Source organism: Ovis canadensis, chromosome 13 (assembly GCF_042477335.2).
Source record: "Ovis canadensis isolate MfBH-ARS-UI-01 breed Bighorn chromosome 13, ARS-UI_OviCan_v2, whole genome shotgun sequence".
In the NCBI taxonomy this organism is placed as follows: Eukaryota; Metazoa; Chordata; class Mammalia; order Artiodactyla; family Bovidae; genus Ovis; species Ovis canadensis.
The window spans coordinates 26,957,701-27,101,879 of record NC_091257.1 but is presented as its reverse complement, the minus strand read 5'-3'; the positions used below and the strand labels follow the sequence as shown (position 1 = coordinate 27,101,879).

The window sequence follows — 144,179 nt, the reverse complement described above, 5'->3', positions numbered from 1 at the left end:
GCCAAAAGGGTGGTGTCATTTGCATATCTGAGGTTATTGATATTTCTCCCGACAGTCTTGATTCCAGCTTGTGTTTCTTCCAGCCCAGCGTTTCTCATGATGTACTCTGCATATAGGTTAATAAGCAGGGTGACAGTATACAGCCTTGACGTACTCCTTTTCCTCTTTGGAACCAGTCTGTTGTTCCATGTCCAGTTCTAAGTGTTGCTTCCTGACCTGCATACAGGTTTCTCAAGAGGCAGATCAGGTGGTCTGGTATTCCCATCTCTTTCAGAATTTTCCACAGTTTATTGTGATCCACACAGTCAAAGGCTTTGGCATAGTCAATAAAGCAGAAAGAGATGTTTTTCTGGAGTTCTCTTGCCACCTGTCTTATGTTTCCTGTAGTGGCAAGTGGGTTCTTTACCACCAGCGCTACCTGGGAAGCCCCAAGGTAATGCTAACTCTTCATTATATCAGGAAATTTTTCTAATCTGCTTTCAGCCTATTTTTTCTTTTTCTTTTAGTTTTTATTTTATATTGGAATAGAGTCAGTTTACAATGTTGGGTTAGTTTCAGGTGTACAGCAAAGTGATTCAGTTGAAAATATGCATGTGTCTATTTATTTTCAAATTCTTTTCCCATGTATGTTACTACAGAGTAAAGTTCCTTGTCTATACAGTAGGTACTTACTGATAATCTATTTTTCAATGTACTTGTATATATATGTTAATCCCAAACTCCTAATTTACCTTTCTCCTTTGGTAACCGTAGGACTTCCCTGGTGGCTCAGATGGCAAAGCCTCTGCCTACAATGTGGGAGACCTGGTTCAATCCCTGAGTCAGGAAGATCCTCTGGAGAAGGAAATGGCAACCCACTCCAGTATTCTTGCCTGGAGAATCCCAAGGACGGATGAGCCTGGTGGGCTACAGTCCATGGGGTCGCAAAGAGTTGGACACGACTGAGCGACTTCACTTTCACTTTTCTTTCACATTTGTGTCATAGTTTAGATCCCACATGTAAATGATATATGGTATTTTTCTTTTGCTGTCTGACTTACCTCACTTGGTATGAAAATCTCTAGGTCCATCCATGTTGCTGCAAATGCAATTATTTTATTCTTTTTTATGGCTGAATAATACTCCATTGTTTATATATACTATATCTTTATCCATTCATCTGTCAATGGGCATTTAGGTTTCATCCTGTCTTTTCAGCCTATTCTGATACATAGCACTCTTGGTCCTAAAGAAATAGGAAACTTTAATTCTGCCAGAAATAATTTTACAATCTTGATATGATTTTAATAAGATTATCTCCTCATGCTTTTCTGTGGAATATGATATGGAAATCTGATACTGGTGGGGACGATGGTATTAATTCATTTTATTCAACAAGGCTTTGAGGAGTGTTCTCTGCTTGAAGACCAGGAGCTCCTCTCATGAGGGATACAGTGAGCACAGAGATGTGCCTTGCAGCTGCTAATTTCACCTTCACTGTTACTGCTTCCTGCCATAAACCACATGTGTTCTTTTTTCTCCACATCTCCAGCAAGGTATCAAGACTATATTATCTTATTGGTGCTCCATCAGTCCTTGCCCACTTTGGGGGCTGATATAAGAGCCCCTAAATCCCTGTGTTATTTTTTAACCATCCACAGAAGGGATGACACATTTCCAGTCGTCTCTGACCTAAGGAGCAAACTCTTACCGGCTGTAGCCCAGAATTGCTCAGCAAGAACATGGCTCTGGCATCCTTAATTCCCCAGTTCGAAGTCTTTGAGGCAACCTAAATGGAGAGACCCAGTACAGCTCATTTACTACCCCTGCCATTTTAATTGGATGTTCTTTGACTTAATTTTATCTCAATGAGAATAAAGCATGGAGAAGCTCTCCCATAAACCTGGAGTTGCCTCTGACAGCTTCTGGGAAGGAGCCCCAGCGGGCAGCATGGTGATTTACTATACTAACAGCACTGCAGAACAGCTTTGGCACCAGACGTTTCGAGGGCTTAATTACTGCCTTTAAAATTTAAGCCAGAGTTAGGCACTGAGCAGTACCAAGCAGAGGAGGGGAAAAAGGCATAATTACAAAGCAAACAGAAGACTGGCAAGATAAAGTTGGTGTTATTCTTTGTCGTAGGTCCTGCGGCGACACCAACCTAAACATCTCATCTTTCTTTCTATGGTTAATTTTTCCATTCCTTGTATGCCTTTTATTTTCTATACAAAGAGAACTGGCCCCTTTGAATCCAACTGAAGTATTCTATCCACGGGTATTATCAGACTTTTACCCACTCCTTAAAAAAATCAGAATTTTTCTACTTCTTTCAGACAGTCTCTGGCCCAAGATACAAAAATTCCAGTAGTCTCAAAATGTTCATATACTTTATTTTTATGAACTACTTTAATCTCATTATGTGTCATAAATATATTTTAAAATAATCCTGTAATCAACTTATGGAAAATAAATTGATTATTTCAAGTTATTATTTCATTCAACTTACGGAAAATATTCATCACATAATTGGCAAAGCCATTCCGCCTTGTGAAATCAATCAGGCAGATCAAAGTATTTGAATTCTTTTCAAGTTATAAATGTGTTCTTGCATGTGCGTGCATACTAAGTTGCTTCAGTCATGTCCGACTCTTTGCAACCCTAAGGACTGTAACCTGCCTGTAATCTGTCCATGGGATCCTCCAGACAGGAGTGCTGGAGTGGATTGCCATGCCCTCCTTCAGGGGATCTTCTTGACCCAGGGATCGAACTCATGTCTCTTACATCTCCTGCCTTGGCAGGCTGGTTCTTTACCACTAGCACCGCCTGGGAAATCCATAAATATGTTCATATACTTTTAATTCTGTGAACCACCCATACCCCCTTTTCCCCCATTGAACTGTTGAAGATATGCTATGTTTTTAGGGCCATTCGGAGTTCCAAAGACAAAACACAGAAACAAACCCACCAATAATGCTGTCTTGCTAGCTATTGTAAGAAGCAACAGTTTAAGAGATAAAGATTTTCTGTAAGTGGAAGGACCTTCTTCAAAATGGGAAATCATTTTTGATTAAGGTGATGGTGCTTGCTTTGGCAGCACATATACTAAAATTGGAATGATACAGAGAAGATTAGCATGGCTCCTGTGCAAGGATGACATGCAAATTCATGAAGGGTTCCATATTTTTGGAATAAAATAGAAAGCCCAGAGACAAATCCATGCACCTATGGACAACTTATTTTTGACGAAGGAGGCAAGAATACACAATGGAGAAAAGACAATCTCTTTAACAAGTGGTGCTGCGAAAACTGGTCAACCACTTGTAAAAGAATGAAACTAGAACACTTTCTAACACCGCACATAAAAATAAACTCAAAATGGATTAAAGATCTAAATGTAAGACCAGAAACTATAAAACTCCTAGAAGAAAACATAGGCAAAACACTCTCTGACATAAATCACAGCAATATCCTCTATGACCCATCTCCCAGAGTAATGGAAATAAAACAAAAATAAACAAATGGAACCTAATTAAACTTAAAAGCTTTTGCACAATGAAGGAAATTATAAGCAAGGTGAAAAGACAGCCTTCAGAATGGGAGAAAATAATAGCAAACAAAGCAACTGACAAAGAATTAATCTCAAAAATATACAAGCAGCTCATGCACCTCAATTTCAGAAAAATAAACAACCCAATCAAAAAATGGGCCAAAGAACTAAACAGACATTTCTCCAAAGAAGACATACAGATGGCTAACAAACACATGAAAAGATGCTCAACATCACTCATTATCAAAGAAATGCAAATCAAAACCACCATGAGGTACCATCTCACGCTGGTCAGAATGGCTGCTGTCCAAAAGTCTACAAACAATAAATGCTGGAGAGGGTGCAGAGAAAAGGGAACCCTGTTAACACTGTTGGTGGGAATGCAAGCTGGTATAGCCACTATAGAGAAAAGTGTGGAGATTCCTTAAAAAACTGGAAATAGAACTGCTATACGACCCAGCAATCCCACTGCTGGACATACACACTGAGGAAACCAGAATTGAAAGAGACACGTGTACCCCAGTGTTCATCGCAGCACTGTTTATAATAGCCAGGACATGGAAACAACCTAGATGTCCATCAGCAGATGAATGGATAAGAAAGCTGTGGTGCATATACACAATGGAGTATTACTCAGCCATTAAAAAGAATACATTTGAATCAGTTCTAATGAGGTGGATGAAACTGGAGCCTATTATACAGAGTGAAGTAAGTTAGAAAAATACCAATATAGTATGTTAATGCATATATATGGAATTTAGAAAGATGGTAATGATGACCCTATACGCGAGATAGCAAAAGAGACACAGATGTAAAGCACAGATTTTTGGACTCTGTGGGAGAAGGCAAGGGTGGGATGATTTGAGAGAATAGCATTGAAACATGTATATTATCATCTGTGAAATAGATCGCCAGTCCAGGTTTGATGCATGAGACAGGGTGCTCAGGGCTGGTGCACTGGGATGGCCCTGAGTGGTGGGATGAGGAGGGAGGTGGGAGGGGGGTTCAGGATGGGGAACACATATAAACCCATGGCTGATTCATGTCAGTTCAGTTCAGTCACTCAGTCGTGTCCGGCTCTTTGCGACCCCATGAATCGCAGCATGCCAGGCCTCCCTGTTCATCACCAACTCCCGGAGTTCACTCAGACTCACGTCCATCGAGTCAGTGATGCCATCCAGCTATCTCATCCTCTGTCGCCCCCTTCTCCTCCTGCCCCCAATCCCTCCAAGCATCAGAGTCTTTTCCAGTGAGTCAACTCTGCGCATGAGGTGGCCAAAGTACTGGAGTTTCAGCTTTAGCATCATTCCTTCCAAAGAAATCCCAGGACTGATCTCCTTTAGAATGGACTGGTCGGATCTCCTTGCAGTCCAAGGGACTCTCGAGTCTTCTCCAACACCACAGTTCAAAAGCATCAGTTCTTCGGCACTCAGCTTTCTTCACAGTCCAATTCTCACATCCATACATGATCACTGGAGAAACCATAGCCTTGACCTTAGTTGGCAAAGAAATGTCTCTGCTTTTGAATATGCTATCTAGGTTGGTCATAATTTTTCTTCCAAGGAGTAAGCGTCTTTTAACAATATTGTAATTAGCCTCCAATTAAAATAAATAAATTAAAAAACAATAAAATCAATTTTTTTTAAAAGGCAATGGAAAAAAAAAAGGCGGTGGATAAGACCTCCTCAAGTTCTTCATTTCACTGGGAAAGGATGCCTCTCATGTTCCATGCTGTGCTCTGTTGATGGTGCTTTAGAGGTTTTGAGTCTGAGGGCGATATTCTAAACACTGGCCACAAACACTGTCCCAAAGACACAGGCACAGATGGGCTGTGTCTTTGGGAAAGAGGTGGAAAACCTAAGTGAATGGGAGCTGAATTTCAAAAATGTCTAGGAATTCTAAAATCCATTTTGGGCAAACAGACGAAGCATACCCAGTCATCTCCGGTGTTTGGGTGCTAAGAGCTCTGTGGAAGAGAAGCCACAGGAGGAAGCTTCGGCTTCCCCCGTCTGACCTGCCACACCCGGTCTGCCGGAACTCTTAGCTCCTGCGATCCCCTCTAGCGCTATTAAAGCTGCTCACTATTTGATGTCGCTGCCCCTGTCTTTTCTCTGCCTAGCTATCAGATAACAGCTCGAAGGTCATCTCTGCCCACCCGCTCCGGGTTAGATTCCACTGACGACTCCCAGCTGGCCCAGAGGCCCCTGACACTGTTTCTTTGCTACTAAGTCACGTCAGTCATGTCCGACTCTGTGCGACCCCATAGACGGAAGCCCACCAGGCTCCTCTGTCCCTGGATTCTCCTGGCAAGAACACTGGAGTGGGTTCTATTTCTTTGGTCCTTCATTAATCTCCCTTGTCACCCTGCAATCTCTCTTCAGCTTCCCTCCCAAGGAGAGTGGATTCTAGAGATCCTGAAAGCTGTCTGGATTTCTGCAGCCGCACAGCTTAGCACACAAAGGTGCTCAGCAAATATTTGCCGACAAACAGAACTCCCCATCACGGGAACTCGTTTACTGTTGACCTAATTTCACGGGTCATTCTTCCGCACGTGTAATATTAACTTTCTGGTGTTGCAGATATAAGCCTGTCAGAAAACGTGCAAGTTATTTTAAAGTCTGCGCCTGCAGGCAGAAAACAAACATATGGATACCTAGGGGAAAGCAGGGGTGGGGGGAATTGGGAGATTGGGAGTACCACATACACACTATCACTGCTATGTGTAAAATAGACGGTGGGAACTTACTGCCTAACACAGAGAACTCTACTCAGGGCTCTGCGGTGACCGGAATGGGAGGGAAATCCAAAAGAGAGGGGGTATATGTATACGTATGGTATACGTTGTATGTATAATGATTCATTTTATTATGCAGTAGAAGCTAACACAATACTGTAAAGCAACTATACGCCAATAAAAATTAATTAATAATAAGAAAATAAAAATAAACTTCAAAAAATAAATTGCTAATCCCAGTCAGCTAAATCATGAGTAAAGCATATTTTCTCCATAAAGAAAAAAAAAATAAAGTCTGTGTCTAGTGATAGAAGGAATAGTCTGTCTTCCCAGAAGATAGCTCAGTTGGTAAAGAATCCACCTGCAACGCAGGAAACCCCAGTTTGATTCCTGGGTTGGGAGGATCCTCTGGAGAAGGGATAGGCTACCCACTCCAGTATTCTTGGGCTTCCCTTAGGGCTCAGCTGGTAAAGAATCCACCTGCAATGTGGGTGACCTGGGATTGATCCCTGGGTTGGGAAGATCCCCTGGAGAAGGGAAAGGCTCCCCACTCCAGTATTCTGGCCTGGAGAAGTCCATGGACTGTATAGGCCATGGGGTTGCAAAGAGTCGGACAGGACTGAGTGACTTTCACTTCACCAGGAAGATAAAATAAGGAGAAATTGGGTGTGACTAGGAAAGACCATCTCCACCCCTAGTTGTCAGCATGACATGAAACAGATAATAGTGAAATAACAATGTGGTTCGAAACGTCACTGCTGAGGCAGGACCATCACTGAGCAGGGCTTTGAAAAAAGAGAAAGAATGCACTTGGCAGAACGGATGGTGCTGTGCCACCAGCCTCCTCATCAGGCTGAATGTCTGGGTCGCATAGCTCTTCGTGGGTTGGGGTCCTTTCTTCCACCGAGCTCTCTGATCCCTGGAGCTCACCATGTCAGTCACGTGTTCCAGGATTTGTGTCAGACTTGCCAGGAGCCAGAAATAGTTCAGTGAGATTGTGAAATAGAAGAGTGGATTTCCAAACATAATCAGCAGCGGATGGTATTCACTTTCTATCCTGTGTGTGGTAAAGGAGAATGCGATGAACTTCTAAATTCTTGGTGTAATTTTTGTTGTTAGTTCACAGGTTCGGATCACATATGCCTATGTTTCTAGCCAATCAGAAAGCACCGCGGTGAAGGTAACAGGACACAGGTGAGGCCCCACTGGGCCAGTATCTTTGTACCATCACTACGGGCTGACCCTCAGAATGACACATGACCTCTCTGGACTTTCGTTCTCACACCTGTAGAACGAAGAGCTTCATCTGAGTGATATCTTACCAGCTCTAAAATCCTTAAAGACAAGGTTGCTCCTTAATAGTGTTTTTAGGGCATTTGTGCTCTACCCTCTAAGAATCATTTCTCATATTGTGGAAGTGTAGGTGGTTAATAAACAATGAGTTGTATTCATTCCCAGCCGCTCAGTTGTGTCTGACTCTTTTGCGACCCCATGGACTGTGTAGCCCACCAGGTTCCCCTGTCCCTGGAATGTCCCAGGCAAGAATACTGAAGTGGGTTGCCATTTCCTCCTCCAGGGGATCTTCCCAGCCCAGGGACTGAACCGCCTTCTGAGTCTCCTGCATTGGCAGGAGGGTTCTTTACCACTGCAACACCTGGGAAGCCCCAAATAGTAAGTTACTGAGTTCTTTTAAAATGATTTTTTTTTTTTTTTGATGCGGACCATTTTTGAAGTCTTTCTTGCTTCTGTCTTATGTTTCAGGTTTTTGACCGTGAGGCATGTGGAATCTTAGCTCCCTGACTAGGGATGGAACCCCACACCTGGTGCATTGGAAAGCAGCCTTAACCACTCGACTGCCAGGGAAGTCCCAAGTTACTGACTTTTAATTCTGAGTTTTAGGAAGTGAAGTTTCTGTCCTAGATATACTTGCATGTAATGTATGCCAAAGAAACAAAGGAAGGAGGTAAGCATTATATGAAGTACACCAGATGTTCAGTGTGCTATGTTCTTCGTGACTTTAAAGACATGAATAGTTCAGCTCACTGAATAAATCTCTACTCTGAGCCAACTCTTAAGTAGGGAATTTTCAGGAAGTGCAGACTCTAGGCCCCTGGAACCATTCCCTCCACTGCAAGCAAAATACTCTTGATTCACAAATGGTTCCCACTTCCCGGGGCTCTGTGTTTGTGGCAATCAGTTAAAAGGAATCGTGTAAATACTGTGGTTTTGCTGCATCTTTTATACATTTGAACATACATGTGACCACAGATTGGAAATCATTGATTGGGTGGGCGCCATCAGTAAGCAGCCTAGAGAATTATTTATCAATATCAGAGTGAATGAGCAGTAAAAAGCAGGGGCTTTTATAGATGAGCAAAGGGATTTTAAAAAGAGACTTGTATTTTATTATAAAGTGAATGGATAGTGTCAGGAAAGGGTTAGAATTTCTGACCATCTGATCAGAATTTCAGCCCTAAGCCTAACCCCCTCCCAACCCCGTCAGACCTAGACTGGGGTCTCTGAGTCCCTGTGCAGAACTGGAAAGCTCTCTGCCCACATCCTGGGCTGCACTGGAGGAATTCTAGTTTAGTGGAAAAAGCAAATGATTGGAAATAGGCTTCAACAAACTTTCACTGTTCTATGGGTAAACAGAGATAATCAGTCTTCAAAGGTGTTTTCTGCCAGCCAGGAGCTCAATTATAGTGTAGTTGTAATGCCAGAAGTCTGTGCCCTGCACCTACATATTACTCTCTGCACAGATTTTTAACTTTCACAGCTATTCATTAGTTCAAGAGACCTTTGCTTTATATGAATCACGGTTTAGTGGGTACAGAGAAAGGTATTCATTCTACACAGCTGCTACTTTATTGCAACCCTTCCATTCTTCTTTTAAATTACTCTCTGACCTTTGGAAAATGGGACAAAAATTTCAAAAGTTTATTGGAGATTCTCTGAAAAGCTATTACCCTGTTTTTTCTTCTTGATTTATAAGGTGTTCTTATTCTAAAATATAGATACTCACACTTTAAAAGGAGATTAGCTATAAATAAACAGCATGCATGATACCTTCCAGGGAAAGGATGATAAAAACATCTGTGCTGGATGAGGGAAGCTGACAAAAATCATGACAGAGTGTAGGGTACAAATGTGATGCCCAGAAAATGGGCAAGATTACTGTTCACTGGGGTTCTGGGGTGGGTGGTGCATGGGAGCTTTCAGAGGACAAGGGCAAATACTAAATGAAGGTTTAAGGAACTCATTAGCATGTGGGAAGAAAAATTTTAATGCTGTCTATACCAAAAAGAAATGAAGGAAATTTCCCTTTCCATAATGTTTAATGTACACAATCACATTTGAGCTGCAAGTCATGTGGTTTGATGGTTTCTGAGTTAAGACCAGGTGTTATGCTGGGTCTTATTCCTCCTGTGCTTTCTTTCTGCATGTTTGGGAATAATCAACTGATTCATGCCTGGGAAAGTGGTTTACTGCATTTCCACATTTTACCTATTTCAAACAATTTTTATTTATTTTGTTTTTAAATTTTTGACAGCACCCCCACAGCATGTGGGATCTCAGTTCCCCATATAGGGGTCAAACCCCCACCTCCTGCATTGGGAGGCAGAGTCTTAACCACTGGACCACAAGGGAAGTCTCCCATTTCCACATTTTCAATAGTAGACTATCTAACATACTTTGTAAAGATAAGGAGTGACCATGAATACTTTTTCTACCATCCAAAGGTTTGCTACTTACTTTGTGGCCAAGTGTTGAAACAGTTGGGAACAGAAAGATGAATTGCATATTTTTTTTTCTTTCGCAAAATAGACAAGAGCTCCAAGTTGTTGACTTTTCTTGTGATGAAAAGTGGCTTTTGGAGTATGTTGCTGAGCAATAATAGGTGCATTTAATTCATCCCTCTGTGGTAATAGACAAGAGCTCCAGGTTGTTGACTTTTCTTGTGATGAAAAGTGGCTTTTGGAGTATGCTACTGAGCAATAATAGGTGCATTTAATTCATCCCTCTGTGGTCAGTGTTGCTGTTGTTGTTCAGTGTTGCTGCTAGATTGTGTTTGACTCTGCAACCCCATGGACTGCAGCCAACCAGACTTCCTTGCCCTTCACTAGCTCCCAGAGTTTGCTCAAGCTCATGCCTATTGAGTCGGTGATGCCATCCAACATCTCATCCTCTGTGGTCAGTGCAACTTATTAATAACATGAGGGGAAAAAAACAAGAGCTTTCTGAAAGAAGCTCATGCTATAGAGAAAGAATTTTGAAAATGGGTCTTGGGAAATGTTACTATCATCGTGTGACTTTCCTTTTGAGGCAAATGGTTTAAATGAATCACTTGCAAAGATTTTCATATTTTTATGCTTAAAAAACTTGGAAACAATATTCTAGTCAGTTTGAAAATTTGAAGCAGAAGAGTTGCAGAGCATTTTGAACCAATTTGTTGAAAACAGAAGAATGCAGCACCTTCTGGTTAGTAAATGAAAACATCTGCAAAGAGGAAAGTGTATCATCTGAATTTCAACAAGTTTTTTTATGCTTGAAGGAAGGGACTGAAAACAGAAGATTTGGGGCATGAAAAAATTACTTCCTCCACCTGGGTTGCAACAGCCTATTAAGACCACATTTGGGAACAGGCTGAATTTAGTAAACTATTAATTTTGTAAATTGAACAACAGTGAATTCTAGATTGTTCAGTCATGAGTGTTCAATCAAATTTTTCAAAAATAATGACATTTAGTAATATTATACTCCCTAGAATTTTAGAAATAATTGCTTATAGTAAGAATATAATTTTTGTACCTTCAACAACTAGCCCATTATTAAATTTTCATCCACGTCTTTCAAATTTCTCTCTGTATCTATTTTGTAATATATATGATATTTACATGTCAATACGTGTATTACATGGGATAATATAATGTAACATGTATATGATATATGCGATGATAATACTGCTGCTGTGCTGTGCTCAGTTGTGTCCGACTCTTTGTGACATTATGGACTGTAGCTCACCAGGCTCCTCTGTCCATGGAATTTTCCAAGCAAGAATACTGGAGTGGGTTGCCATTTCCTACTCCAGGGGATCTTCCTGACCCAGGGATCCAACCTGCATCTCTTGTGTCTCCTGCATTGGCAGGTGGATTCTTTACCACTGCACCACCTGGAAAGCCCTAAGAGCATGTTAATTGACTTTCATTCAAATTTAGTCACTAATTTATAAGGAGGACAATTATGAGTAAATGGGAAAAAATTAGATATGTGCCATGCATAATGAAAGGTCATTAAGAATTTGTACATATGTCCTCCAATAAAGTTCCACCTAATCCTTTGAATATTAATAACTTCAGATATGTAGATGACATTATCCTTATGGCAGAAAGCAAAGAAGAACTAAAGAGCCTCTTGATGAAAGTGAAAGAGGAGAGTGAAAACGTTGGCTTAAAACTCAACATTCAGAAAACTAAGATCATGGCATCCGGCCCCATCACTTCATGGCAAATAGATGGGGAAACAGTGAAAACAGTGACAGACTTTATTTTGGGGGGCTCCAAAATCACTGCAGATAGTGACTGCAGCCATGAAATTGAAAGATGCTTGCTCCTTAGGGAACCCTTAGGAGATTCCCTGGTGGAGCAGATGGTAAAGTGTCTGCCTGCAATGAGGGAGACCTGGGTTCAATCCCTGGGTCGAGAAGATCCCCTGGAGAAGGAAATGGCAACCCACTCCAGTACTCTTGCCTGGAAAATTCCATGGATGGTCGCCTGGTGGGCTACAGTCCATGCGGTCACAAAGAGTTGGGCACAACTGAGCGACTTCACTCACTTCTTGCTCCTTAAAGAAAAGCTATGACCAACCTAGATAGCATATTAAAAAGCAGAGACATTACTTTGTCAACAAAGGTCCGTCTAGTCAAGGCTATGGTTTTTCCAGTAGTCATGTGTGGATGTGAGAGTTGGACTATAAAGAAAGCGGAGCACTGAAGAATTGATGCTTTTGAGCTGTGGTGTTGGAGAAGACTCTTGAGAGCCCCTTGGACTGCAAGGAGATCCAACCAGTCCATTCTAAAGGAGATCAATCCTGAATATTCATTGGAAGGACTGATGCTGAAGCTGAAACTCCAATATTTTGGCCACCTGATGCGAAGAGCTGACTCATTTGAAAAGACCCTGATGCCAGGAAAGATTGAAGGCGGGAGGAGAAGGGGACGACAGAGGATGAGATGGTTGGATGGCATCGCTGACTCAATGGACTTGAATTTGAGCAAGCTCTGGGAGTTGGTGATGGACAGGGAGGCCTGGTGTGCTGCAGTCCATGGGGTCACAAAGAGTAGAACACAGCTGAGCAACTGAGCTGACTGACCTGAATCCTTTAAATGAAGCCATGGGGGAGACTAATGTCTTCCTAATTTCTGAGGCCCCATCCTTCCAAGACTAGCAGAATCCGGCTGCTCCTTTCAGAATGGCTGATAGCCTGTCATGTCTCTAATACTACGTGTGTATATATATATATATTTTATAAGTAACTTGAATATGTATATATGTATGTAAATATGATTTATTTTTAAAGCATATGCATATGATTTAGAAATAAAATAGAAACATTCTTTGAGAGTGTGTGCTCAAAACCATTTTTTTTGGTTGTTCCAAGTGTAGATACCAAAGGTGAAGAGGAAAGAATATTTATGACGGACTCAGAAGACCCACATCCTATTTCAAGTTCCGCCACTGAGATGTAGTACCTCATACAAGTCAGAGCCAATGGGTGAGGAGCGGGGTTCTTCTCAGAGAGGACTGGTGGATATAAGCTTATGTATGCTGACTGCCTGGCGTAGGCCAGAGTAGAGCCTCCAAAACACCAGGCCCATCATCTAATTATCTAGTGAGGACTTGGTGGGAAGAGGGTACAGTGGATTCGCGGCATCTCCTATAGCAGGTGCTGGAAGGACCACCACTGAACTCCACCTGGGAGCTCTTTGGAGATTTCACATTAGTCCTGGTGACAATATCTAATGATGAGCTTCTTATAACAATGTTTCCTCCACAGGTCAGCTCTTAGGGTATCACAGAGTAGGACTCTGGAATCTATATGTAAACTTAGCAACTATATAAGCCACCCTAACCTCAGTGCTTTTCCCAGATGGACATTTATTGATTTTCATGTCTTTTTCCCACTGCCTTTAATTCCCCATGTCCAGAGCTCTCTGGAGAGACCAGAAGAACAAGGGGCAGAACCCCCAAAATTCTGTCAGGCTCCAGACTGTATCAGAAGCTAGGAAGAGAGTGAAGTGTGTGCTTGTAGGTTAGAAAGGGCCAGAAATAAAGAATAAGACTGGTCTGAATCAGTGACTTTGAACTTTTGGGGAGTCATCCGTTCCTCTGAGAATCTGATGAAATATATGCATATTGTCCCTAGAAAACACATACATTAAAGTGCATATGATATTTTATTTAAGATTACAGGAAATCACACAACTCTTGGAATCTACCCATTGACTAATTATTCTGCAAGTTCCAGCTCTAGGAATCTCTACATCTATAAATACAGAGAAGAAGAAATTCCTTTCATAAAATCCAACTATTCACATCCTCATCCTGGCATTGCCCTTTTGTTCATGTTCACCCTTTAATTCAGTTTGGCGGCACAGGTGGTAAAATAAAATGTGTTTTATATATGTTCTTAATTTCCACCTGGATCAGTTCATCCCACGAACACCTGGGTAAGGGTTTCTGAAACTATCATGATGCTCACATCAACCTTTCTACTTTATTTCTCCTTCCTGTGATCTTTTTTTAAAATTTATTTTATTGAGGTATACTTGATTTACAAAGTGATGTTTCCTTTCTGCAGTCTTGATCATGACTCTTTCAAAGTGTTTCCTTCTTGAAATCTGGCAACGTGACTTCTTTGTCAAAATTGGTGTACTTTTAAGTACACCTGTTCAGAAAGACATATGGTATTGAATTTTTAAAATAACTAATGGAAGAGATTTAACATTTATGCACTGCTTACCCTGAACCAGACACAATACTTGGGTAAGAGGTGTTTATTGAATCCCATCATTATGTCTTATAATGTGACTATTATGTTTGATGTTACTACTTTTATTTTTGGAGATTAAAAAATAAAAACTCAGAGAATTTGAGTAATTAAGGAGTGAATTAGATGCTCAGACTCCTAGATGATAACTCTAGAATTATCCCTCTCCATGGGGAACTTCAAACACATCACGAATCCTTTCTTCGTGTTTTTCCATCTGTAAATTGTGTCTGTCTGCTGCTGACTTTGTATATTCACACAGATGAGTGATTAGTGAGCGGAGGTTTTGACTGTGGCAATACTATCTGTTACCCTGACACAGATCTGAACTTTACTTATTAGTCAGCAAAACTTTTCTCCAGCCCCTCAGCCTCCAACTAAAGTTTTAGGTGTGATGCCCTTCACAGAAAGGAGCATTTAAAGCCACGAGGAAGTCTAATTGGAACTAGCTGCCAAAGTAAGTCATGGAAAAGCCATTCCTGCTCCAAATCTGAAGAAGGAAGTCAACATGAAAAACCCATTTAGAGACAGGTCTGCCAGTTTATTTGGAAACTGCAAAGGGTTGTGTGGTCTGTCTGGGATACGATCAGCTAACAGCACACAACCCTTAAAATTGCTGTCGTCGGCCAACAGAGCTAAGTGAAAACATGATGGTTTGAGCAATAAATTTGTCTTACCTTCAAACTTATGCTGGTGAGTTTCAGTCATTTCATTACTAAAGAAAGATTATAGGTGTTTATGCATATTTGTTTCTCTGCTTATGAACCTTAGGAGTAGAAGCTGTAAGTTAATGTAAATTCTCAAGTCTTTACATGATGAGCATAACGCATTGATGGAGATGGCCTTCACAATGATGACACAAATGCTTTTGAGAGGAATTTGTGGATAGCACTCGAGCATTACAAACCCATGGTAGTCGTAGGTGGAAATGATGATAGAACCCCTTGTCACAGAGCCTTTGCACCTGCTGGTCTCTCTTTTCTCAAGGTGCAAGTGCCTGGAGTGGAGTGGGAGACTGGTCATTCTTATTCTGGGTCATATTCTTAAAGATGCCTATTCTGAAATGCCAGCAACACTGCTGTGACACAGAAAGGTTCTGTGAAACCGTAGTGATATTGCTTACCTGGGACTCCTTAACCTCTTAAAAAGTGGAAACTTGAATTGCACAAATCTTGAAAAGTTTTCAAGTGGCTGTGCACGTGTCAAGGACTTTTCTCTCAGGAGCCGAAGTGATCAGAAAGAGAACCCTTCATTTGTTTGTTTCATGGTGTTCACCGGGGAAGCAGCCAAATGATGTCAGACGGCTCTGGGAGAGTTGTTTCTAGGGGCACCTTTTATTTAGGTGCCTATTGGCAAGGCATCGGGCCTCCCTGGTGGCTCAGTGCTAAAGAATCTGGCTGCCCGTGCAGAAGAGGCAGGTTCAGTCCCTGGGTCGGGAAGATCCCCTAGAGGAGGGCACGGCAACCCACTCTAGTATACTCGCCTGGGAAATCCAATGGACAGAGGAGCCTGGCGGGCTGCAGTCCACGGGGTTGCACAAGAGCTGGATAAGACTTAACAACTGAGCATGCACGTTGGCAAGGCATATAGCCCCCTCCTTGCGCTTGGGAACTTAATGGACACATGAAGTTCTTGTTCAATTACAAAGGCACATCGGCTATTGGGAAAGACCCTGGTCAACATAAACAAAAAAGCAGGTGTAGCCAGAGCAGAGTTCAGAAGCTATTCCAGCCCTTCAAGAAAGAGTTCCTCTAAGTTGGGTTGGAGGTGACTGAGGTGTCAGCGGAGCCTTTATGTGTGGCTGATTCCCTGCAACACAGTGTGTGATGAGGGTTTAGCATCTTCTTGGCCAGATCTCCCATCACTCCACTCTAGGGCTCTTGGTGATCCACACCACCCTTTCAGGCTGACCATTTCCTTGAAGGACACGAGATATACTGCTGACAACCTTGATAAGGGTCCAATCCAGAAATGTTTCAAACTCAATCAAAGTCGATGTAGGCTCATTTTCAGAAATGACAATGTTTCTGACCATCCAGGTGTTACGGATGATGGTGGAAAGCAGTGATTCCCATAGGAAAGAGCTGAGGGGTAAAGAACAGAGCATTCCAAAGCCATGTTGAAGAGTCCCCAACCTCCGGGTCTGTCTGATGATCTGAGGTAGAGCTGATGTGGTTGGTAACAAGAGAAATAAAGTAAACAATAGGTGTGATGCACTCGAATCATCCCCCAAACCATCCCCCTGCCCCGTCCCCGTTGTGTTGCGAAACTGTCCTCCGTGAACTCGGTCCCTGGTGCCGAAAAGGCTGGGGATTGCTGCTTGATGATTCAGCTCTCGTGAGGAATTACGATGCCACCTTATAATTAGCCCCTAATTCCTCAATGTGGTTTTTAATTTACTTAAAGGTGCTAGTACATTAACATCAAATCAGCCTTGAAGAAATAAAAGCGCCCCAGCTATTTTACAAGATGAAACTATGTTGTCTATGAGAGGCACCACTGAGGGAACAGTCACTAGGCGCTAAATGTGCATCTAAACATTTTATGTGCTTGGCAACAACAGAGACATTGTTATTATTCTCGATTTTCCATGTAAGGAAACTCACAAAGCCTAAATGACCTCTTTGAGGTAGAAGTGACAAACCCACCTGCCTTGCTGCAAAACCCTATGTCTTCCTCTCTGAACATGCACTGCCGTCTGCATTGAAGATAGTTTTACAGTTAACACAGAGAGACAGGGGCTTCTCTCGTGGCTCAGTGGTAAACAATCCATCTGCCATGCAGGAGACATGGGTTCGATTCCTGATCCAGGAAGATCCCACATGCTGTGGAGCAACTGAATCCGTGGGCCAAAACTACTGAGCCCGTGCTCTAGAGCCTGCGAGCCACAACAAGAGAAACCATTGCCCTGAGGCTAGGGAAAAGTCCATCAGCAACGAAGACCCAGCACAGCCAAGTAAATAAATAAATGAGTACAATTGTATATTAAAGAAAGAGAGAGAGAAAAATGCTGCTTCTAGCCCTCCTGCTGTCCCCTCTTTTGGTCTACTTCCTTCCATTCTTTTTGGATTTTTGTCCCAGGCATATTATCTCCTACTTTAGTCGTTATAGCTTTTTTGGGGGCATGGTTAATTTCTGGATCACACGTGCCTTAAATAGGGTGGAAGTCCTAGTAGTTACGTTGATGAAATGGCCCAAGAGTGCTCCTCTGAAGCCTGATAAAACTGTACTCACTTATGAAAAGCAACAACAAAACAATCTAAATGGGCAGTGAAAGGAAAAGCAAAAACTGGAGCCTGCTTAGATTACGTGCCCCTGGTTAACTCCCAGTTCTTACCTCTTCTCTCCTTTCTCAGTTACTTTGGGCTGATTTCCTTAATCTCATCAAACGGTTAAAAAAATTCTGTGTTTCATGACCCTGAGATTGCCTAGAATATAAAATGCCTTCATGATATAAAATGATTTTCAGGAAGAAATACAAATAGGCCCAATTGGGCTTCTCTGTGCCTATTTGAGGATCTACAACATTTTGCTTCATCTCAGAGCTCGTGGGTGGGATCTAGCCTACCACACAGTCATTCCTATCTGGGCTAGGAGTGTCTGGCAGCTTACAACAATTTTTCACTGGTCAATAGCAAAATGAGAAGAAAAAACATGAGTTTTTCATCAAGCTCAGTTTATTCAATTTAAGGAATTGTTCCTTCTTCCCAAATAATGTTCTTCTGTCCCATTCGATGATGAGGTTTGGTTTCTTATTTTAAATTTTATTTGATTTTAATTTTTATTGGAGTATAGTTGCTTTTGGAAAAAGAAATGGCAACCCACTCCAGTATTCTTGGGTTGTAGGATGAAGCACGGTGTAAACATTCTCTGCTTACCCTCTACGAAGTCTTCAACGGCCCAGCCATCAAACTGGCATGCCCTGCTTCTCCTGGATCAGCAGGCAGATTCTTTACCACTGTGCTGCCTGGGAAGTTCTTTCAGTGGCTAGTCCTTGCTATTACTTAGTAAGCATGCTTTTTATTCAGATTTGATTCCACTTGATTTAGGCTATCCTTGTTCTTCAGAAATAGCTCATTCTGTCATCTCTCTGCCAACAAACAAGCAACAGGGTCCACATGGAGACTGGCCTGGCAAGTTGGAGGATTTGTAGGCATTGTGCCGAGGTTGAGAAATGAGGGCTTTTCATTTTCTTTCCCGTCTGGTTACTTACGGCAAGTAGATTTTCCCATGTGGAAATGAGTTTTGATATTTATTCAGAAGTTGACATTCTATTATTGTGTTCAGAAAGTGTAATTTACCTCCTTTTCCCCCACATGTGGGCAGGGAGTTCAGCCTCCCACACATCAACACCAAGAAATTCTCCCGAACATACATTTCAAAAACTATTAAATAATTTTGGAATAATATGGAACATAAAAAAAAATGTGCCTATAAAGTTGCATGTAGTAATTCCCTGGTGGTCTAGCGTTAGGAATCTGCATGCCAAGGCAGGGAACATGAATGAGTTCGATCCCTGGTCCGGAAAGATCTCACATGCCCTTGTGCTGCTGGGCTAGAAAGCCCTCGAGCTGCAACTACTGAAGACCGTGCTTTAGAGCCTGTGCTTCAAAACAAGAAAAGCCACCACAATGCGAAGCCCTCAAACAGCGACTACAGAAAGCTATGTGGCCATAAAGACCCAGAGCAGCCAAAAATAAACTACCTAATTCAAAAAAAAAGCTGTACAGTATTTTTTTTCTCCCTCAACTGACTGCAACATACCTGGTGTATATGGGAATTGGGACTGATCATTATCAGAGTGAGTGGGCATGCCTTTCTCCCTTCAAGGTGCAGTAAAGGCTGTTCTCCAAACACTAGTGATGACCTAGAATTCTGGGGGTTGCACTGTGGGGGGCCACCCATTCTGGAGCCATCTTGGTAGCCGTTTTTGTTATTGTTTGGGCTCAAGTTACCCTTCTGGGTTCCTTGCCCTGTATTGAGCAGGTAACACAAATAAAACTCAAACCTGTCTCTTCAGAAGAGGCTGAGCACACAGGTTACAGTTAAGGCATTGATGATGTTCAGTGTAAGACAGCCTCTCAGTCTATATATTTTCATGCAATTGTGCATGATTCATTTATGGTTAAATCTTTAGTGCTCATTGTTCTTTACAGGGAGAGTTCAACAAGAGTGAACATTATGGCACTGTACCTTCTGAAGGGTTTTGGGGGTCATGATTTTTTGTTGTTGTTCTTTTTTTTAAAATTAGAGTTTAGTTGCTTCATGATGTTGTGTTGGGCTTCCCAGGTGGCACTAGTGGTAAAGAACCCACCTCCATATGCAGGAGACATAAGAGATGTGAGTTTGACCCCCGGGTTGGGAAGATCGCCTGGAGAAGGAAATGGCAACCCACTCTAGTATTCTTGCTTGGGGACTCCCATGGACAGAAGGGCCTGGCAGGCTACAGGCCATAGGGTCACACAGAGCTGGAGATGACTGAAGTGGCTTAGCATGGATATTGTGTTGGTTTCTGCTGTACAACAAAGTGAATCAGCTGTATGTATACATATAGCCCCTCTCGTTTGGATTTCCTTCCCATCTGGGTCACCACAGAGCACTGAGTAGAGTTCCCCGTGCTATACAGTAGATTCTCATTTGTTATCTATTTGGACTGACAGAAGATCAGACCAGTCGATCCTAAAGGAAATCAACCCATTGGAAGGACTGATGCTGAAGCTGAAGCTCCAGTACTTTGGCCACTTGATGAGAAGACCCAACTCATTAGAAAAGACACTGATGCTGGGAAAGACTGAGGGCAGGAGGAGAGGGGGTGGCAGAGCATGAGATGGTTAGATAGCATCACCAACTCAATGGACATGAATTTGAGCAAACTCCAGGAACCAGTGGATACAGAGGAGCCTGGCGTGCTACAGTCCATGCCCAGAGTCAGACATAACTTAGTGACTAAGCAACAACGACAGTCAATAGTGTATACATGTCAATCCCAACTCGCAATTCACCCCACCCCGTCCTTTCCTCCTTGCTGTCCGTAGTTCTCTTCCTCTGTGTCTCTATTTCTGTTTTGCAAATAAGATCATCTATGCCATTTCTCCGCCTGCAATGCAGGAGACCTGGGTTTGATCCCTGGTTGGGAAGATCCCCTGGAGAAGGGAATGGCAACCCACTCCAGTATTCTTGCCTGGAGAATTCCATGGCCAGTCCATGGGGTCACAAAGAGTTGGACATGACTGAATGACCGACACTTTCTTTCTTTATACCGTTTTTCTAGATTCCACACATATGCATTAATATATTTGTTTTTCTCGTTCTGACTTACTCCACTCTGTGTGACAGTCTCTAGGTCCATCCGTGTCTCTGCAAATGAGTGTGTGTAGTTCTTAATTTAGGAAAGTGGTGGTGAAAAGCATGGATTCCTGGCTTAAATCACCTCCACAGCTGGGTGGGACCTTTCTGAGGACCAAACAAGATGGGCATTGGGTCCACAGGCCAAGTCATATCTGTCCCATTTGCATTGAAAAGACAGTGAGAACCCCACTCCAAGGAGATGGATCCTTGAGATACCTTCAGCAAATTTCCACATTCCTTCATCTCATTTTTGGGAACATGAGAAGCCAACTGGATTTCAGCTTCTTTCTGCCTACAAAGAAGCACAATCTTTGTTTGAGCTCTGTTCATGTTTTCACTGGAAGCATCTAGCTCATCTTTTCTTTACTGTTTCTCTGCCCCATTGTTTTGAGGTTACTCTGCAGCCTGGCACTTCCATCCTATGAAATTGCTTTGGATTAATTGAGGAGAAATGAGTAGTTTTGGAAGAATCACATGCGACATTGCATAAACCAGCCAATGATCAAATGACTATGGCTTTGAACAAAGAACTGAAAGAGATGTCACAGACCACCCAGTGTAACTTCTTTATTTTATAAATGAGGAAGCCACGACAAGGCGGGGGGCCGGGGGTGGGGGGAGGCAGTTTACCTAAGGTCACAGAGAGGTAGAACTTGTACGATCTGATTCTTGCTCAGGGGTATTTCTGCAAGCAAGCACACGTCGAATCTGTGAAGGAGCCCACTCAGACCTATGGAAATGCACTAGGTCTGCATCTGACTGGTCAGTCAGCCATTCAACCAGTAAATGTTACTGAGCACCTTCCACCAACGCTGTTCCTGGGATGGAGCTGTGACTATGAATTCCGTGGCTTTTATAGTCCACTGGGGATTATGAGCCTTAAGTAGATATTTACCAGTGTAGTGAGTGAAAAGAGGAGAAAACACAGGGTCTTAAGGGTGTGTGTACATGGGAGCAAGGCTAAAGATCCCACAACTTTCTTTTCATATTTGACTCAAGCCTTCACATCAAGTCTGAACTAGTGCTGTTTCTTTCTGAGGATACAGACCTTTGCAGGCAGTGTGTTGGGAGAGCCTATACATTGATAATTTATCTTAACACATGGCCTTCTGAGACAGTATGGTGATGGCCCTTTGGTCAAAGAAGGAATTGAGGTTGAGAAACTTTTTTTATATAAATTTCTACAGAAGTTTGTTGCTTTCTGTCAAAGCTAAACATGAATCAGCCATCAGTTCGTTCAGTTCAGTCGCTCAGTCGTGTCCAACTCTTTGCGACCCCATGAACCGCAGCATGCCAGGCCTCCCTGTCCATCACCAACTCCCGGAGTTCACCCAAACCCATGTCCATCTAGTCGGTGATGCCATCCAACCATCTCATCCTCTGTCATCCCCTTCTCCTGCCCTCAATCTTTCCCAGCATCAGGGTCTTGCAAATGAGTCAGCTCTTCTCATCAGGTGGCCAAAGAATTGGAGTTTCAGCTTCAGCATCAGTCCTTCCAATGAACACCCAGGACTGATCTCCTTTAGGATGGGTTGGTTGGATCTCCTTGCAGTCCAAGGGACTCTCAATAGTCTTCTCCAACATCACAGTTCAAAAGCATCGATTTTTTGTTGCCCAGCTTTCTTTATAGTCCAACTCTCACATCCATACATGACCACTGGAAAAACCATAGCCTTGACTAGATGGACCTTTGTTGACAAAGTAATGTCTCTACTTTTTACTATGCTGTCTAGGTTGGTCATAACTTTCTTTCCAAGGAGTAAGTGTCTTTTAATTTCATGGCTAAAATCGCCATCTGCAGTGATTTTGGAGCCCAGAAAAATAAATTAAGCCACTGTTTCCACTGTTTCCCCATCTATGTGCCATGAAGTGATGGGACTGGATGCCATGATCTTCGTTTTCTGAATGTTGAGCTTTAAGGCAACTTTTCACTCACCTCTTTCACTTTCATCAAGAGGCTCTTTAGTTCTTCTTCACTTTCTGCCATAAGGGTGGTGTCATCTGCATATCTGAGGTGATTGATATTTCTCCCAGCAATCATGATCTCAGCTTGTGCTTCCTCCAGCCCAGCGTTTCTCATGATGTACTCTGCATAGAAGTTAAATAAGCAGGGTGACAATATACAGCCTTGATGTACTCCTTTTCCTATTTGGACCAGTCTTTTGTTCCATGTCCAGTTCTAACTGTTGCTTCCTGACCTGCATATAGGTTTCTCAGGAGGCAGGTCAGGTGGTCTGGTATTCCCATCTCTTTCAGAATTTTCCACATTTTATTGTGATCCACACAGTCAAAGGCTTTGGCATAGTCAATAAAGCAGAAATAGATGTGTTTCTGGAACTCTCTTGCTGTTTTGATGATTCAGTGGATGTTGGCATTTTGATCCCTGGTTCCTCTGCCTTTTCTAAAATCAGCTTGAACATCAGGAAGTTCATGGTTCACATATTGCTGAAGCCTGGCTTGGAGAATTTTGAGCATTACTTTACTAGCATGTGAGATGAGTACAATTGTGCAGTAGTTTGAGCATTCTTTGGCATTGCCTTTCATTGGGATTGGAATGAAAACTGACCTTTTCCAGTCCTGTGGCCACTGCTGAGTTTTCCAAATTTGCTGGCATATTGAGTGAAGCACTTTCACAGCATCATCTTCCAGGATTTGAAATAGCTCAACTGGAATTCCATCACCTCCACTAGCTTTGTTCGTAGTGATGCTTTCTAAGGCCCACTTGACTACACATTCCAGGATATCTGGCTCTAGGTGAGTGATCACACCATCATGATTATCAGGATTATGAAGATCTTTATTGTACAGTTCTTCTGTGTATGCTTGCCACCTCTTCTTAATATCTTCTGCTTCTGTAGGTCCAAACCATTTCTTCCTTTATCGAGCCCATCTTTGCATGAGATGTTCCCTTGGTATCTCTAATTTTCTTGAAGAGATCTCTAGTCTTTCCCATTCTGTTGTTTTCCTCTATTTCTTTGCATTGATTGCTGAGGAAGGCTTTCTTATCTCTCCTTGCTATTCTTTGGAACTCTGCATTCAAATGGGTATATTTTTCCTTTTGTCCTTTGCTTTTCTCTTCCCTTCTTTTCACAGCTATTTGTAAGGCCTCCCCAGACAGCCATTTTGCTTTTTTGCATTTCTTTTTCTTGGGGATGGTCTTGATTCCTATCTCCTGTACAATGTCACGAATCTCCATCCATAGTTCATCAGGCACTCTGTCTATCAGATCTAGTCCCTTAAATCTATTTCTCACTTTCACTATATAATCATAAGGGATTGGATTTAGGTCATACCTGAATGATCTAGTGGTTTTCTCCACTCTCTTCAATTTCAGTCTGAATTTGGCAATAAGGATTCATGATCTGAGCCACAGTCAGCTCCTGGTCTTGTTTTTTGCTGGCTGTATAGAGCTTCTCCATCTTTGGCTACAAAGAATATTATCAATCTGATTTTGGTCGACCATCTGGTGATGTCCATGTGTAGAGTCTTCTCTTGTGTTGTCGGAAGAGGGTATTTGCTATAACCAGTGCGTTCTCTTGGCAGAATTCTATTAGCCTTTGCCCTGCTTCATTCTGCCTTCCAAGGCCAAATTTGCCTGTTGCCCCAGGTGTTTCTTGACTTCCTACTTTTGCATTCCAGTCCCCTATAATGAAAAGGACATCTTTTTTGGGTGTTAGTTCTAAAAGGTCTTGTAGGTCTTCATAGAACTGTTCAACTTCAGCTTCTTCAGCGTTGCTTGTTGGGGCATAGACTTGGACTACTGTGATATTGAATGATTTTCCTTGGAAACAAACAGAGATCATTCTGTCATTTTTGAGACTGCATTCAAGTATTGCATTTCAGGCTCTTAGGTTGACTATGATGGCTACTCCATTTCTTCTAAGGGATTCCTGCCCACAGTAGTGGATATAATGGTCTTCTGAGTTAAATTCACCCATTCCAGCCCATCTTAGTTCACTGATTCCTAGAATGTCGATGTTCACTCTTGCCATCTCCTGTTTGACCACTTCCAATTTGCCTTGATTCATGGATCTGACATTCCAGGTTCCTGTGCGATATTGCTCTTTACAGCATTGAACCCTGCTTTCATCACCAGTCACATCCACATCTGGGTGTTGTTTTTGCTTTGGCTCCATCCCTTCATTCTTTCTGGAGTTATTTCTCCACTGATCTCCAGTAGCATGTTGGGCACCTACCCACCTGGGGTAGTGGGAGAGTTCCTCTTTCAGTGTCCTATCTTTTTGCCTTTTCATACTGTTCATGGGGTTCTCAAGGCAAGAATACTGAAGTAGTTTGCCATTCCCTTCTCCAGTGGACCACATTCTGTCAGACCTCTCCACCATGACCCGCCCATCTTGGGTGGCCCCACAAGGCATGGCTTGGTTTCATTGAGTTAGACAAGGCTGTGGTCCATGTGATCAGATTGGCTAGCTGTCCGTGATTGTGGTTTCAGGCTGTCTGCCCTCTGGTCCCCTCTCTCAGTGCCTACCGTCTTACTTGGGTTTCTCTTACCTTGGACGTGGGGTCTCTCTTCACGGTTGCTCCAGCAAAGTGCAGCCGCTGCTCCTTACCTCTGACGCAGGGTAGCTCCTCTCGGCCACCGCCCTTGCCCTTGGGCGCTGGGTAGCTCCTCTCGGCCTTGGCCTTGCTCGTGGGCCGTCACAGACACCGAAGGTATACATATATCCCCTCTCTTTTGACTCTCCCTCCAATCTGCCTCCCCAGCTCACCCCTCTAGGTTGATGGCGGAGTCCTTGTTTGAGTTTCCTGAGCCATACAGCAAATTCCCCATTGGCTATCTATTTCACATACAGTGATGTAAGTTTCCATGTTACTCTCATACACGAGGTTGAGAAACTTCAAATGTTTTGTTTCAAGTCAGGCACACACGATGGTGCAGGAAGAGTCAGTGTTGTGAAAGCGGGGAAACAGAGGCCGTTTCCCATGGCCAGGATGAGCGTCGGAAGCAGGGAGATGCAGGGATGCGCTGCTCAGGAGCTGGAGACTACAAGAAGGGCCAGCCTTAGGCAGGATCGTGGGAGGTGAGCTCTGCCTTCTGAGGGTCCCCACTCTGTGCAGCAGATCGAGTGCTTTGTCCCAAGGGCCCCCTTTGGAGCGAGGTCCTCTTCCCCGTCCCCCAACACCTCCGCCCTGCACCTCCTTCCTCCACTTTCACTCCCACGAGAACGGCCCCAACCAAAAAAAGGTTATCTAGGGTCAAGAATTAGGGAATGTGGGATGATGAGGCATTGACACTTTCCCAGAGTCAGCCTTGGTTTTAGGTAACTTTTTGAAAAATTATTCTTTGGAAAAAATTTTTTCCCCAAGTTTATTGAGATATAGTTGACAATTAAAAATTGTATATATTTGAGGTGTACAACTTGATGTTTTGACATATATATATTATATATATATATATAATATATATATATAATAAATACTTTGGCCACCTGATGTGAACAGCTGACTCATTGGAAAAGACCCTGGTGCTGGGAAGGATTGAGGGCAGAAGGAGAAGAGGGTGACAGAAGATGAGATGGTTGGATGCGTCACTGACTTAATGGACATGAACGTGGGCAGACTCTGGGAGATCGTGAGGGACAGGGAGGCCTGGCATGCTGCAGTCTCCATAGGGTTGCAAAGAGTCTGACATGACTTGAAGACTGGGCAACAACAACATATGTTAATAAAATATTCACCACAATCAAGCTAATGAACACATCCATCAGCTCACATAGTTACCATTTGTATGTGTGGTGAGAACACTTCAGAGCTGCTCCCTCACCAGATTTGAAGTATACTAGCACAGTACTCTTGCCTGGAAAATCCCATGGATGGAGGAGCCTGGTGGGCTGCAGTCCATGGGGTCGCTAAGAGTCGGACACGGCTGAGCAACTTCCCTTTCACTTTTCACTTTCATGCATTGGAGAAGGAAATGGCAACCCACTCCAGTGTTCTTGCCTGGAGGATCCCAGGGATGGGGGAGCCTGGTGGGCTGCCGTCTACGGGGCCGCACAGAGTCGGACATGACTGAAGCGACTTAGCAGCAGCAGCAGCATAGCATTTGGCTTCCATGGTGACTCAGATGGTAAAGCATCTGCCTGCAATGCAATGCATAAGACCTGGGTGCAATCCCTGGGTTGGAAGATCCCCAGGAGAAGGAAATGGAAACCCACTCTGTGATTCTTGCCTGGAGAATCCCATCAGAGGACCCTGGCAGGATACAGTCAATGGGGTCGCAAAGAGTCAGGCATGACTGAGTGACTAACACTTCCACTTTTCAGTATAGTAGTAACTGTTGCCATGTTGTACATTAGATCTGGGGAACTTAGTTATCTTCTGTAATTGGAATGCTGGATGGTAGTCTTTTCTCCCCCAATTTTTTCTAATGTGGCCAAGTGCACATAATGTGAAACTTACCATTGCTACCATTTTTGAATGCACTTTTTAGTTCAGTGATATTAAGTGCAGAAGCATGCTACCATCACCGCCATCCATTTCCCATCACTCTCTTCATCTTGTAAAACTGGAACTCTTTACCCCTGAATAACTCTTGAGGGCAGTTTTGAACAGGAAATACAGGACTTGTAACCAACCTGTGAAGGCTTGTCTGTGCTTTCAAAAGAAACTAACATTATACAAGAAGCAACAATCTTGCCTTTCCCCCTGTCTTTCCCAGAACCACTTCAAGGTTTCTGCTTCTTGTTTTTCCTGCACAGTTATTCTTGACAGTGACATTTATTCCCTACTGGTGACATTTGTTAAATACCCACAATGTACAGTCCTCAGTGCTTTTAATATCATAATTATCCCCAGGAAATATATGGGACAGAAGATGTTAGTGGCATTTTTATTTTCCAATAATACATGGTGCAGCCTTCTAGAAATGATAAAATAAATAAATGAGAAGGGTCGGGATCCCTGTTGGGTAATTCTTATTTTACAAAGAGAAGAGGCTAAAACACTGTGTATTTGAATAGCTATCTCCAGAAGGTTCATTCCCTCTGAGGTTTAGTTAAGATGATCCTGGACAGTATTTTGGAGTTAATGGAGCAGAACCTTCTTTTTTTTTTTTTTTTTTTCTGCCTTTCAAATCCTTTGCCCCCCCTTTTTTTTTTTTTGCCCTTTTTTTAATTGGGTTTTTGTCTTCTTGTGGTTACAACTGTAAGAGTTCTCGGTGTATTCTGGAGACCTGACCCTTCTCAGACTTGCAAACATTTTCTCAGTCCTTCTGTGGGTTGCTTTTTCACTTATTTATTCTGAGATGCTTGGGGCCCCTCCAGGATCACGGAAGTCACGATACTCTATTGTCACACTGTCAGGATTTGCCCCTGGAACAAACGACTGAAAGGCAGTGGATCTGAGGAAGCACATACAGTGTGTTGTGGGTGTCTGGCTGCGGCAGTACCTTCCTAGAATCATGGGGAATCATCATCGGATTTGGATTCCCACTTAGGTTTAAAACTGTCTCCTTATAATGTCAAATATAATTTTAAGAAGGGAGAAAATAGACCTTCTAGCCTCCAGAAAAAATACAGAAGAGTCACTTTGGGAAACAATTTGTATATTTGAAACTGTAGCAGTTGAGTTATTGGCACAGTATATAAATACATATGCTGCTGCTGCTGCTCCTAAGTCGCTTCAGTCGTGTCCGACTCTGTGTGACCCCATAGGCGGCAGCCCGCAAGGCTCCCCCGTCCCTGGGATTCTCCAGGCAAGAACGCTGGAGTGGGTTGCCATTTCCTTCTCCAGTGCGTGAAAGTGAAAAGTGAAAGGGAAGTCGCTCAGTCGTGTTTGACTCTGTGCGACCCCATAGACAGCAGCCTACCAGGCTCCTCCGTCCATGGGATTTTCCAGGTAAGAGTACTGGAGTGGGGTGCCACTGCCTTCTCCAATAAACACATATACTATGTGTTTAACTCTAGGGAATAGGGAGGAATAGAGAGGGACCTCACCTGAATCCAACAATTCCAGTGCTAATTTATCTGGAAAGCCCCTCACAGACACATACAGAAATAACGTTTGATCTGGGCGCCTTGTGGCCAGTCACGCTGACGTTAGCATTAATCACCACATGGACCTGGCATGGTTGCCGTGATTGCTCTCACCAGCGTCACCACCGTCATCTCTGTCGCTCTGCCTAACACCATCACCATCATCAGCACCATCATTTTCATTATCGACGCTTAACTTTCTGTCCTTTTTTCTAGACTTTAAAACTGCTGAAGAGGATATTATACTATTTTACAGATTTGAAGGAGAGAAGCAGATCTATGTGAGTGGGGACTAGAAAACGGCCTGCTATAAATTGTTACCTTTCTTGACAACCCTAATTGTTTGTTTAAACTAACATCTTCTTCATTCTTTTGGAGTCTTCGGTACTTCAGTGAATGATACTGTGCTTGAATTTCCATAAGCGCATTTAGACATTATACCTTTGAGGCTCAGACAATAATTTTATACGCTGATAGCTATAATCAAAGCATGGGGATTACTTAAGCTAACAAGTGATGATCCATCACAACAGAAATGCAAACAGAACTTTAATTCATCATTTTGCTAATGGTTCTTCCCTGGTACATTCATCAGCCTCCACTTCATCCTCTGCCCTAATAAATACGCTGTATTGTTTTATGACCTCTCTTCTGAGTGTTAATATAAGAAGAGAGTTATTACAGTCTCTATTACGCAGAGAGAGATGATGGAGGGAGGACTTACTGGAGATTACATTTTCCCATCAGTGTGTAAGTCTTCTAACTGGATTAATGCCAGTTCTTTCTCCCATTCTCAGACTAAATCTCTTCCTCTGGCACTCTCGATTTCCTTCTATGTTCAGAACGAATCCCATGTTCATATGTTTATGCCCAGAATTGGCAAACCAGCATTTTCTTCCTCAAGAGTACGCTTGATATAACACAAGGGAAATATAAAAGAAAATGACAAACAAGATCCCACTTAACCGCTTTGTAGCCGAGATAGAAACTAAAACTGTGACCTTAGTCTGCATAGTGATCACATAACGATAGATATTCATCTAACAGTGGCGTTTACCCTAAAGCACAGTGAATTTAGGCTAAGACACGATTTAGCGTGTTGATTTTTCTTTCTCTGACATTTGATATTGCTGTACATGCGATTGTATTAGTCAGCTCAGGCTGCCATGACAAAGTGCCCAGATCAGGTGGCTTAAACCACAGATATTTATTGTCTTACAGTTCTGGAGACCGGAAGTCTGAGAGTAAAGCATTGGCAGGGTTGGTTCTGCTTCCCTCTAGCAGTTTTAAAAGTCCAGAAAGAAGGACAGAAAATTAAGCATAGATGATGGTGGTGATGGTGATGATGGTGATGACGTTGGTGTTGATGGTGATAATGGTAATGGTGGTGGTGATGGTGATGATGGTGGTGTTGATGGGATGATGGTCGTGGTGGTGATGGTGGTGTTGATGGTGATGAAGGTAATGGTGGTGGTGATGGTGATGATGGTGGTGTTGATAGTGATGCTAGTGATGGTGGTGTTGATGGTGATGGTCTTGGCAGCGTTGGTTTTCCTTGGCCTGTATGTTGCCATCTTCACATGGTTTTTCCCTTACACTTATCTGTGTACTACTCTCCTTATATGAACGAAGGCCCATGTATTTTCCTCATTTTAAATTAATTCTTTAAAGACTTTTTTCCCTCAATGCAGCCACATTCTGAGATGCAAGGGATTAGGACTTCACAATATGAATTTTGACGGGGACACAACTCATCCCAGAAGATCACAAAGTTTGGGGAAATTTAAAACAAAATTATTTTATTACCCCTGGAGAAGGAAATGGCAACCCACTCCAGTATTCTTGCCTGGAGAATCCCAGGGACGGGGGAGCGTGGTGGGCTACAGTCCATGGGGTCGTAAAGAGTTGGACACGATTGAGTGACTTCACTTCACTTTATGTATGTTATTTGTGTATTAAAATATAATCATGCTGTGTTTTTTATAAAAAGAGATTGATCTTAGCCAGGTTGCTACTAGTCAACGAAGTAAAGACTCCTTGAGTGAAGGCACCACGACTCAGCTCCACATCTGGGGTGGTCTGAGGGGCAGGCAGGGAGAGCTGTTGTCACCTGACATCTCAGCACCTGTCTAGCACACAGTAGATGCTTACCCCACATCTGCTAAACTGACCTTATTGAGCTGTGCTTCTGTTTATCCAGTAATGATGGGTGAAGGGCTTCCCAGGTGAGGCTAGTTGTAAAGAGTCCACCTGCCAATGCAGGAGACGTAAGAGACGCAGGTTTGATCCCAGATCAGGAAGATCCCCTGGAGGAGGGCATGGCAACGCATTCCCAGCTCATTCCTCATTCCCCAGTCCTGGAGAATCCCATGGACTGAGAAGCCTGGCAGGCTACAGTCCATGCGGTCACACAGAATTGGGTATGACTGAAGTGACTTAGCAGGCACACATGATGGGTGCAAGGAGAACTGGCCCAGTTGGTGGTAGGAGTAGGTGCCGGAAAGAGTCTTAGACGAAATGCAGGGGCTGTCTTTTCTCTGTCCCTACCCCTTCTCCTTCGCACCACGAACTGTTTTTATGAGGATTAAGTAGGGTAACTGCAAGCAGAGGCAGTAACACAACCCGAATCACGCCGGAGCCTTACCACGTGACAACCTCGTTTGTCCCTTTGAGCTGTACTCTTGCAAATGTGACCTCCTACAAACACGGGGTGGAGATAGAGGGCTCAGCTCATGGAATCCTAGATTTCTGGTTCTCAAGATGTGGGGGGTGGGGACAGCTGGACACATTCCCAGACTGTGTGTTTGCATACCGAGTCCAACTGGTTGTTTCACAGCACAACCGCAGGAAAGCGACGGGAAGGAGGAAGGTCAGGGTTCAAACTGAGTCACTAGAGTTTTGCTTTGAGCCTGAACTTTAAATATTCTGATTCTTTTGTTGAATTTGAAATATTCTGATTCTTCCAGCTTGGGGCCAAGGTGGAGTGATTTTCAGCTGGAGGAGGTGAAAAAAAACTTCATAGAATGATTGAAAAACAATGCATCCATTTACCGCCAGGTTGCCCTCCCCTCCCTGAGGCAGACAGTCAAGCAGTAACTGGTGGTTCTGGAAAGATTTTTCCCCCCATCTTTTTAAGGACATGACAAATACTATTTACTAAAGAAAAAGAAAAAGGAACTGGTGTCCTTACTACAAAATACAACACTATAGATCACCTGAACCAAAGGCTCCACATCTTATAAACTCAGCACTCCACCTTACTCAGCACTGAGTTATTGTGTTTTCTTGCAGAGAGCATCAACTCTGAGCGTATTCATGATTCATGCCTGCCTTGGCAGAACATAATGTATACTAATCACACAGAACCAGGCTACAAGAGCACTTGAAATGCATTTGTCCAGTTAATAGTTCGACTTAATCTGATATTTCATCGGGTCACCGACCTTTTCATTGTAGGTAATGCACAGAGGAAAATGTATGGCTGACGCGCTGGTGAATCAACAGAGGGCTTCCTGGTTACTTAGCAACCTGCTCCGCAAGCTTTCCCTCCGCATCATTCTGCCAAGACTTCTGCCTCTCTCAGCTGATGAACTTAAGTGTGGCTCTGGGAGCCTGCGACTGTGTATGTTTGGGGGAGGGGAGACACCACAAGCACAGAGTAGCTCGTTTATGCCGCTTTTTATAGGCATTAGGCAATAAGCTCCCATCATAAACAACCACACCAGAGTTAATACTCAATAAACAGTATGGTTTATAAGCAATTAGGGACCCAAATCTCAAAATCAGACAGTTCAGCAGAATGAGAGCATCTACCCTAACAATGCTTAGTAAGATATGTGGCTTGTTAAATGTGCCATCATTCTCCTTTAAAAAGCAATTAACAGTTGGGTGTATTGGGGTCTGCCAAGCACAGTTTCTTAATCAAATGTGCACACCATCAAAGAGCCACTTCTCAGCTTTACGTAACCGACCGCCGTTTACCCAGAGAGCAAGGTCTAAGACGAGGAAGGATTGATGTCCTCTCCTGTTTGTTTATCTGCCTGAGAATCCACTCAAGGCATCAAAATGAGTCGGATCCATGTATTTTGTCAGCCAGCTACTTTATTTTGCCAGTCTCTCTGTATTTCTTAGTAACTGTAGGTTAAAAAAAAAAAAAACAGCCCTTGTTTTCCAGCTCCTTCTTTAAATTGCGGTAGGTGATTGGAGAGACAATGTGCATTTGCTTTGTTTTGCCTTTTATGACAAGAAACACAAGCGAGTGCTCCTCATTCTCTGCAGCTGCTGGGGTTGTTGCGAGGGGAGGGGAGGGTATTTTGAGATAGTTTACAGTAAGAGGCAAAACTCAGCTATAGATTTCCTTGACCCACCGTTGCTGAAGCTAATGAAGCATACTTTTAAATGCACTTTGAAACGATGTGAACTTTCAATACCAGGGAGAGATTCGAAGACACTGGGAGGAGATGGATATGCTTCCTTGCTGGGACCCCCCCTATCCAAGACGGATTTATAATCCTCTCCTTTTAAACCACCACAAAATGAGTGCATCATTGATCAGTACTACCGGCCTTCGAAAATCACTTTTCGACTTTTTCATCCAAAAGTTCAATAATTTTTGAAAAGTAAGGGGACTTCTGTGGCGGTCCAGTGGTTAGAACTCTGTGTTTCTATTGCAGGGGGCACAGGTTCAGTCCCTGCTTGGGGAACTAAGATCCCACATGCTGAGCAGCATGGCCACAAAAAAATAAAATAAAAAGAATAACAATGTCCCATAGCTTTAAAAAAGTTAAGGATGGAGGGAAATGTATGAGAGAGGAAGAAAAGTGTAGTGTGTACTTAGGTTGTTGGCCACATCAAATTATCACCAAATATGAGACTTGGTTCACCTTTCGCCTGCTCTCAGCAGCGTCAGCCACTTCTGAGTGTTGCTGTAAGAGAGTCTCTGCTGGAATTCCGGTTTTAGGACCTGACCCCTTTCTATCCAGCTGAAGATGAGGACAGTAAAACAGGAAACATGTTCAGACTTGTCAACTGCTCCGATGTCACCTATAAAACGACCACATCGAGTGGAGCATCATTGCTGTTTTCTCTCTGGCGATCTAGGATTTAAGCAAATCACTAAGCTCTGCAAAATTTTCATAAGGTATACAGAGGTTTAGGGAAGAGAAATAAGTATCAGGAAAAGCAATAAATAAGAGGATAAAAGAGATCTAGGGACTTGTTTGACAGAACAGTGTAAATATACAGACTGAAAAGCAAACTCAGAATGAAGCAAATTTCAGAAAAACTTCCAAGCAAAGCTTTAGAGACCCTAAATTAAATCTCATGGCCAGAATGAAGGATAAATAGATTCTCATTAACTATATACAGGCTGGGGGAATTCTGTGTACCTCCAGTTGGGGGTATTTAAGAGGCCACTATACCAACATGACATCAATCTCCACCTGGAAAAGTACAAATAGTCCTCAAGTCCAGGAGTGTGTGTGTGTGTGTGTGTGTGTGTGTGTGTGTGTTTTATTCATTTCACCCACATTTTCTGTTTTTTTTTTTTTTTTTAACTTGCATTAAAATTTTTTATTCATGTATTTATTTGTGGCTGTGCTGGGTCGTTGTGGATGCACGTGGGCTTTCTCTAGTTGCATCGAGCAGGGCTGCTCTTTGCTGTGGTGCGTGGGCTTACTGCAGTGGCCTCTCTCGCCACAGAGCACAGGCCCTAGAGTATAGGCTCAGTAGTGGCAGCGCACTGGCTTAGCTGCCCCACGGCATGTGGAATCTTCCCAGGCCAGGGATCCACCCCATGTCCCCTGCATTGGCAGGTGGATTCGTATTGGCTGGGTCACAGGGAAGTCCTCACCGGCATTTTGGCTGTTACAGGTTCCAGGTCCCAGACCTTGTTCTTTGGGGTGGTTCTAGTGGTCTTGCCTTCACTTCGCCCAACTCTTCTGCACCCGCTTCCTATTTCTGAACATGAAAGACGAGGACCAACCGTGAAGGAGTGTCCCCTTAGCATGTGGAGAGAAAATGCTTATAGAACCTTGAGGGTATATTCAGCAATTCAGCATTTCCTCTCCCTTCAGCAGAGTTTAGAGGAACAGCTAGAGCCTGAAGAAATCCCTGGCACTCTCTGGAACCCAGTGTGTAACATGGGCTGCCCCCTATCCATCCTTTTCACAGCTCCCTGTGAATGTGGCTGTTTATACAAAATCCCCCAGTTAAAAATGTGTTCCTCTGCCAGTGAGTTATGTCAGGGGAGCGGGGGAGTTCCATTAAGCCCCAGTTAGCCATTAGCTGTAACTAAGCAGCTTCTCCCAGTTCACAGAGCCGGCAGATTCTGAATGATTGTTATGAGGGGTGGAGAGAGATATCAGGAGCAGAGGTGGTTCTGCTTGATCAAGGAAGGACTGAGATTAAACGCACAACACGCAGAGGAAGCCAAGACTCGACACTGGAGAGAGGGCAGCACCAAGGCAATGTGCCCACTGAACACGTCTCTCTAGGCTCTGCGTGCTGGCCAGCTCTCTGCTTCCAGAAAAGGCAGAGTGAAGTCAGAACAGCCCTATGTGCTCCCCTCCCTAACTTTTCTATCCTTATAACTAGTTTAGTCATAGCAGGTGCTGATAGCCAGACTGATCAAAGGGAGGAGCCTGGTAAACACTGACCGCGGCAGTGAGGTCAGAATTTACCTCGAGTCAAGTCAAGTCAAGTGAAGTCGCTCAGTCGTGTCCGACTCTTTGTGACCCCATGGACTGTAGCCTACCAGGTTCCTCCGTCCATGGGATTTTCCAGGCAAGAATACTGGATTGGGTTGCCATTTCCTTCTCCAGGAGATCTTCCCAATCCAGGGATTGAACCTGGGTCTCCCGCATTATGGGCAGACGCCTTACCATCTGAGCCACCAGGGAAGCTCCTGATAGTCACTGAAACTTGAAGCTGATATTTTGAGGATGGTGTCAGGTGCATCTTAAGTACCCTCTGCAGAAGTAACTGAAAATATTTCTCTGATGGGTAGGTTTCCTCAGCTTTGTTGTTTCCCATTTATACTCAGGACCTCTCAGGTGGTGCTAGTGGTAAAGAACCCCCCAGCCAATGCAGGAGACAAAAGGGACGCTGGTTCTATCCCTGGGTTTAAAGAGGTAGAGGTAGGGAAGATGGCATTGTGACTTTTCATTTGGGGAAAGACAAAGAGACTCATTATTGCCTGTCAGAAACACATCAGTCTTTTCATTCTAATGTTTTGCATTAAGAAAGGAATCATGGACCAGGAGTTCCCTCTTTTACGTGATGAACAGAGCACCCAGGAGAGACTCGCTGGAGATGGATTCATGTCTGTGGCAAAGCTTTTCAGAGCCTGGGCTGCCCGAGCCTGTTTTATTCTCACCAGCAGTGATGTTCATTGATTCATTGATTTTCCATCCGCCTTCTCTAAGGGTGGGCTCCCCAGGTGGCGCTAGTGGTAAAGAATCTGCCTGCTAGTGCAGGAGCCGCAGGAGCCACATGTTCAGTCTCTGGGTCGGGAAGATCCCCTGGAGAAGGAAGTGGCTCCCGACTCTAGTATTCTTGCCTGGAGAATCCCATGGACAGAGGAGCCTGGCTTGCTACAGTCCATGGGGTCGCAGAGTCAGACTGAAGCGACTATGTGTACGTGCATCATTCATTAACGTATGATTTTAAATATTGTCTTTTTACTTCTTTGTAAACATGAGCATGGATTTGTTATTTTTTAAAACAATTTTTATTGGAGTATAGCTGCTTTACAATGTGTTAGTTTCTGCTCTTTTTTGGATTCCCTTCCCATTTAGATTACCACAGAGCTTAGAGTAGAGTTCCCTGAGATATGCAGTAGGCTCTCAGTAGATATCTATTTTATACAGAACGGTGTGTATGTGTTGATCCTAATCTCAATTCATCCCGCCCCCTTTCTCCCCTTGGTGTGCGCACGTTTGTTCTCTACATCTGTGTCTCTCTTCTGCTTTGCAAATAAAATAACACCTCTCTCAGACTAGCGCCAGCCCCACTTCCTTCATTTCCTCCCACCTCCTCAGGAGTGAAACATACATACATATACGTATGTCAAATTTGGGTTGTGTCAATCCATTAACTAAAGACATGGAAGGATTTTCACGAATGAGTCAAGCAGCATAATTTGATTACATTTCCTCTCTTACACCACTTTTTTGTTATTCTTGGAATTACTGCCTCATTTTTCCATTTGCTTAGTTTTTTTAACGTACTTATCACTAACTCTTTCCAGATGTTCTAACACATCTGGCAAATGCATACTAATCGTCTCGCTAAGGGCTCCAACACAGTTCCAAACAGTCCATCAGCTCCATTCTCCATCCACCTCCTCCGCCCACCCCGCTGGGAGTCTTCTCCAAGCTCCCCATCCTTCCGGTCCAGTCTGTTTCGAAGCCTGGCACAGAGCTGAATCCCTGGGACTTTCCCCTGCTGGTGTCCTGGGGTGCCGTTTCCTCCATCTTGCGCTTTCCTCTTTCTTTGCTCAGTCCCTCACTGAGGTGCACTACCTCCTTATTGAGAAATCACACAGGACAGGTGTGTTCCCTGTAGCCACTTGCTGTTGACCGTTCCTGCCTGGCTGCAGGTGTCTGGGAGCAAAATGAGCGGCCCAGGCTAGAGTCCTAAAGTTCAAGGTGAAAATATCACCAAATGCTTCCATTTTCAGCCTGTCTAGTACTGCTGTCTGCTCTACCTACGCTCCAAAGTCCAGGGCATCTTCAGTGGAATTTATTCAGACCTTGACCCTCTTGACCCCTACTGAGAGGGAGAGGAGAGGGGCATCACCTGGCTGCAGGGGTGGGGTCACCAATACAAACAGGTCCTACTCTTTTCAGTGTTTGCTTAAACCTAATCTTCCCTGTTAGAGTTCTCCCTCTCAACAGTCCTGTAAAGAGAGGCATGTCCCTTCTCATAAACATCTTTCATTTAGAGGCACTTAACTATCCCCTCTGCCAAGTCCTATACCACTCCTGTCTGCTCTGCACCTTGCAAAAAATGCATTGCTGGTGACACTTGTTTTTAACCTCCTTTTCCTACATATGAAAGCTGTTGTCATTGCTTTCCTGCCATTTGAGTAGGGGTAGTATGAGCAGAGGGAAACACATACAGTCAGTCCTGTATGTTCAACATACACGATCAGTCCTGTGTGTCCAGACTTACTCTTCCAATACCCCTTGGAGAGGTCTGCATCAGAGATCATTGAACTGGTTTTGCTTGGCTGCAACTGTGGATAGGTAAACGGAGCAGTGAGAGTTCTTGTGAGCTAATGGATCAAAAGGAAAGAAAGGTATCACATCCTTTTAGGATAGTTTAGTAAGAAGACAGAGTGTAGCTAGAGCCGCTGGGATGTGATGTCGGCTCTGCACCATCCACACTGTACTTGCCTGGAATTGCTGGAAAGTGGAGCTGCGTCTCTCTGCAGGGGGTTGGGAGATCCATTCAGGAGACCAGGCAGTAGGCCTGCGGAGTGTGTCTACAGAGGGCAGGGTGCCCATCTGCTCTGCTTTCTGCCCTCTTTTCCCAGGTACTTGGGATTTCTCCTGCAACACATCAGCCACTGGATGTGACTTGACCTGGATTTGCTCTTGTATCTTGGACCTAGTATCCTGCAAACGTTGTTTCATGTCGGCTTAGACCTGATTCAGTTTCCCCTTGATTTATGTAAAGCAGGATTTTCTGCCATGATCTGTATATAATGCTTATAATTGTTGCCCTGCACTGCCAATGGCACCCTTCTTCTTCCTTCTTAGATGGGACGCTCACAGTTCTTGGCAATGACTGAGGGCTGGATTAGATGAGCTAGCAGGAGCAGAGTTCTGAATCTGGGGCTTGATTATTGGCATCATTGCTACTAGGATCACAGCTTTGTCTGTTTCCCTCAGCCTCCTGTCCTCAGGTCAATACACTTGACCTTGAATGGATGTTCCAGCGCCTAAACTGGAATGAGACGTGTACAGTGAAATGTGCTGATCTTAAGTATACAACACAATGAGTTTTGACTGATGCTTATACTCATGTGGCTGATACTCTGTCCCAGAATATTTCTCCACCTTTTTGATATTTTTACTGAGAAATGGTCCTGCTCCCCTCAACCTTGAGACTTGAGTCTGGACACTGAAGTGTTTCATACAGTAGGAAAAGCTGAACATAGAAAGGTCAAAGAGTGCTTGAAGACTTGCATTTGTGAATCTGCAATTTCGAGTACTTTGGGGAAGATGGGAGCCTCAAATATGTCTAGTTCTCCTTTCTACCGACTTAACACCGAAAGCTTGTCCCCAAGTCTTGCTCATGTGAGGAAACCTCATCAGAGCAGTTAGGTGTGCATTTTGGAAACAGGATTCCTAGAATCGTGTATTAATGAGATTATAAAAGGTGCAGCTACCCCTGACAATATTCTGCATGTTGATGTGACCTACATTATATTATTCTCATCTCCAGTCTGGAGCCTCTGACATTTCACTGATTTGTGATTTTTGTTCTATCAGCAGGTGTTGTCACTTTACCTTAGAGACACCTCCCAGAATCCCTTGTTTATCCTCATCACCTTGTCCTTCATCACATCTCAGATGGGTGAGTGTAATAATCTCCCTGTCCAGGCTCCTGTTTAACTGTGTACTTCTGCAGATCTAATTTTTGAAATAACTGACATCCCACAAAAAATCCCCAGATTTTTCCCTCAGTTTTTCACACTTCAGTAATTGCAATGCCAAACTTTTAGTTGCTCAGGATAAAAACTTTGATGTCGTGTGAGAGTCCTCTATCTCTAGACATCCAACCTATCAAAAAATGCCGTCACCTCTCTTTTATCAATACAGTCAGAACCAGCAACTTCTCAGCTCCCTGCTAGCAGTCCTGTCATCCCAGTACTTGCATGGCACCGCATCTTGCCCAGAGGCTCTCATCCCGTATCTGCTCTCTTGCTGTCTCCGCTCTACTACAGCCTGAAGCAGCTGCAGGCCTTCGAAAATGTCATTGTGCTGCTTTCGACCCTCCAGGGACTCTGCGTCTCACACAAGAAGGAGCCAAGTCCTTGCGATGGTCTCTCAGTCCGCTGACCCTTCATGATTGTCTCCCACCCCGGCTCTGGCCACACTGTCCATCTCACTAACCCTCCTGTACAAAGGAGTCACCTCGCCAACAATTTTGCACCTTTTCAAAGTTCCTCAAAAATTAAAAATAGAATTACCACATGATCCAGCAATCCCACTCTGGGAAATAGACAAAAGAATGGAAACCAGGATCTCAAAGTGGTATTTGCACACCTGTTCATAGTAGCATTATTCACAAGAGCTGAGAGGTAGAAATCATGCATCGTCTGTCCACTGATGCAGGAATGGATAAAGAAAATGTGATCTATACAGAGGACTATTCTTTAGTCTGAAAAAGAGAAGGAAATCCTGTCACCTGCGGCAACGAGGATGAAACTCAAAGACATTATGTTAAATGAAATAAGCCACATTCCACTTACATGCAGTGTCTAAAGCAGTCAGATTCACAGAGATAGAAAGTATGATGGTGGTTCCCAGGGGCTGTGAGGCGGGGAGATGTAGAGTTCTGGTTTCGTGAGATGAAAAATTCTATATCTCTATTGCCCAAAAAGAGGCATATGGCTCACACAACTGCAGTAGACACCTAAAAATGGTCAAGATGAAAAATTGTGCATTCTATGCTTTGTAAAAACCCATGATCACAACAATTTTTGCTCTTTTTTCTTCCCCGGTATTTACCTAGCCTTCTAGCGTCCACTCCAGGGGCAGTTGTATTTCTAGATCACTCCCACCTGCAGTGTTCTTTCTCTTTGCTGAATTCTCATTATTTCCTGGGCATCCGATGCAGCACTTAATTTTACATCAACTGTTTCACATACACAGATGACTTTCCCTGGATCGACCTCAGCTCTACCAGAGCAGGCATCATGCCCTGTGCTTTTTGGAATCTGAGCAATGTATTTACTAACTGGACAATGCTGTGGTTACATAAAAACCTTTGATGGACTGACTCAGTCAGTGGTGATTATCCTCTAGGATCTTCAGAGAGAGTAAATTTGCAACCATCCTTGATGCTACCTTGTAGCATTCTAGCCTGTGGTTAGCTGTGTTTAATTTTTCATCAGTCCTTAATTTTAGTAGCAAGTTGTTATGGAAACAAACCTTTGCTTTCCTCTCCTGTGCATCTGAGTTCCCTTTGTACTCGCTATTATTATTATTAATTCTTACAAATACTGGGACATTTCTGCACAAACATCCATTTGGAAATAGATGACTTGAACTTTAGGTAACTTTTGATTTTAACAAAATTAACTGATGTTTTCCTTAACTCTCACTGTTCTTCCAGTTGACCATCCAATTTGGAACTGAAATAATGTCATTTCAGGAAAGTGGCACTGACATTTCCTGAACAAGGCCCCTTAATAATTCATTACCAAGCACCCTAATGTTGTTGAATTGAAAAATCAGAACACTTAGTGATATATTCACAGCTAGCTCCTAAGTGGAATGAATCATTTATTGTTTTGTGCCATTTCAAGAGAAAGAAGAAATGGCCCAAAGTCACAGTGTAGGTGGATGTATATTTAATATTTTTACTGCACATGCATTGAAAATCAATATTTATTCTAAAAAAAATTAGGATCATGTAACAGCTGATTGGTTGATACAAAGGAAAAGGGGTTGCTTTGGGGAGACAAAGCAACCACAAGAGGCAAACTCTGTGTGGCTTTGGAAGGCGGTTCATGACGGTTTCTTAAGCTTCATTATCCTCCTCACAGAGGTCCCTGCCTCCTTGCATGTTTTATTGGGCCCTAACATTACCCTAACATTACCTAATGGAGAAGGCAATGGCACCCCACTCCAGTACTCTTGCCTGGAAAATCCCATGGACGGAGGAGCCTGGTGGGCTGCAGTCCATAGGATCACGAAGAATAGGACATGACTGAGACTTCACTTTCACTTTTCACTTTCATGCATTGGAGAAGGAAATGGCAACCCACTCCAGTGTTCTTGCCTGAAGAATCCCAGGGGCGGGGAAGCCTGGTGGGCTGCCGACTATGGGGTCGCACAGAGTCGGACACGACTGAAGCGACTTAGCAGCAGCAGCAGCAGCAGCAACATTACCCAAAGGATAGAAACTTCACAACATAATCACCATCAGGTAAAGGTAGGAAACACTCCAGTGGCAATTCAGATGTCCCTTGAACACAAATGGAGAAAATGTTTCAGTATTTGGATCTCATTTTCAATTTATAAACTAATTTTTGAATTTTTATGTAGTGTGAATTGGGTTAGTATGCCTCATGTCAGGAGGAGTTTAGGGTTTTCATTGTGGTTTTGTTTGGCCCTAGGTTTTCAAACCTCTGGTTCTAACAGTGGGCTCTAGGCATCATCACCTTTATAGATTAGATCCTGATACATCCTGAAGAAGCCAGGATCCCAGATTCAGCAATAAAGAGGCCATAGAAGCAATGATGAACAATTAAAGTAATAACTGAGAGACAGAACTTTCTAGGTAACTATTGGACAAGACGGCACGCTTATTCAAGAGAAACTTCTATTCATTGTAGTTGGGATTTAAGCTAGCGAAAGCCTCTACTGGGGAGCTGTTCTCTGTGGCAGAAGCTGTGGCTGGACCACAGGAGGAGGATCCAGAGTTCCTCTGAGTGTGAGTGTCCCATGGGTATTTTCTGGGAGCACACTCATTGGCACCCTCTGCGTATCTATATTCCTTCTGTCAGCTCCATATTTCTTCTCGCTGAGACTTCAGCTTACCAGAAATGTCATGAGACCTACAAGATGAATGCTCAGAAAGGTTCCCAGAAGGAAAAGCAGAGAGCATCCATCTCCAGCATGCCCAGCGTTTACCAGTTACTGCGACTATGATGCATTGGAGGAAACCAGCCCAAGATGCCCTGTCCCCTGGGCATCCCCCAGCTCTCCCCACCCTCCTTCCAAGACTAAGCCTCCATCATGGAGCTATAGTTCTTTTCCTGCCAGAGTGGTGCTACACTGACAGTGCCAAGTAAGCTTGAGGAAAGAAAAAGAATCTAAATCTGTGACCCCATAGAGAGAAGAAAATTTTATATATATACATATATGTATGTATAGATATATAAGATATCTATCTATCTATCAGTTCAGTTCAGTTCAGTCACTCAGTTGTGTCCAACTTTGCAACCCCATGAATCACAGCACGCCAGGCCTCCCTGTCCATCACCAACTCCCAGAGTTCACTCAAACTATCTATACATATATCTTAAAACTCTGTGTTGTGGATTTAAATGCTGCCAATCAGAATTTGTTCAGTTGCTCAGTTGTATCCGACTCTCTGTGACCCCATGGACTGCATGGGGTCCCTGTCCTTCAGTTCCCAGAGTTTGCTCAAACTCACATCCACTGAGCCGGATATTCAGCCAGTCAGACTAGGGTACTCAAGAAAGCAAGTTGGGTGTGGCTGGCATTTGCTGATCATAGCTGGCTTGTGGAATTCCAGAGGAGGCTTGAGCAAGTGGAGAGAACCCTTTCCACCTGGCTGAGATCCTGACCCTCTGGCTGACGGCTGATGCTCCTCGGTCCAGTCATTTAGGTCCTAGAGCTAGGTCTCTGATTATAAGTGTGAATAATAATACCCAGCTCATGGTGGGTGTGTATGTGTGTTGTTTTTGAAATACCTTTTGAGTGGAAAGGGGAAGCTGGTAGAGACTGACAACTGAGGCTTCTGGTAGAAATCTTGTATAGAGATGGGTAACTTTCAGCAAAATTTACTTCAGCACCTAAGAAATTGTCAACATTTCAAAAAACGCCCACCCTGCTAGACAAGGAGCTGCTGATCATCTAACAATAAAATTACTTCTTTAATTTTTTTTAAATCTATGAGACATCTGTGAGCTTTGTATTATTTTGCCTCCACCAGATTTGTGTGTGTTCAGTCACTCAGTTGTGTCCAAGTCTTTGAGGCACCATGGACCATAGCCTGCCAGGCTCCTCTGTCCATGGGATTCCCCAGGCAAGAACACTGGAATGGGTTGTTTTTTCCTACTCCAGGGAATCTTCCTGATCCAGGAATGGAACCCGAGTCTCTTGCATCTCCTGCATTGGCAGGTGGTTTGTTTACCATTAGTTGCCACCTGGAAAGCCCTGACCAGCTTTCAGTTCAGTTCAGTTGCCCAGTCGTGTCTGACTCTTTGCAACTCCATGAACCGCAGCACGCCAGGTCTCCCTGTCCATCAACTCCCAGAGTCCACCCAAACCCATGTCCATTGAGTCAGTGATGCCATCCAACCATCTCATCCTGTCGTCCCCTTCTCCTGCCCTCAATCTTTTCCAGCATCATGGTCTTTTCCAGTGAGTCAGCTCTTTGCATCAAGTGGCCAAAGTATTGGAGTTTCAGCTTCAACATCAGTCCTTCCAATGAACACCCAGGTCTGATCTCCTTTAGGATGGACTGGTTGAATCTCCTTGCCAGTCTAAGGGACTCTCAAGAGTCTTCTCTAACACCACAGTTCAAAACCATCAATTCTGTGCTCAGCTTTCTTTATAGTCCAACTCTCACATCCATACATGACCACTGACTGGCTTTAATTATGGGAAAACATTTATTGTGATTTCATGTGTACCATAAAGAAGGCTGAACACCGAATAATTGATGCTTTTGAATTGTGGTGCTGGAGAAGACTCTTGAGTGTCCCTTGGACTGCAAGGAGATCCAACCAGTCCATCCTAAAGGATATCAACCCTGAATATTCATTGGAGGGACTGATGCTGAAGCTGAAACTCCAATACTTTGACCACCTGATGCAAAGAGCTGACTCATTGGGAAAGACCCTGATGCTGGGAAAGATTGAGGGCAAGAGGAAAAGGGGGCAACAGAGGATAAGATGGTTGGATTGCATGACTGACCTGATGGATATAAGTCTGAGCAAACTCTGGGTGATAGTGAAGGACAGGGAAGCCTGGGGTACTGTAGTCCATGGGGTCACAAAGAGTCGAACACGACTGAGTGACTCAACAACAGCAACAATAACATGTACACCAGGCTGTACTGGGTTCTTAGCCCACGTTGCCTAAGGAGATGGAGTTTTTGCTCTCAAGGTGGCAGGTAAAATAACAGACTTATAGTGTTCTAATATTTCATTCTCCCTACCAAAAAAAAATCACATGATAAAAAAACATTTGCCCGGGGTCTATTGTTTTATCTTTAATTTTATTTGTGATCCTTAACAGTGAAAAAATTTACTAACATCAAATTTCAAAAGTTTGTAATACAGCTGGTAAGAGCAAACATGTATAATAAGCTTCTTTTCTCACTTATTTGATTATGTTACTGATTATTTCTCTGGAATAGAGACATCTTTTCTATCCTTAAGGGCTTCTTTTTCTTAATTTGTTCTGAGAGATGTTTATTCTATGGTGTCTTTTAAATCTAAAAGAGACTGAAGTAGCACTCAAAATTCCAATACTGAGGATTTTCATTGCTTCCATTTTCTAGTCGACAATGGAATTTGTGTGTTTTTTTTTTGCAGTTACTACCTCTTCTCTTCTCTGTCATTCTTTTCTTTTAAATTTATTAATTTTTTAATTGAAGGATAATTGCTTTACAGTATTGTGTTGTTTTCTGTCAAGAATCAGCCATAGGTGTACATATATCCCCTCCCTTTTGAACCTCCCTCCCATCTCCCTCCCCATCCCACCCCTCTAGGTTGATGCAGAGCCCCTGTTTGCATTTTCTGAGCCATACAGCAAATTCCCGTTGGCTATCTATTTTACATATGGTAATGTAAGTTTCCATGTTGCTCTCAACATACCTCTCACCCTCTCCTCCCCTCTCCCCATGTCCGTAAGTCTATTCTCTATGTCTGTTTCTCCATTGCTGCCTGGCAAATAAACTTCAATACCGTTTTTCTAGATGCCATATATATGCATTAGTATACAATATTTAGCTTTCTCTTTCTGACTTACTTCACTCTGTCTAATAGGCTCCAGGTCCAGCCACCTCATTAGAACTGACTCAAATGAGTTCCTCTTTATGGTTGAGTGATATTCCATTGTGTGTATGCACCACAACCTCTTTATCCATTCATCTCTTCATGGACGTTTAGGTTGCTTCCATGTTCTCGCTACTGTAAATAGTGCTGCAATGAACAATGGGAGACATGTCTCTTTTTAAATCCTGGTTTCCTCAGGGTATATGCCTAGGTGTGGGATTGCTGGGTCTTATGGTGGTTTTATTCCTAGTTTTTTAAGGAAATTCCATACCATCTTCCATAGTGACTGTATCAATTTACATTCCCACCAACACTGCAAGAGCATTCCCTTTTCTCCACACCCTCTCCAGCATTTATCGTTTGTAGACTTTTTGATGATGGCCATTCTGACTAGTGTGAGGTGATATCTCATTGTAGTTTTGATTTGCATTTCTCTAATAATGAGCGATTTTGAGCATCTTTTCATGTGTTTGTTAGCCATCTGTATGTTTTCTTTGGAGAAATGTCTGTTTAGTCTTTTACCCATTTTTTGACTGGGTTGTTTGTTTTCTCTGGTATTGAGTTGTATGAGCTGCTTGTATATTTTGGAAATTAATCCTTTGTCAGTTGTTTCATTTGCTATTATTTTCTCCCACTCTAAAGGTTGGCTTTTCACCTTGCTTATAGTTTTCTTTTGGAGAAGGCAATGGCACCCCACTCCAGTACTCTTGCCTGGAAAATCCCATGGATGGAGGAGCCTGGTAGGCTGCAGTCCATGGGGTTGCTGAGGGTCAGACATGACTGAGCAACTTCACTTTGACTTTTCACTTTCGTGCATTGGAGAAGGAAATGGTAACCCACTCCAGTGTTCTTGCCTGGAGAATCCCAGGGACGGGGGAGCCTGGCAGGCTGCCGTCTATGGGGTTGCACAGAGTCGGACATGACTGAAGTGATTTAGCATAGTTTTCTTTGCTGTGAAAAAGCTTTTAAGTTTAATCAGGTCCCACTTGCTTACCTTTGTTTTTATTTCCATTACTCTAGGAAGAGGATCATAGAGGATCTTGCTTTAATTTATGTCTTCAAGTGTTCTGCCTATGTTTTCCTCTAAGAGTTTTATAGCTTCTGGTCTTACATTTAGGTCTTTAATCCATTTTGAGTTTATCTTTGTGTATGGTGTTAGGAAGTGTTCTAATTTTATTCTTTACATGTAGCTGTCCAGTTTTTCCAGCACCGTTTATTGAAAAGGCTGTCTTTGCCCCCACTGTATATTCTTGCCTCCTTTGTCAAAATGAAGGTACCCATAAGTGTATGGGTTTATTTCCAGGCTTTCTATCTTGTTCCATTGGTCTATATTTCTGTTTTAGTGCCAGTACCATACTGTCTTGATGACTGTAGCTTTGTAGTATAATCTGAAGTCAGGAGGGTTGTTTCCTCCAGCTCCATTCTTCTTTCTCAAGACTGCTTTGGCTATTTGGGGTCATTTGTGTTTCCATATGTACTGTGAAATTTTCTGTTCTAGTTCTATGAAAAATGCCATTGGTAATTTGATAGGGATTGCATTGAATCTGTAGATTGTATTTGGTAGTATAGTCAATACTGATATTGATTCTTCCTACCTAGGAATATCTCTCCATCTGTTTATGTTATCTTTGATTTCTTTCATCACTGTCTTATAATTTTCTGTGTTCAGTTCTTTTGTCTCCTTAGGTAAGTTTATTCCTAGATATTTTATTCTTTTTGTTGCAATGGTGAATGGGATTGATTCCTTAATTTCTCTCTCTTATTTTTCATTGCTAGTATATAGAAATGCAACTGATTTCTGTGTATTGGTTTTGTATCCTGCAACTTTGCTAAATTCACTGATTAGCTCTAGTAATTTTCTGATAGTATCTTTAGGGTTTTCTATGTACAGTATCATGTCACCTGCAAACAGTGAGAGCTTTACTTCTTCTCTGATCTGGATTCCTTTTATTTCTTTTTCTTCTGTGATTGCTATAGCTAGGACTTCCAAGACTAGGTTGAATAATCGTGGTGAAAGTGGACACCCTTGTCTTGTTCCTGATCTTAAGGGGAATGCTTTCAGTTTTTTTGCCATTGAGAATAATGTTTATTTTAGGCTTACCATACATGGTTTTTACTATGTTGAGGTAGGTTCCTTTGATGCCCATTTTTTGAAGTGTTTTCATTACAAATGGGTGCAGAATTTTGTCAAAGGCTTTTTCTGCATCTATTGAGATTATCATATGGTTTTTATCTTTCAATTTGTTAACATGGTGTATCACATTGATTGATTTGTGTATATTGAAGAATCCTTGAATTCTTGGAATAAACCCAACTTGCTCATGGTGTATGAGCTTTTTGATGTGTTGCTGAATTTTGTTTGCTAAAATTTTGTTGAGGATTTTTGCATCTATCTTCATCAGTGATATTGGCCTGTAGTTTTCCTTTTTTGTGTTGTTTTTGTCTGGTTTTGGTATCAGGGTGATGGTGGCCTCATAGAATGAGTTTGAAATTGTTCCTCCCTCTCCAATTTTTGAAAGAGTTTTAGAAGGATAGGCATTAGCTCTTCTCTAAAGGTTTGATAGAATTCTCCTGTGAAGCCATCTGGTCCTGGGCTTTGTTTTTTGGGAGATTTTTGATCACAGCTTCAATTTCAGTGCTTGAAACTAGGTTGCTCATACTTTCTATTTCTTCCTGATTCAGTCTTGGAAGATGGAACTTTTCTAAGAATCTGGCCGTTTCTTCCAGCTTATCCATTTTATTGCCATATAGTTGTTCAGAGTAGTCTCTTAGAATCCTTGTATTTGTGCATTTTCTGTGGTAACCTCTTTTTTTTTTTCATTTTTCATTTCTAATTTTGTTGATTTGATTCTTCTCTCTTTTTTTCTTGATGAGTCTGGCTAAAGGTTTGTCAATTTTGTTTATCTTCTCAAAGAACCAGCTTTTAGTTTTATTAATCTTTTACTATTGCTTCTATTATTTCTTTTTGGCTTATTTCTTCTCTGATCTTTATGATATTTTTCCTTCTCCTAATTTTGGTGGGTTTCTTTCCTTCTTTTTCCAGTTGTTTTAGACGTGAAGTTAGGTTGTCATTTTGATGTTTTTCTTATTTCTTGAGGTAAGATTGTATTGCTATAAACTTCCTTCTTAGAACTGCTTTTGCTGCATCCCAAAGGTTTTGAGTTGTCATGTTTTCATTGTCATTTGTTTCTAGAAATTTTTTGATTTCCCTTTCAATTTCTTCGGTAACCTATTGGTTATTTAGAAATGTATTATTAAATCTCCATGTGTTTGTGTTCTTTACTTTTTTTTCTTATGATTGATATCTAGTTTCATAGTGTTGTGGTTAGAGAAGATGCCTGATATGATTTCAATTTTATTAAATTTACTGAGGTTTGATTTGTGACACGAGATGCGGTCTATCCTGAAGAATGTTCCATGTACACTTGAGAAGAAGGTGCATTCTTCTACATTTGGATGGAATGTCCTGAAGATATCAATGAGATCCCTCTCATCTAATGTATCATTTAAGACTTGTGTTTTTATTAATTTTCTGTTTTGATGATCTGTCTGTTGGTGTGAGTGGGATGTTAAAGTCTCCTACTATTATTGCGTTACTGCCAATTTCTCCTTCTATGTCTGTTAGTGCTTTTCTTATGTACTGAGGTGCTCCTATGTTAGGTGTATAGATATTTACAATTGTTATGTCTTATTCTGGGACTGATCCCTTGATCACTATGTAATGTCTTTCCTTATCTCTTGTAATCTTCTTTATTTTAAGGTCTGTTTTGTCTGATATGTCTGTCTGTTTTGTCTCCAGCTTTCTTTTGTTTCCATTTGCATGGAATATATTTTTCCGTCCTCTCACTTTCAATCTACATGTGTCTTTAGGTCTGAAGTGGGATTCTTGTAGACAGCATATATATGGGTCTTGCTTTTGTATCCATTCAGCCAGTCTGTGTCTTTTGGTTGGAGTGTTTAATTCATTTACATTTAAAGTAGTTATTGATATATACGTTCCTATGGCCATTTTCTGAATTGTTTGGGGTTAGACTTTGTTGATCTTTTTCTTCTCTTATATTTCTTGACTATATAAGTCCCTTTAACAATTGTTATAAAGCTGGTTTCAGTCTGTTCAGTTCAGTTGCTCAGTCGTGTCCGAGTCTTTGCGACCCCATGGACTGCAGCATGCCAGGCATCCCTGTCCATCACCAACTCCCAGAGTTTACCCAAACTCGTGTCCATAGAGTCGGTGATGCCATCCAACCATCACATCCTCTGTCATCCCCTTCTCCTCCCGCCTTCAGTCTTTCCCAGCATCAGGGGCTTTTCCAATGAGTCAGCTCTTCGCATCAGGTGGCCAAAGTATTAGAGTTTCAGCTTCAAGATCAGTCCTTCCAATGAACACTCAGGACTGATCTCCTTGAGGATGGACTAGTTAGATTGCATTGCAGTCCAAGGGACTCTCAAGAGTCTTCTCCAACACCACAGTTCAAAAGAATCAATTCTTTGGTGCTCAGCTTTCCTTATGGTCCAGCTCTCGCATCCATACATGACTACTGGAAAAACCATAGCCTTGACTAGATGGACCTTTGTTGGCAAAGTTAATGTCTCTGCTTTTTAATATGGGGTCTAGTTTAGTCATAGCTTTTCTTCCAAGGGGCAAGCGTTCTTTACTTTCATGGCTGCGGTCACCATCTGCAGTGATTTTGGAGCCCCCAAAAATAAAGTCTGACACTGTTTCCCCATCTATTTGCCATGAAGTGATGGAGCCAGATGCCATGATCTTAGTTTTCTGAATGTTGAGCTTTAAACCAACTTTTCACTCTCCTCTTTCACTTTCATCAAGAGTCTCTTTAATTCTTCTTTACTTTCTGCCATAAGGGTGGTGTCATCTGCATATCTGAGGTTATTGATATTTCTCCCGGTAATCTTGATTCCAGTTCAGCGTTTCTCATGATGTACTCTGCATAGAAGTTAAATAAGCAGGGTGATAGTATACAGCCTTGATGTACTCTGTTTCCTATTTGGAACCAGTCTGCTTTTCCATGTCCAGTTCTAACTGTTGCTTCCTGACCTGCATATAGATTTCTCAAGAGGCAGGTCAGGTGTTCTGGTATTGCCATCTCTTTCTGAATTTTCCACAGTTAATTGTAGAACCACAATTGTGTCAAAGGCTTGGCATAGTCAATAAAGCAGAAATAGATGTTTTACTGGAACTCTCTTGCTTTATCCGTGATCCAGTGGATGTTGGCAATTTGATCTCTGGTTCCTCTGCCTTTTCTAAAACCAGCTTGAACATCTGGAAGTTCACAGTTCACGTATTGTTGAAGCCTGGCTTGGAGAATAATGAGCATTACTTTACTAGTGTGTGAGATGAGTGCAATCGTGCAGTAGTGTGAACACTCTTTGGCATTACCTGTCTTTTGGGTTGGAATGGAAACCGACCTTTTCCAGTCCTGTGGCCACTGCTGAGTTTTCCAAATTTGCTGGCATATTGATGGCTGGTTTGGTGGTACTGAATTCTCTTAACTTTTGCTTGTTTGAAAAGCTTTTGATTTTGCCATCAATTTTGAGTGAGATCTTTGCTGGGTCCAGTAATCTTGGTTATAGATTTTTCCCTTTCAATACTTTAAATATATCCTGATATTCCCTTCTGGCCTGCAGAGTTTCTGCTGAAAGATCAGCTGTTAAACATATGGGGTTTCCCTTGTATGTTACTTGTTGCTTTTCCCTTGCTGCTTTTAGTATTCTTTATTTGTGTTTAGTCTTTGTTAGTTTGATTAGTATGTGTCTTGGTGTGTTTCTCTTTGGGTTTATCCTGTATAGGACTCTTTGCACCTCTTGGACTTGATTGACTATTTCCTTTTCCATGTTGGGGAAATTTTCAACTATGATCTCTTCAAAAAATTTCTCATACCCTTTCTTTTTCTCTTCTTCTTCTGGAATACCTATAACTTGAATGTTCATGCTTTTGATATTGTCCCAGAGGTTTCTGAGACTGTCCTTACTTCTTTTCATTCTTTTTACTTTATTTTGCTCTTCAGAAGTTATTTCCACCATTTTATCTTCCAGCTCACCGATTCATTCTTCTGCTTCAGATATTCTGCTATTGATTCCTTCTAGAGTATTTTTAATTTCAGTAATTGCGTTGCTTGTCTCTGCATGTTTATTCTTTAATTCTTCTACATCTTTGTTAATTGATCCTTGCATTTTCTCCATTTTACTTTCAAGATTTTTGATCATCTTTACTATCACTATTCTGAAATCTTTTTCAGGTAGTTTGCCCATTTCCTCATTTATTTGGGTTTCTGTGTTTCTAGTTTGCTCCTTTATTTGTGCAGTATTTCCCTACCTTTTCATTTTTTTTTTTTTAATTTTATTGTGTTTGAGATTTTCTTTTCCCAGTCTTCAAGGTTGAATTCTTACTTCCTTTTGGTTTCTGCCCTCCTAAGTTTGGTCCCGTGGTTTGTATAAGCTTGGCATAGGGTGAGATCTGTGCTGAGTTTTTGTTTGTTTGTTTTTCCTCTGATGGGCAAGGCTGAGTGACGTGGTAATCCTGTATATTGGATTTGTATTTTTGTTTGTTTGTTGTTAAGAGGAGGCATCCTGAACAAGGTGCTACTGGTGGTTGGGTGATGCTGGGTCTTGTATTCAAGTGGTTTCCTTTGTGGGAGTTCTCACTATTTGATGCTCTGTGGCATCATGGACTCGATGGACGTGAGTCTGAGTGAACTCCGGGAGATGGTGATGGACAGGGAGGCCTGGCGTGCTGCGATTCATGGGGTCGCAAAGAGTTGGACACGACTGAGCGACTGAACTGCACTGAACTGACCTGGGTTAGTTCTCTGGTAGTCTAGGGTCTTGGAGTCAGTGTTCCCACTCCAATGGCTCAGGGCTTGGTCTCTTCATAAGTCTCCCTTTCTAGGCATGCACCACTTTTCTCCAGTTCCATAAAATCTTCAACAGTGATCAAAATATAGTCCAGGGACCTCACCCTCCTTAGGTGGCCTTGCGGTGCCTAGAGCTCTGTTCAGAGGAATCGGGGAAGCCACACATCCCCTCCCAACTTCCCGTGGTCTCATCAGTGTCTTCTCAAACCACCTGTACTGATCGAACCCATTCTCAGATCACATAATTCTCTTGATAGGTGGACTCTCAACTGTGCTTTGATTCTGTGAGCCTGAATGTCTAGAATTTTCTTTTTTAAACCAGACACAGCAATACCAAACTGCCACTGAGGTCTTTTGTTTTTCTCTCCTCTCAAAGATGAAGCATGCAGTACTTCTCTCTCTCCCCGCTCAGGTCTCTCTTCCTCTTCCTTGCTCTCTCCCTTTCCCCTCCTGAGCTTATGCTCTCTCCCTCAGTTTCTTCCTCTGGTATTCTTTTAAAATTTAACTTAATTTTATATTGGAGTGTGGTTGATTGACAATGTTGTGTTAGAATCGTCTGGTATTCTTGATTTTTCTCCTGAATGTGATTTTCCTTTGTTTATCAGTCATCTTCCGTTTACCCAACTCTACTGCTTTTCACATAGAAGAGCTTGGTGGGCTAGAGTCTACGGGGATGAAAATGAGTCAGACAAGACTCACACAACAGCTGCTTTTCACGGGGACTCTTCTGTCTCTCTCTCTTCCGGCCACCTTCTCAGAAGTTCTCCTCAGGCATTTATTCACTGACCTCGGCCACATGCCGTGACCTTGGATTCCTCTTCACGTTCTTTTTATAACGATGTATTTATTTATTTTTGGCTGTGCTCAGCCTTTGCTGATGCATACGGGCTTTCTCTCATTGCAGTGAACAGGGGTTACTCTCTAGCTGAGGTGCACAGGCTTCTCACAGGGTGCATGGGCTTCGGTAGTCTTGGCACATGGGAGCTTTAGCTGTGTGTGGCTCCCACACCATGGAGTGGGCAGGCCTCAGTGGCTGTGCTCTAGAGCACACGCTCAGAAATTGTGGCACAAGGGTTTAGTCGCATCGCGGCAATTCAGATCTTCCAAGATCAGGGATCAAACCCATGTCTCCTGCACTGGCAGGCAGATTCTTAACTGCTGGAGCACCAGGGAAGTCCAAAATGTTCTTTTAAATATTGAATTTATAGATGATCTTGTTTAGGCAAATGTCACTAGGGTTATCATCACTCAGGGAATGTCTCGATTTTTGTGGAAGCCTTCAGTAAACTGGGCCTCATCCACTTTGATGCTGGCAGATCCAGATTAAAAGTTCAATAGACAGTCACCTTTTTCATCTCATTCAATGCCTTTTGGAGGGTTTGGTAATTGTAAATGGCTGGGTTTGGTCTCATGGATACCAGTGAAAGGAAAGGTCAGCTGCTACGCTTGTTTCAAGTACAGAAACTCAATCTGAGCCATGGGGCAAGTGCTCAGATAAAACCAGAGAGCATGTTTGTTCTGAGAGTGCCAGCTCATGTGGGCAGGTTCTCCTGGAATGTCTCTCTACTTGTGGATTATAAAGATTTTCAGTTATTGTAAAATTTCCCAGTACTGCAAGAGATGATATTGTTAAGGAACAAAGGGAAGTCTGTCTGCCTGCCTGAGGTAACATACAATGAGTCTGAAAAAGTCTAGGTCAGGATTCAACCACTGAAAGTTCAGTGGTCCTGTAAACTGGCTGCAGGGCTTCATCAAACCTGGAAAACACAGATGCATCTTTGTGTGATCTTTTCAAACAATCTGTTGTACATACACGACTTTTCCCATTTCCTTTCTTTGCCATTTGTGTTTGTCTTATGTTTAGATGGTAATGACATCATCTTCCACTGCTATTATCGCTGCTGCAAAAACTCATTCCTGGTCATGAAGAATAAAATGTTAAAGTCTTCCCTTATGGCACACGCCACTAGGGGTTGTTGCAGACACTCTGCCACGTGAAGGACCGTCCCCTTGCAGCCCGTCCCTGGCTGGCTCTGTCCCACTGCTGTCCTCAGAAAGCAGCGAGGTGCTACTTAACAGCTCTGTTCTTGAAAGCATCTGAAACGTCTCCAAACAGAAGATGCTAATTTTAATGTTGTACTCAGCTTTGCTCTTTCTGTGTCTCAGGGGTGAAATAAAGAGCCATTGTGTGGGTTAATCTTTCTCAGGATGGCTTTGCTGATTGGGTAATCTTGAACCAGAGGGGGGGGGGGGGCGGGCGGATATAGACACTTGTGTAGATAGTAATTAACATTCTCCCATCAGACATCACCAAACCCTGGAAAATGAAAGAAATTTCATTTGACCCAGTGTTCAGGTGTACCAACTGGGGATGACCATATGAACAAAGGGCTTCCCTGGTGGCTCAATGGTAAAGAATCTGCCTGCAATGCACAAACACACACACACACACACACACACACACAAATGGGCTACCCAGGTGGCACTAGTGGTAAAGAATCCACCTGCCAGTTCAGAAGAAGTAAGACACATGGGTTCGACCCCTGGGTCGGGAAGATTCCCTTGAGAAGGCAATGGCAACCCATTCCAGCATTCTTGCCTGGAGAATCCCATGGGCAGAGGAGCCTGGCAGGTTACAGCCCATAAGGTAGCAAAGAGTTGGACATGACTGAAATGACTTAGCACCCACACAGCACATATGAACAAGTGATTTGTTCAAGGTTGTATAATAGCTAAAATGTGGCTCCAAGAATAGTCATGGCTTTCTTCCAAGGAGCAGGCACCAAACATACTTGTCTTAAGATGTAATTTAGCTCCTAAAACAAATCTGAGGACTTGAATCTCTTCAGCCTCTATAACTAAGTTTGCAAAAAATACTTCACCTTAGAAACAGGATATCAAGAACAAAAACAAAGACTCGATTTAGAATTCAGGCTGTGAGCAAGAAAAACAACTTTCCTGTCATCTTTGCCATTTTAATTGGAATTGCTTGCTGCTGTATAAATTCAGCTCTTGGCTGAGGGTTTGGAGACATTGGTTCTTGCTTGCTCCTTTTCTTTAAACACTGAGGACAGTGCCGTACCTATATTTATATGGGATTTTAGACATGATGGCAATTTTGCTTAGGCAACCAGAGAAGAATTTTAAATTATTTAACTCCAGTGAGAAGAAGCGGAAGGAACTGTAGCACCCTTTGGTGAACTTGGTTTGGGGATTGTGCGTAAGCAAAACAGAGGTCCCGTGGATCTGAGCATCTCTGTGTAGTGACCCCTACCATGGCCCAGTGCTTCAGGATAAACAACACTGGAACCCAACTTGGAACAAATCCCTGGCATACACCCATATTTGTGAAATGAGTTAATTCACCAATGAATCCATAAATAAAGCCTTTTCTACACATAAGACTGTGGGATGAAATACACCATAGGGGGAGGAATTGCCAGGGACATGAATGATCCAGGGCATGAGACAGAACAGATCGTATGAAGGAGCAAAGGCACAGTGGAGGTGAGCCTCTGGAACTGAGTCGGGGTGAGTTTTCATTCTTTCTTTCTTTTGGCTCCACTGGGTCTTTGCTCCTGTGCGGGCTTTCCTCTAGCTGTGAACGGCAGGGGCTACTCTCCAGCTGCGGTGTGTGAGCTTCTCATCGCAGTGGCTTCTCTTGTTGAAGACCACAGCCTCGAGAGGCAAGGGCTTCAGTAGTTGCAGCACGTGGGCTCATTCGGCTTGGGGGCCCTAGAGCGCACAGGTTCCGGTAGTTGTGGTGTGAAAGCTCGGTTGTCCAACAGGATGTGGGATCTTCCCGGACCAGGGATGGAACCCATGTCTCCTGCACTGGCAGGTGGCTTCCTATCCACTGTGCCACCAGGAAAGCCCCAGGGTTAGTTTTCTAATATTCCCATCATGTGAGTCTTACTTATTTTATGAATGCACCAAACAGACAAGGAGGAATTCCTGGCGCTGGGGAATTCCTGTGTAAAGATGTCTTAGAGCGGGGATGACAACCCATGCATTGCCCATTACATACACCTGCGTGTCAACTGTTCACATCAAAACACAAAAGCACGTCGTAGACGGCAGAGTACCCCTTGACCACAGCTTGGCCCTGCCACCAAACCCAGAAATCCTTTTCTGTAGCTGCCGACCTGAACTTCAGGACTTGTGGGAGAAGCTCTTCAAATCAGTGCAGCCACCTGAGCTGTGACAAAGAAAACACGTTGTCTGGAAATGTAGAGTGTAGCGTGGCATTCTCAGGGAAGGACGTGAAGGAACAAATGAGTCATCCACAGATTTCAGACAATTTGATCTCCCTCAGAAAGCCTGAAAAGAAACCAGAGCAAGTCAAAGGGGACCACGAGAGCGAGGCTGTGCGCACGGAAAACCAGCCCTCTGCAACAAAAAGCAAAAGGTCTCAATAAGAAATGAGAAAAATGGATTGAAAATGGGGATGAATCATCTTAAATGGCATCCCAAGGAAATTGGTTTGCAGTTTCACAGAGGAATGGGTCTCCTGAAATGACTACAAGACAGGCTTTGACATAATAAATGTGTTTTCTCTGTGTGCGCATGTGGGTTTTCAGCTTCAGACGCTGCTGGAAAGTTGGCCATGATTGTATAACACCTAACACCCAATGTGATGTTTGGAACAGGAGGGTACTAGTCCTCTGGGGCTCATTCTACTCAGAAAATTCTTTAGGGATCCAAAATGACAAAGATTGTCTCTGAAGTGATTCTCTCGAAGGTTCTTTCCCTAATGGAGATGAACTGCTTATTCAGTGAAGCCCCAAATGATTTCTAGAGGAAAAGGTTGCAAACCACTCCAGGTCTAAGTCACGGTTAACCCATCCTATGATAGTTAGAAGACTGTCTTTTTCTGTGAAGCCCATGGCCTTTGAGTTGACTATCCCATCACCTCCAAGGTCAATGTGTGCCTAACACAAGGTTTCTGTAGGAGATGGACATTCAGCAAGTGAGACTGTTCTAGAGCCTCAAACTTGGCTAAGAAACCCATCCCCTGACTTGGCACCTAGCTCGACCGGGGCTGTAGGTAACCGAACAGCGTTCAGTCACACCTGATTCACCCTGAGGCTCACAGGTCAGCGCTTAAGGAGGATTCTAGAAGGAGGCAAAAGACTGTGCTAACTGGAGAGGTTGTGTGTGTGTGTGTGTGTGTGTGTGTGTGTGTATTTGAAAATATTGAAGACCTTATTCTTGGAGCTCCATGCTGTCAACCTTAAATATTAAATAAATTAACTTGATGTACCTCACTTACACTACATCATTTGAAACTGGAGAGACATGGGCTCAAATAGTCACTTAAAAATGAGTGACTGTGGGCAACTCAGCCTTTCTGGGCCTCAACTGTTCCTCTCTGCAAAGTGGGTTAGCAGTGTCTGCTGCAAAGGGTAGAGAGTCAGGTGAGAGACATAGGACGTCATCCAAGACTCTAATTGATAAGCAGTACCCATTTCCCCTTCCTTTATCCCTTCTGTCAAGTCCACGTCACCCCCTTAGACCTGGTAGAAGTCCTCTTAAAAAGAGTTTGAATCAAACACTTTACTTCCTTAGAAGGAAGAACAACCTTCTGGGATCCCTGTATTAATTTTCTAACAAGAGAATAGAAATACCTTTATGTTAAATTCCATAACTGAGTAGAACTGCCCTGACAAAAGGCATGGAATACAAAGAGTTATCCATTACATCCTTAGGGAAAAAAGATGTTCGGCTAAGATTTATAAGGTATAGAATCAGAGTAGCAGAGACTTTCAAGATTACAGTGTCTATGATATTGCTAAAGCTGAAGTTGACTTTTTTCTAAGGAAGGGAAAAAGAAAAACTGCAGTCCAAAATGTTGTTTTATTTTTATTTTTTAAATAAATATTACTTTTATTTTCATTGTGTTAAAACCTTGACTTTTAACTGCTATGTGTGGTATGATTTAATAATAATTAAATTTATTTATAATAAATAAATATATTTATAAATAATATTATTTATTAAATTAATTTTTTTTTTTTACTTTATTTTACTTTACAATACTGTATTGGTTTTGCCATACATTGACATGAATCCACCACGGGTGTATACAAGTTCCCAATCCTGAATCCCCCTCCTACCTATTTTTATTTTTTTTTAACAAAAGATTTTTTAAAGCTTTTGGCTGTACTGCATGGCATGTGGGATCTTAGTTCCCCAACCAGGGATCAAACCCACACCCTTTGCAGTGGAGGCATAGAGTCTTAACCACTGGACCAACAAAGAAGTCCCCAAAATAATGCCTTAAACTTAACCTCTGCTTCTCTTTTATTTGTGAATCCCTGGACCCATTTTTTCCCACATCCAGAGTGTAGGTTATATAAGATGATGAAGATTTTATTATAAAATATTAAAAATCCCTCACAGGCATATAAAAATTTACTGTGACGGTATCTGTCCTGACTTAAAGCTGATGAATTAGAGAGCACATGTATACTATCATGTGAATTGAATCGCCAGTCTATGTCTGACGCAGGATGCAGCATGCTTGGGGCTGGTGCATGGGGATGACCCAGAAAGATGTTATGGGGAGGGAGGTGGGAGGGGGGTTCATGTTTGGGAATGAATGTAAGAATTAAATATTTTAAAATTTAAAAAATAAAAAACTAAAAATTAAAAAAAAAAATTAAAAAAAAATAATAAAATAAAAACATTTTAAATACAAAAAAAAAAAAAAAAAATAGAGAGCACCCAGGCACTTTCTGCTGGATTAGTCAGAACTGCATTTTAATTCTATGTGTGCTAAGGAAAAGCCATCAAGGAAGAATAAAGTGGTTTTTTATCTATTCATATCATAATACACATCTGCAATAAAAAGCAATCCAGCTTTTGATCATGAAGGTGATTTCCTGGGTATTATTTTCAGCCCTTTGTTGAAACAAGCACCCCTTCTGTACATTAACCTCCTGGGAGAAGGTCCACTGCCCTGACAATTTCAGCCACATCTTAGAGTTGCCCGAGTAATTTACACATTTCAAGTTTGCTAATGGCTTCTTTATATCAAAACTGCCAGAGACAGAAAAACCTTTCTTTGAATCTTCATCTTGAAAGAGACATTGAAAGAAAGCCGTGGAATCGTCCCCAGGTCCTGTTCAAGGGAAGGTTACATTAAGCTGTGACTAAATTAAACAGGGTGCACTTCGGAAGAGTCAGATCTTTGCTAAGAAACTTAATGACAAAAGCAAAGAGGAGATCACATGAAAATTCAAATTTCCTCCAGCCTTTTCCGATTAATGCCAAGGAAATATATTGTCCTCGAAAGAGATACCCTTGAGTTTGAACAAGCAGTTCTAATATTACATAACAGGGAATGTAATTTCTCATTTCACCAGGTCTCAGTCCTGTTCTGTAACATGCTCAGAAGAACCCTGGGGAAAACTGAGCCGTGGGCTGGTGACACAAATCTTTCCCAGAGCAGCTGCTTTGCTTAATGTTGAAGTGCGACTCTTCCAAACAAAGAAACATCCTCAATGAAAGCAGCAGCGGCAACACCTAAGTGTTCATCCTTGCTTTCCCTCCATTGTGTGGAGTTCATTTTGGAAGTGGAATTGGTCCCTGAGGATGAACAAGGGCAAAAGCACAGAGGGGCTGGTCTGTGGTCTGCGCCAGGGTCCAGCAAACCACAGGGACCCAGAGCTGAATCTGATCTGCAGCCTGCATTTGTAAATAACGTGTTATGAGAACTCAGCCACTCCTATCTTTGACATGTTATTTTGTCATTTACACTCTAACAGCAGAGGTGGGTCATTACCAAAGAGACGATAGGGACCGGGAAGCCCCAAATATTTACCTGATGACCCTTTATAGAAAATGTTTGCAGAGATCAGCTTTATGCTATCAAAATTACCAAAATAAGAAGATACTTCCTTAATATCCACAAGGTGAGGAGCAAAGCAGTGAGCTGCTCTTAAGAGCATCTTCCTAGGGCTCTATTGCGCTTCACTAGTGCCAGAGAGAGGAGGTGTGAGATTTAGAACTGAGTGTATTGCTGAAGATTGCAGCTGCTTTATCATAGAACAGGCTCAGGCAGCCGCAGAAATGGGGATTTAGATTTGCCTGCAGGGTGGGGGTGGGGGAGATAAATGACATTTAGAGACCTTTTACAGAGCATGTAGATTCTGCTAAGAAAATAAAGATCATTTGAATGATTTGATCTCACTTGCTTTCCACATAGGTGACAATCTTTCATGATTTTATTTTCTTTCTTTTGTAAAGGGCAAGAGATATCTCCCTCTGTGCATGCGTGCGTGTTAATTCACTTCAGTTGTGTCTGACTCTTTGTGACCCCATGGACTGTAGCCCTCCAGGCCCCTCTGTCCATAGGATTCTCCAGGCAACAATACTAGAGTAGTTTGCCATTTCCTTCTCTAGGGGATCTGCTCAACCCACGGACTGAACCCAGGTCTCCCACATTGCAGGCAGACTCTGTACCATCTGAACCACCAGGGAAGCCCGATATTTCCCTCCAAGAGCTATTAAATGTGTACCATTGCCCTTGGGTCACTGCCTTTCAGAGAAAACCATGACAGTTCCTTTCTGCAATGAATTTCCCTTTCTTCATTTCATGATTAAATGTGATATTATCTATTCAACATATAATTGAACACTAATTTACTGCTGTTTAATTTATTGACTGCCCCATTGCACCTGATACTGTATATTCACTCATTCTATAAGGTATGTGATTATCATATGTATTTATTCCTCTCTCACTGGTTGTTTCTTTCTACTCCCTTTTGATGGTTACTCTTCATCTTCCAGTCTTGTTACTTTTTTGCATGAATCAACTTCTAACGTGCTCTATAATTAATTTCTGTGTTTATATTGTGCGACTGTACCTGGTATTATTTCATAATAATTTATAATAATTATAAATAAACAACAAAATACATTAAATAATAATGTGTTGTTTTACTATGTATTTTATCTATTTTTCCCACCCCTGTTTCATTCCTCCTGACCTCACTGGAACATGCACCTCATTAGGGCAGAGATTTGCTGTTTTGTTGTCTTACTACCAAGACTAGAATCTAGAAAAAACTAGCTATTTAATAAGTATTAATAATTGCTGAATAAATATCTTCAGTTGCCTACTGCATACTGGGGCATGGGGACTACACACCCCATACTAATATAAGGGCATTCATCATAAGAGAGAATTCCTATCCTCCAATCATTTCTAACTGGAGGGTGACTGGAGTGAAAGTAAGCAAGAGTTATTCAACTGAAATAACCGAATATCCATGGCTGGCGGTATTTGGTCACTTTGGGGAAATGCCAAAGGAGTGCAGAGAAAGGACTACAGTCATATAGAGAGATCCCAGGAAGGAGAACAAGAGCTGACCCAGGCTCTGAAGTACACACAGAGTCTCAATAACCCCAGAGAATGCTTTCAGGAAAAGGGGGAGGTCAGGGACTAGCTGTGGGTCTGGGTAAGGGCACCAGTGTCCCCTGCTGCCCTTGCCGCGAGCCACAGGGATGCCGTCTTCTTCCTTCTTTTTCCTAAGGATGCTGTCTACCACCAGCACTACCATTCCTTTCGCCTCCTTTGTCCATTGACAGATGAATGGATAAAGAAATTGTGGTACATATATACAACGGAGTACTACTCAGCCAGAAAAAAGGAATGAATTTGAGTCAGGTGTACTGAGTTGGATGAACCTAGAGCCTCTTATACAGAGTGAAGTAAGAAAGAAAATAACAAGTATCACATATTAACACATATATATATGGAATCCAGAAAAATGGCACTGATGAACCCAGTAGAGAACAGAGTTGTGGACACAGCAGGGGGAGGTGAAGGTATGACCAACTGAGAAAGTAGCAACACAAGGAGCCCAGCCTGGCACCCTGTGATGACTTTTGGAGGGGATGGTAGGGGAGAGGGAGGCTCAAGAGGGAGGGGATATATATATATATATACACATATATTTGACTGATTCAAGTTGTTGTATGGCAGAAACCAACATAAAGTTGTAAAGCAATTTTCCACCAATTAAAAAAGTACCCTTCATCCAGAGGTCTTTTCTCCATTAGACTTGCTATTTAGAGGGAGACACTGTTAGGATGTATTATTTGTCAAAAGGATGGTGTGGAGGGCTGAGGTAGCCATGGAATGGAAAGAGTGAATGCCTGGAGGGATGGGCAAGTGAAATTAAGAATGCGTTATGCATGGGGCTTCCCTGGTGGCTCAGAGGTTAAAGTGTCTGCCTGCAATGTGGGAGACCTGGGTTCGATCCCTGGGCCAGGAAGATCCGCTGGAGAAGGAAATGGCAATCTATTCCAGTATTCTTGCCTGGAGAATCCCATGGACAGAGGAGTCTGGTGGGCTACAGTCCACGGGGTCATAAAGACATGACTGAGAGAGTGACTTATGCATGGAAACTAGGAAAATGGTAGAGCAGATGAACTTGCTTGCAGGGCAGGAATAGAGATGCAGATGCAGAGAACAACACGCGGACACAGCGGGGGAAAGGGAGAGTAGAACAAATAGGGAGAGTGGCATTGACATGTATCCATTGCCAAGCGTAAAGCGGATAATGCTAGTCAACACTTCCCGCTAGGGAAGCTGCTGTATAGCACAGAGAGTTCAGCCTGATGCTCTGTGATGACCGAGAGGGGTGGGGTCGGGGAGGCGAGTAAGGGAGGAGATGTTGGTATACGTATGGCTGATTCACTGTTGTACAGCAGAAACTGACATAACATTATTCCTAAGCAATTATGCTCCAATAAAAATTAATTAATTAAGAATGCACAGAATTTGGTGATTTCTGGCTGCCTGTGATTAAAAGAGGAAGGGTGATGGAATTGGTGGGAAAGGGGTTAGAGAAGAAAAAAGGGTGACCATTCCCAGCCAGAGGGGGCATCTGTGGGTTATAGATAAAACATACTCTGTCTGGGGTGACCATGAAACCATCCATGAAAAGCCTCTAGAGCCAAGTGTGCATATGGGGATAACAAGAATGTGAAGGCTTTCTGATTAGAGGTGACAGAGCAACAGTAGGAGAATTTAAGGTCAGAATTTAGGGAAAAGAAGTGAGATGTTCAGGACAGAGCTTTGGGGGAATACCAAAGTCAGGAGGAGGAGAAGGAAACAGCAAAACAGAGATCTGGGTGATCAAGCAGGTGAAAAGTCAGGACAGGTGGTTAGAAGTCAAGGGAAGGGTGTCCTAGAGCAACAGGCAATGCTGAGTTTCTGGAGGAGGAGAAACAAGAAACAGAATGGTCCATGAGTCTTGTGAAGGTAAGTGAAGGTGCCTAGGGAAGGGGGAAAGCATAACCCTTAAGAAAGACGCCTTCCAAGAAGGAAGGGAGGGAGATTGTCTTTGGGGGGCTGGGGCTGGAGACAGTGACAGCAGGGAAGGAAGCGAGTGTGTCAAGGTCACTTAGTCACTCAAGGGCGGCAGCGGGGTTGCGGTCACTGACACCCTACTGTGGGGCTGTTCCAGGGCCAGGTGTGTGCTCCAAGACTCAGTGCCTGGAGGCGCAATCTGTATCCTCAGCTCTTAGGAAAGGAGAGCTGGATCACCAGACAGCCGAAGGAGGACACTGAGTTTTCTCTTGAAAGCAGGGCCCCTTCCTGCAGCTGGGAGAAGGTGAAAATATGAGGCCTCTCATCACACTGAGTCACCGAAAATCTCTGGTGGATTTTCCCTGCAGGTGGGGCGTTCGTGTACATAGTCTCACCAAAAGGCCAGCTAAGGTAATAAGTTTCACTGACAGATTCTCTATTCCCGCCTTCCCTTCCTCTCTCCAGCAGGCCTCTTTCCCCTCCTTCCTAAGCCATTTGCATGCTGCATTGGGAGCAATGGGCTTTGAATGCATTTCCCACGTAGGGTTGGGACATTTGAACTTTTGTTCAAAAGTATTTTATGGATTATCACAGTGGAAAAAAAAAAGAGATCCTATACACAGCCACTGTCTTGTTCCAACTTCTTCCCAAGCTCTAGATGGATTGGAATTCTGTCTTATTCCATTTTGTTTTTTAATTTTAGTTTTCTGTTTACCACCCCAAAGCCATCTTCTGCCAGTCCTACAGGTGAGGGAACACCCCTTTAACCCTGTGCTCACCTTGAGACTAGACTCATGGCTCCCCTATGCCAGCCAAGCTCCAAATCTGGTCCTACAAATACAAACAAGTAATGTTGATCTAACTGAAGCTTTCAAGAGTTTAGAATAAAAGGATGCATGGCCTAGGAAAACTTCATGAAATAAATTTCATCCCTGGGTCTCCATGTTTTCACACAAAGTATCTTGTTACCTTTAGTTCATCCCTACATGGTATGATTTTCTGATTCTGATCTGTCATCATCATTTTTCTCTGAATGCAATCCAGGTTGGTACAGTTCATCTTCAAGGCACCTCTTAAAATGATGTTTATAACACAATACAGTGTCACAGAGAGGATGCTACCAATGCAAAATGGCATCTGCTCATCGCTTCCGGGTTTTGGACTTGCATTCTAGGTCTGCAGCCTGAAAACATGCTAATTAAGCTTTGGAGCAACTCAGCTTGGACTCATATTGAAATTTATGGTTTAAACAATCAGATCTTTTTATTTTTCTTGAATCTGAAAAAAATAGCTTTTTCCCATCGTGTACTCAGTTCAGTTCAGTCACTCAGTCATGTCTGACTCTTTGTGACCCCATGGACTGCAGCTTGCCAGGCTTCCCTGTCCATCACCAACTCCTGGAGTTCACTCAAACTCATGGCCATTGAGTCGGTGATGCCATCCAACCATCTCATCCTCTGTCATCCCCTTCTCCTCCCACCTTCAATCTTTTCCAGCATCAGAGTCTTTTCCAATGAGTCAGTTCTTCCCATCAGATGGCCAAAGTATTGGAGTTTCAGCTTCAACATCAGCCCTTCCAATGAATATTCAGGACTGGTTTCCTTCAGGATGGACTGGCTGGATCTCCTTGCTGTCCAAGGAACTCTCAAGAGTCTTCTCCAACACCACAGTTCAAAAGCATCAGTTTGGTGCTTAGCTTTCTTTATAGTCCAACTCTCATATCCATACTTGACTACTGGCGTTGTGTTTATCTCTATTAAATTTCATTTCAGCCCAAAGTTCTAGCCTGTATCAATTCACCTACTCAACATACATAGATGGAGTGCCTATAATGGCCAGAGCCTTCAGAATGTTGATTCTTTCACTAAATAAATTAAATAACAGGCGGGTCCATCTTCAAGAAGAGGGAAGTTAGACTTCACCTCCAGTGGGAGGGGCATGAAATGGTTGTACAGATAATTTAAAATTCAACGCTCCTCTTGTGTAACTTCTGCTTCTCGTATACTCCCACATTTCGGCATCAATGTCTTCATTGACATGGTCTTCTAGCTCCCAGCTTCCCTGGTTTCTGGCTTTTCTTCCTCTCTGGAATGATAGTGTGCAGCCTGCCTCCATTGTTGCTTTATTTGTTCAGCTTTACCATCTCTCTCTCTCTATTATGAAAGGTAATTTTTGACTGAAGAACCTGTGAGCAGGTGAAGGGATACTTCTTGTGACATTCCCCTCCCCCACTCCACAGTCTCTCAGGAGTGAACAGTTGAGAGGGGGAGAATGTTTGTAGCAACCCTACGGGAGATTCTGAAATTATCCAGGGACTCCTAAACCCAGAGATTTGGGTCCAGGGCTTGGAGTATCTGAGCAGGAGAAGATTGCGGTGGAGACCTGGGAGGGTTTCTGACACCCTGAGTTTAGAGGCGGTGGGCTTCTACTGTAGAACTGGCTAATCCGTCTCTGCTTGAGGTGGTTGGGGAGACCCTGGTCCAGTTTATTTCACATCAACACAAGCTCTTATCACTTGCATTGATGCTCCAAGGGGACTGAGAAATGTCCCCATCGAGCACATTTAGTGCAAAGAAAGGACCTTTGAGTCCAGCTCTTCTGTGGCCAGCAGACATCACACCTAGGTTTGCCTCCTGGAGACAGAATATAAACAGCCCCTTCAAATCAAGAGCTTGTTAAGAGCCCACATCACTAACCAAGGTTAGTAGCAGCGGCTGCAGCAGCCTCAGAAAGGCCATGAAGATTTCATTATTTCCCTGGTGTTCCCAAAAGGATCACCATATAAGTGGGATCTCACCATGTGGAGAGAGTCGACTGCATTTTGAAATTTTAGCACAGACTTTTACAAACAGATATGAAAACGAATGCCTGTGTGCCTGATGGTTTGAAAGCAGAGCCTGTATGAAGGCAGAATTGACAGGATGCTCTTGGGGGAGCCTCCCCAGAGAGAAAATGGGTATTTAAATGTGAAAACAGAAAAGCATCTGTGTGAAATGCCCGGAGAGATCAAAATGGAGAAGGAAGTCCTGAAAGCAATCAGTTCTCTGTAGTGGACAGCCACAGAGGGGGGCTGGAGTGGGTGATCCAGGAGGCATGGTCAGGGGCCCACTGGGGCGAGGCGAGGCTGGGTGGGGTTGTGCAAATGGTGTGGGCCCTCCACCCTGGGTTGTTTTGGTTTCCTACACAGACTGTAGGCTGAAAAGTGGTTCATTCATTGATCAACAAAGCCAAGTTTGTGAGCAGGAGATGATTCTGAAAACGCTAGAGGTTAGAACTGACGTGAAACAACTCACTAGAGACACGTGTGGGGCTAGGGGTGGGGAGCGGGGGTGGAGGCGGGGGTGGTGGGGGGAGATTCGGCTCTCTCCCGGCCACCCGCCTCCCCAAGCTCGCCTCTTCCCCTGCAAATGCATGAACGTACGCGGCTCGTACAGGGCTGGCGGAGTATGAGAAAGAAAGTACAGGGGGACGGTCTGAAACTCAGCCACCATCCCTCACTGCACAGCCAAGAGCATCACACACGATTGCATTCAACATGGTTTCATTTTCAAGAAAAAAAACTAGGAACCGCTGCTTCCCCGCCACACCCCCTCACCCCGGCCCGCCCTGGCCCCAGAGATACTTAATTTCTCAACATTTGAGAATGAGTGTTCTCTCATCTGACATCAGAGAGGACTTTCAAGCTGCAGGTTAGTGTGATTTTTCTCACCCCCTGGGTCCAAAATGGGGGCTGGATTGGAACCCACAGCGGGACCGGGTCCCAGTTCGACTGGAAATCGCACGCAGCCCGTTCGTTCGGTCTGCGGCTTTCCTCTGAGGCCTTCGCACCGTGGATGCTACACTGTCCGTTCACGTCACAGGGTTTCTGCCTCGTCCCTTCCCTTCCCGGTGGTCATCCGGTTGGGATGGGTCATCTCAGCCTGTTTGAATGGACCTCTGAAACCCCCTTCATCCTTGTCAGGGGCTCTCCTGGGGAAGAGAGAGTCACTTTCTAGCCAGAGACTGGGGAGGGTTACATACATTTCCAAACCCCGCTTTGGTCTGGATTCTCTAGGTGCTGAGCTTAAAAGCATGGATCCAATCCCCTTAAAACATGAAAACCCGGACTCCTGTCCACCTCCACCCTTGCAGACCAGAGCAAGTGCTGGATTCTTCTAGCAAATATTGGTTTCTTCCCCTTTTCAGTGGACAAAGATAATAAAAGAAAGTTGAACATGGGAATTCTGGTCCTTTGGGGATCATTCTACCCATCAGAGAATGCCTCCTTTTCAGAGAGATTTCATTTAAAGGGAAAATTTTATTCTTGCTGCCTGTTTGCAGTAGAGAAGCTATCTGTTTGTAGTAGAGAAGCAATACCCTGAGACAGGCTGGGATGTTTGAGGCTCTGTGTTAAAGTTCTTGCGCTGTGCTTAATCACTCAGTTGTGTCTGACTCTTTGCAACCCTATGGACGCCAGGCTTCTCTGTCCATGGGGATTCTCCAGGCAAGAATACTGGAGTGGGTTGCCATGCCCTCCTCCAGGGGATCTTCCTAACTCAGGGATCAAACCCAGGTCTCCTGCATTGCAGGTGGATTCTTTACCACCTGGGCCCCCAGGGAAGCCCAAGAATTCTGGAGTGGATAGCTTATCCCTTCTCCAGGAGAATTTCCCAACCCAGGAATAGAACTGGGGTCGCCTGCATTGCAGACAGATTCTTTCCCAGCTGAGCTACCTGGGAAACCCATATTAAAATCTTATGCCCACCTAATACAAAACAGAAGCCACCGTGAAGAGCTTGCATTTTGAGTGCCCCATGGGTATAACACAACAGCTATGAGCATGGGTTCCTCTTTTAGGTCCTTCGGCACTTTCTTCTCTATCCCTGGTGAGGTCGGTGGGTCAGGGGTACTTGAAGGGGGTGGGGGTATCCTTACTACCAGACTCCCAAGGAACATATGGGGAAGATTTTCTTCCTTGCTGATCTTGTTCTCCCAGCTGGGAAGAAATTAATCAGGCTAGAATAGTATTGCTTTAATTTCTCAAAAATCTTTCTTTCAGAGAGCATCTATTCCACGTTGGTAAGAGAGAGGCTGCCAGTTAATCTCCATGAGTTGGAAGTGAAGGGTTCAGGTGTTCCCTAGACACTCCTCTCGTCATTTGATTTTATTTTTGTGGCATTATTCATTACCCACTCTGACTTACGCCAGTTTGGAAGCTTCTCTGTAGCTCTGTCAGAACCCATGGCTTTCTCGGCATCCTGCTCCCAAGGTGGAGGCTCATAGCTCCCAATGCTGGTTTTTTGCTTTCAGCATGCTTCTGTCCTCTCCCTGATTTTAAGCAAGAGAGTACTAGCTCTGACCTCTTTGCAAGTTTTTCTATTCTCTTCACTGCTGTGGGTAAGTCACTTGGTCCTTCCTCTGTTAATTTCAGGAGGGGTTTGGGGAGGAAGAGGAGGTGGAAGGCAAAGGCTTGTGCTCAGCTGTCATCTTGAATTGGAACTTGGAAAGTATTTCAAAAAGTAAACATTTCTGGGCTCCAATCCCACTCCTTCTGAATCTGAATCACCAGGTGTCCTGCCCAGAAAAAATAAGTTTGGTTTCTTTAAAAAAAAAAAAAAATCCCTGCCCTCCCCCGGTGGTTTTGAAACAAGCCCTCCTTGGAACAGTGACTGAAACTCAGTTGGAATAAGCTCCAACACCCAGCTAACTCCCAGCCTGCTCTTTTTCTGCCGTCCCAGCCACTCAAACAATTTATATTTCCTTCTTGCCCACCATGATATTTCATTCTTTTGCACCTTTGAACATGCTGACTGAATCGCCTGGGTTTCATATCTCACCCTTTTCACTTAATAAATTCTATTTATTCTGAATTCTGTCTTTGATGAACCACCTTTCTAGGTGCTCTGCTGTCTCCTACACTGCCTGCTGACAGGACCTGGCATGGAATAGATACTTGATAAAATGCTGTTGAAATAACATTGAATTACGACAGAATTCAACCAGGTTGAGTGAACAGAGGGGAAGGAGAATTTTAGGAAAAGACTAAAAATTATGAGGAAGCAGAGAACACCTCTATCCTTCTGGGCTAATAAAAGATGATAAATTAAATATCTCTTAAAATATTTAAGACTGCAAGATCTTAAACTTCTAACTATTTTATTTATTTTTTTTTTGCGTCTAACTATTTTAAAAGACTGTGAAATAGTTAAGACTGTGAGAACGTGTCCATTTGTTTTGTATGTTTGCCATTTCAACCCCGAAGCCTACTACAACATCTCTCATTTTCATCCCTCCCTTTAAATCTAGTGCAACTGCTGAGCTCAGCAAAGAGTAGCCATTCTGTTTCCTATGACATCAGCCCAGGTATGTCTTAAAAGACAGTTAACCTAAAGGGAAGGTTAAGTATGGGGGAAGTTACCACCATCATCATGGTAACTGGGCAGTGAGGTACCAGGATTAGAAGCATAAGTCTTTGGATGTCAAACATGATAACAGAGACAGAAGCAGATTCAGATGCCGGCAAAGACAAAGCCATGTTTGTTCAGACCAACAAACACGTCTCTTAAGAAAAGCTTACTTTGTTACAGCAAATTCAGAAAGGGTTTGGACTAGGGGACTTAGGAGAAAGAGCTTATGTGTTAATTTACTAATTAGCTTTAGGGACTCACATTTCTGTCACCCTGAAGGCAAAACTTGCCACGTCCCATTGTGCCAGATGCCTTCACAGCTCAAACCGCACAGACAGGAATAATTTTTTCTCTTTGGGGATAAATTTTATAAGCTGTTACATCACCTGCCACGTTTGCAAGGAACAGTCTTGGGGTTCTACAGACTGTGTAGCTCAGAACTCTTAGTGCCATGGGAGGACTAAGACAGCCAGTCAACCAGTTCAAATGTTTCCTGAATACAGGAATCGGAGGTCCTGGAGGCAGGAATTGTTTCATCCATTTTTGTAATTGCAGCATGACAGACAATGCTGGGTAGATAGCAGGCGACCAAGAAGTACTTGTTAGATAGTAGATAGATGGACAAATGAGGAAAGCTGGTTGGATAGTACACTGCCAGGGTTTCTGCCCACAAGGAACCCATGGTCTAGAACAGAGATTACACACTTAGGTATCTACAGGGCCTGGAAGGTAAAAATAAACCAGTGAGATGGACTGAGTATAAGAAAAATTAACGAGGACTTCCCTGCTTGTCCAGTGGCTAAGACTCTGAGTTCCTAATGCAGGGGTCCCAGGTTTGACCCCTGGTTGGGAAATTGGATCCCGCCTGCCGAAACTAGGAGCTCAAATGCTGCAGTTAAAGAACCTGCATGCTGCGGCTAAGACCCAGTGCAGCCAACTAAGTAAATAAGTAAATATATTTAAAACAAGAAAAATCAAGAGCCAGAAAAATATTCAATCTTTCTGTGTTTTTCCAGATGTGTCGTTGTAAGATTACAACAGAAACATGGGTAATAGTAGAATACTATCAATTTGAATTTGAAAATTAATAGAAGCATATGTTTGAATATGTAACCCATTATACATTCCTATTTGTATTTTATCTTATGAATCATTATGCTTTAGATTAGAACGTAGAAGCCTGACTACCATTTCTGTTGGTTTTGCTGTTGGTGATTTTTTTTTTTTAGGTATTAAGATGGCAGTGTCAAGTTTTGGGTTCTGTGTTCAATGTTAAATCCTTTACCGAGTTGTGACATTTAGTTTTATTCAGCTTTATTACAAAAACAGCTGTTCACAAATGTAGGAATCCTAAATGCAGAAAGATTCTGCATAGTGATTTTTTTTTTTAAAGCAGTGACTCAACAGACTTGCAATATTCTACTTTTCTAACATCACTGTATTTACTTTTTATTGGAGCATAGGACAATGATTTCCATTTGTAGCTTTTATTCAAATTAGGAATTTTACATCAGAGTGTGAATTGATCCACATTTGTTCATCTTCTAACGTTTAAAATCTGAGAGTTTTATTTTTTGCCGTTCAGTCCTCAAATCTATAATTTTGGAAACATTTCACTTTCATTTTAGGAAATGTATTTCAGGGAGGGAAACTCAGGTATTTGCTGATGAAAGGTTGTGAGCTTTTTCCTTGTATTAAACTAACATGCCTGTTTTTTTTTTTTTCCAAAAGTTAATAAAAATCTCTTTGTCACCATGGCAAAACCAAATCCATGGTCCTCATTGTTATGGCATCCTGCCAGCTCTGCGTCTAATAAAATGAATGGGTCTGTAGTTTTAGACTGGGGGCCTTATTAGATATAATAAGTTTTAGTACAAAATTATTCCTGGGTGAATGAGTTAAATAACTAAAAACATGTACTTCTGCTTCAGTGACTACACTAAAGCCTTTGACTGTGTGGATCACAACAAATTGTGGAAAATTCTTAAAGAGATGGGAATACCAGTCCACCTTACCTGTCTCTTGAGAAATCTGTATGCAGGACAAGAAGCAACCGTTAGAACCAGACATGGAACAATGAACTTGTTCAAAATTGGGAAAGGAGCACATCAAGGCTGTATATTGTCACATTGCTTATTTAACTTATATGTAGAATACATCATGCAAAATGCCAGGATGGATGAATTACAAGCTGGGATCAAGATTTCCAGGAGAAATATCAAGAACCTCAGATATGCAGATAATACCACACTAATGGCAGAAAGTGAAGAGGAACTAAAGAGTCTCTTGATGAGGGTGAACGAGGAGAGTGAAAAAGCTGGCTTAAAACTCAATGTTCAAAAAGCTAAAATCATGGCATCTCTTCCCTTCACTTCACGGCAAATATTGTTGTTCATTGTTCAGGCACTAAGTTGAGTTTAATTCATGGCAAATAGATGGGGGAAAAAGTAGAAACAGTGACAGACTTTATTTTCCTGGGCTCCAAAATCGCTGCATATGGTGACTGCAGCCAAGAAATTAAAATATGCTTGCCCATTGAAAGAAAAGCTATGACAAACCTAGACAGTGTATTAAAAAGCAGAGATATCATTTTGCCAACAAAGGTCCACCTGTGAATGAAAGCTGTGGTTTTTCCAGTAGTCATGTACAGATGTAAGAGTTGGACATAAAGAAGGCTGAGTGCCAAAGAATTAATCCTTTCGAACTATGGTGTTGGAGAAGACTCTTAAGAGCCCCTTGAACTGCAAGGAGATCCAACCAGTCAATCACCAGAAGGACTGATGCTGAAATTGAAGCTCCAATATTTTGGCCACCTGATGCGAAGAACTAACTCATTGGAAAAGACTGCTCTTGGGAAAGACTGAGGGTGGAAGGAGAAGAGGGCGGCAGAGGATGAGACAGTTGGATGACATCACTGGTTCAATGGGCATGAGTTTGAGCAAACTCAGGGAGATAGTGAAGGACAGAGGAGCCTGGTGTGCTGCAGCCTGCAGGGTCTCAAAGAGTCGGACGTGAATTAGAGACTGTACGATAGCAACAAAGCCTTTGCAAATGATTACTTTAGATTTTCGTTCTACAGCAAGCACCAAAATATTAACTGTGACCACTCCAGGAGCCATACCACAAGGCAGTTCACTAACATGAACGAGTCCACCTTAAAATGTTCAGGACTTTTCTCAGTATAAGACAAGTAGGTCATGCCCTGATACGTGTACCTATCATAGGCATCATGTCCAGAAATTTCTATCAATCTTTGGTACTATCAAACTTCCAACTGGAAGCATGAAGAAATACAGATTTTTAAAAATCTGTTTATTTATTTGGCTACACTGGGTCCTAATTGCAACATGTGGGTTCTAGTTCCTGACCAGGGATCAAACTTGGGCCCTCTGCACTGGGAGAATGGAGTGTTAGCCACTGAAATACCAGGGAGGTCCTGAAGAAATACAGATTAATTGGGAGATGTTATTAAAAATCCAAGGTAATTGTTTGCAAAGGCGTTGTTGCTGTTGTTCAGTCCCTAACTCATGTCTGACTCTTTGAGACCCCACAGACTGCAGCACACCAGGCCCCTCACAGCTATAATAGAAGACATCATTAACAATCCATTTTAAAGCAACTTCGCCTACAAGTTCTCAGGCTTTTGGTCAGTATTCTTGGCACAAGTATTTTTTGGTAGACTAATGCTAGTAAACACTGGTCTCTGTGCTGCTCTGCTGCTCTCTAGAGGCACTATTCAAAAGCCACCATCTGAAATGGTTTTGACCCCTGGGAAATTTCTTTTTTCGTTTAATGTATAAAAGTGTCTCACAGAATTCCTTATTTTACTCACATTGTAAATAAGCAAGCTGAAATTTAATTTTTTCATTTCACTTTTTAAAAGCCCTATTTTATTTAGGTAAACTTACCTTGTTCCAGGAAGTGATCATAAAAGCTGTTATTCATGCCCCCCACCTTCACATCCTGATGGACCCTGGTACCTCCCTCTGTGGCCCTGCCTGGCATGACGTGCCCCCCTCTCCTGGGATCTGTGAGTATAACAAATTCTCTTCGAATGGCAGTCATCTCCTGATCTATTGACCTCCCCATACCTTAGCAATAATAAATCCTGCATTTTAAAACACTGTGGGACTAAAAGTAACATGAAGTGAAACCTGTTCATACAACTGAATGTACATCCAATTCTTGCACCGCAATAGTTTTACTTTTATGTAAGTGTTGGCCCTTGAACAACATGGGTCTGAACTGTGTGGACTTTCCCTCTATGAATATATTCTTCAGTAGTATACCACTGATACTGGGTGAGCCCACAGATGCCAAACTGCACATATGGAGGGCCAACTGTAAACTTATTCATGGATTTTCAACTGTTCAAGAGGTCAGTGCCCCAACCTCACACTATTTAAGGGTCAGCACTGTGTTTAATAAGAACTATTTAAATTTAAGATGGAATTTAAAATTTGAATGAATATTTGATATTTATTAATTATAATATACGTTAGAAGAAAAGCCACCTTCAATTAAAAATAACTTTAATTAAAATGTTAACTTTAAAAATAGTTTACATCTATGTTTTAATGAAAATACATTTAAATTGTGTCTCTCTTAAAACTGCATTTTGCTTTAATCCTTTAGACCACGACTGTCAATAACAGATTATGTGACTATTGATTATAGCAACCTAGATAATGATTTCACTGAAATAGAGCCAACAAAATAAGTTTTATGGAATAAATAGAAGATAATTTATTAATTATCTATATCTTTATTTCATCACTCATTCAAGCATCCTTGGTCCATCTCTCAGTACACCCACGTGCAATAACAATCAGACATAGTTGTCATTGGTATTTTGATGACTTTCCATCAGATGAAGACCATAGCACTATCTGTTATTTAAATTTTTTCTTTCATATTTTTAATTTTGTTATTATGAAGGTGTATTTGTTAAAATAGTAATATAGAGCATGTATGCCTTAATAGTTTGCTTAACTTATGATTCTTCATATTTAGGTGTGTGGTACATGAGCCTGAAGGGCTTCCCAGGTGACACTAGTGGTTAAGAACCCACCTATCAGTGCAGGAGACGTGAGAGACACGGGTTTGATCCCTGGGTTGGGAAGATCCCCTGCAGAAGGATATCCCAGGAAGCCCACTCCAGTATTCTTGCCTGGAGAATCCCTGTGGACAGAGGAGCCTGGCGGGCTTATGGTCCACAAGGTCACAAAAAGTCAGACATTACTGAACGATTCAGCATGCACCCACGTGGGCCTGTGCTGGTAATCCTAAGCTGGCCCCACAGTTGGAAGAGTAGGCTAGCAGAAATACTGACTTTCTTTCTGCTTCTCAAAATGACAAGCTTCCTCCAGCCATGTCCTCTGGCAGGAACTCTCTTTGTCTGAAATCTCACCCACCCCAGATCACTCATCTGAGCTTCAGCATCACCACTGGAGGATGCTCTTCCCTGGACCCAGGCTCCAGTGGCTCGCCCTGTTTTCTTTCCCTCACCTCTTGTGTTGTTCTTGTTTAGTTGCTCAGTTGTGTCTGACTCTTTATAACCCTATGGACTATAGCCCGCCAGGTTCCTCTGTCCTTGGGATTTCCCGGGCAAGAATACTGGACTGGGTTGCCATTTCCTTCTCCAGGGGATCCTCCCAACCCAGGGATGGAACCCTCATCTCCTGTTTTGGCAGGTGAATTCTTTACCACTGAGCCACAAGGGAATCCTACCATTATAATGCCATTTTTATAATTAGGAAACGCACACTGTTTCAGAAATGAACGGTCAATCCAGCCTCACTAGGTTGGAGAGGAACAGGCGCGGATGGTCTCCTTCACATGGAGGGCCCCTTGGGCTGAGCCACTCCCCACCTCTCTATGAGCCTCAGTTTCTCATCTGAAAATTCAGACTTGGAGCACAGCCTTTCTAGCCTACTAGGTCTTCTGTTTCTGGATCTGCTCTTGACAATGATAGAGGAAGTGTAGCCCGGGGCTTAGACACCTACACTCAGCTCAGACCACCCGGGTCTGGATTCTGGCTTTGCCATCACCTTACTGCACCTCAGGTGCAGGTAAGTTACTGCACCTCATTCTCCCCATCTATAAATGGAGCCAATAGAAATGACCACCAGTTATCTCCTAACCTGGGCTCCCCTGGTGGCTCAGAGGGCAAACAATCTTCCCACAGGTTCCATCCCTGGGTCGGGAAGATCCACCGGAGGATGGAATGGCAACCCACTCCAGGATTCTTGCCTGGGAAATCCCATGGACAGAGGAGGCTGGTGAGCTACAGTCCATGGGGTCCCAAAAAGTCTGACACAACTGTGCGACCAACATTTCCTAATCTATAACTTTATTCATTTTCTGTCTTCTAACACTGGAATTTAGACCCTAGGCAAATTAAATCAGAATCTTTGATGTTGAGCTCAGACTGGGTATTTTTCTTAAACCGTTTTTACATACAGGCAGGGTTGAAAACCACTGCCTGTGGCTACCTTGGTTGTATGTTCAAGGAAACATAAACAGGAATGGCCAGGGAAGCCTTGTCTGCAATAGCAAAAAAAAAAAAAAGTAACTAAAATATACAGCACCAGGAAAATGGAGATGTAAGTTATGGGATATTCATAAGGTACAATAAACACTACACATCAGTTAAAATAAATTTCCTTGAGTTACATAAATCAACATGGATAAATTCCCCCAAACACAAGTATGAAAAGCAAGTTAGGGAAAATTATATATGGTACAGTAGTGCTTATTTTTAAAAGCTAAAAAAAAAGATATAAAACAATGCATAATTTATGGATACATATATCTGCAAGTAAATTTAATTTTTTAAAAAATTCCTAAGATGATTAACATCAATTTCAATGAAAGTGGTTATTTCTTGAAAGAGGTGCTTACAAGCACTAGGGAAGGAGAAGCAGGAGGTTCACCTCATTCTTTTTTTTAAAGATAGCTTCTTAAAATGTTGCTTACTTTTTATTCATTTGTGTGTGTGTTTCTATTTATTTATTTGGTTGTGTAGCTCGCGAGATCTTAGTTCCTCCACCCGGGACCGAACCTGCACTCCCTGCATCCCTGAATTGGAAGCACAGAAGCAAGTCCCTTCATCCCTTATTCTTAATGCTTTATTTAAAATGTTCCTTTAACAGAGTTCATTCTCTATACTTTTCTGTGTCCTTGAACTCTTTTGTAATAAAAAAGAGTAATTTTACAGTGTTTTTGGAGGGGCTATCAATAAGAACATCATGATTGTTTTGGTTCATTCTGTGGGCTTTCCAGTTTTGTGGCAAATATGGTCTAAACGTGGGCTTCCCTGATGGCTCAGAAGGTAAAGTACCTGCCTACTCTGTAGGAGACACAGGAGACGTGGGTTTGATCCCTGGGTCAGAAAAACCCACGGAGGGGGAAATGGTAACCCACCTGACTATTCTTGCCCGGGAAATCCCAGGGTCAGAGGAGCCTGGTGGGCTACAGTCTGTAGTGTCAGAAAGAGTTGGACATGACTGAGCACGCTGTCCAAACTTGCTTCTCATTCTTCCTCAGTAACCAATAAGCTCATCCATTTGTTCATTTGCTTATTTGTTCAGGGACTATCTGTTGAGCGTTGCTTCCAAAGTGAGGCCACGGGGAGAACTCTGTTCTGGGACGCACTTTTCTTATCCTGCCCTCAGCCTTTTCTTATCCTGCCCTCAGCCTTTTCTTCTGCCTTGGAGTCTACAATGAGGGCGAATGGGTGCGTGTAGGTGTGTGGTTGAGTCCCTTCACTGTTCGCTTGAAATCATCACAACATCATTCATTGGGTATACCCCACTACGACATAAAAAGTTTAAAAAAGATGACTTTTTAGTGTGTACGGCAGGTGCTTTGCAAAGACTGTCACGGTTAGACTAGCTCTCATTTTTATATTCTCACCCATTTCATGATATGTGATCTAAATTGCTCGAAGGTCCCCACAGAGCAAAATTCTCTAACAGAACCATCTAAAGAGAAAGACACAGGGCTTCGGCAGACTGACAAAGACGAGGCTGCGGGCAGTCACTCCTGCTCCAAATCCGAAGTCTGGCTATACTGAATCTCCAGAGACTTGAAGAGATTTGCTAGGATTTATAACAGTTCGAGTTTAAGGACTCAGATTACGTTTCCCACTTGTTCACACAATCATCATCAGTCCATACTGTTTTCCAGGCTTTTATTAAACAATAACCTCCCTTTTCTGGGTGCTAGGTACTTGGTATCTTCCCTTTGACTTACAACATTAACATTACTGAATGCGATTCTTCCCCCTTTTATTTTTTCATCTCCTTAGGTTTCAACTAGCTGCTAGTACGCAGTGTCTTTAGCTTTGAAAAAGAAGAAAGGGAAATCAAAGGAGCATTTATTTGGGGAAAGATTATCTAAGATTCTAGTTATTCACCAAGCTCTACAGTAAATTCTACCACCCTCCCTGCAAAAGAAACTGCCAAATAAGTGATCACAGCCTTTATCAAGGGAGTATATGTTGTCTCCCTTCTGCTTAGTAAGGTTTCTGAGTACAAATTAGATAGAGCCTGTGACATTACAGTTTTACAAGGAGTGGGGCTTCTTTTTCATTCACGTGTGAAAGAAAAAACTTTTCAGGATTCAATTGGCTGGAGGGAAATGTCATGCCAGCCTGTGCAAAGTGATGGGGGACAGCTGGCTGGAAAGGCCAACATCAGAAACCAGCCTCACCTCCTCGGTGTGGAAATTGACACCAGGATGCCTATAAATAGCGCTTTCTGTTCCCCAGTGCCGCAGAAAGAGCCGTGGGTATTTAAATGAAAGCCACCACTGTGCACAGCTCAGAGGCAGGCTCAGTGGTTTCCTTATAGAGGCCGAGGAGTGGACATCCATGGGCAGCAGGCACTGTGACAATGTCACGTTTGCTGGGGAAAGGGGGGCCCCTGGGGCTCGGGGGAAGAGGGCTCCAGGGGTTAATGTGTAAGACGTACAGACTCCAGTTACTCAGCAGCGGTGATTGCAGGTAACCCGCAGTTCAGCCAAGTGCTCAGACTGGCGTGAGAGGCCACCCCAGATGGGTGTTCAGAGCCTATTCTGAACTACACTTTAAACTGTGACCTCTGACTTCAGCTACATCCCATAACCACTCCTCGAAGCCAGAGGAAATCTCTGATTTTCAGTAAACAGCGTGGAGTCACCCCAAATTTCCAACCCTTGGGTTTGTTCTCTTTGATGAACAAGGCTGTCACTCACCCATCCTCCCCTACAAGCCTGTCCAAAGGCAATGGGAGTTAAGTGCTCACTTCATGCTTGTTCCATAAAAAAAGTCCTTTCACTTTTCTGACTGGGACCCGGAAGAGCAGTGAGGTCCTGGAAGAGGGTGACCCTGGAGAAGAGTTCTGAGGAGCCTCTGTCTTAGGTGCATTGATCGACTCAGTTTATAACCACCCTGGCTTCAGGGAAGGGGAAGAATTTCAGGGGGGAGGAGTGCAGAGCGTGTAATCACTTCATGCTCCTCATCAGTTCAAGACGCCGATGCGGGGAAAGACTGAAGGTGTAAGGAGAAGATGAAGGCTGAGGATGAGATGGCTAAATAGCATCACCGACTCAATGTGCATGAATCTGAGCAAAGTCTGGGAGATAGTGGAGGACAGAGGAGCCTGGCACGCTGCAGTCCACGGGGTCGAAGAGAGTCAGACATGACTTAGCAACTCAACAACCACATCGGTTCAAACACAACCCAAGCAGATCCAACACACGACATGGAATTGGGGACTGATAAAAGCTGGAGATGATCCCACGTCACAGTTACTAGCACACAGAAGGCTGTGCTCTTTTGTTTTCCAAGGACGATAGAACACAGCAGGGGACTGTCACTTCCACCAGGCTTCTGGGGGTTAGCAGGGATTTGGCTCTTCCCTAGAATCTGCAGCGATTCCATTTCAGGATGTTAGTCCCTCATCTGCGGCGTGAAAGGACGAAGACTTTGGAGGAAGTGAGGGCATATGGGTGATCCGCATCTGAAATCTGTGCTTCCCCAGATCGCTCATTCAAGACCAGAGGGGTGACCTGGGCCAGGTGCGTCCACCTCGGGCCTTTTTTTCCTGCCTGTAGCCACGCTCTCTCCCTTATACATCCCCGTAATTCTGGTTGTGGAGACTGCTGAACAAAAGCAGCTGTTTGCTCTGCTGACTTTTCCTCCTTCAGGCTGACGACAGAGGAACCGCTTGTGTGGCCCTGGGGCAAAACGTTTATGTTTAATTAACTCAGTGTTAAAACTCCTCGTCCTTGGAGGCACTGATTCTCCTGGATTTATCTGCCAGCAGCTTCTGACAAATAACACAGCTTCTGTCTAGTCCAGTGGGGCCTCCCCGGTGGCTCAGACAGAAAAGAATCTGCCTGCAATGCAGGGGACACGGGTTTGATCCCTGGGTCGGGAAGATCCCCTGCAGGAGGGAAGGGCTACCCACTCCAGTACTCTTGCCTGGGAAATCCCATGGACAGAGGAGCCTGGTGGGCCACAGTTCATGGGGTTGCAAAGAGTCAGACAGGACTGAACAATTAACACTTTTATCTAGTCCAGCAACGAGAAAGAAAGCAATTTTGGGTGAGATTTTTATTTGATGTGATCCAAACTCCAGGTTGTCTCTTTCAGGAGGGAGAATCATCCCGCAGGAGTGCTTTTAAGTGATGTTTTTCAAGGAAAAGCCCCCAAGGTACATCCCAGTTCCGACCAATTATGTCTTCACTGGGTTTATTTTCTTAGGTTTTAAATACTTTTCTATTAAACAAAACTTTAAAACTGTACTTTTATGATGATTCAAAGGACTGCCACTGCGCCTTCAGCTAGAAGAAAACACACAGAATGCATTTAAATGAATTACAAAGTGTATTATACTCTGCAAATCAGCATTAAAATGCACATTAATTTCTGCAGCTCTTAAATACTTCGGTTGCTGAGGAGCTGCCTCCATTCTATAATTGAAATAGCTCTACAGATGCAATTTAGTTGCTGATTGGTTTTTAAGTATTTTTAAATGCTAACAGCTCAGATGGAAAAAGGGGGTATACCCTTGAGTTATAAATAGGAGCACAGATGTCATCAGCCATGGACTCATCAGTCCATTGCCAAAAACAGTGATTTTCTCCGGAGAACGGATGCTCTGCCTGGAAGGCAGGCTGTTCAGGAGACCCTAGAGCTGGCTTGACGTCAGATCCAAGACCACAGTTGGGAGGGACTGACTGTAAATGAAGCAGGTCTCTTTTTCACTCTGCTCCTAATCCACACATTCCATGCCTACTCTTCTTGCCTTTTATTTCCTCCCACTTTTCATCAGTTTCAAGAAATGTCAAGTAGGAAAAGAAGAGGCAAAGCTTAAAAGCAAGTCCTTTGATCTTCTTCGGCAGGTGGAAATCTACATGTGTGACCAGGAAGAGGTTTCAGCTATTAATAAATGTCTCAATTTGGCACCCAGTGCTTTGTGGACTTTATGTTATATGTGCCATGCCAGGCAGCCAAAAGGTATTTGCGAGGTGGCTGTGTCCCCACGGCAATGCTCAGTAACTTCAAGGTTAAAGAACAATCTATGGATTCTTAGCTGTGTGTCTGCCTCCTTGATACTAATAAAGTCATTTTGGTGACTTCCCTGGTGGTCCAGTGGTAGCGAATCCACCTTCCAAGGCAGAGCATGTGGGTTCAATGCCTGACTGGGAAATTAAGATCCTACATGCCAGGGAGAAACCAAGCCTGCCTGCCACAGCCAGAGAAGCCTGTGCACCGCAATGAAGACCCAGCACAGCCCAAGAAGAAGTTGCTTGAACTCAGTCACGGGAGCAAAGTGGATGTTGGAGAAAAGATGGAAGGTCTGATTAGTTCCCTAAATTTCACACGAACCAAGGGTCCACAGTCAGGTCAACTAAATTCTTGGTTTCTTAACGTTCTTCCATGATGAATAGCATTAATGAAATGCTAATTAATTAATGATACATTAATGATATATTTTTAGAGTGTTCTAAAGTTGACATGTAAGGTCATAATGCTTGAAAACCACAAATTTCTATGTGAATGCAGAATTGTTAGGGAATTCTGAAGATGAAGATTTGGGTGAGGATTCTAGGGAACTTGCCAGAAGGCAAATCTCAAAAGTGTATAAATCCTTCAGTGTACTGTATCCAGTCAGACAATTTATAGGCAGGAAATGATCCAGCTTCAAAGACAGCCTAATTGTGGTCTATGAATGCCATCACTCTCTTTAGAATTCCATCCAAAGAATGAGCAGGTTTAAGTTATGGAAAAAAGATCTACTCTTTCTAAAATTAATTTTTATTTCTTTCATTGACATATAGTTGATTTACAATATTATATTAGTTGCAGGTATATAGCCTAGTGATTCAATATTTCTACAGATTCTATTCCATTAAAATTTATTGTAAGATAATGGCTATAGTTCCCTGTGCTGTGCCATAAATCCTTGTTGCCATCTATCTCATACATAATCATTGTACCTCATCATCCCTTCCCCCCGTGTTGCCTCTCTTCCTTCCCTTTCCCCACTGGTAACCACTGGTTTGTTCTATCTGTGAGTTGGTTTCTGTTTTGTTACACACATATATTTGTTTTATTTTTAGATTCCACATACAGGTGATATCATACAGTAATTATCTTTCTCTGTCTGATTTATTTCACTAAGCATAATACCCTCCAGGTCCATCCATGTTGCCACAAATGGCAAAATTTCATTCTGGCCTTTGTACTTTTTTTTTTTTTACCTACAGCATGTGAGGAGAAAAAAAAAAAAAAGTCAGAGAAACAGCTTGGCTGATACTAACAAAAGTAATAGTAACAGCATCTAACTACCATTTATTGTGTAGCTGACCAAAATGCCCAGCAACCAGCTTTATACTTTATATCCATTGCCGTCTTCACAAAACCCTATGAAGTAGCTACTATAAATATCCCTTTGTTATAAATGAACACTGTAGTCTCAAGAGGGTAACTATTGTGCTCAATCTCATGTAAGAAGTGAGAGCAACATATATATATTCTAACATGACTTTTTTTTAAAACTCAAAGTACATTATATGTAACTGTACAGATTGTTAAAAAGTCATTGTGAAATATATCGCACTGTGTGCCACTCACGTGAATGCTGGGCTCTCCTGAAAGCCAAGGGTTGTTAAGAAAATTCACCCAAGTGTGAAGAAGAGCAGGGAGAAGAGATTTCAGGTGAGGGAGTTTTCTTTTCTTCTGGCTACGACGTGTCCTACTGTGTCTAGTTTACTCATCACGAGAAACTTACACAGAGAGAAAGGTATCCTATATCACTGAGAGAGGAGGAAACTCACCACTGGCCAAAGACCTCAAGAGGAGGTGCAGAATGGGTCACCTTCAAGTGCTGCGATGACTTAATTCTTTCACTAGGTCATTATTGTTTTATTTTTTTTAATAAAAAATTTTGGGGGGGTGGTGGGGCTTTGCTATTTGGCTTGTGGGATCTTAGGTCCCCAACCAGGGACTGACCTGGGGCCTGGCAGTGAAAGCACTGGGCCCTAAGCACTGGAGCACCAGGGAAGTCCCTAGGTCATTATTTAAATTATACTGTTAAAATCGGAACAAAATATGCAAAAACTTCAAGAGTGCCTCCTCCACAACAATCTCAATGGAAGTTGAAAAAACAGAGCACACTGTAGTGTATTTTCTTTGAAAATATATTGAGACACTTGAAGGAAGAAGTTTAAGCAATGCCCCCAATGTCCAGAGCTCCCCCTTTAGCCAAAATCTCCACATCAGAGTGCTTTCTCTCTCCTAATTTTGCACGGTTTGCAAACTTAAAAAACAAAGCTACTGGGACTTCGTTGTCAGTCCAGTGGTTAAGATTTCGCCTTCCGGTAGGAGGGATGCAGCTTCAATCCCTGGTCAGAGAGCTAAGATCCCACCAGCCTCTGGGCCAAAAAAAAAAAAAAACCCATAAAAAACCGCACACAAAATAGAATCAATATTGTAACAAGTTTTCAACAGAGACTTCATAAATGGTTCACATAAAAAAAAAATCTTAAGAAAAACTACTGAAAAAAAAAAGCAGAGATAAAATGATAGTACTTAGAAAGAGTGGACATGAGGAGATTGTGGGATCTTTCTAAAAAGCAAACATTTCCTTTTGTGATGGAAAATCCAAAACCCTTGTTAAACAAAAGCCAGTACATACGTGATGTGGGTTAATGTATCCCAGGAAGCGACTGAGAAGAAACCTGAAGGGTTTGCTCTGCCCTGCTGTCCTAAGCGTTGAAGGTGGTGTCCTGCTCGGTATCTACCCCGTATGTTGTCTGCAGCTGAGCCCATGCTCAGTCGTGTCTGATTGTTTGTGATACTATGGACTGTAGCCCACCAGGCTCCTCTGTCCATGAGATTTCCCAGGCAAGAATACTGGAGCGAGTTGCCATTTCCTACTCCAGGGGATCTTCCCAACCCAGGGATTTAACCCTTGTCACCTGCATCTCCTTGCATTGTGAGGCAGATTCCTTGCAGTTGACAAGAGGTTCAACTAAGTGGGAGGCTGCCCTTCATGTCCTGTCCCTTCTTGGAGCCACCTGAGGGTGGAGGGGACATCATGGCTGGGGGCAGACAGAAGTCAAGGGCGACACTGACCAGCCCGGTGGAGCTTGGAGCCTGGGAGGACTCAGAAACTATATGCGAGCTCAGGGATGTGAGCTCAGAGAACCCCAGAAAGTCTCTTTTCTCTGCAGGATAGGGCGTCCGTAGTTGGGAATAACACAGTTTGAAAGGTTTCAGAGCTCAGCATGTCGCTGTGCTAAAATAGATCTGTGCTGCGAGATTGCCAAGCTGGCATTAAAAAGAGGGAGGGGGGAACAAAGAGGAAAAAAGAAAGGGATGGAAGGAAGCGCCCACACCATGTAGGCCCAAATGAAGTAAACCCAAGACTCACTGCCACTGCCTCCAAATATTTCCACAGAAGCTGGGTTGATCTTTTTAAAAATTTTGTTTATTTGGTTACACCAGGTCTTTGTTGCAGCATGCAGGATCTTCAGTTGCTACATTCAAAGTCTTGGTTGTGGCATGTGGGATCTAGTTCCCTGACCACGGATTGAACCTGGCACTCTGCATTGGGAGCTTGGAGCCTTCGCCACTGGACCCCTCAGGGGAAGGGGATCACTCTTAATTGCGCCTGGGACACATAGGAATTATGCTTTCTGGAAATCCACACTTCTTATCTTCCTATTGGTGGTTCCATAACTGGACCGCACACTAGTACCTCCTAGACATCCTTTCAAAATGGCCCGATGCCCCATCACACCTAGAGATTCTGAATTTTTTTAAATTATGAGGAAAAATATGGAATGATTCACAAATTTGCTTGCCATCCTTGGAAGGAACCATGCTCATTTTTGTCCTGTGTCAATTTTAGCATTGTCTGTCCTGTATCAATATGTGTGATGCTGAAGCTAGCACCAGACAATTTATTTCAGGCTAGCACTGTTTTTCTTCTTTTTCTTTTAAAATCCCTCTGTTGAGAGTACTTTCTTGGTGGTACAGGGTCTAAGACTCTGTTCTCCCAATGTACTCCTAATGCACGGGGCCTGGGTTCTGCTCAGAGAACCAGTTCCCGCATGCTACAACTAAAGATCCTGTACACTTCCCAGGTGGTGCTAGTGGTAAAGAACCTGCTACCAATACCAGAAACATAAGGGACACGGTTTGATCCCCAGGTCAGGAAGATCCCCTGGAGGAGGAAATGGCAATCCACTCCAGTGTTCTTGCCTGGAGAATCCCATGAACAGAGGAGTCTGGCAGGCTACAGCCTATGGGGTCACAAAGAGTTGGATGCGACTGAAGCAACTTAGTATGAACACATGCATGCTACAACTAAGACCCAGCACAGCCAGATAAGTAAATAGATAGTTTCTTAAAAAAATTTTCTTTAAGTAAAATTCCTGTCCAACCTAATGTGTAACCAATGTTGAGAACCGCCTTGATTCCCTTCTCTTTGGCAGATGTTTCCAGGCATTTTCTAATCATAACTAGAATGTCGGATCCCATCTTCATGAACTAGAGTTTCCCGTGGAGTTTTCTTGGTGAGTTTCCCATAAGAAACCTGTGACACAGCCTGAAACGTTTTCTGTGTTTTGTGATTTCTAAGGTGCGCGTTCCCTTCCCACCTCCCCACCCCAAACCCCATTTTAATGCAGCAGAAATCAGGCTGCCCCCACAATCACTGGGGTTGTTCAGTCGCTGCTGGACCAAGTGCTATCCCAATGGTGCTGTCGTTGCTTTCACACACACGCTTGGCCACGGCCCTTCACGTTTCCAGCGTTGCCATTGCCTGACATGCATTGCTGCAACCATATGTGTTTAACGGGTTCATGGGCGCTTACAATGTCTCTAAGAAGATGACGTGACGATTTGGCCTTAAACCCCAAAGTTACTGGATACAAAGAAAGGCAGAGTAGGGGGACAGAGCTTGGTATTAGGTAAACCATTATTCGTCATTTAAGGAATCACTTAAATTCCTCGTGTTCTCAAGAAGCAACAAGCCAATGCTTACTACTATATATAAAATAAACAACGAGGTCCTACTGTATAGCACAGGGAACTATATTCAGTGTCTTGTAAGAATCAATAATGGAAAAGGAATATATGTGTATAACAGAATCACTCTGTTGTATACCTGAAACTTCTACAATATTGTAAATCAACTACACAACAATTTTAAAAAGAGAGAGAGAAATATGTTATTTGGAAGAACCAGTCATGTTCCTCTCTTTCTTCCACCACCAGCCTCCGCTGCCTACCATCACACCCAGGGAACTATCATCCATTCATTCATTAATGGATTCATTCTCCACGTACCAGGCAGGGGATAAGAAATGCACCATGAGAAGGTCAAATCCACCCCCTGCCCTCTTAAATAAAACTGGGGCAGGTGGGCAGCCATAGATTTTACTAGGATTATTTATTTTTGTGAGGACATGCAGCAGATAGCTCTTTCAGAATCAAAAGCTTGCTTTTGATAGAAATTAGTTCTTTTTGTGGGCTTCCTGGTGGCTCTGATGGTAAAGAATCTGCATACAATGCAGGAGACTCGGGTCTGATCCCTGGGTCTGGAAGATCCCCTGGAGAAAGAAATGGCCACCCACTCCTGTATTCTTGCTTGGAAAATCCCATGGACAGAGGAGCCTGGTCGGCTACAGTTCATGGTGTCGCAGAGTGTTCTTGCATATGAAAACAAGTGAGAAAAACATTCTATGCTCCATGCATCGTTATCACCCGTCCTCCATCCCCAGGGTCACAAAGAGCCTCGATGAATCAGAGAAATCCTGGGTACTCAGAGATGTTTATTCTTGCCTGGTCCACAGAGGACAGAGTCCAAGGTTTTCCTAGAAATAGGTCTAAGGCCCAAGCCTGTGAGTTGATGTGAAGGTAGCCATGCTAAGAGAAGCTGGGATTCCAGGGTTTCGTGCTGGCAAAATCCCAGCCTTGACAAATCCAGTTCACTCCCACCAGCCACAATGAGGAGTCGCCACAGGAGGAGCTATTTTACTAGTAAATTGCTCCTGGTTTGCCTTGTGTTTGAACAAACAGCCGGACAATGAGAAGCCTTGCTTCAGAGAGAGGCTCCAGCTAAGCTGATGGCAAGTTTAGCTGTTAATTGAAACCTTTCGCTGATGACTAGTCAGGCAATCTGTACTTAATGGCCCTTAAAAGGGATGCCCCCCCCCCCCCCACCACCACCTTCAGAATGGTATTTTCATTTTTGATGATGTCAAAGTCCTCTGTGTTTCAAGGAATAGAAGGAACGCTTGTTTTTGTTGGACGTTGCTACAGGCGCTGAGGGCTGGCAGGGCACAGCTCTGCTTTGAGAAAGCTGATGGACCACAGGGGCTTCTGGCATGGCTGGCAGAGCAGGATCCAGGGCTCTGAGCATCAGGCTTTCTGGATTTCTCCTTGAGGACTAAGGCTCAGGAGAAGAAGGTTCTGGCTGAACGTGTAGCAAGTGTCAATATGACTTGAAAAAGAGTGTTAGTTGCGTCCGACTCTTTGTGACCCCTTAGACTGTACAGCCCACTTGGCTCCTCTGTCCATGGAATTCTCAAGGGAGTGAAACTGGAGCAGGTTGCCATTTCCTTCTCTAGGGGATCTTCCCAACCCAGGGATCAAACCTGAATCTCCTCGTTGGCAGGCAGATTCTTTACCACCTGGCCTACCAGGGAAGCCCAATATGACTTGAGCAATGACTCAAAACAAAACACATTGTCTAAGGGTTTTTAACACAAGCCCTTTCTGCTCCATCATCTTACCTCCTCTGGCCCCAGATTATTTGCCCTTGAATCAGGAATGATTATTTTTGTCTTCTCAGATAGCTTATATATTAGTGTCACTACTGGGAAAGAGAACAGTTGTGAGGAGACATTATACTAATATATACTGTTAAAAACATCTTGGCGCATAAAGGATGCCTGTAATAGCAGCCACGTCTGCACTCTGATATGTAGGCTATCATCCTTTAATTCTTCACTGTTCCCTCCTCTCCCTGATAAAGCAATTAAAGGAGCCAGTACAATATCTGCACAAGCTTTGTTAAAAATGATGTGTTATGTGTGGGTGTGTGTATTTTCTCTCACTAGTGTGTGTGTGTGTGCACCTTGAAAAGTTGCAAATAATATGTGCTTTGGACAGCAAAGACATCGAATCAGTCAATCCTAAATGAAACCCACCCAGAATATTCGTGGGAAGGACAGTTGCTGAAGTTGAAGCTCCACTACTTCGGCCACCTGATGTGAAGAGCCAGTTCATTGGAAAAAGATCCTGATGCTGGAAAGACTGGGGGCAGGAGGAGAAGGGGGCAGTCCAGGAGGAGATGGTTAGAAGGCATCAATGACTTAACGGACATGAGATTGAGCAAACTCTGGGAGACAGTGAAGAGCAAGGAAACCTGACATGCTGCAATCCACGGGATCGCAAACGTAGTACCCAAACAAGGCAATGGGGCCTGGAAGACAATTATCTGTCACTTCTGTCGTCACTGTGTGTCTGATGTTTCTACTACAAAAGTATGTTTTAATAACTGAAAAATTAAAATGAAAATGAAGGGGTAGAGCCCCAGACAAGTTTCAGAGAAAGCTTGCCTCCTTGATGGTGAAATAAGGACTCACCAGGGAGGGCCAGTGCTAGCTGGAAGCCCTGACCCTGGTAGGGCAGCCTGAGCAGCGAGGCTGATGGACAGCTGACTCAGGGCGCTCTCTGCTCTGCCATCACCTCTCCTAGAAGCCCTCTGAACCCGCGAGCTAGAGGGGCTCAGGGTCTGGAGGGGGATGTCAATGTTCAGAAGCACCATGCAAATTGCCTCCGGAGTAGCTGCTGGAAAGGGTGACCCTGAGTCCTGCCTGACCTAACATGACCTGACCTGCCTGACCTGACCTTAAGGTAGTCGAGTCAATAAGACCTAACATGCTTATCTTAGAGCTTAATCCAGAAGTAGAAAACGGGCTTGTCACATAACGTATATATGGCTGACAAAGGGCTGGAAAGGGCTTTGTCACTCCAGTATTCTTGCCTGGGAAATCTCACGGAGAGAGGAGCCTGGTGGGCTATAGTCCATGGGGTCGCAAAGAGTCGGACATGATTGAGTGACTAAAATAGCAACAATTAAGAAAGTCCTGTATAAGCTACAAGCACCTCCTTAGAGCACAGGGGACTATTAACATAATCAGTGTCTTGTAATAACCCATATGGGAAGGCAATCTGAAAAAGAATATATATATATATATATATCTGAATCATTTTCTTGTACACCTGAAACTAACTCAACATTGTAAATCGACTGTGCTTTAAAGAAAAGAACAGAAAAATGAAAACAAAAGAAACGTCCTGTAGACCACATATGCATTTAGGCATATCCACCCAGAGAAGGCGGCCAGGTGGTGAGAGAATCATGTTATAGGGATGGCATGGAGGCTCGCAGCGGGGAATGGGTACCCCAATTCCTTGTTTGCTTCCCCCAGAGAACTAGGTGACTGACTTTTATTAAGAGCCTGCTGTTTCACATGCTAATTCTATTGCCCCACAAGGATGGGGGAGCTATTTTGCAGGCTCAGGAGCACAACACCGGGCAAGGTCCCCATTCATCTCTGATGACCCTTTGTGTTTGGGGCAAAGGCTTTCAGATATATAGGTTTAAGCAGGGTAGGTCTTTCTGTTAAGAGAAAGAAGAGGATGATTCCTTTGTCAGCTCAAAGGCAGTTTATCCATTTGATCTCATCCGGGGTGGCATGAAGTCACTTTCACTCTCTGCTTGAAGATCTTTCTCTGAATTATTTTGTAAAGCTATATTCTGTGCAGGGCATGTGAAAAGATACAGATTCACTCTAAATTTGTATCAAACAAAAATGTAATCGGAGGTTGCAGCTAGGGGTTCTTAGGGCACTGGAGATAAGGACTCAAAAAGTGTAAGATATTTATCAGAAGAAAGGGTGGAAACGGATATCTTTGTTACAGGAAAATCCAAAAGAAATTTCTAAGCAGAAAAGCAGATCGATGACGGAGCACCTTCTCCCCAGACACAAGGATGGAGTACTTGGAGGGGTGGGGGGCATACCTTCCCTTGCCTCCCCACTCTTCCTGCTCCCACGGAAAGAAGGACTTAAGTAGCAGGATCCAGGAAGAGCAGAGGAAGCTGGTGGACTCTATTGAGTCAAGTGAAGTGCACACTTCAGAGGAAGCCAAGAATTTGGACTCCTGTAACCTTTGCTGACTTAGGGAACACACAGCCTCTAGTGATCTCTAAAGGCCAGAACAAACTCAGGAGATCTGAGCATTTCTCTTTGGGGCACTGTCAAGGGTTGAAAGACATAAAGAACCAGGAAGAGAGCCAACTGCCCAATGTGCAGGCCACAGTACAAAATAAAAATGCAGGGTCTTGTGTTCAAAAAGCAGAAAAGAATTTCATTAGTGGCACTGACCTGTAAAGCCTTTCCTCTGCAGTCTCTCTCCTGACTTCTCATGAAGTGTTTTGTTTTTTGTTTTTTAGTTTACCATTTAATGTTGATCTAAATTAAAAAATATTAAAAATTTAAATTGTTAGCACAGGTTTCGGTGTTCATTTAAAAAAATGTTTTTTGGGAGGATAATTGCTTTATAATGTCGTGTTGGTTTCTGCATGAATCAGCCATTTGTGTACACATGTCTCCTCCCTCTTGAGCCTTCCTCCCACCCGGTCCCACTCCCCACAGGTTGTCACAGAGCACTGGGTTGAGCTCCCGGGGTCACAAGGCAAGCTCCCACTCGCTGTTTTGCATATGGTAATGTTTATGTTTCCACGCACCTCTCCCAATTTGTCCCGCCCTCTCCTTCCCGCACCGTGTCCACACGTCTGTTATCTATGCCTGCGTCTCCGCTGCTGCCTGCTGCAGAGTCAGTTTTCAATGTAAATATCAGTGCATTGAATTCACAATGCCGAAACAGTAAGATTCACATTTTGGATATCATAGCTTACCCGTAAGTTCATGTGGGTCTTTTTTTTCTCAACAGAAGAGGATGAGAGAAGGGACAAAGCCCGGCTTGATGTCTGGCTCCTGCACAGAGAAACGGGGAAGCCAAGATTCTGGGATGGTATTAAGAAAGTCCACTTTCATACAGTTAGACCTGGAGCTCAATAGGCAACTCAGGTAAGATTCAAAAGTAAAATCTGATTGAGAAAGATGATGTGATTTAAGAACAGGATGCTAGCAGAAGGCAAATACCTCCATAATAGCTCAAGGCCAAGGTGAGGAAACAGGATAGGTTTGAACACAAGAGGAGGTGTGGTAAACCCAGGCAAGCAGACAGTTTTCGTCTCATTGACTTGGGAGTTGAATCAACCGTATTTTCTTTGGGGTAGATGACCCTTTTTCCTGTACTGTATTTTTATCACCTATTTGGCTTGACTTCACTAATATATTTGTCTGGCTCACCCACCTGGTCATCCTTGAGCTGGGGGTGGGGACCACCTGATAACCCCAAAGCTCTGCACCTCTTTTCTGACCCCAGCCCAAACCCCAGTGTTCCTGCCATAGAAATTCGACATTACAAGAAGACCCAGGCACAGAAAGGCGTTTATATAGCTTGGAGCTGAGGATTTGGAGCCTGCTAAGTCCCTGCTTCAAGCAGAGGGAAATTAAGCCCCATCATGCAATCGCATGTAATTTCCATCTGGAAATTACTCTGCAGGAAAATGGTCCTGGGCCTCTTTGCCAGCTTTCAGGCCCTGGTTTACAATGATGCCAGACAGCACTGGGTAAGGCAGAAAGAGACTCCAGATATGACCATGTCCTGTTTTACAATTCAGAGCTGAAACTGGGAGCTGAGATAGAAGAGCAGGGACAGGCTGGGGAACTGGATTGGACTGGATTATTGCATTAACCCAGAGAACATTTCAAATGAAAACTTGCATAGCGTAATCAATAATTCAGTCTTATCAGTGTGCTTGTCTGGGCAGATGACATTTATTTTAATAGAGACTCTCAGGAGGGGGATATGCAATTTTATGGTGTGCTTTTTTTTCTTTTTTTTTTTTTGAGCATACAAATGCCTTTACTTTTTTATCTATAGTTGTGTGGTGCTTCTGGAGTCTCTTTATTTCTTCTATGTTTTGTAAGTTTCAGAAATCTGAATTGAGAAGGACCTAGTCTCTTCTCTGTTCCTATTCACTCCCTACCAGGTCTCTCAAGTCCAGATTTGCACCTACTTTGTCTAAGACACTTTGGCTCATTTAATGGTGTCTGACTAGTATCATTTCATTGCCTGTTTGCTTGTCCTAGACATTATTCTTATAATTTGCATTGTATTTATTTTATAGTTCTCTCATTTTCTCTTTCAGAATCTCTAGCCTTTCATTTTTAAATGGGGTTGCATGACATTCCTTGCCAGATTTTTAAGCATCTAAAGTTAAAGATGGGATCTTTAATTTGTTACTGCAAAGTTCTTCCAACTCCTGCAACCATTTCCCCCATTCTTACAGACTAAGGGGACTAACCATGACCAAAGGCCAAGTCTGGCCCTCTGTGTGTGTTCTTATAAATAAAGCTTTATTGGAACAGATCTATGCTCATTCACTTCTCAGGCTGCTTTCCTGCTGCAGAATTTTGCAGTGAGACTACCTGGCCCACAGAGTCTAAAATTTTACTCTCTGGCCTTTTACAGAAGAGGTTTGCTGATCTCTGCTGCAGGCTCCTGCCTTTCCATCTTCCATGCCTACCTTGGACTAAGAATCGAGCCAAAGTGTTAGGGTGGAAAGGGAAGGAAGCACCCTTGTCCAGTTTCATGGTTTGACTCCTGCTGACCCGGTCAGTCCCTGGAGAATTCCCCTGAACCTCTTAGAATCTCCATCTCCTCGTTTATTGAATGAGAACAATAGTATTAGCCTCAGTTAGGATAAATACCTGAAACAAGCCCCTGAAGAGCACAGCGTAGGGCTGGAGGGAAAAAATAAAACTATCACGATAAAATAATTGTAGTTGCCAAAGGGAAAAGGAGGTGGGATAAATTGGGAGCTTGGGATGAACAGATACTTACCACTCTATATAAAATAAACAACAAAGACCTACTGTGTAGCACAGGGAACTATATTCAATATATTGCAATAACGTATAATAGCAAAGAACCTGAAAATCATGTGTGTATAGCTGAATCACTTTGTTGTACACCTGAATCATTGTAAATATGTTTCAATAAAAACTTTTTAAAATTTGTTATTTTTTTTACTGAAGTCTAGTTGATTTACAATGTTGTATTAATTTCTTCTATAAAGCAAGGTGATTCAGTTTTATATATACTGTTTTATATTTTTTATATTATACTCTTTTCCATTATGGTTTATCATAGGATATTGTACATAAACAACAAGGTTCTACAGTATAACACAGAGAACTATATTCAGTATACTCTATATTAAAATTTTTTAATAAAAGTTAAAAAGAAATAAATGGTATGATGATAAGGACAAAGATAATAATGACAAGGTACCATCCTGTGCCAAAGGCAACCCTCCAGACAGATTGTTTTCCAGAATTAGTGTCCAGGGAAGCCCAAAAGAGAAGGGAATCATTGCTATGTGGAATCCTGCATGAAAAACCATTCCCTCACATTAACCTCTTTCACGTCCCCTGGGGAGTCCTTGTATGTATCAAGTGCCAGGCCCCATCATCTACCATTTGAGGTGCACCCAGCACTTAAGGTATAAATATGCAGTATTTCTGTACAGGGCAGATCACTGAAGCTATCAGGGCTGAAATTATTGGATTGGATTATGTAGGCTTTAACGTCCTTGGAGTTTACTTGTTACACTTTTTTTTCCTGCAGGATGGTACTCTGGGACCTGGTCATTTCTACTTCATTTTCTCTGACCTCAACATGTAGAATTAAGCACACACAGTCCACATCCACTAGCTTTTGTTTGTGTGTTTGTTTTGTGTTTTATTTTAATTCCCTTCTGAATACCCACTGTATTAATCTGGGTTCTATAGAGAAACAAAATCAATGGGAGAGATGTGTCTGAAGATCTTTCTTTAGCTATCTATCCAACTAGCCATCCATCCGTCTATTCTTCCATCCATCCATCCAGTGTATGTATGTATTACTTATCCTCTCTATCATCTATCCATTCTGTTCCCTCAATCATCCATCCATCTAACCATCCATCCATCCATCCAGTGTGTGTATGTATTACTTATCCTCTCTATCATCTATCTTTCTATCATCTATCCATTCTGTTCATCCAACCATCTAACCATCTAATCAACAAACCATCCGTCCATTCACAGTATGTATGTATTACCTAATCATTCTATCTATTTAACATCTATCCATCTATCTATCAATTATCTAATAAGACATTGGCTCAGGCAGTTATGAAGGTTAGGATATCCAAAGCTCTGCAGTTGACAGGCTGGAGACCCAGGGAGTCAATGGAATAGTTCCCATCTGAGGCTGAGGACAGGAGACCCACGTCACAGCTCAAACACAGTGAGGCAGAGCAAACAAGTGCGCCCCACACAGACTTTGGCTCTAGTCAGACCTTCCATAGATTGGATGAGGCCTCCCACATTTGCGAGAGCAATCTGCTTTTACTGCATCCTCCAATTTAAATGTTAACCTCATCCAGAAACTTCCTCATAGACACACCGGGAATAGAGTTTAACCAAATATCTGGGCCCCTCCTGGAGGCCTCCGAGTGTTCACTGCAATCTGATTACTTAGCAACAGATGTGTGCCCCTGGGGCTGCAGAGAGCAAGGAATTGGTTATAAAAGTGACTGCATACTTTTATAGCCAAGGCGAGCTAAGTGCTTCAGACCAAATGTTATTACCTTATCCGAGAAGAAGCACTCACTATGAATACTGAAAAGGGTTCCCTAGTCCACGATTTAGATGATCCCATTTAACAATTTGCCTACAACCACAGTCCATGGGTGATCACCATGTCTTCAGCATCACAGTCTCTGGTCAGAGCTCTAAATGTCCTTTCCCTGAGGACACCATCCTTTTCTGCCTGGAGGAGGGCGGTTCCTTGAGTGGCTTCTTAATTCTGCTTTTGTCTCCCTGAAGTCCATTCTGAGCAGAAGCAGGCAGTGTGAGCTCTTAAATACAGAACTCTGATCGTGCGCCTCCCTTGAGCAGTTTTCCATTGCTCCAGGAATGGTATCCACTCTCCTTAACAGGCCTCCCAACTTGGAGTGGCCTGGCCCTGCCTCCCTCTCCAGGCTCATCTCATACTGACAGCTTTTCTGACATTCGAACACCATAAACTTTCCCTGTTCCTGGGCTTTCTGTTTCTCTCTTGCCTGAGTGTTCCTCCTGAGTCCCTCACTGCCCAAGTCCCTCACTCACATTCCACTTTCCATCATACCTCCTGGGGAGGGGGCAGCTTGCCTACCACGCCTCTCTGTTAAGAATTGCCTTCTTTATTTGTTTGTTTTCTAATTGATTGTCTGTCTTCCTCACCACACACACACACACACACACAACACACACACACACACATTACAACGTGTATTTTTTTTGGTTCTTATTTTGTAATTCAGTCAAATTATTTAATCTATGTTTGTTTTCTTATTTGCAAAATTGGAATCAGTTCAGTTCAGTCGCTCAGTCGTGTCCGACTCTTTGTGACCCCATGAATCGCAGCACACCAGGCCTCCCTGTCCATCACCAACTCCTGGAGTTCACTCAGACTCATGTCCATCGAGTCCGTGATGCCATCCAGTCATCTCATCCTCGGTTGTCCCCTTCTCCTCCTGCCCCCAATCCCTCCCAGCATCAGAGTCTTTTCCAATGAGTCAACTCTTCGCATGAGGTGGCCAAAGTACTGGAGCTTCAGCTTTAGCATCATTCCTTCCAAAGAAAACCGAGGGCTGATCTCCTTCAGAATGGACTGGTTGGATCTCCTTGCAGTCCAAGGGACTCAAGATCTCCAACACCACAGTTCAAAAGCATCAATTCTTTGGCACTCAGCTTTCTTCACAGTCCAACTCTCACATCCATACATGACCACTGGAAAAACCATAGCCTTGACTAGACGCACCTTTGTTGGCAAAGTAATGTCTCTGCTTTTCAATATGCTGTCTAGGTTGGTCATAACTTTTCTTCCCAGGAGTAAGCGTCTTTTAGTTTCATGGCTGCAGTCACCATCTGCAGTGATTTTGGAGCCCCCCAAAAATGAAGTCTGACACTGTTTCCACTGTTTCCCCATCTATTTCCCATGAAGTGATGGGACCAGATGCCATGATCTTCGTTTTCTGAAGGTTGAGCTTTAAGCCAACTTTTTCGCTCTCCTCTTTCACTTTCATCAAGAAGCTTTTTAGTTCCTCTTCACTTTCTGCCATAAGGATGGTGTCATCTGCATATCTGAGGTTATTGATATTTCTCCTGGCAATCTTGAGTCCAGCTTGTGCTTCTTCCAGTCCAGGGTTTCTCATGATGTACTCTGAATATAAGTTAAATAAGCAGGGTGACAATATACAGCCTTGACGTACTCCTTTTCCTATTTGGAACCAGCCTGTTGTTCCATGTCCAGTTCTAACTGTTGCTTCCTGACCTGCATATAGGTTTCTTAGGTCAGGTGGTCTGGTATTCCCATCTCTTTCAGAATTTTCCACAGTTTATTGTGATCCACACAGTCAAAGGCTTTGACATAGTCAATAAAGCAGAAATAGATGTTTTTTTGGAACTCTCTTGCTTTTTCCATGATCCAGCAGATGTTGGCCATTTGGTCTCTGGTTCCTCTGCCTTTTCTAAAACCAGCTTGAACATCTGGAAGTTCATGGTTCATGTATTGCTAAAGCCTGACTTGGAGAATTTTGAGCATTACTAGCTTGTGAGATGAGTGCAATTGTGTGGTAGTATGAGCATTCTTTGGCATTGCCTTTCTCTGGGATTGGAATGAAAACTGACCTTTTCCAGTCCTGTGGCCACTGCTGAGTTTTCCAAAATGGAATAGTAATTCATAAATCTTTGGGTTATTAGGATTAAATAAGCTGTTGCAACATGCTTGTAAATTTCCCAGCCACACATTAAGCCTTACAAAAGGATTACCTCTTCATTGTACATACATATATATATGCCAAAGATAGATGCTCATTATGACAATTTAAATTTGTGTAAATGACTATAAGCAGCACTTTATTGGCAATGATGAGATAGCAGTGCTTTAAATTTTAAAAAGACTAAATGAAAAATATCTTGGCAAAATCCATTTCCAAAAGGACATACCATCCAAAATGTACATTCACTAAGCAACTGACACACAGGGAACTCTACTCAATAATCTGTAATGACTTACATGGAAAAAGAATCTTTAAAAAATGGATTTATATATATGTATAACTGATTCACTTTGCTATACACCTGAAACTAAAACAACATTGTAAGTCAACTCTACTCCAATAAACATTTTTAAATTAAAAAACAAAAGTATAAAACATTAAAAAAAAATTTTTTTTTGCTCAATTTTTTTTTTTCACATTAACACTCTAAGCCTTCTAGAACTGTTAAGAAAGCTCTAGAACCCACAGCAGATTTTCCAACCTGGGGGGTCTGGCAAAGGTACTGAGAACCCCAGGGAATTTGACTTTGGAGGCCAGTGGGATTTTTTTTTTTGGTGTTTTTTTTTTTTTAATTTTTATTTTTACTTTATTTTACTTTACAATACTGTATTGGTTTCGCCATACATTGACATGAATCCACCACAGGTGTACATGCGATCCCAAACATGAACCCCCCCTCCCACCTCTCTCCCCACAACATCCCTCTGGGTCAGCCCCAAGCATGCTGTATCCTGCATTGGACATAGACTGGTGATTCGATCCTTACATGATAGTATACATGTTTCAATGCCATTCTCCCAAATCATCCCACCCTCTCCCTCTCTCTCTGAGTCCAAAAGTCCACTCTACACAGCTGTGTCTTTTTTCCTGTCTTGCATACAGGGTCATCATTGCCATTTTTCTAAATTGCATATATATGTGTTAGTATACTGTATTGGTGTTTTTCTTTCTGGCTTACTTCACTCTGTATAATCGGCTCCAGTTTCATCCATCTCAACAGAACTGATTCAAATGTATTCTTTTTAACAGCTGAGTAATACTCCACATATGTACCACAGCTTTCTTATCCATTCATCTGCTGATGGACATCTAGGTTGTTTTCATGTCCTGGCTATTATAAACAGTGCTGCGATGAACATTGGGGTACATGTGTCTCTTTCAATTCTGGTTTCCTTGGTGTGTATGCCCAGCAGTGGGATTGCTGGCTTATATGGCAGTTCTATTTGCAATTTTTTAAGGAATCTCCACACTGTTTTCCATAGTGGTTGCACTAGTTTGCATTCCCACAAACAGTGTAGGAGGGTTCCCTTTTCTCCACACCCTCTCCAGCATTTATTGCTTGCAGATTTTTGGATCACAGACATTCTGACTGGTGTGAAGTGGTACCTCATTGTGGTTTTGATTTGCATTTCTCTAATCATGAGTGATGTTGAGCATCTTTTCATGTGTTTGTTAGCCATCTGTATGTCTTCTTTGGAGAAATGTCTTTAGTTCTTTGGCCCATAGAAATAGAAAATCTTAACAGACCCATCACAAGCATGGAAATTGAAACTGTAATCAGAAATCTTCCAGCAAACAAAAGCCCAGGTCCAGACAGCTTCACAGCTGAATTCAACCAAAAATTTCGAGAAGAGCTAACACCTATCCTACTCAAAAAAATTGCAGAGGAAGGTAAGCTTCCAAACTCATTCTATGAGGCCACCATCACCCTAATACCAAAACCTGACAAAGATACTACAAAGAAAGAAAACTACAGGCCAATATCACTGATGAACATAGATGCAAAAATCCTCAACAAAACTCTAGCAATCAGAATCCAGCAACACATTAAAAAGGTCATACACCATGACGAAGTGGGCTTTATCCCAGGGATGCAAGGATTCTTCAATATCCACAAATCAATCAATGTAATTCACCACATTAACAAATTGAAAAATAAAAGCCATATGATTATCTCAATAGATGCAGAGAAGGCCGTTGACAAAAATCAACATCCATTTATGATAAAAACTCTCCAGAAAGCAGGAATAGAAGGAACATACCTCAACATTATAAAAGCTATATGTGACAAACCCACAGCAAACATTATCCGCAATGGTGAAAAATTGAAAGCATTTCCCCTAAAGTCAGGAACAAGACAAGGGTGCCCACTTTCACCGCTACTATTCAACATAGTTCTGGAAGTTTTGGCCATAGCAATCAGAGCAGAAAAAGAAATAAAAGGAATCCAAATTGGAAAAGAAGAAGTAAAACTCTCATTGTTCGCAGATGACATGATCCTTTACATAGAAAACCCTAAAGACTCCACCAGAAAATTACTAGAGCTAATCAACGAATATAGTAAAGTTTCAGGATATAAAATCAACACACAGAAATCCCTTGCATTCCTATACACTAATAATGAGAAAGTAGAAAAAGAAATTAAGGAAACAATTCCATTCACCATTGCAACGAAAAGAATAAAATACTTAGGAATATATCTACCTAAAGAAACTAATGACCTGTATATAGAAAACTATAAAACACTGATGAAAGAAATCAAAGAGGACACTAATAGATGGAGAAATATACCATGTTCATGGATCGGCAGAATCAATATAGTGAAAATGAGTATACTACCCAAAGCAATTTACAAATTCAATGCAATCCCTATCAAGCTACCAGCGATATTTTTCACAGAACTAGAACAAATCATTTCAAGATTTGTATGGAAATACAAAAAACCTCGAATAGCCAAAGCAATCGTGAGAAAGAAGAATGGAACTGGAGGAATCAACCTGCCTGACTTCAGGCTCTACTACAAAGCCACAGTCATCAAGACAGTATGGTACTGGCACAAAGACAGAAATATAGATCAATGGAACAAAATAGAAAGCCCAGAGATAAATCCACACACATATGGACACCTTATCTTTGACAAAGGAGGCAAGAATATACAATGGAGTAAAGACAATCTCTTTAACAAGTGGTGCTGGGAAAACTGGTCAACCACTTGTAAAAGAATGAAACTAGATCACTTTCTAACACCGCACACGAAAATAAACTCAAAATGGATTAAAGATCTAAATGTAAGACCAGAAACTATAAAACTCCTAGAGGAGAACATAGGCAAAACACTCTCCGACATAAATCACAGCAGGATCCTCTATGATCCACCTCCCAGAATTCTGGAAATATAAGCAAAAATGAACAAATGGGATCTAATTAAAATTAAAAGCTTCTGCACAACAAAGGAAACTATAAGCAAGGTGAAAAGATAGCCTTCTGAATGGGAGAAAATAATAGCAAATGAAACAACTGACAAACAACTAATCTCAAAAATATACAAGCAGCTTATGCAACTCAATTCCAGAAAAATAAATGACTCAATCAAAAAAATGGGCCAAAGAACTAAAACATTAAAATTTTTAAAGCAATTGAATAGCAAATGGCACACGTCAATTTTCATAACTGCTTTACTTTTTCCTGCACCCGCAGCGCCTAAACCAGAGCCCAGCACACAGCAGGTGCACCATAAATATTTGGGAAGTCAATGGACAAGCAGAAAGGATTGCAAGGAGGTTAACAATGGTTAACGTTTGCAGAGGGAACATCTATGGCTTTTTTACTTGGTCTGGCTCCTGTGTTTATTTTGCAACAAGAATTTGCTGCTTCTGTAAGCCAAAGAAAAAGCCTCTTGGGGTATAAAATGGTGTAGGATCTCAGGGAAGCAGGGTGTGTATGAGACATCCATGACAATCCAGACCTGCCAGTGTCATTCGTTCTGGGTTTCCCATCTGTCTCCCTTAGGTGAAGTGGGGCGTCCTTTGCAAAGTATGAAGCCTACACTTGCCATACGCACTTTAAAATTTTTTTTTAGTTGTATGCTTTGGTTATTTTGGGTTCAAGATAGCAACCCCAAATGAGTTCAAGATGCCATTTTTTGGGAAGAGAATGGAAAAGCAGGACATGACAACTGAAACAAAAGCAGAACGGCCAGAAAATGGTGATTCCAGGGAACCGATGGTGAGGAGAGGAACAGAGCAGGAGGGAAGTGGGTTGCCCTGGGTGCCTGAGTCCAGGGAGGTGGGGCCTGTGAGCGGACCCTGAGGAGGATGTCGTGTGGACTGGCCCAGGACTTGGCGCAGCACTGGAAGATGCCTACGGCTCCAGAACAGACCAAACAAGACGTAGAAACAATGAAGGAACAGTGGGGGGAAAACTCCTCTCGTTTGCAGCAGCTGCTCATGTTTTCTTTGGAGTAGTCAAAACAATAAGCTGATGTCTTAACCCCCTTGCCTGCAAATCAACTGGGGAGACTTTGACATCTATCGCTGTCTTGATGCAGTGAGACTGACTCGCTCTGGGAACCTGCTGTGTTGAATAACTAACTGAGCACCATGTCCACCAACTTGTTCAGATGATAGGTGTCAGGTCAGGGAAGCCCGACTATTATTTGTACAACTATGAATATTTGTTTCTTTTCTCCCATTGAAGAGATTTGATTTGTCTATTGTGTTTACTGTTGTGCAATCAACATGATACTATCAATTGTTATATTTGCAGATTCACTGCTTTCTCTGTAGAGTGATGATAGTAATATAAACATAATAAACATTCACTGACGGCTTCCCTCAGGCCCTCTGCTGCATGCTGAATGTATTACCTCATTAACTCTCACAATTGTTTGATGAATGAAGAAGTACTGTATACCTCCCCCCCCCACCACCCCATTTTTCAATAAGGAAACAGAGGCCAAAAATGATTTAGGAACTTACTTGACAGTTCAAGGTCTGTTGAGCTTCCCTGGTGACTCAGACCATAAAGAATCTGCCTGCAATGCAGGAGACCCAGGTTCAATCCCTGGGTCAGGAAGATCCCCTGGAGAAGAGAATGGCAAGCCACTCCAGTGCTCTTGCCTGGAGAATCCCATGGACAGAGGAGCCTGGTGGGCTACAGTCCACAGGGTCAGAAAGAGTCGGACACAAGTGAGCGACTATCACTTTCACTTCCTTTTCAATGGGGTGGGAGGTTTCAAACCTACAATATTAGACTCTGGTTCCTGAAAGCTTAATTTCTATGTTTTACTTCTTTGCAAAGCTAAACTTTTACACTGCGTTGGAGAGAGATCTATAGATACAGAATGAAGTCTTAATTAATGGTTGTGCTGACTTTTCCTGTTTCTGGATTTTTTTTTTTTTTTTGGTGAAATACAGATTTCTTTGAAATGCATTCATAACATACCAATGTTACTGGGAAATAATATAACTGATTTGGGGCTTTTGTCTTGGTTTGACTTGGGCCTAATTTTATTACTAATTATAAAAATAATAAACTTGATAAAATGCCTAACTAGAATAAATGTGAAAGACTTCTTTCTTTATTCCCATCCCAATTTCCAAAAGGTGACTACTGTTAGCAATTTTAAAGTAAGAAATATATTACTTCTGGAAATGTTACTCCTTTACAAACATAAATATCAATGAATACATACATATCTTTGGAAATAAAACACAAACAGAATTATGGCCAAGATAATTTTCAACGACTTTCTTTTTTCATTAAAAACATGCACATAGCTTTAGACTCATCAGTTACAAAATGTATACGCAGATATATATGCAAAACATTTATTGCAGTTCTTTGGCTATAAGAGGAAAAGACTAAAAACAAACCAAATGTTCATCCATTAAAGATTAAATTAATTATATTACATAAAACGGATGACTGTGCAGCATTAAATGATTTATATATGCACTGGCATGGAAGAATGTCTTCTGTTATTTTTTATCTTTACTTAAACTTTCTAAGTCAGGTACTGAGAAGCACACACATTTCCCCTTTTACTACCTTGCCAAAAAAGACAAGCTTAACACCTTTAGCTTTGAGGCCATGTACAGGGTTGATGCTGAGGCTGAAACTCCAATACGCTGGCCACTTCATGCGAAGAGTTGACTCATTGGAAAAGACCCTGATGCTGGGAGGGATTGGGGGCAGGAGGAGAAGGGGACAACAGAGGATGAGATGGCTGGATGGCATCACCAACTCGATGCACATGAGTTTGGGTGAACTCCAGGAGCTGGTGATGGACAGGGAGGCCTGGTATGCTGTGGTTCATGGGGTCGCAAAGAGTCGGACATGACTGAGCGACTGAACTGAACTGAACTGAACTGAACAGGGTTATTGAAATTAAAAGGCACCTTTGGAACGAAAGCTATTAATATGACAAACCTAGACAGCTTATTAAAAAACAGAGGCATCACTTTGCCAACAAAGGTCCGTATGGGTCTTCTCTGGTGGCTCAGACAGTAAAGAATCTATCTGCAATGCAGGAGACTCCAGTTTGTTCCCTAGGTCAGGAAGATCCCTTGGAGTAGGGAATGGCAACCCACTCCAGTCTTCTTGCCTGGGAATTCCCATGGACAGAGGAGTCTGGTGACCTATAGTCTATGTGGTTGCAAAGAGTCAGACACGACTGAGTAACTAACACACTTAACAGGATTATTGAAATTAAAAGGCATCCTTGGAAAGACAGTTAGTAATATGACAAACCTGGACAGCATCTTAAAAAGCAGAGACATCACTTTGCCAACAAAGATCTATATAGTCAAAGCTATGGTTTTTCCAGTAGTCATGTATGGATGTAACCATAAAGAAGGCTGAGCACCGAAGAATTGATACTTTCAATCTGTGGTGTTGGAGAAGACTCTTGAGAGTCCCTTGAACGGCAGGGAGGTCAAACCAGTCAATCCTAAAGAAAATCAGCCCTGAGTATTCATGGGAAGGACTGACACTGAAGGTCCAATACTTTGGCCACCTGATGCAAAGAGCCAACTCATTGCAGAAGACCTTGATGGTGGGAAAGATTGAAGGCAAAAGAAGAGAGTGCCAGAGGATGAAATGGTTAGATAGCATCACTGACTCAATGCGCATGAATTTGAGTAAACTCCAGAACATGGTGGAGGACACAAGAACCTGGTAGGTTACAGTCCATAGGGTCACAAATAGTTGGACACAGCTTAGTGACTAAACAGTAACAGGGTTACTGCTGGAAATTTTGTCTCTTATTCAATAATTCAGAACATTTCCTTTGCCAACTGCAAAACAAATGTCAGTCTCGGTGCCTGTAATGCACAAACCACTTGTTTTTCTATGTGTTTCCACGGAGAGGGAAAAAAGGAAGCAACTGATAGGAACGTATTTTCTTGTTCCAACTCTAGCTCTTCTTTGGGCACCTTTCATATGATAGTATAGCCATACATTAAAAGTAAAAATAAAACAGAACACAACAATAAAAACACCCAAGTCAACTCAGACCTGAAATAGACTTAGTAAATTATTCATCTAGTGGGTTTCTTCTAAAAATTTTGAAAAGGTTGTCAAATTTTATTTCTATAAGTGTAGCACTTTAGGGAGATGTTAAAAGTTTGACAAGTTTTTCCAGGTGTCCTTTGCAGAACAGAATGAATCTTGGCATGTAAATCTCCTTCGCCGGGTCCCAGAGTGGTGGGTTCTGTGTCTTCCTGTTTCCTGATTTCCTAAAGATTTGTCCTTAAGTACTACCTCTGTGGGGGCTTCCCTGGTGGTTCAGATGGTAGAGTCCACCTGCAATGCCGAAGACCTGGGTTCAGTCCCTGGGTCAGGAAGATGCCCTGGAGAAGAGAATGGCTACTCACTCCAGTATGCTTGCCTGGAGAATTTCATGGACAGAGGAGCCTGTGACTGAGAGACTAACACTTCCAATTTTTCTTTTTCACCACCTCTGGGAAAATGCCTGGTGGTCCAGTGGTTAAGATCCCACAGTTCCACTGCAGGGGGTATGGGTTCCTTTCCTGGTCTGAGAAATAAGATCGTGCATCCTGCACAGCACAGCCAAAAAAAAAAAAAAAAAAAGTATCACCTTTGGGCATAGCACAGTTCAGTTCAGTTGCTCAGTCATGTCCGACTTTTTTCAACCCCATGGACTGCAGCATACCAGGCTTCCCTGTCCATCACCAACTCCCGGAGCCTACTCAAATTCACGTCCATTGAGTCAGTGATGCCATCCAACTATCTCATTCTCTGTCATCCCCTTCTCCTCCTACCTTCAATCTTTCCCATCATCAGAGTCTTTCCAATGAGTCAGTTCTTTGCATCAGGTGTCCAAAGTATTGGAGTTTCAGCTTCAGGATCAGTCCTTCCAATGAATATTCAGGACTGATTTCCTTTAGGACTGACTGGTTTGATCTCCTTGCAGTCCAAGACACTCTCAAGAGTCTTCTCCAACACCACAGTTCAAAAGTATCAATTCTTCGGCATTCAGCTTTCTTTATAGTCCAACTCTCACATCCATACATGGCTACTGGAAAAACCATAGCTTTGACTAGATGGACCTTTGTTGGCAAAGTAACATCTTTGCTTTTTAATATGCTGTCTAGGTTTGCCATAGCTTTTCTTCCAAGGAGTGAGCATATTTTAATGTCACGACTGCAGTTGCCATCTGCAGTGATTTTCAAGCCCCACAAAATACAGTCTCTCACTGTTTCCATTGTTTCCCCATCTATTTGCCTTGAAGTGATGGGACTGGATGCCATGATCTTCACTTTTTGAATGTTGAGTTTTAAGCCAGCTTTTTCACTCTCCTCTTTCACCTTCATCAAAGGCCCTTTAGCTCCTCTTCGCTTTCTCCAGTAAGGGTAGTGTCATCTGCATATCTGAAGTTATTGATATTTCTCCCAGCAATCTTAATTCCAGCTTGTGCTTCATTCAGCCCAGCATGTCTCATGATGTACTCTGCATATAAGTTAAATAAGCAGGGTGACAATATACAACCTTGAGGTACCCCTTTCCCAATTTTGAACCAGTCTGTTATTCCATGTCTGGTTCTAAGTGTTGCTTTTTGACCTGCATACAGGTTTCACAGGAGACAGGTAAAACGGTCTTGGATTCCCATCTCTTTAAGAATTTTGTCACATGTATATGTTGGGGCTTCCCAGATGGTTCAGTTGTAAAAAAAAAATCCTAGTGCCAATGTAGGAGATACAGGCTCCAACCCTGGGTTGGAAAGATCTCCTGGAGAAGGAAATGGCAACCAACTCCAGTATTCTCTCCTGGGAAATCCCATGGACAGAGGAGGCTGGTGGGGATTGCAACAGGGTTGAACACAACAATGGAGCAACAACAGTAATAATGTGTATATGTTAATCCCAAACTTCTAATTTATCCCTCCTCCTACCTTTCCCTCTTTGGTAACCGTGTCTTTTCTGTGTCTGTGAGCCTGTTTCCGATTTGTAAATAAGTTCATTTATACCATATACATATATATATATATTTAGATCCCATACACGTGTGCTGTGCCAAGCTGCTTCATACATGCCCAACTCTTCAACACTATAGACTATAGCCCACTAGTCTCCTCTGCCCCTGGGATTTCCCAGGCAAGAATGCCGGAGTGGGTTGCCATTCCCTCCTCCAGGGGGATCTTCCCAACCCAGTGATCAAACAAGATCTGTTATGTTTGTTATTTTTGCTGCACTGGCAGGTGGGTTCTTGACCACTAGTGCCACCTGGAAAGCTGACATACACATGATACCATATGGTATTTGTCTTTCTCTGTCTGACTTACTTAGTAGCATCATCTCTCTCTCTCTTTTTTTTTAAATCAAAACCACAGGTAGAGCTAAACACGTCTTTCCTAAAAACAGGTTCTGTGACTAGAAATGAGGTTAATCACAAAATTGTCCCAAATTCTCAGCCCTGATGCATCAGTGGATGAAGACTTGGTCAACTGTGCCAGGCCTCGGCGTGGGACCTTCCTGGCCTTGTGCAATTTGCTTACTGAGTAGGGGTGCATATACTGACTGAGTCAACAGGCCGTACTGCAGAGAAAATATCAGACTATCTTCCTCCTTGTGGCCGTTCCCCTATGTGTCACTTTGTGAAAACTGCCTGTTTTGTGGAAACAAATACGTTTTGGCTTCTTTGGGGTTCTGTGCAGCCAGCAGAAAAGCCAAGTCGAATCCCATTCTCTCTTGTGAATCATCCTCCCATCTGCCAGCTAAATTCTGGCTGAGGACACAGGCTTTAGGCAGAGGAGATACAGAGCTAGAAAGAAGCATGTTGAAACCCAGATCTTAGGCCATTTGTAGTGTAATTAGAAACATAATGTTTTGACTTAAAAGCTGATCACATCTGATATGGTGTCAGTAAGACAAGATAAATATTTTTTTTAATGTAATTTAATAGATTCAGAGCTTTAATGAGGACACAACTTCAAATGCTATCAGTGTGAAATCACTCTCTCCTCATTGCTTTCTTGACAAACTGTTATGAAATCAGGCTAGAAATTTCTACAGTGTAATAATGAAGACGGGCTTCCTAGGTGGCCTAGTGGGTAAAGATTTGCAGTGCAGGAGAGGCAGGAGACTCGGGCTTGATCCCTGGATCAAAAAGATACCCTGGAGTCGAAAATGGCAACTCATTCCAGTATTCTTACCTGGGACATCCCATGGACAGAGGAGACTGGTGGGCTACAGTCCATAGGGTCGTGAAGAGTCTGACACGACTGAAGTGACTGAGCAAGCATAAAATATATACGTCACATGTGAATGACTTTAAACTCAATATAAAACACCATGGGTTATTTGGGTATCTCATAGACGGTGAGAAGAAAAGATAAAGCATATAGGTTGAGCAGAAAACTGTGAATACCAAGATACACTTTGAGAATTTGTTATAAGAATTCCCATAAGAAGCATATTTACACAAAATTATAATATGTGTGATCACTTAAAAGTTGGCTGTGGTGACATCGACCTCATAGAACATGGATTTTATTAGTGCAGCACTAAGTACTAGAATTTACTTCTCTGATGGACTGGAATGAATGTAATGACCTTCTTCAGTTCATTGGCTGGCCCATGTGATGGGCGGTGAGCACATAGGTGCCATAGGCTTATGCCCACCTTGCAGGTCGGGTGCAGAGCTTGGCCTGACCGATAGCAGGCTCTCAAGCAATTGTTGGATGAGTGAATGGATGCGTGAACGAACAAAGGAAACATGAACCTTGGCACTAAGAAAGAGGATCTAGGTCTTGCAGGTTTGCTCACTTTGTGTTGTTTCCCATGATCTCGAGAGGTTTAGCTCTTGGGGGCAAAGACATGTCATGTAAATGACACAGGAAGGAGGTTACGTGAGTCTAGCTGATTCACCATTACTGATAGAACCCTAGAGTGTGGGGTGTTCTGCGGGGACCTTGGACTTGATCTTTCTCTTTGAAAAGTACCTTCCGGTGACTGGATGGGAGACCCTTTCAGATTGTTTCTGCCTTCGAAGTAAATTGGTGTCTGTGTTATCTCCTTGGTCTGGCTGACCACTTCTCAGGTTCACCCTGAGCTTTAATTCCATAAACCTTCCAAGTTTACAGTTACCCCTGTGACTCAGTAATGGCTTCTATCCCTGTCTCTCTCTCTCTCTCTCTTTTTTTTTTTTTTGTCTTAAAGATTTTTTTTTTTAATATGGCCCATTTTAAAAAGTCTTTTATTGAATTTGTGACAATATTGCTTCTGTTTCTTGTTTTGGGTGTTTGGCTGCAAGGCATGTGGGATCTTATTTCCCTGACCAAGGATTGAACCCTCACTCCCTGCATTGGAAGGAGATGTCTTAACCACTGGACTGCCTGGGAAGAGCCCCTTTCCTCTCGACATTAACTTAAAACTTTCCCTCCTTTTTCATTTGTTTTTTTTTTTTTTTCCTATAACTCTCCTTCCCCCTTATCATTTTTTTTCTCCCTCTATATTTGACTTTCTTCACCAATCCCCTCATTTATAACATTAATTTTAAAGACACTTCCCTGGTAGCTCAGACAGTAAAGAATCCATCTGTAATTCAGGAGACCTAGGTTTGATCCCTGGGTTGGGAAGATCCCCTGAAGAAGGGAATGGCTACTCACTCCAGTATTCTGGCCTGGAGAATTCCATGGACCGTATAGTCCATGGGGTAACAAAGCGACTTTCACTTTTTAAAGTTTGGGGAGGATGGGCATGGGGAAGGAGGACAAGAAGGAGAGAAGATGCATATATATGTATATGAAAGTGGAAGTCGCTCAGTCCTGTTTGACTCCTTGTGACCCCATGGCCTGTAGCCTGCCAGGCTCCTCTGTCCATGGAATCCTCCACATGGAATCCTCTGTCCATGGATTTCTGCCACAACTATTGCGCCTGTGCTCTCGAGTCCACGTGCCACAACTGCAGAAGCTCGAGTGCTCTGGAGCGCATGCTTCACCACGAGAGAAACCACCACATTGAGAAGCCCGAGCACCGCAGCAAAGATCAGCCCCCATTTGCTGCAAGTAGAGAAAAGACCAAGCAGCAATGGAGACCTAACACAGCCGAAAATAAATAAATAAAATTCCAGCAAACAAATTAGTGCCTTACCTGAAGAGAAACTGTTCTTGTATAACATCCTTCAACATACAGACTTTCTATTTTTCTAACATTCAAAGTAAAGAAATCATCCAGGTTTTAGCGATGACGAGAGTCAGCTGTTTGCTTTTCTTTCCCATATTTGAATACTGTTTCATTTCTTTTTTTCTTCTCTAACAACTGGGCTGGCTTGCTGGTCGTTTACCAAAATCTAGCCCTAAACTGAAGTCTGGAGGTGTCTTTTCTTCAGACATCAGAGAAGGTGACAAGGGGCCTGTGATTTTCTTTCAATTAAGCCCTTCAGCAAGCCTCATGAGAATTCTCTAGATTTTAGTCAATATTAAAAAGGAAAAAAAGAAAATTACACTTTCTGGTCGTGTTTTTTTGCCTTTTCGGAAGACATATTGTGCCTGTGACATCACACAAAGAACCCGGAGATCTTTTGGATAATGTTAACCCACTCCAGTGTTCTTGCCTGGAGAATCCCAGGGATGGAGGAGCCTGGTGGGCTGCCGTCTACGGGGTTACACAGAGTCAGATACGAATTTAGCGACTTAGCAGCTTAGCAGCCCTGAATCAGTCCACTGCAAGTCCATGAGGCCACAGGTAAAATAATGCTGGGAGATGTTCTGCGGAGAAAGGCCCTGGGAAGAAGCGCAGCGGCTTTCTGTGAGTCAGGAGGGAAGCCTGGCTTGGTGATCAGGAGAACCACCACCAGTTCAACAGCACGGAGGACTGGATGTGAAAATGTGAGATAGGACATCGTGCCAGGTACATTTTCAGAGTGATCATGCCACCATTTGGAACCTAGGTCTGAGACACCGTGTCTGTTTCCAGAGAAGTCAGGGAGGGATCAGGAGTCCAGACTGGGCTTGGCTCTGGAGATTGGCAGAAAGAGGTGGCACAGAGAGGGAGGGGAGGAATACAGGGAGCTCGCTGGGTAGGGCACTGGGGCAGAGAAATTCAGCCACTCTGGATGCAGGGTGGTGGCTGTGTTGGAAGTCTTTTGAAGGCAGCTGTGCTCCAGGCCACACTTGAGTCCTGGAAAGGGTGGTTTGCAGGTACCCAGGGAAGAGAAGACCTCTGACCTTCAAGCTGATGAGTTGGACAAATGAACGTTCACCATGGGGCACCTTGGGGGTTGGGTTGGTGACGTCAGGAATTTGGTGTGGGTAAGCAGGAAAGAGTTTTGACTTCGAGCAGATGTGATATGAGGTCTCTGGAGGGGTCTCCTGCTCAGAGAACCTCGAGCAGGACCAAGCTGGCCCTTGGGGTGAAAGGGTATAAGGGGGAAGGGAAGGGGAAATGTTGTCTTATTCAATTTCAGGGCCTCAGGGGTGACAGAGACAGAGGAAAGTGGTTGAAACCAAAGATGAGGGTTTCAAGTCATCATCCCTGTTTTTATCACTGTCGTTGGAAGGGTCCTGCTTGATCCACTCTTCAAGGAAACCGTGACTTCGGAATCAGGCCAGCTGGTCTGTTCTGTGTTTGGTGTTGGCAGTTGTGATGCTTAGAGGTGCGTTGGCTCAGCCCAAAAGGCCCAGGGGTTTTTAGGATAGTTTAGAAGATAGAACAATGACATCTTTGGATAAACTGATTCAAGAGCAATACATCTGCCCTCCATGCATCTCTAATGTAAAGACCACTTGGACAGTATCCTGGTAATGACGTCCACTCCCTCTGGCCCTCTGTGGCTTCCTGAACTCTCATGCTTACCGAGGCTGCAGCCATGGTGTGTCCTGATGTTCCTGGACTGTAGGTGTTGGTATCCTGGCCAAGATTCCGTAAACCACACCAGGAATTCCCAGAATGCTAACCTCTGAGGCCAAGTTTACAAAATGCACGTCTTATTTTCCCTTCTTCATTGTTCACAGAAAATATCTGTCTGCACTTAGCCTGACTCCAGTCAGAAAAGGATGTTTATGGTCCTGTAGGCACATGTTAGTGACAACAGGTATTTCAGATTAAAACACACACACACACACAGAGTAAAGTAATATTTTATTATGTATCTACAAGTCAGATGTCCCCAGATTTCAACTCTCTGGAACAGAGTTCCCAACCTTAATTCAGGAACTAAAGCCCATGCACGGACATCATTATACTTTGCACCTATGTTTTTTGCACATGGCTATCAATTATTTGTTGTTGTTTTGTTGCTAAGTCGTGTCTGATTCTTTTGTGACCCCATGGACTACAGCCTGCCAGGCTCCTCTGTTCATGGGATTTCCCAGGCAAGAATACTGGAGTGGGTTGACTTGTCCTTCTCCAGGGGATCTTGCCAACCCAGGGATCGAACTTGGGTCTCCTGCACTGCAGGCACTCTCCTGCATCGGTGCATATTCTTTACCCCTAAACCACCAGGGAAGCCCTCTATCAACTAGGTCTCTTACCCACAAAAGAATAGAATATTCTCTTTAGTGTAGACCCAAACCGTGGGGAATGCGAGGAAATATTTGAATTAATGTGTTCTTACGTGTTATGGGAGATACATGTATGTAGTTAAGAAAACTTCAGAAATGTTTCAAGGTGCTTCATTTTTGTGGGTAGAGAGAAGAGTGTATATGACATTTGTTGTGTTTATCCTTTTATCACATATGGTTTAAGTTTAAAAGTTTGGGTGTGAAATGGATGAACTGCCTTTATCTGGAAAATTTCATTATATATAGCACTTCACTTCCCAAGACTCCAAATGAAGTGTCACTGGGTATATGTTCTGATTATTTATTTTTCCTTTGAACTGCTTCTTATGGTCCTGCCTGTTCTGAGTCACAGTTTTTCTCCATTTCCTCCTGTTTCTTGGTTAAAAGCAAAATCATCAGTAACTTTAGATGAAAACTGTTTGGAGGAGCATGCTGAGATAATCTGCTTGGAAGACGCTGATTGATTTAGGTCTAAAGAGAAATGCAAACCACACCAATTCGGCCTCCACTCTCTCCAGAGCAGCGTCCAAGTGCCTCATTTAGAGCCTCTGGCTTTTCTCCTGGCACCTGTTGTTTCACACAATTTCATAAGCTGTCTGCTTCTAACAAACAGATCTGCGCTGTTCCCACAAGCAATCGAAGACACATCTCCTCTCCATCTCAAAGCCCAGGCACCCTCAGAATTTTGTCCCAGCCTTGCCTTGCCTTGCGTGTGTGCTCCCAGTATCGAGGGTACAGGAGGGTTATCAGTTTTTCTCTTGTCTGACAGTCCTGGAGGATCTCCATGAAAGGCAAGTGCAGCTCCCGCACATCAGAACTCTAGAATGAGCCATATGTCATGCAGTTTTACTGCAGATAATGTGGCCCTTATTAAAACTTTGCTTTCTGAGAACACCTTGCCTTCCAGAAGCTTGGTCTCTAGCATAAAAGGGTGACTTGGTCTGTTGCCACAGTCAAGTTCTCACCATGCTCAGGCACGTTTTGTTTTAAGATTTGCCTGTCTTTGTGGAAACCTGCACCTCCTCAAGCCTGAAGGTTTCCACTTAATGCTTCTTTTATTATGGACCCAAATAACGTCTTATGATATCATGGAAATACGGAAAAGTCAGAAAGCAATGCTCTAACAGCAAGGTGACTCTGTGTGTGTGTGTTTGTGTGTGTAAAGGGCTGCTCTTGATGCTGCTGTTTAGTCACTAAGTTGTGTCCGATTCTTCGCAACCCCATGGACTGTAGCCTGCCAGGCTCCTCTGTCCGTGGGGTTTCCCAGGCAAGAATACTGGAGTGGGTTGTCATGCCCTCCTCCACGGGATCTTCTCAACCCAGGGATAGAGCTCATGTCTCCTGATTGGCAGGTGGATTATTTATCACTGAATCACCAGGGACGTCCGTGCAAAGGGCATTGAAAGGTAATTTAATGGCGTGGGAAGGGAGTTGACACTGACATTCTGGATACTTTGAACTAACTCTTACACACTTATTTTGAGCTTCAAGACTTAAAGAAATTCTTGAATACTTGTGAAATAAATTGATTCTGAGATCATCTTCTGGTTGGAAGATTCAAAATATGTTTATTTTCTGGCCAATCTGGCTTTCGTGTGTGAAGCTGGCCCTCAGTCTGTGGTGTCCCGGGTGAGCTTATCTGTATGGGTCTCCTCACTGCCCACAGGACTGCGTCTTCCCTCCCTGACCCCAGGCAGGAATGTTCTCCTCACATTTTCTTTTTCTTATTCTCTGCAAGAACCTCCCGGCAGCAGAAAGGAGAAAGAGTCAGATTACAAAGAATCATGTAAAGACCAATGATGTTTCTAATTGCTTAGGGTTCAAACCATTTACCCAGAATTCAAGCTTTCTTTGTGGGATTGTGGACACTAACCAGTGGTTAGCTGCTTGACTCTTGGGAACTTGTGTCTTCCTTTCCTGGTCTCCTCGCTCCCAAGAGGACGTGGAATGTTGGGGGAAGTGACCAAGGGCAGGATCTTCTTGAAGAAGAGTCATCCCAGTTCTTTGACCTCTTCGGTCTCAGCCTAGGAACTAAGACCTAGGCTGCTGTCTTTGAAAACACAGAGCACATATCCTATAGTCAGTGTGCATGTGTGTGTATATGTGTGTGTGAGCAAAACCAGTGGTGTTTACAAGTCATATCTTCCAGGTTGCAAAAGGCTACAGATGTGTAGGACTGGAAAGGTCATGGTCAGTCTTTGATGGTTCTTATCCCTGTGGCTTATAGAATTGCGTTTAATCAGTGGAATAGGAAAAACAAAATAGTTCAAAACAATTTAAAGAATAATTAGCAAGTCCCTGCAATGGACTCACATCGTTTTAGCTGCCAGGGCTGCAGGGCTACAGTTAGAAGTTTCCTGTTTAGTTTTTAAGTCTATCAGGGAAACAGACATCGAAAAAGTGATTTTTTGAGGGGATCTAGGGACAATTTGGGAAAAGAGGAAGATGATGAAAGTGAGTGATCTTTGACTTTTGTGAGCCCTAAATAGTAATCAGAAATACTTTAAAAAATCTATTGAGTATGAAAACATCAAAAGCTTTATACAATACAGATGACGAGGAACCCAGGTGGGAGCAAGGATTGATCATTGGTTATAATCTTCCTAAATTAAACACGATGTAAAAACACATGTTGGGATCAGGAGAAAAAGCACCATGGTGATGCATGATGCAAAATGATCTGCCTTAAAGGAACCATGCTGCTCTCTTGAAAGAGAAACCTTAATACCACAGGTGCTTTGAGAGTTCTGCCTGAAAAGCATGCACGCTTGGAAATTAAAAGTGCTTTAGGAATTCCAATTCTTCAAATGGGTGATTTTTTTTGATGTTGTTATTCTATCATAACCCCAACAATGGTGAGGTACAGTGATTTCATCCTTTAAAAAATCATACACTACAGAGCTTTACAATTAGAAAAGATCTCTTTTTAATTCTCTCTCAATATGTCTGACTCTGCTACTTCCCTCTCCCGTTTGTTTGGCAATAAGATGGCTAACGCAAATAGCCATTATAGCTGGTATATAAATAGCATTCTCTGCGCCATGTACCATGCTAAACAATTTGTATGCCTTATCTTAGCTAAGGCACAACAAACCTCTTTTCTAATTTCCGGTTTAGAAATACAGTATCAGATTTAATAATGTAATAAACCATCATGGAAAAGAATATGGCAGTCCAGTGGTTAAGACTTCCCCTTCCAGTGCAGGTCTGATCCCTGCTTGGGAAGCTAAGATCCTGCAAGCTTCTTGGCCAAAATACGAAAACATAAAGCAGAAGCAATATGGTAACAAATGCAATAAAGACTAAAAATGGTCCACGACCAAAAACCAAAAAACTTAAAGAAAAAAAAAGAATATATATATGTTTAACTTAATCACTTAGCTGTACACCAGAATCTAACACAATATTGTAAATCAACTGCACTTCGATTTTAAGAAGGTATCAGATTTAAAGGGTTTTGTAACTTGCATGAAAGTGATGGAGTGGGCATATATCTGAATCCATGTCCCTTTGTGTTTAATTAATTTAATTTTTGGAAATTAACCAACAAGTTATGAGATTTCTGAGATAATTAATCCATCAGTACAATTTCCACTTGGAACTCTCCCCTTGCCAACTGTCCGATCCTTCTGAAAATTTTCCCTAATTTGTCTAATACTTCTTCCTTATTGACCCATAATTCATTTAATAGTATGAACACACACCACACTGTCCAGGAAGCCACTGTTTGGGAATTCTCTCGCCTTTTTTGTATCCATTTTTCCACCATTAATTTAAAATGAAGATTCAGTTGTTCCTCTGCTATCAGACTTTCGGGTTTAATTCTTATGGGATAAGGCTCACATTTTTTTTTTTTTTGAAATAAATTGCAGGAATTGACACACCTAAAGAAATGAATCACAGTGAGAATTTAATTAGGTCATTGAAGGTAGAGATTAGGAACAAGAGCTAGAAAACACAGGGGCTTAGAAACTCAGTTCAAGGTAAAAGGTGAATTCATAGAGCGATGGCCCCCTTACACACACACACACACACACACACACACACACCACCTTTTCTTGCAATTATTAATGTTGGAGCAAGCTAAACCAGACCTTGTACACATCCTTCCGTGATGACAGAAATATTCTCAATATGCAACAGAGTCGACTTAATAAATAGGCACAATCTAAAAGTTGAGAGTTATTATTTTACTTGGTGGGAATTTTTAGGACTTCAAGCTGGGGAGATCATTTCAAGTAACCCTGAAAGAACTTCTCCAAGGAGACAAGGGGAGGAGTCAGGTTATGTAGAACTTTTCCAACAAAGGAAAGGTAGTCTTAACATCAAAAGATTGTTTTTAATTAGAGGAAACCAGATATCCCAGGTGAAGAGATTTAGTGCTTTTCTGTAAACGGGAAGATGCAAGAGTCTGGGCTCGCTGAAATCATTCCTTTCCTATGCATCTCAGCTATCTGGGGCCAGTTTCTCATATCTTGAGCTCCCTTGGGGCTCACCTTCAGGAGTGGGGAGTGGCTGCAGCCTGATAGCTGCTATGGTAGGTATTCTCCTTTTTGAGTGCCCTGAGGGCTCACAAGCTCCTCACTGGGGGGCTGCAATCGCTGATGACTGTGACTTCCTTGCTTATTGATACGGCAGGAAATACTCCATTTCTCAGAGCCTTTAGCAAGTATTTGAGATATGACTGGTGCAACTGTATTTTAATCTTATTAATTAATGTACACAGGCACATGTTGCTGATGGCAACCATATACCAAGGCTCTGGTACCAACTGGGGGCCCTGAAATTCAATTCAGTTCTGACACTAACAACCCACAGTTAGTGCAGATCCCCCTAGTGAAAGGAAAATTCCTTCACAAGACTGTCCCCACTTATGAAGCAAGCCACAAATTCCAGGTATTCCCAGGCCACCTGCAAGTCTGCACAGTTGACCACAAGTTTAGGAGTTTCCCACAATCCCCTCCGGTTCAGTGACTTGTTAGAATGCTTTAGGACAATTTAGGATTACCATCTTTTAATGAGTATAATGGATACAAATGAACAAGTACCTAGGGTAAGGTCTAATGGTCATCTCATTAGCATAAACTCAGGAATCCTGTAGTGGTTCAGTTCAGTTCAGTTCAGTTGCTCAGTCGTGTCCGACTCTTTGCGACCCCATGAATCGCAGCATGCCAGGCCTCCCTGTTCATCACCATCTCCCAGAGTTCACTCAGACTCACGTCCATCGAGTCTGTGATGCCATCCAGCCATCTCATCCTCGGTCATCCCCTTCTCCTCCTGCCCCCAATCCCTTCCAGCATCAGAGTCTTTTCCAATGAGTCAACTCTTTGCATGAGGTGGCCAAAGTACTGGAGCTTCAGCTTTAGCATCATTCCTTCCAAAGAAATCCCAGGATTGATCTCCTTCAGAATGGACTGGTTGGATCTCCTTGCAGTCCAAGGGACTCTCAAGAGTCTTCTCCAACACCACAGCTCAAAAGCATCAATTCTTCGGCGCTCAGCCTTCTTCACAGTCCAACTCTCACATCTATACATGACCACAGGAAAAACCATAGCCTTGACTAGACGGAACTTAGTTGGCAAAGTAATGTCTCTGCTTTTGAATATACTATCTAGGTTGGTCATAACTTTTCTTCCAAGGAGTGTCTTTTAGTTTCATGGCTGCAGTCACCATCTGCAGTGATTTTGGAGCCCCCCAAAATAAAGTCTGACACTGGTGGGGCTTGTGGTAAATAACACAGACACTCCTGTCACTTGGGAAATTCCAAGGCTTTTAAAGCTCTGTTCCAGGAACAGAGGACAAAGACCAGATCCATCCCTTCTATCACGGGCAGAGAGGCACATGATCTATCTCCCGAGCTGGAGTGAGTTGGTCCAGCTCCCCCTTTCCCCACTCCCCTCACCATCGTTTGGCTCTGGATCCTCCTGGTGAGGATTTAAAACCCTGATATGTGGGTCTCACCCCCAGGGGTTCTGCATTAATTAGTATGGGGAGTAACCAGGACACTGAAGTTTTCAGGGTATCCTCCTGTGTAGCAAAGTTTGATTCCTGTAAACAAACCTCCTCTTCCCTTAGAACCGAGGAGACAGGCCTCTCTCCACAGGCTGCAGGGTGCAAACCCAAAGGGTGAGGGAGTGGAATTAACCTTTTTTTGGTTTTCCAGGAGATATGGCAGTGTTATAAGGGATGCCACCAGCACTATTTAGGGCTGGCTATTCTATTCTATTCTCCTTACTCCTGCAAAGATACCAGGCTTGGGATCTTTCAAAACTGGAATTGCTTTATGCCCCCAAGCACCCTCCAGGGCACAGACACTTTGCTAGGAAGCCCTAAACTATCCTATGCATCATCATTGTTATCATCATCCTTGGGGTCATCATCACAGTAATAAGGCTGGTTGTGACCAAACCTGCTGGACAGAAGCCTGGACAGATCTCCAGGGAGAAATGGGGCCTCCATCCCAAGCCTTCATGGGGACCCTTCTTTGGCTAGGTTTCCAAGTGAGGCACTCTCCTCTGGGGGCACAGACTTAAATAGTGTTAGTCGCTCGTCATATCTGACTCTTTGCAACCCCATGGACTGTAGCCCTCTAAGCTCCTCTGTCCATGGAATTCTCCAGGCAAGAATGATGGAGTGGGTTGCCATGCCCTTCTCCAGGGGATCTTCCCAACCCAGGTCTCCTGCACTGCAGACAGAGTCTTTACCATCTGAGGCACCAGGGAAGCCCATTAACTTAAGACACTTTACATAATCCTTTCAGTTAGGTATTTCCATTGTTTCTTCTTCCAGTATTTGTCTACATGTCACCTAATCAGTACAGCCTCCCTGAACACCTTCATTTTTCTCAATCACCTTGGTTATCATCTGGAATATTTCACATACTCACACACACACACACACACACACACACACACGTGCTTTCTTGTTCATTGTCTGCCTCTCCATGCCAGGAGGTAAGCCGGTAATAACGGGGACTTTTGTTCAGAAATGTAAACAGAAAAGTGCCTGGAACCTAGTAGCCTTGCAAGTCTGTACAGAATGGTCGATAACCTGGAATCTACATTTGGAAATCTGGAAGCTTCTAATTCTGATTGTGTGTCATCCATCAGATGAGAAAAAAAAGAATACAAAACCTTTAGGAAGACCAATTCCAGTATGATCTTGTCCCTGCACTTCTATCTGGCCTTTCTTCTGTCAACAATTCTCCTTTTGCTCCCTGAACAGCTATTGTTGTTGTTTAGTTGCTAAGTTGTGTCCGACTCTTTGCAACCCCATGGACTGTAAGCCTGCCAGGCTCCCCTGTCCATGGGATTCTCCAGGCAAGAATACTGGAGTGGGTTGCCATTTCCTCCTCCAGGGGATCTTCCCGACCTGGGGATTGAACCCGTGTCTCCTGCATTCGCAGGCGGATTCGTTACCACCAAGCCACCTGGGAAGCCCGCCCTGACCAGTGGCCCTGTTATAATAAAGGAAGTTCTGTGCAGTGAACACGGCTGTCTGTGTCCTCGATGCCTTGTTGAAATGCGCTTCTCTCACTTACCCAGCTAACTCAATCTCATTTTTTCTTTTCCTTTCCAGTTTTATTGAGATATAATTGACATCCAACACTGTACAAATTTTAGGGTTTACAGACTAATGATTTGACTTACTCTTTGTAAAGAACAGCCCCCATTAGCTACAGCCAGAAACTCCACAGAGGTGAAGAAGAAGCAAAGAGAAGGGTATTCTGAGCACCGTCCATGTGTTTGTCATTATTGGGCAATTTCAACACACAATGTGATTTTATCCTCTCAGGTCTTTTTTTTTTTATTTAATTTTTTATTTTACTTTGGAGTATAATTGCTTTACAATGTTGTGTTAGTTTCAGGTATACAGCAAAGTGATTCAGTTATAAGTATAATGTATATCCATCCTTTTTCAGGTTCTTTTCCCACGTAGGTTATTGCAGAATATTGAGTAGAGATCCCTGGGCTCTACCATAGGTCCTTGTTGATTATCTATGTTATATACAGTAGTGTGTTTGTGTTAATCCCTGTCTCCCAATTTATCCCTTCCCTCAGTGTTCCCCCTTTGTTAACCATAAGTCTCAGACCCTCTTGAGGTAGAATTCTCTGAAATTTTTACATGTGAAGAAACTCAAATAAAAGGGATTTAAGAAATTAACTTCCCTAAAGTCATATGCCAAAGGCTTTGACTGTGTGGATCACAATAAACTGTGGAAAATTCTGAAAGAGATAGACCACCTGACCTGACTCTTGAGAAATCTATATGCAGGTCAGGAAGCAACAGTTAGAACTGGACATGGAACAACAGACTGGTTCCAAATAGGAAAAGGAGTATGTCAAGGCTGTATATTGTCATGCTGCTTATTTAAATTATATGCAGAGTACATCATGAGAAACACTGGGCTGGAAGAAGCACAAGATGGAATCAAGATTGCTGGGAGAAATATCAATAATCTCAGATATGCAGATGACACCACCCTTATGGCAGAAAGTGAAGAAGCAAAGAGCCTCTTGATGAAAGCAAAAGAAGAGAGTGAAAAAATTGGCTTAAAGCTCAACATTCAGAAAACGAAGATCATGGCATCTGGTCCTGTCAGTTCATGGGAAATAGATGAGGAAACAGTGGAAACAGTGTCAGAGTTTATTTTTTTGGGCTCCAAAATCACTGCAGATGGTGATTGCAGCCATGAAATTAAAAGACGCTTACTCCTTGGACCAACCTAGATAGCATATTAAAAAGCAGAGATATTACTTTGCCAACAAAGTTCTATCTAGTCAAGGCTATGGTTTTTCCAGTGGTCATGTGTGGATGTGAGAGTTGGACTGTGAAGAAAGCTGAGCACCGAAGAATTGATGCTTTTGAACTGTGGTGTTGGAGAAGACTCTTGAGAGCCCCTTGGACTGCAAGGAGATCCAACCAGTCCATTCTGAAGGAGATCAGTCCTGGGTATTCACTGGAAGGACTGAGGCTGAAGCTGAAACTCCAGTACTTTGGCCACCTTATGTGAAGAGTTGACTCATTGGAAAAGACCCTGATGCTGGGAGGTATTGGGGGCAGGAGGAGAAGGGGATGACAGAGAATGAGATGGCTGGATGGCATCACTGACTCGATGGACGTGAGTCTGAGTGAACTCCAGGAGTTTGTGATGGACAGGGAGGCCTGGCGTGCTGTGATTCATGGGGTCACAAAGAGTCGTGCTGCAATTCATGGGGTCACAAAGAGTCGGACATGACTCAGTGACTGAACTGAACTGAAAGTCAGATGACTAGCAAGTGTGAAGCTGGTTTTTTAAAGTAACACATAGCCCACATTGTAAAAGCAATCCAGTCCCCAAAATAGAAGATCCTAGGACCCAGTTCTGGCCCAGAAAATGATGAGTTATGGTTTATTGCAATATATACTTTAATTATGAAGTAAAAAAGAAAAAAATCTGGCACTCTGGCCCTGTTGTCACAGAGATGAACTATTTAGTACTACAAAGTGTCTCATGGGCAAACAGTGATCACTGAGATTTAACTTCCAAGAACTCTATTCAAGGAGGTTTCCACTTCCTAGACTTGCTCACAGTCTATTTCTGAAAACAAAATTGGGGGGTAGGTGGATATTTGGGGCTTCTCCAGTAGCTCAGAGGTAAAGAATCCACCTGCAATGCAGAAGATGCAGGTTCGATCCCTGGATGGGGAAGATCGGCTGGAGAAAGAAATGGCAACCTGCTCCAGTATTCTTGCCTGGGAAATCCCATGGACAGAGGAGCCCAGTGGGCTACAGTCCAAGGGGTCATGAAGAGTCAGACATGACTCAGCGACTACACAACAGCAACAGGTGTATACTGACACTTATTTCCTGTTGTAGAAAATATGAGTAGCAAGAGCATATTCCCTGACTTTAATCTCAGAGCTGTATTTTGGGACCCCCAGATAGAAACAAGTTTCTGTTTCCTGTGAGGTGTGTGCATAGTATGAGTGTGTGTGTGGGAGGTGGGGGTGGGTGGTGTGTGAGAGGCTGAGGGTGAGACAGCGTTCTCTAGAAGTCCTTTCAAGTACCAGTCGACAGAAGTAAACATAAAACAGAGGCAAAGGGCATAAAAAAAATTAGCTGTCTCTAAAAGAAAACAGTCCTTAGGAATGAATTTGCATCTGAAGGAAAGCAGGACCCTCATCCCTGGCAATGCCACCTGCACCACTTAGGAAGCATGGGATGCATGCTGAGGTGCAGTCCGTGAACATCAAGTAGATTTACAGACAATCACAGCACGACTATGTGAGCCGGGAAGAACCAAGGGCAGAGTGCTTACCTGGACTCCTGTTCTGGGAGCTGCGTCTCTATGTGAGGATGGGCTTAGGAGAGCTGCATTGGGCAGAGTCAATAAAATCCTGAAAACAGTGCCAGGAGTGAAGATACATTGAAAATGGATTGGTGGCCTTAATGTAGCATCAGTTCCAAGGATGGAGACAAGGAGATGGGCACAGGACGGGGGACCAAATGAGAGAGACCGGAACCCAGAGAAGGCACTGGGGAGAGTGGGTAGAAGATGGAGTTGCATTGGTCCCCCCACGTGCTGGAAATTAAGCCTGAAGTTTTCAATACAGTGCCTAAGCATTAACCCATGGGTGAGTGGTAGAGGGGAGAGAACACCAGGATAATCAGAGGACATCAAACATTTCCTTTTATAGCAGTGGGGGCAGAGAGTGCACACAGGAAACCAGAGCTCTAAAACCACAGCTCAAATCGCTTGCTATCTTCTTGGCTCTTTTGATAAAAATAGTACTCACTGGGGAATTGTTTGCAATTCAACTTCAAGACTGCCTCTTATTATCTCTCATTTCATTGTTTGAATTAAATTAACTGATGATAGAAAAAAAATCAGGTGATTTCAGCAGTTCATAAACTTCCTGGAAATCAAGGGACCACTATTTCTATAGTGAGCACTGTTGCATGGCTTTGTTGAAAATAATCAGTGAACCGACTGTCAGTATTAGGTGCTGATTATGTACAGTAAAAACAATAACTCAGTTAATGTACAGTCTATATGTTATGTATTTCCAAATTTTTTGATAAACTAAGGAAGGAAGTGGGAGAGAGAAATTTTCAAGTTTGAACATAAATTAATGTGCAAAAATGGCAGTGAGACACCCGGTTTTCAGGAGGAAAAGGTTAATGGGGAAAGAGCTTATCTACAACAGTCAAATGTCAGTAAAGAAATTGCATACTGATGAGTCGAAATAGTAAAATGGGGGATAGGAAAAGAAAGACGGTGAAATCAGAGATTCCATTAAAAACTTGAAGATTTTCTTATGAATATGATAATGTAATCTGTGTTTTCCTCCTCTTCTGAAAAAGCAAACAAAGGCAACTAGGAGTATTTTAAACTGTACAAATTCAGTTGTCCCTGGAATTTAGAAGTCAGGTAATCTGTGGACTTGAAAATACTTGGCTGTGCATGCATGCTAAGTCGCTTCAGTCATGTCTGATTCTTTGCAGCCCTATATACTGTAGCCCACCAGTACTTGCAGGGACTTTCAAAACCCCAAGATTAGACAGAAGCAGATGGGAAGAAATGAAAATAAGGAGCTCAGAGAGTGTTGATGGAATCGTAAAATGCAAGATCCACCAAAGAGCTGTGGCCAAGAAAGAGCCATTAAAAACGCCATGGCTGATAGTGCAAAAGCTGTATTTCTTGTTTATAACAGTGTATGTGCTGTTCCAGGATGAGGACAGCTGATGGCAGAGGGGATAATGCATCAGTCTGGTTCAGACTTGCAAAGGAGAATGGAAACACAGACCTACCCAGAAAAATAATCTTCACAGGGAAGGAGCAGCTAGTCTTCTTGGGAGTGAAGAAGAGGTAAGCCCACTGTCATGAAGCCTAAAAAACCATCCTGCTTCATCTCTACTTAGGAGTATTCTTGGAAATTCAACTTTCCAAAGATTAGTGGGTAAAAAAGAAGCAAAGAAAAGATACAAAAGAAAGTGTGGAGATCTGCAAACCTCTCCAACCCATGTAGCAAAGATAAGTTGAGACCGAATATTTTACCGTGATTTTAAAGAGCTTAGGGCTTCCCTGGTGGCTCAGCTGGTAAAGAATCTGCCTGCAATGTGGGAGACCTGGGTTTGATCCGTGGGTTGGAAAGATTCTCTGGAGAAGGGAATGGCTCCCCATTCCAGTATTCTGGCCTGGAGAATTCCATGGACTGTATGATCTGTGGGGCCACAAAGAGTTGGACACGACTGAGTGACTTTCACTTTCAAACATGTCAAACTTTTCTAAAGAGCTTAAGAAAGCAATTGTTTCTAAGAAGGAAGACCACAAAGTAGAAATTCAAGGGAGAATATCATGAAAAAAACTGTAGGTTATAATGGGAATTCGCTGGCAAGTTGTTAAGACTCCTTGCTTTCACTGCTAATGGTGTGAGTTTGATACCTGGTCAGGGAACTAAGATTTCTCAAGCCACATGGCACAGTCACAGATAAATTAAAGTCTAAGGCAAAACTTAAAAAAAAAAAAAATCAGTGGGCAGAACTCAGAAGAGAAATATAAGAAAAACAAACCCTTACAAAAATGAAAAGGAAATCTACAGATCCCAAGAGGAGAATCAACACTGTGAAAAAGACAGAAAGGTTTCTCAGGGATCTAAAGAAATTCCTAAAGAAATAAAAATGGAATAAAAGAAAATAGTGAATATTTTAAAAGCATTGGAGAGAAAATAGCAGATAAAAATGGTAAGGAAATTCAACATAGATGCAGTTAGAATCTTCAAAGAAGAAATGAGTAGAACAAATATACACTGATAGGTAAATTAAGTAAAATGAAAGATAGACGCCTCCATACTGCATGGAAACCTAAAAATAATATTTTAAACCCTTACCTCTTTACTACTTCAATAAACAATATAGTTTTGGGGTAAAAGATGAAATACAAATGAAAACTACAAAACAGATAGTCTCTGTCTAACATGGTTAACAACCAGCCATACATGGCTGCTTAAAACTAAATTAAATTAAACAATGAGTTTCTCTCTCACACATTCAAGCCACATTTTAACAGCTCAATAGCTACCAGAGGCTAGTAGCTATCACACTAGATGGTGTAGTTATAGAAAATCTCCATTGTCACAGATTGTTCTATTGGATAGTATACTGGCCTAAAATATAATTGTAACAAAACACTACATATGAGAATTATGGGGAGTAGCTAAATCAGTGCATAATTAAATGTTCATAACATTAAAAACATGTGTCAAAAATGATGAAAAACATTTAAAACATTAGAAAAAGACCTACAATACTGCCCTATAATAATGATAAAGGTTATTAAAGGCTCATAAAGAATTTCACGAGTTAGAAAAGAGAAAACCTGTAGCATCAATAAATAAATTTAAAAACGATTTTTAAGAAAAATATATGAATTACTGGAAAAACTACTCTTCATGGAGGGTAAAAAATTCAACATAAAAAAAAAGAAACAAAAAAGGGAGTGGACCAAAGGAATAGAGAAAATGAAAAGAATGAGATCACTTTGCTCAATTCTGAAAATGATTTCAATACCTGGAAAAAATGGATAATTTTTCAGGAAAATGTAACTGAAAGGTTGTTGCTGAACCATGCAAAGATGCCAGGATTCTTGGCCTCCGGAGGAGAAGAATTCAATCTGGGGCCCGAAACGAGGCTTGATAGTTCAGAGCTTTTTTGTAATAAAATTTTATTAAAGTTTAAAGGAGATAGAGAAAACTTCTGACATAGATATCAGAAGGGGGCAAAAAGAGTACCTACTTGCTTAGTGTTCAGTTCAGTTCAGTTCAGTCGCTCAGTCGTGTCCGACTCTTTGAGACCCCATGAATCGCAGCACGCCAGGCCTCCCTGTCCATCACCATCTCCCGGAGTTCACTCAGACTCATGTCCATCGAATCTGTGATGCCATCCAGCCATCTCATCCTCGGTCATCCCCTTCTCCTCCTGCCCCCAATCCCTCCCAACATCAGAGTCTTTTCCAATGAGTCAACTCTTCGCATGAGGTGGCCAAAGTACTGGAGCTTCAGCTTTAGCATCATTCCTTCCAAAGAACACCCAGGGCTGATCTCTTTTAGAATGGACTGGTTGGATCTCCTTGCAGTCCAAGGGACTCTCAAGAGTCTTCTCCAATACCACAGTTCAAATGCATCAATTCTTTGGTACTCCGCCTTCTTCACAGTCCAACTCTCACATCTATACATGACCACTGGAAAAACCATAGCCTTGACTAGATGGACCTTAGTCGGCAAAGTAATGTCTCTGCTTTTGAATATACTATCTAGGTTGGTCATAACTTTTCTTCCAAGGAGTAAGCGTCTTTTAATTTCATGGCTTCAGTCACCATCTGCAGTGATTTTGGAGCCCCCCAAAATAAAGTCTGACACTGTTTCTACTGTTTCCCCATCTATTTCCCATGAAGTGATGGATGGGACCAGATGCCATGATCTTAGTTTTCTGAATGTTGAGCTTTAAGCCAACTTTTTCGCTCTCCTCTTTCACTTTCATCAAGAGGCTCTTTAGTTCCTCTTCACTTTTTGCCATAAGGGTTGTGTCATCTGCATATCTGAGGTTATTGATATTTCTCCCGGCAATCTTGATTCCAGTCCAGCGTTTCTCATGATGTACTCTGCATAGAAGTTAAATAAGCAGGGTGACAATATACAGCCTTGACGTATTCCTTTTCCTATTTGGAACCAGTCTGTTGTTCCATGTTCAGTTCTAACTGTTGCTTCCTGACTTGCATAGAGATTTCTCAAGAGGCAGGTCAGGTGGTCTGGTATTCCCATCTCTTTCAGAATTGTCCATAGTTTATTGTGATCCACACAGTCAAAGGCTTTGGCATAATCAATAAAGCAGAAATAGATGTTTTCTGGAACTCTCTTGCTTTTTCCATGATCCAGCGGATATTGGCAATTTGATCTCTGGTTCCTCTGCCTTTTCTAAAACCAGCTTGAACATCAGGGAGTTCACGGTTCACGTATTGCTGAAGTCTGGTTTGGAGAATTTTGAGCATGACTTTACTAGCATGTGAGATGAGTGCAATTGTGTGGTAGTTTGAGCATTCTTTTGCATTGCCTTTCTTTGGAATTGGAATGAAAACTGACCTTTTCCAGTCTTGTGGCCACTGCTGAGTTTTCCAAATTTGCTGGCATATTGAGTGCAGCACTTTCAGCATCATCTTTCAGGATTTGAAACAGCTCAACTGGAATTCTATCACCTCCACTAGCTTTGTTCGTAGTGATGCTTTCTAAGGCCCACTTGACTTCACATTCCACGATGTCTGGCTCTAGATTAGTGACCACATCATCATGATTATCTGGGTCATGAAGATCTTTTTTGTACAGTTCTTCTGTGTATTCTTGCCACCTCTTCTTAATATCTTCTGCTTCTGTTAGGTCCAGACCATTTCTGTCTTTTATCGAGTCCATCTTTGCATGAAATGTTCCCTTGGTATCTCTAATTTTCTTGAAGAGATCTCTAGTCTTTCCCATTCTGTTCTTTTCTTCTATTTTTTTGCATTGATCCCTGAAGAAGGCTTTTTTTTTTTTATCTCTTCTTGCTATTTTTTGGAACTCTGCATTCAGATGCTTATATCTTTCCTTTTCTCCTTTGCTTTTCGCCTCTCTTCTTTTCACAGCTATTTGTAAGGCCTCCCCAGACAGCCATTTTGCTTTTTTGCATTTCTTTTCCATGGGGATGGTCTTGATCCCTGTCTCCTGTACAATGTCACGAACCTCATTCCATAGTTCATCAGGCACTCTATCAGATCGAGACCGTTAAATCTATTTCTCACTTCCAGTGTATGATCATAAGGGATTTGATTTAGGTCATACCTGAATAGTCTAGCAGTTTTCCCTACTTTCTTCAATTTAAGTCTGAATTTAACAATGGAGTTATATACTCTCCAATGAATCCAAAGAATGTCTGGATGTTGTAAAGGCCTCACCAGACCTACTCCCATAATTTACATTTTCAGATAACAGGACTAGCCAGAAGGTTTAATCCAGAGACTGTCCTCAGGCAGGATAGTGATAGTGATAGTGAAGTCGCTCAGTTGTGTCCCCGACTCTTCGCGACCCCGTGGACTGCAGCCCACCAGGCTCCTCCGCCCATGGGATTTTCCAGGCAAGAGTACTGGAGTGGGGTGCCATTTCCTTCTCCAGGGGTCCTTCCCAACCCCGGGATTGAACCCGGGTCTCCTGCATTGTAGGCAGACGCTTTACCATCTGAGCCACCAGGGAAGTCCAGGCAGGATACATTGTTGTTATATAATCCTAAGGAATGTAGAGGGGAAAAATGTTTGTCCTTTCTTCCTCCTTGAGAATTCCAGACCCCTCTCTCCTTGGGGATCCCTAGACTTATCAACCTGCCTAGGAAATGACTGTCTCATAATCTACCAAAGCTGACACTAGAGGAAATAGAGAAAAATATAAAATGCCTTATTTTCATAGAAAAATCAGAGTGATGACAAAGAGTCAGCTTCACAGGGAAATTCTATCAAAACTAAAGAGGAAAGAATTTCAAGGTTTTGGATACTATAGCAGAGCATTAAGAAAACACTCTCCAAATTATTTTTTAAAGTAAGTATAATATTAATACCAAATGTGATGAAAATTTTAAAAGTTCTGTCAACAGATCTTATTTATGAATAGTAATTCCAAAACTATAAATAAAATATTAACAAATGGAATTCAGCAGCACATTAATTATAATCACATTAGACCTATCCTAGAATTCAAGGATGATTCAATAGTAGGGAATGTAACATAACTTATCATGTTCGTAGAAAAATCTTATGCTTATCCACACAATCTCTCAAATGAAATTTTTAAAACTCAATAGCCATTTTCAATTAGATAATCAGTAAAGTTGGAATATAAGGACACAACTTTAACTTGATAAAATATGAATATCTCAGTTTAAAAGCCAGCACTAGACACATTCCCATTAAATAATCAGAATCAAATCCAGGATGCCCACCAATATGATTAATATTTCACTGTAAAATTAAATATGAAATTTGACAAAAGAAAAAAATGCATATTTAAAAATTGAACAGAAGATATAAAACCATCACTCTATTTGGAAGACAATAAAAATGAATACTTGGAACACTAACATGAACCAGTTAATCAGTTTTTGAAACTATAAGAGAATTACTAAAGGAATAAAGCACAAAATTATATAGAAATCAATAGCTTTCATATAGGTTAACAGTAGCCAGTTAGAAGACATAACAGAAGCAAAGATCTTTTTTATAATTGCAATTCAAAGGAAAAACAGGAATAAAACAACACAAAATGTGCAAATTCAGGTGGAGAAAACTTTAAAATATGAATAAGAGACTTCCTTACTCCATCTGGGCTGCTGCAACAGGACACCACAGAATGGGTGGCTTATGAACAGACATTTATTTCTCACAGTCTGGAAAGACTGGAAGTCCAAGATCAAGGCACCAAGATCAAGCAAACAGATGGTGTCTGGTGAGGATTCTCTTCCTGGTTCACAGATGGACTTCTTACTGTGTCCCCACATGAAGAGGCGAGGGAGCTCTCTGGGGTTTCCTTAACAAGTTGTTTGTTGTTGTCTAGTTGCTCAGTTGTGTCCGACTCTTTGCACGTAGCCTGCCATGGACTGTAGCCTGCCAGGCTCCTCTGTCCGTGGGATTTCCCAGCCAAGAATACTGGAGTGGGTTGTCATTTTCTTCTCCAGGGGATCTTCCTGACCCGGGGATCAAACCCACACCACCTGTTTGGCAGGCAGATTCTTTACCACTGAGCCACCAGGGAAGCCTCCTTTATAAGAGCACTAGTCCATTCTTGAGGGCTCTGCCCTGATAATCTGATCTCCCCCCAGAGTCCTCACTTCTAAATATCATTGCACTAAGGGTTAGGATTTCAAGGTTTGGGAGCAAAGACACAAAAGAAGACATCTACTCGGAGGCCCAGTAATCACACTTCTTGTCACTTATCTCACAGGTATTCTGGCAGATGTTGAAAAGATGTATTACAAGAATTACAGCACTCTCTGTAATTGCAGAAGACTGTAAATTAACACAATCTCTATCGATGGTGAAGTGGTTGATAAAATATGGTATCTACTTTGACATATGCAAGTAAAGAAAATTTCTATATATTGATGTGAAAAGATGTCCAAGCTATAGTATTAGCTGAAGGAGCAAGATGAAGAACAAAGTGATTAGAGTTTTCCTTTTGCTGTTAAAAGGGGAGAAAATACTTACCTTTATTTGTATGCATTTCTACTTCGGAAGGAGACATCAGAAACCCATGACGACGGTACCCTGTGGGTGGGTAACAGGAGCTTGAAGGAGTCTTTCCATTGCATTCCTTTTAATATATTTTAAATTGTTTAGAATTACCAATTCAAAAGTAAACATAAGATATTTAGAAGAAATACTACGTAAATTGTGTAGAGAGTGGTGCCTATCAGCCTAAGCTTCAGTCTCCATCACTGCCTTAACTCAGATTTTAGAGCCTGACTGTGAATGTTGCAGGGTGAAGGGACTTGGGGGGCTGCTGATATACCCCCTGGGGGGATATGAGGGTTTGTTTATTTTCTGCAATCTGACTTTAAGTGAAATACACTTGCTCTAATTTTCCAGCACACTCAAGTCAGTGAAATGCCTAAACCAATGTCCCAGACATCTCTGAGTGTCCCCCAAAGTGCACTGAGTTTTCCTGGAGGGCCCCTGGTTCCCACAGGCTGCAGAGTTCTTCAGAGCTGGCAACGTGGGATGTGGAAAGACAAGCACAGTAGCACTGGTATCACTGATTTCTCTTGGGATGGACCATATTTTGATGTGACATTATTGAAGCTCCATGTTAAATGACTTCTGTGACAAAGTTCTCTTAGGCAAAGCCAACTGTGCTGAGGGTAAATGTGATCATTGTTCTGTTTACTCAAAATAAATTACCTTTAAGGTGTAGAGGGAGATAGATGCATGTGGGCATCTGGATTTAACTGACTGCAGGCCATCGTGGACCGGCTAGTTCTGTCCTTCTTGCAGCTGCTGGGAAATGATAAGAGCTCAACATATGTTAGAAGCAACAATCACAAGCAAGGGGTATAACTTGTCGTTTTACTATGTGTGAACTAGAAGTTTCAAAGGATGAGTATTAGTTTAATGTAGAATAACAAATATTTTTTATCGGAGGATAATTGCTTTACAATGGTGTGTTAGTTTCTGCTGTACAACAATGTGAATCAGATATATTTATCAGGGGTTTCAAGACATACATATCAGGGGCTTCCCTGGTAGCTCAGATGGTAAAGAATCTGCCTGCAATGCAGGTGACCTGGGTTCAATCCCTGGGTTGGGAAGATTCCCCGGAGAAGAGAATGGCTACCCATTCCAGTATTCTTGCCTGGGAAATCCCATGGACAGAGGAGCCTGGTGGGTTGTAGTTCATGGGGTCACAAAGAGTTGGACAGAACGGAGCAACCAACACACACACACACACACGCACACACACACACACTATATATATATATATATATATATATATATATATATATATATATGCCTGCATACATCCCCTTCCTCTTGGACCTCCCTCCCACCTACTCCTCTAGGTCACCGCAGAGCACCGCGATGAGCACTCTGCACTGTACTGTAGCTCCCCGCTGGCTATCTATTTCACAAACGGCAATTTATAGCGTCACTGACTCAGAGGACATGAATTTGAGCAAACTCCGGGAGATAGTGAAGGACAGGGATGCCTGATGTGCTGCAGTCCCTGGGGTTGCAGAGAGTCAGACATAACTTAGCGACTGAGTAACAACAAAGGGTGTGTGTGTGTGTGTGTGTGTGTGTGTGTGTCTATGTGTGCGTCTCTATTTGTGCGTGTGTGCTACTTTCTCAATTTTCCCTTCCCCACCTGAGTCCACGTTCATTTCTGGTCTCTACATCTACATCTCTATTTCTGCCCTGCAAACAGGCTTATCTGTACCATTTTTCTAGATTCCATACATATGTGTTAATATATGATATTGGACAATAACAAACATTTAACACATGCCAGGACAGGGCCACTTCTTTGCTTTGGAAAGGACTATGCACAGTTTGTGTGACCGTTCATCCACCACCTGACCCACACCTACTCAGGGCTCCTAAGAAAGGGTGTGAAAGGCAGAAATCCATTTTCCTCTGCCAGTGAGAAGGCTGCTGCCACCTATAGGTGTCCGTGAGCAACTGCATATCAGAGATAAGGGTGGAGGGAGAGAAATCCAAGCAGAGGAAAATATATGGGAGTTAAGGCCCAAAAGGGCTTCCCCTGTGGCTCAGCCGGTAAAGAATCCTCCTGCAAGGTGGGAGACCTGGGATTGATCCCTGGGTTGGGAAGATCCTTTGGAGAAGGGAACGGCTACCCACTCCAGTATTCTGGCCTGGAGAATTCCATGGACTGTATAGTCCACGGGGTCACAAAGAGTCGGACATGATTGAGCAACTCACTCACTCAAGGGTCAAAAAGGAGCAGAGGAAGTCTTCCTCTCTGCCTGAAACACAGCTGTTTCCAACTTCACCTCCATCCTTTAGAATCCGCAGGGCATCCAAGAACATTTAGGTGACATTTTTTTTTTCAATTAATTACTTTAAAGTATTTGTTTCCTTTTCAAATATCCTATAAATCCTAGAGTCAAGAACTCTAGTAGGTGGAAGGAGCTTTTTAAAGCAATCCAATCTAGGTTTTAACCCCAAGAGTCTATCCCACGAAACCCTAGACAGAGTCATCAAGCCTGCATGCTGTGGCCAATTTTCTCTGTCAGTGGACGGAGTCATGAGGGTTTCCAGGCACTTGGTCTAATATTATTCTGGGTGTTCCTGTGGGGATGCTGGCCGCAGGACCATGCCCCCACCCATCATTCAAAATTCATCTTGAACCCATGCCACGTCTCTCATCACCCTCCAGCCACAGCGGCCCCTTAATCTTCTTCCAACCTGCCCACTGTGTCTGCCGTGGGGTCTTTACCCTTCGAATCCCTGTACCTAGAACCCTCTTGCCCCAGCTCTTCCCACGGCTGCGCCTTACACTTTAGTTTCACCATCATTCCTGTTCTAGAAAGAAGTTCTTATCTCCTTATCACTGTTAATCAAATCATCTGATTTCATATATATATATATATATATATATATATACACACACTATTGATGCTATGTATAAAATAGGTAATGAAAACCTGCTTTATAGCTCAGGGAATTCTACTCAATGCATTGTGTTCACCTAAACAGGAAAGAAATTTAAAAAAAGAGATGATGTATGTATACATATAGCTGATTCACTAACCCAAGGTTATAAAGCTACTACACTCCAATAAAAATTAGTTTAATGAATGTTTAAATAAAATCATCTTATTTATTCCCTTCCCCTTTTGCTTTTCAAAAGGGATTTTGTTTTTACTTATTTATTTGTGCTTGCCCCCTCCACTAGAATATAAGCTTGTTTTGTCCCCAGTTACATCATAAAACATGTATGGATGTGAGAGTTGGACTATAAAGAAAGCTGAGCGCCAAAGAATTGATGCTTTTGAACTGTGGTGTTGGAGAAGACTCTTGAGAGTCCCTTGGACTGCATGGAGATCCAATCAGTCCATCCTAAAGGAGATCAGTCCTGGGTGTTCATTGGATGGGCTGATGTTGAAGTTGAAACTCCAATACTTTGGCCACCTGATGTGAAGAGCTAACTCATTGGAAAAAGACCCTGATGCTGGGAAAGATTGAGGGCAGGAGGAGAAGGGGATGACAGAGGATGAGATGGTTGGATGGCATCACCAACTCGATGGACATGGGTTTGGGTGGACTCTGGGAATTGGTGATGGACAGGGAGGCCTGGCGTGCTGTGATCCATGGGGTTGCAAAGAGTTGGACATGACTGAGCAACTGAACTGAACTGAACTGACATCATAAAACAAAATAGATGCTCAATAAATATCCATTGACTGGATAACTAATGACTCCCTCTTAAAAGTTACTGAAAAACATTGTACCACTCCTTTTTAAAGTCCCCAGAAACTGATTACCAAAGGAGAACCTAGAAATGTGTTCCTGGTGAACTCTGCCTCTTGTCAAGCTCTTCTGATGCCCAGCATGCTTCTCTTTTTCTTATTTAACAATTTTTTAAAATGTGGACCATCTTTTTTCAAGTCTTTATTGAATTTCATACAATATTGCTTCTGTTTTATGTTTTTTGGTCCTCAAGGCATGTGGGATCTTACCTCCCTGAGCAGGGATTGAACCCATGTCCCCTGCATTGGAAGGCAAAGTCCCAACCACTGGACTACCAGGGAAGTCCCCAGCATCTGTCTAAGGTCACCTGTTCTGTGCCATGGATTGCCCCTTCATACAGTTAACTGTATGTCCCATGAAGAAAGAAAAAACTTGCCTTTGAATAGTACAAATTAGCTCTTCCAGTTAAATTAGGGTGAAATCATCTAACAAAGTCTAGTTGGTATTATTTCACTCTCAGGGATGATAAATACCAAATTAATCTGTGGGTAGAGTGGTTTGTTCTCAAGTTCTCTAAATGAACTTGCAGAACATCAGTGCCTCTAACTGAGGTCATCACCCACCTGCGGTTTCAGCTCCCTTCAGATCTGTTTCTCCAAAAAATCAAGAAAGTCTTGCTTGTTTTTTTCTGACCCAGGAATCTTGCTCAGTTGGCTTGTTTGGATGCCTGGCCATTCATGTGAGCTGAGAAGCAACTCTTCTACTCCTTTTGTGGAAATTGTAGAAATTTTCTGTACAGTGAAAGTTGCTTAGTCATGTCTGACTCTTTGTGACCCCATGGACAGTAGTAGCCCGCCAGGCTACTCTGTCTAGGGAATTCTCCAGGCCTGAATACAGGAGCAGGTAGCCATTCCCTTCTCCAGGGGATCTTCCCAACCCAGGGATTGAACCCATGTCTCCTGCATTGCAGGTGGGTTCTTTACCAGTTAAACTACCAAGGAAGCCCCTATCCAGTAGCAGCACTGGAAAAAGAGCTTTACGACAAATGACAAATGCAATTCGTCATTTTCTGATCATGCTATTTTGCATACCTTAACTTGAGCCTTCTCGCTGGTGATAAAGACTGGGTCATGACATCTCTTCTCCACACTGTAAAGGACCAGAGGAAAAAGCTGCAGGATGGATTCATCCTACTTTTCAAGGTCAGATGCTATGTCTCATCAAGGTCAGCCCCACACACAAGGTCTCCTGGTCTGGTGGGCCCTCAACCATACCACAGGGTCATTTTTCTAGGTGTCCTCTTGTAGGGAAAACAGCAAGAATGAGCCATTTATATCTGGTTTTTTCAGACTTCAAAAATGCATTTTATGAAAAAAAAAAAAAACAGATTCAAATGGCTGATTCTTATTCTGTTTTCCATATAGGAGGAGATCTAGAACAATGACCTTGTGGTGTGATTGAGGGCTCATTGGACCAGGAGACCTTGTGTGTGTGGCTGACTTTGATAAGACATAGCACTTTGACTTTGAAAAGTAGGATGGGTTCATCCTGCAGGTTTTCCCAGCTTTAATATGTGAAGCTTTGCTATTGCAAGTAAGACTTCAGATATTAAAATGCAGTGACAGTATCTTTCTTCTTCTCTCAAACCAATCTACATTTTATTTATAGGAGAGAAACCAGGTTCTGTGAAAGCCCATAGAATTGAAATGCTGAATAATTTTATATTTACTCTTAAATATTTATTGAGAATGTACCAGATGCAATGATTCAAACTTTTATGATTCAATATGGCTGGATAGTGCCAGCGACTCAATGGACAAGAATTTGAGCAAACTCTGGGTGATCGTGGAGGACAGAGGAACCGCCAGTCCTCTGTCAGGACTAAAGGGCTGCAGTCCATGGGGCTGCAGAGTCAGACACAACCAAGCGATTGAACAACAGCAGCAGGGCAAAGCACTTTCACTGTATCTGGTGTGAGACTCTCAAAGGCGCTGATAGGAGGCAGGACAGTGATGACCAGGTCTGTTTCACAGAGAGGGAAAAAGGCAGTGAGCGGAATTAACTGAGCTGCCTGGTTTGGGGCTTCCCTGGTTGCACAAAAGGTAAAGAATCCACTTGCAAGACTGGAGACCCAGGTTCGATCCCTGGGTCGGGAAGATCCTCTGGAGAAGGATACCCACTCCAGTATTCTTACCTGGAGAATCCCACCCACTCTAGTATTCTTACTTGGAGAATCCCATGGTCAGAGGAGTCTGGTGGGCTATAGTCCATGAGGTTGCAAAGAGCTGGATTCAACAATAATGACTGTTTATTGAGTACAAATCATGGTAGGTACTATGTGAAGTGTTTTACTTGTGCTATTTGTTAAATTTTTCTAACTCCCATCAAGACATAGAGAAGATAGATATAAACCTATCTGTATCTGTATATCTAAACCTACCTATTCATCCATCCATCATATCTATTCATTTTGTCTATTATGTATCATCTATATATTATCTACGTATCCATTTATCTATCCATCTAGTCATCCATCCATCATATCTGTCTATCCATCTATCTACTTTTAAATGTACCTCAATAGTTTTTAACTGGGAATAGTCTTGTCCCCCAGGGATATTTGACAATAACCAGTGGAGAGGTTTTTGGCATCTAGAGGGTAGAAGCCAGCAATGCTGCTAAATATCCTGCAATGCACAGAACCGTCATCCCAAGAAAGAATTATCTCATCCAGAATGTCAATAATGCCAGGCTTGAAAAACCTTGATCTCCTCCCTTGTAGAAGTATTGGTTTCATAAATGGGTAGGTTTCTAGCTGTAATAATCATAACAGTTAACTTTGAGAGGGGACTATTTCCACACACTCCTGTATTATTATTCCCATCTTAGAGTGGAGGCAACTGAAGCTTAGAGCATAATTTACTCAACTGACACATTTAGTAAATGACAGAGCTGAAATGTAGGCGATTCAACAGCTGGGTCTAGACTCCTAACCATCACGTTATATTGAACTTTAATATGTTAGTTTCATTGTATTTCATTGGTATGATAAGCCTAATCTTTTTTTTTTGACTTAGAAAGCATGGGTGGCTGAAGGGGGAGGCCCAGCTGTGCTGTGTGAAGCAGAACTTCTCGCAAAATGAATTTGCAACGACTGAGGGAAAAAAGATTATAAACAAATAAAAGTGTCTGGTTCACTCCAGTGCACTGATTTATGACCAGGAGTAAAGTCCTTTTGAGAAAGGATACTATAGGATGATTCATATTTGACATAAAACATTCTGCCTCCAGCTGAGGAAACTGGCAGGGCCTCACCTTCTCATATAAATATTTAAGAGCACCACACTATCATTTATTAAGTTTTCTGAAGACTCCGAGTGGAGTGCCTGGTCCCAAATGCTGACTTTCTAAGGATGTTTCATTTGCTTTCAGGCCACTGGAGGACTTTGGAATCACTTCTGGGAACCATTTCTCTTTGTAGGATTGAGAGCAGCTTTGGTGTTGCTGCTGGCTTGCTCTGGGTACCAGGGCATTTTTCCTTTATACATGTGGGGAAACCAAGGCCCTGGTATCCCCATTTGCTGTTAGCATGAGATCAAGTTGAACTCTTCTGGCTCAGGTGGTCCCCCACTAAAGACCGTAATCCCAGACCTGGGCATCCCATAATGGAGGAGGTGAAGTCTAGAGATGGGTAATGCCAGCCAGAAGGAAGACTTCTGTATTCACTGAAAAGTCTTCATTGACCTCAGTTTGTCTCCCTGGGGACCATCAGAAATTGTGCCATTGTGACTTTGTAGGACAGAGAATGATGCCAGGGACTGACCTCCTAGGGGATTCAGACATCCTTGCAAGTGCTGTAGACTGGGCCCCTGGGCGTAAATGGAACTGTGATCACAGGCGAAGAGGCTGGGGTATGTGTCAGGGAGGAGGGTGAACAGCTGGGCAAGTCAGATGGAATCTGGAATGAAGATCAAGATAAGGAATGGATAATAAATACTATAAAAGAGATAATTAGCAAGGACCTACTGTATAGCACAGGGAACTCCACTCAATACTCTAATAACCTATATGGGAAAAGAATCTAAAAAAAGAGTGGTTATATGTGCACATATAATTGATTCACTTTGCCATACACCTGAAACTAATACAATGTGGTAAATCAAACTATACTCCAAACCATACTTTTATTTTTTAAAAAGAAAAGAAATACTGAAGATTCTATCTCACTCTTTATTGAACTTTTCGAAGACTGCACAAATGACATTCATCAACTTCTCTTTTCCTTAAAACACAAACACACAAAACCTTTATCTCCCAAGCCTACTGGGATGGGAGGGATGCCCCTCTTCTCCAGGGGCAACCAGTGGGATTTATTGCTATTTCATGGAAGCAGCTTATCCACCAGGGATGAACCAAAGAGGGGCTTTTGCTCAAGATTAATGGCTGAGGTCACCTCTTAAAAGCCTGTCATTTAAATGAACAAAGGAGCAATTGCTTCCTGACAGCCATAGTGGCAAAATGGAAGCCTGGGCATTGATGTTTCACCCACAAAGCTCCACTCCTCTTTACTCCATTTTATCCCTTGACCTGTTTTTATAATCATTTCACCTCCTTTCTGCAAAGAATTACTGGCAGTCGCTAACACACGCGGTGACCTTCCTGCCTGGTAATTTCAAGTACCCCTTCAACAAGAGGTCACTAATGATTGCTCATCCATCCTTTCAGCAGCACATGATAAGGGTTCTTCCCTTTGGATGCGGACCAACAGGTGAATGGAAATTAGGGCCAAGGGTTGGACTGGTCACCCTCCGGAAGAGGGAAGCCTCTGGCTCGCCCTTCACCACCTGGAGGTCAAGTCCAGCATCTCAACTCTCACAGTGCAAATAAAAGCAGAATCACCATATTCTGTTAGAAAGTGACTATTTCCCTGAAAATACTAAGGACCATCTTTGTAAGCAGATAGGCTAGGTGATCTGTGGAAGAAACAGACCAGCAGTGGCTTTCCTGACATAAGGGAAGCCATTCTGGTCTAAACCATTTTGTGATCTAAGCCTGGGTGCCATGCTTGCCCTGGAACAGGTCTCCATAATCAATGATCTTAAAGGAAGTAATGGAAACACAGGAGCAAAGGAAAAGCAGTCAGGAAACAATAGTTAAGCAATAAAACCAGGTCCCAGTTCCTCCTCCAGGGATGTGAATAATAATCTGATAGCTGCTTCCCTTGTGGCTCAGATGTTAAAGAATCCACCTGTCATGTAGAAGACCCAGATTTGATCCCTGGGAAGATCCCCTGAAGAAAGGAATGGCTACCCACTCCAGTATCCTTGCCTGAAGAATCCCATGGAGAGAGGAGGCTAGAGGTCTACCTACCGTCCATGGGATCGCAAAGAGTCAGACATGACTGAACAACTAACACTTCCACCTTCACAGTCTTTGAGTCCTGTAGGAACTAAGGCCCCCAGCAGGTGGAAGGCGGAAGGATGATGTTGATCCCCCTGAATTCAATCAACTAAGGCTTGGACTCTGTGGACCTTTGTCCCAATTTTATGTTGAATTCTCCTCTGCTCCAGCCCCTTTATGAATATGCATGTACCTTAGCGTAAAACTCCCCAAATTTTGCTGTTCAAGGAGACACTGCTCTGGTACTCTCATTACTTGCTACAAGTAATAATACGTCATTCTTTCTCTTGATCTTTGACTTGGTTGTGTCTACGGGTTTGACACTCACAAGAGGTAAACCCAGTTTAGGGGTCACATCTTGGTTAAAGAATACACATCCCTGCAGAGTATTCCTTTGTTTTATAGTATCTGAAGGAGGAAGAGGACTTAGTTTACCCTCTTGTCCCAACTTTGAAAGCAGCAAAAGAAAAGTGAGAAATCTACAGCTTCTGCTGGACTCTCTCAGAACCTCTTTAACCCAGAAGACAATCGTGTCTCCCCACAGATCCACAAATTCTCAACAGTGGTCAGTATAGTACTGGCCTAAAATTTCTAAACGCAGATTGTCTTTCCATTTCAAACTTCACTTTGATTTCCCCCAAGAAGTACAGGATGGTGTTTAGGAGGCAGTGCAGGGCAGGGGCTAAGAATGCAGACCCTGCTACCATATTAAAGAGATTTGAGTCATATTTTGGACACTTCATAGTAGCAGGACCTTGAGAAAGTTCAAGCTTTAGATCCCTTGTCTGCAAAATGGTGATGATAATTTTAACATAGTATTGATGGTATTTGCATAGGGCTAGAGTAGCCCACAGACCCAGTACTGTGCCTGGGGCATAATAAACATTTAATAAATATCAGTTTTATTAGAGTTATTGCTGCCTCTAACTACTACTATTAGCAGCGTGTACACCATGGGATTCAAGTTAGATGGGCCACTGATGCCAATGTACACTGCAAAATGCCTACCTATGGCCTTCCACAAGGAAAACACTTAATAAATAAAACACTTCAGACTTAATCAATAAAATACTCAAGTAAAACACTTAAGACTACTCTTGAGAACAATTTGGGAGAGACTAGAGTAAAAGATGGTGATTGATCCATTGGTAGACCACTGCAGCTGTCTAGGCAAGACATGGATTAGTTGGGGCCTAGGTTGGGATGGAAAAAGTAGAAAGTAGTTTGGAGTCAAAATCAAGAGAGCATGTATATGAATTAATGGAAGGCTGGTGGGCTCAGTTAAAGAAAGTTAGGATTATCTTAGGGGAAAATGGATGTTAGACAAATGACCCATGAACATTAGTCACCATCACTGGTTCCTATATTTGGGCAGCACACTTATTCAGAGCTTCCCAGTTGCCAAGACATATGATAATGATGATAACGGTCATTTTAGACTTATATGACAAAGGAAAGCATCAGATTCTCTCCACATAAGTTCTTCTGAAAAAGCAAGCTTTCCCCCAGAAGTTCCAATAGCATGTGTTAGAGATTCAGACTGAAAAGAGAAGGGGAGAGACAGTTCCCCTAATCCATCCTTGCGAGACCCGAGATGAGCGAGGTCAAAAGTGCACAGGACTCTACGGGGAGAGAGAGAAAGCAGGAGTCAGGGAAACAGATTTTCAGACATGAGATATTCAAAGGTGCTCAAAAGTGAAGGAGAAGAAGCAGAGAAAAGGAGACACTGATGACAAAGAAAGGAAAAGCAGATAAAAAATGTTACTAAGAAGCTTAACAGTAATCCATGTAGCAGGGAGGTGGGTTGCAAACATCAGTTAGAAAAGGAGAGGACAGAATCAGAAGCCAGGAGGGGAAACTGACATGCACCTGTGTTCCATTGTTCAAGTCACATCCCACCACGCTCTTAACTCATTCATTCGTTGAGAAGATTCTTCTTTTATAAGTTCTCCCAGCATTGCTTTGAAAATCCAAAAGTCACCTTCTCGAGCTTGGACTTGAGATAGCTCGGTTGGTAAAGAATCCGCCTGCAATGCAGGAGACCCTGGTTTGATTCCTGGGTCAGGAAGATCCGCTAGAGAAGGGAGAGGCTACCCACTCCAGTATTCTTGGGCTTCCCTTGTGGCTCAGCTGGTAAAGAATCTGCCTGCAATGTGGGAGACCTGGGATCGATCCCTGGGTTGGGAAGATCTCCTGGAGAAGGGAAAGGCTACCCACTCCAGTATTCTGGCCTGGAGAAGTCCATGGACTGTATAATCCATGGGGTTGCAAAGAGTTGGACATGACTGAATGACTTTCACTTTCAAGCTTGGACTGCTATATACTTCTACATAAACACGCTCTTCATCTCTATAAGGAGGGCATGTTTCTCCTGGTGGGCATGTTCGTGGGAAGGATTTCCACCCAGGGCCTTGGAAATGCTGTCCCCATCATACTTTCTTGTTAGCTTGGAACAACTTCAAAATTTTTCCTTTGAAAAAATATTTTCTTACTTGTTTCCTCATTTTAATTCAAGGCAAACAAGTCCCCACCCACCAGAGTCTAGTAGATATCTTAGTGACAGAAAGAGATTTAGAGAGACTTAATTCTGTGTGACTTGTGCAAAATTTAAAAAAAAATTTTTTTCATTGAAGTAAAGTTGATTTACAGGGTTGTGTTAGTTTCAGGTGTACAGCAAGGTGGTTCAGTTGTACATATATATATAATTTTTTTCAGATCTTTATCCCTTTTAGATTATTACGAAATATTGAGAATAGTTTCCTGTGCTATACAGTAGAGTGTTGTTAGTTATCTATTTTATATACGGTAGTGCGTATATATTAATCACAAACTCCTAATTTATCCTTCCCCATCAAAAATTTTTAATAAATTGGAATTTTCCCAATGAGTGGCTTGAAGGAGGGGTTTTAAGCTTATGGTCACTCCCTGGAGGGTACTTTGAGATACATTCGTAATCCCGAAAAAAAAAGAAAATGTTAGTTGCTCAGTCGTGACCAAGTGTATGTGACCCCTTGGTCTGTAGCCTGCCAGGCTCCTCTCCTTGGAATTCTCCAGGCAAGAGTACTGCAGTGGGTAGCCATTTCCTGTTCCAGGGGATCTTTGCGACCCAGGGACTGAACCTGGTTCTCCTGCATTGCAGGCAGGATTCCTAGCATCTGAGCCACTTTGCATTTCACATACCTTATGGAATTGAGTCCTTGTGATAACCTTGAAAATATAGCTTCTTAACCCATTTTATTGACAAGTAATGAGAGTACCAGGGATGAATTTCCCACCCTCAGAACTGGAGTTTGAATGTAGGTCTATTTACAGTACAGACTTTCCAGTGCCCACTTCCTGGCTTTCTGGCATAAGATGTGTGTTTTTGACAAGTTAATTGTGTATCAACATTTAAATACAGTATTACCAATGCCAAGAGGTATTTGTTATTCTGAGGATTTCTGGTAGAGTCTTTGAGTGTGTGTGTGTGGGAGAGAGAGAGAGAGAGAGAGAGACAGAGAGAGAGAAAAAAAGACACACCTAAATTTTTCCATGCTTGTTTTACAAATGTGCAGCCGGCCTGTTTGTGGCTTTCTGTTCTGATTTTCTTGTAGCTGAACACGTATTTCCTGACACCTTCTCTTTCCGCCAGTTAAACAAAAATATTGAGTCTGCCCTAGATCATCCCTAATTCGCTGAAAAAGCCACTGTTGAAACTGCTTACTGCTCACCTTTTACCTAGAACCATCTGGGGAAAAAAGGAAAGGTGGAAGTGTTCTTTCTCCTTTTGAAAAGGGCCCATTAATTGTGCAGAAATCTATTACAAAACTTCTTATGGGACAGTTTTGCAAATAACACTCAGCCCTCTGGAACTGCGGCTTCTTCTTTTGCAGACTCATGGTAGATCAAAAATACTGGGGGAGAAATTCCAAACAAACTTCCAAAAGAGCAAAGCTTAAATTTGCCACGTAACTATTTACCCAGAATTCACATTGCGCCGGGTATTATGAATAATATAGAGGTGATTTAAATATGTGCCTAGGTTACAGGCAACTACTGCACCATTTCATGTAAGAAGTTCAGCATCCTTTGGTTTGTATCTGTTGAGGTCCTGAGGATACTGAGGGATAACTATGATAACATTGCTTAAGAATCAGATTTTGGTAACAATGGTTTGTAAGCCTTGAAAATGCAGGGAGATGTTATGTCTGTATTATTAGA

General features: G+C 42.6%; 1 non-coding gene across 1 annotated transcript; it reads left to right on the top strand.

Moving 5' to 3' along the window:
• Window positions 1-3,057: 3,057 nt before the first annotated feature.
• LOC138417958 (U6 spliceosomal RNA) lies at window positions 3,058-3,164 on the top strand. Its single transcript, XR_011248369.1, has one exon. It is a non-coding gene; the product is annotated as a U6 spliceosomal RNA (small nuclear RNA).
• Window positions 3,165-144,179: the final 141,015 nt, after the last annotated feature.